Source organism: Nymphalis io, chromosome 25, assembly GCF_905147045.1.
Source record: "Nymphalis io chromosome 25, ilAglIoxx1.1, whole genome shotgun sequence".
Lineage (NCBI taxonomy): Eukaryota > Metazoa > Arthropoda > Insecta > Lepidoptera > Nymphalidae > Nymphalis > Nymphalis io.
Window position 1 is genome coordinate 7451990 of NC_065912.1, and position 144179 is coordinate 7596168.

The 144179-nt window shown below is 33.8% G+C and overlaps 6 protein-coding genes across 9 annotated transcripts; 2 read left to right on the forward strand and 4 right to left on the reverse strand.

The window, feature by feature from the left end:
* Window positions 1–17479: 17479 nt before the first annotated feature.
* LOC126778229 (casein kinase I) lies at window positions 17480–40616 on the reverse strand. 4 transcript variants are annotated; one of them, XM_050501710.1, is made up of 9 exons: window positions 40171–40616; window positions 30573–30679; window positions 28747–28868; window positions 25680–25874; window positions 24221–24320; window positions 23874–23976; window positions 23469–23555; window positions 22692–22871; window positions 17480–18959 (listed from the first exon to the last, which is right to left on the reverse strand). In XM_050501710.1, exons 1-9 carry the CDS (start codon window positions 40300–40302, stop codon window positions 18957–18959), a joined length of 1029 nt encoding a protein of 342 aa, XP_050357667.1. In that variant the 5' UTR covers window positions 40303–40616; the 3' UTR covers window positions 17480–18956. The 4 variants fall into 4 exon arrangements, with proteins under 4 accessions (XP_050357667.1, XP_050357669.1, XP_050357668.1 ...); XM_050501712.1 differs by lacking the exon at window positions 40171–40616 and adding an exon at window positions 34445–34686; XM_050501711.1 differs by lacking the exon at window positions 40171–40616 and adding an exon at window positions 31880–32209.
* On the reverse strand, window positions 18986–22220 carry LOC126778260 (uncharacterized). The gene is made up of 2 exons (XM_050501749.1): window positions 21734–22220; window positions 18986–20717 (listed from the first exon to the last, which is right to left on the reverse strand). The coding sequence occupies exons 1-2, from the start codon at window positions 21897–21899 to the stop codon at window positions 20059–20061; spliced, it is 825 nt and encodes a 274-aa protein (XP_050357706.1). The 5' UTR covers window positions 21900–22220; the 3' UTR covers window positions 18986–20058.
* A 391-nt stretch (window positions 40617–41007) lies between the features above and the next one.
* LOC126778185 (4-hydroxybutyrate coenzyme A transferase) lies at window positions 41008–65736 on the reverse strand. The gene is made up of 10 exons (XM_050501639.1): window positions 65327–65736; window positions 52444–52606; window positions 48063–48201; window positions 47817–47907; window positions 47034–47222; window positions 44809–44935; window positions 44128–44216; window positions 42902–43021; window positions 42060–42206; window positions 41008–41586 (listed from the first exon to the last, which is right to left on the reverse strand). Exons 1-10 carry the CDS (start codon window positions 65511–65513, stop codon window positions 41402–41404), a joined length of 1437 nt encoding a protein of 478 aa, XP_050357596.1. The 5' UTR covers window positions 65514–65736; the 3' UTR covers window positions 41008–41401.
* A 2553-nt stretch (window positions 65737–68289) lies between these two features.
* Window positions 68290–76920, forward strand: LOC126778167 (V-type proton ATPase subunit B). The gene is made up of 11 exons (XM_050501611.1): window positions 68290–68458; window positions 69488–69606; window positions 71185–71314; window positions 72246–72377; window positions 72620–72744; window positions 73125–73355; window positions 74032–74134; window positions 74436–74590; window positions 74774–74911; window positions 75386–75514; window positions 75801–76920. The coding sequence occupies exons 1-11, from the start codon at window positions 68374–68376 to the stop codon at window positions 75936–75938; spliced, it is 1485 nt and encodes a 494-aa protein (XP_050357568.1). The 5' UTR covers window positions 68290–68373; the 3' UTR covers window positions 75939–76920.
* Window positions 76921–78901: 1981 nt separating this feature from the next.
* LOC126778134 (serine/threonine-protein phosphatase PP2A 65 kDa regulatory subunit) lies at window positions 78902–92505 on the reverse strand. Its single transcript, XM_050501541.1, has 6 exons — window positions 92139–92505; window positions 89742–89976; window positions 81723–81909; window positions 81157–81311; window positions 80060–80177; window positions 78902–79936 (listed from the first exon to the last, which is right to left on the reverse strand). The coding sequence occupies exons 1-6, from the start codon at window positions 92362–92364 to the stop codon at window positions 79085–79087; spliced, it is 1773 nt and encodes a 590-aa protein (XP_050357498.1). The 5' UTR covers window positions 92365–92505; the 3' UTR covers window positions 78902–79084.
* Window positions 92506–92880: 375 nt separating this feature from the next.
* On the forward strand, window positions 92881–93739 carry LOC126778062 (uncharacterized). Its single transcript, XM_050501410.1, has 2 exons — window positions 92881–93105; window positions 93345–93739. The coding sequence occupies exons 1-2, from the start codon at window positions 92946–92948 to the stop codon at window positions 93737–93739; spliced, it is 555 nt and encodes a 184-aa protein (XP_050357367.1). The 5' UTR covers window positions 92881–92945.
* Window positions 93740–144179: the final 50440 nt, after the last annotated feature.

The window sequence follows — 144179 nt, forward strand, 5'->3', positions numbered from 1 at the left end:
GAACATGCAATGGAAGGCAGAATGATACATTTCATTTTACGTTTCTCCAGTCTCTACGAAACTTTAAAAATTTTTGATTTCGCTAATATAATTCTAATTTTTTCAGTTAGTGGTCTAATAAAAATGTATGTGTAGGTACTAAATGATTATATAAATACAATTGAACAATACGGTGCCTTTGTGCCGAAATTATAAAAAACCATCTTGACGCCAGAATAACCGGCCATTTAAATTTTTTTTTTTTTGTTTAATTATTTAGGTACCAAATAAACAAAGGTACTAAATAGTAATAAATAGGTAGTAAGTGCTGGTAGTATTTTAAAGCTGATCTGACACTCGTACAGTCATTCTGATGCGCGCTATGTAAAGCTCATTCGAGCTAGTGGAAAGTATGTGAGCATATTGTTAATTGCTGTAAGTTATATGACATGATGTTAAATAAAGTAAAAAAAAACATTACTGGTCTTATTTTGTCTTCTTTAATACCTTTGATGTAAACGTAAAGTAAAACAGCCTATTAAACACCCACGAAAGCAAAACATCTACTGTTGTGGAGACGGTTTGTCAGGCCAGTGGAGTTATTTATGTTGCTTTAATTCAACCCGTATTGTTTGGACACACATCTGTCAGAATTAAAACCGACATGCAGGTTTTCTTACGTCTTCCTTCAACAGCAAACACGCGATATTATTAAAACAAATTAGCACATGAAAACTTAGCGATGTTACACTGGGATTGAACCCGCAACCTTCAATTATCATTCACGTGTTTACGCCGTTGGCCCATCTCGGCTGATAATTAAAATTATTTCAATTTTGTTAACTTTCTAGCTAGTGGTCGTATATTTGATTTTTATATAGGTTAGTTTGGTTTCTATTCTTTTAACGTAAATACTTTTTACTTTTCTTCTATCTATCTTTAAAGAAGTTTACATCTTTTTATCACCCCGTAATTATCGGTTTTAGTTGTTAATTTTAAGCGTTTAGTGAGAAGTTGATAGTGTAAATAAGATAATAGGTATAATATATGACAGATTGTATGTGGGTAGAATCTAACCCTTGTAATGTTAACTAGCTAGCAAGCTGGTCTGGGTAGGTACCACCCACTCATCATATATTCTACCGCAAATTAGCAGTACTTGGTATTGTTGTGTTCCGAAGTTCCGAAGTGTTTTGAAGGGTGTGTGAGCCAGTGTAATTACAAGCACAAGGTACATAACATCTTAGTTCCCAAGGTTGTTGGCGCATGGACGATGTAATCGATGGTTAAAATTTCTTTTTTGTCTATGGACGTTGGCGACCAATTATCAAGATGGTGTGTAGTTGGTAAAAAATAGATCCCACAGCACACTCTTCTGACGTTTTGAAGTTATGTCCGTATTCATTAATTTTATTTTAATTACCTTTCGCTGACTAAAATGGCTGAAGGAAAACTTCATGAGGAAACCTGCATGTCTTAGAGTTCTCTTAGTAACGAATATTGACAATTTTTTAAAAAGCGATTTTTAACTTCAAAATTAGAGAACTCTCACCTAAACCTTCATCCCTTATTCTACCCTCAGGAGTAGAATTTAAAAAGAGTAAAGTAAAAATTTAAGATTGGGTGAATTAAAAAAAAATAAGAAATTAAGCTTAGCAACAAGTGTTACTAAGAATTTAAAAATAAATATAATAACTTTGATTATGTCTTAAGTAGGTACCAATTATTAGGTCCTTACATATGAAAATAGCGTTTTGTCGTACTGACCACTTTGATGTGAAATATCTCCTCTTTGGTTAAGAATTCCAATTTCAAATTTATAAATTCATTTCGCTGGTACATTTGAGTTTTGAAAACAGTCATTCATTTGTTTTTTCCTCATTATTTTTTTCTTTGGCGTCACTTATTACCGCACAATGGAAAACATGAAATATCGGTATATTTACGAGTACGAGTTCTACCGTGGCACCAGTGCTGCAGAAACAGCTCGAAGAATTAATGATGTGTACGGCGCTGGTGTCGCAAAAAAAGCACGGTACGTTTTTGGTTTCAACGTTTTCGTTCTGTAAATTTTTGACCTTCAGAACCAACCCCGTGGACGGCCGGAGACCAAAGTGGAAAATGAAGAATTAAAGACTATTGTGGAGCGGATCCATCACAAAGCACTTCAGAGATAGCTGCAGTCTTCGGGGTAAGTGATAAAACTGTATTAATCCACTTGAAGCAAATCAGGAAAGTAAAAAAAATTGAACATGAATTGAGTGAATCGAACTTGCAAACACGCGTTGACTGCTGTGTTACTTTGCTCAACCGACACAATAATAAAGGGATTTTAAATCGAATCATTACTTGTGATGAAAACTGGATACTGTACGATAATCGGAAGCGCTCGTCGTAATGGCTGAACCCTGGAGACCCAGCCAAATCCTGCCCTAAACTAAAATTGACTCAGAAAAAGTTACTTGTGAGTGTTTGGTGGACTAGCACCGGTGTCGTTCACTTTCTAAAATCTGGCCAAACGATTACGGCCGATATCTATTGTCAGCAACTGTAAACCATGAAGGAAGATCTAGCTACTAAACAACCGAGATTGGTCAATCGCTCTAGGCCACTGCTGTTTCACGACAACGCAAGACCACACACTGCACAACAAACAACCAATAAGTTAGATGAGCTACAATTGTAATGTCTGCGACATCCACCGTACTCCCCGGACCTTGCTCCAACAGATTACCATTTTTTCTGAATTTGGACTACTTCTTACAAGGAAAAAAATTCAACTCCGATGCGGCAGTCCAAACCGCCTTCAAAGAGTTTATTGATTCTTGCCCCCATGGTTTTTTTAGTAAAGAGATCAATGAAGTACCTATGAGATGGCAAAGGTGCATAGATAGCAACGGTGCATAAAGTATGATTAATTAAATATATTTTACAAAAAAAAAAATGACTTTATATTCCTCCCGTACAAACCACAGGTATGCGCTTTCACAGCGAAAAAGTCACCATTTTCCCCTCTTCCCTCCCTCTGTGGCACACCGCTAATGATATAAAGCAAAATCGCCATGCTGGGGATGGACGTTCGCTGCGACCTTAGTCCAAAGGATTACATCGAGGCTATTATAAAAACAGCCTCACGGAAACTCGGAGTTCTGAACAAGGTGCGGCGTTTTTTCACGCCACAACAACTGTGCCTGTTATACAAAACACAGGTACGGTCTTGCGTTGAATATTGCTCGCACCTTTGGGATGGCTTCGCTAAGTACCTATTGGAGACCTTGGACCGGTTGCAGCGACGTGCAGTACGTATTATTGGCGACGTAAAGGTCACAAACACCCTTGAACCTTTACAATTGCGTCGCGAGATAGCAGCACTGAGCGCTTTCTATCGACTATATCACGGCGAGTGCTCTGAGGAATTATTCTCTCTAATTGCTGCTTCCACCTTCCTTCTTAAGTCCACGCGAACTGGTTCTCGATGTCACCGCCTAACTGTGACATAAATTCCATCGCGCACAAAGAAATTTGGCAACTCCTTTCTTTGTCGCACTACCAAAAAATGGAATTCCTTACCAGCTCACGTGTTCCCCTCCTCTTACAACCCGGGTTCCTTCAAACGAGGCGTGAAGAGGCATCTTGCGGGCCGGCAAGGCGGGGACGGCTAGTACAGAACATTCTTCCCGACTGTACTGGCCGTCGTCGCGTTTGGACTCTACTACCACTTACCATCAGGTGGAGTAGAGTCATTTGACATCCCGGCGCATATAAAAAAAAAACGCCAATTTCATATGTAAGGACCTAACATTATTTTTCAAATGACATGAATATAATCAATATCAATTGAAATAATAAAATAAGACGTCAACGTTATCATTTCTTGGAAGTTGTATACAAAATTATTAAATACTCGTAAATACACTCTTTGACATCTACTTTTTTTATTATTAAGTAATGAGATTTACTTTTTTTTTACAATTAATAGGCCAGCGTTTGACCGTTGACTTGCCTCATGTTAAGCATCGACATGGTCTAAGATGTAGCACGCTTGCCTATAAGAAACCTGTTTACTCTGGATTTGAAGACACTAACATTGTACCTATCGGGAAATACGGACTCAGGCAAAGCATACCATAGTTTCGCAGTGCGAATGATGAATGTAGACTCAAAGCGCTTCGTACGTAGGCGGGGAATTTCCACTGTTTACCTATGGCGCTTTGGTCGCGTTTGTCTGGTCGTTCGATAGTAAAAAGGGGCTGGAGGAATCTGTTCGTGTAATTCCTGAGCACATTCTCCGAAATGAGATATACTTACATTATTATTACTATACTATTATTATCATACTTTGACTGCCTCGTTGGTCTAGTGGCTAGATGTAAGGCTGGAGGTCCTGGGTTCAATTCCCAGGTCGGACCAATAAAAAGTTATTGGGTTTTTCTGTCCCAAACGTTAAGGAGTGTTGCTTATATTAAAAACGTTGATGATAAAGTGGATGATGATATAAACTTTCGGGTGATACGGTAGGTGTTAAGGATTACGGCTTTTTGAAGTATGTGGAGGACATATGTTGGCATTTGTAAGGTGTTCAGACTTTGTGTCAAGGATTTTGGCACGATACCTGTGGATGATAGGACTATTGGGACTATGTATACTGTTTGTGCTTTCCATTGCGTTTTAATTTCTATGGCGAGATCTTGATATTTACTTAACTTTTCAGATATTGTGGTTTGTATGATATGTGAATTAGGAACGGCTATATCGATAAGATAAACGATTCTATTGATCATGAACGGTAATATCTGGTCTATTATAACAGATAGTTTTGTCAGTTATTATTGTTCTATCCCAGTAGATTTTGTGGTTTCTATTGTCTAATACACTTTCCGGTTTATATTTGTAATATGGATTCATTTCTGTTATAAGTATATATTTGTATGCTAAATGTCGGTGTATGATTGCAGCCACTTGATCATGTCGATCCTTATAATCGGTCTGTGCGAGAGATTTGCAAGCCCCCGTTATGTGTTGAATAGTTTCAGAGGCTGTGTTACAGTGTCTACATAAGTCAGTAGGTTGATTATGATCCTTCATTATTTACTTCCTATAGTTACGTATTGCTATTATTTGGTCTTGAATGGCGAGCATAAAACCTTCAGTCTCAGGGAACAGTTCACCTGGTTTGAGCCATTCGTTCGACTTCTCTTTGTCAACGTGGGGTTGGTTCAAATAGGCTCGGTTCCTCCCATGCAGTGGTTTTTCAGCCCATGCTAACATTTGTTGTTGTGTACTTATGATATGTTCGTTTACTTGAGTGTATTTGTCATATAGGTTTAATGGTGTAAGCTTTTTGTCTATTTCTGTTGCGTGTCTATGTAGAGGTGAGTGTTCGGATTTACCATGGAAGTGTGCTCTGAGTGAGAGTATCTGCTTATTGTGTATGTCTATTAATCCCCTTCCTCCTTCTTAGCGTGGTACTGTGAGCCTTTGAATACAAGATTTTGGATGATGTTTCATATATTTAGTAGTGAGTGTTTATAGTTCGCTGCAATTTTTTTATGTCACTGTTTGACCATTGTATTATTCCGAAAGAGTACGTAAGTAAGGGTATGGCAAATTGTGTTAATAGCTTTTATTGTGTTTTTAGAGTTAAGGTGTGTCTTTAATACGAGATTTCATCGGTGCGAGAATTTTGTAAGCAGTTCTTGTTTTGTCGTAGTTTGTAGTATTTGCCTAGATTGTTTAAAACCAAGGTATTTATATGTGCTTTGTGTCCTTTGGTTCAATTTGTTCACCAGTTTCGAGTGTATAGCTATTATTAAGGATTTTTCCTTTCGAGATTGACAGAATTTTGCACTTGTCGACTCTGAATTTCATATGAATATCTTTTGAGAACTGTTCCGTAATGCTTGCTAACTCAAGCAGCGTGTTTTTGTCAGTGGAGTAAAGTTTTATATCGTCCATGTACATGAGGTGTGATAAGTTATATTGAGTGTTATTACCGTAAAGTGTGAATCCTGTATTGGTTTTATTTAACAAGAGTGAAAGAGGATTTAAGGCCAAGCAAAACCAGAGGGGGCTCAGAGCGTCTCCTTTAAAAATTCCTCGTTGTATTCAACGAGGATTTTTTTTCGGATTGGTTCAGTAGTTAGAGATTTCATGGACGATTTTTTTATTTTTAATACAGTTTGCCAGTTTTGCATCGAATTTTGAAGAAATGATATGAAGGTTTATTTTATACAATTTAATTTTTTACAATTCAATTTAATTTAAGACATACAATAACCAGCTATGCGGGACTGAATCAAAGGCTTTTTGATAATCAATAAACATAGCATGAATATCTGTTTTTGATTTTACCGCACTACTTAAAATGATTGCATCAAAAGTAAGCTGCTCCTTACAACCTTGGCTATTTTTTCTACACCCCTTTTGCTGTTCGGCTAATATATTATGTTTAATTAAATGTTTGTATATTTCTTCACTTATGCAAGCTGATAAAATTTTATATATGGTTTGTAAGCAAGTTATTGGTCGGTATTAATCTGGATTTGTGTTATCATGTTTATCTTTAGGTACTAAGTATGTGATTCCGTGTGTTATATATTTCGGTTGGAAATGTGGTGATTGAATGAATGTATTTAAGTTCTTATGTATGTATGAGTGTATCTACTAAATTTCTTGTACCAATAGTTGTGAATATTGTCTGAGCCTGGGGATTTCCAATTGTGTATTCGTTTGATGACATCTATAAATGTTTCTATTGGCATGAATTTGAACTCCATCTCTGGAATATGTATAGTTGTTTCGTTAACCCGGTTTGCATGTTCATTATGTTCTATGGGGTTTTCCCATGTCTTAGCCCAGAATTGTCAAAATATTTCAGGAGGAGGTATTTCTAGATTTTGCTCATTATCTTTGCAATTAGATAATAAATTTCTATAGAAGATTTTTTTCATTCTTAGCAAATGTTTTGTTTTCTATTTTACGGGCAGTACACGTCAAATATCTCTTAAGTCTACTAGCTGCTGCATTGAGTTTCTGTTTTAAGGTATCTAAGCAGTGTTCTATATGCGTGTTTGTATTTTCATATTGTGCGTGTGATTGATATTGTGTCTTTATGAGTTCTACTGCAGCTACTACTTTTCGGTTTCTATTTCCTCGAATAAATTGTGTTAACCTGCCTATATTGACTCGCAATTTCCTTATTTTATTTTCTAATCTTCTTTGCCAGCTAGTTTTTCTGAATGATTTGTTTTGATGGTTGTTTTGTGTTGAGCCATTGACCATTACATTTAGCTGCTGTCCATGCGGCACAGTAAATTATTGTCTGTAGAGTGATAAAATCAGTATCAGTGTTTACAAATTTTGTCAGTATCATCGTATCTATGTATTTCATTATTAATGAAAGCTTTTTAGATGTCCTTTGTTTAGGAATATATGGTCTGCTAGTAGGTTCAGTATCACGAAAATGTTCTAGAGCATGTACGAATGTATTCTCTATTTCGGTGTTTACTTCTAGGGTAGTATTCCATCCATATCATGATCGTGGGTGATACTTTCTATGTTTTGTTTATCGATAGGGGTTGATGTAACGGAATCAGTGCATGTAACTGCAGTGTTTTGCATTTTCCTAGCTTGTGAGTTTCTTTCTGAATTAGATTTCAATGCATCGTAGTGTGTAATATTACTTTGTTCTGTGGTTTGTAAATGTTCATTATCTGTGTCTTCCGTTAGTGTGTGTATAATGTAATTCATCTGCTACTTGTTGTTTAATCAGTGTTAATCTATCTTGTTTAATATATTTATTATATACATATATTATTGCCCTTCGTTGATCCGCCAATCTTTGCTCTGTAATGTGTGTAAACTCTGGGTATAAGTTTATAAACTCTTCATACAAACGTTTTCTATAAGCGGTCTTATTAGTCTCTAATTGTGTTATTTTGAAATAAATCCTAATATTTGCTTCATTGCATTCATTTGTCCACTTCATACGTTTTCCTGTTAGTGTGTTAAGGGGTGTTTTAAGATTTGTAGCGTTTTGTTATATCTGAGTTTGGATTACTTGCAATTCTGATCTAACTTCATCATAAATCTGATCAATGGTTTCTTGTGATAATAATTTCTTTTGTATAATAGCTCTACGTTGGTCACCAATTCTCTGTCTGCTTACTTCCATATGTGGATATTTATCTATAAATTTTATATGTAATGAAGAAAGATATGAATTTGTGTCTGATTGTAAATTTGTAAGATATAGGTAGGTACGTAGGATGAACTTATTTCCCCAGGTGGTCCCTTGGCCAGCTGGATCGTGAGCTGGTCAGGGAAGCTGCTATCGTGCAGCGGTGGGGTTCCGCGGGAAAGAGGGAGGGTGCCAGTGTCGAGCTGGCGGACCGCATGCGCAGCGCTCTAAAGGAGGTGTGCGATGCGGCCATGCCGAGGACCCGGCGCATTGTACCGTGCTGCCAGGCATACTGGTGGTCGCCCGAAATAGCGGAGCTTCGGGCGACATGTAACCGGGCGCGGAGGACATACGTCCGCTGTCGCAGGCACAACGGCCTCGACGCGGACTTGGAAGGACGGCTGCGGGCCACTTATCGCCAGCTGAAAAAGGAGCAGCAGCAGGTGATAAGTCAAGCTAAAGAAAGGGCAAGGGAGGAGCTTCTGGTGGGCCTGAACAGGGACCCGTGGGGACGCCCGTACCGTGGTGTGCGAGGAAAGTTCCGCACACACGGCGCCCCTGCGACGGTAACGTTGCCGCCGGATCTCCTCCTGCGACTGGTTGGTGTATTATCCTTCCCGGGATGAGGGTGTTGTGCTACGCGGATGACACCCTCACCACGGCGACGGGGCGTACCTTTCAGGATGCCTGCAATGCCTGAAAGGCTGCCTGCCTGGCCGAGGTCGGAGTGTCGCTCACAATGGACCGGATTGGGATGCTGGGCTTAAGGGTCTCTGTCACAAAAACAGGCCACGGCCCACGTCGGGGTCCTCCTCGAGGAGCGTCTATCACCGTCCAAGGGACGGTGATTAAGGTGCAAGCCCAGATGATGATGTATCTGGGCCTGATCCTGGACGGAAGATGGAGCTTCAGGCAGCATTTTATCCAACTCGGCCCGAAGCTTATAAGCGCTGCTGCCGCCCTGGGCCTACCCAATTTAGGAGGACCGGAAACACCATGTCGGTGTTTATAAGCTGGCGTGGTACGCTCCATGGCGTTGTACAGTGCACCCATTTAAATGGATGCTCTCACCGCTCGTAACAGAGCTTTTCTGCGGAGGCCGCAAAGAGTCATAGCGGTGAGAGCGATACATGTGTACCGTACGGTGTCATGGAAGGCAGCGACACTTCTCGCGAGCGATCCGCCCTGGTGCTTGCGGAAGTGCACCGGTTCCGAGTGGAAACGAGTTCAAACGGCGTCCGTCCAGGGTCGGCGGAGGTTGAGCGAGTCAAGGCCCTAGCCCAGCGAGCATTGATTCGCAGATGGGAGGAGGACCTGAGGTCCCCCTCGGCAGGCCTAGTAACAGTGGAGGCGATCCGCCCCCACTTGAGTCGCTGGGTGGAACGGAGTCACGGCACACTCACATTCAGGCTGACGCAGGTACTTACCGGACACGGTTATTTCGGTAAATACCTGCACCGAATAGCAAGGCGGGAGGTGACACCCTCCTGCCATGAGTGTGGTGCGCCTTCGGACACAGCGTGCCACACTCTGATGGAGTGTGCCGCTTGGGGACCTCAGCGCCTGTCCCTGGCGGCCTTAGTCGGTGAAGACCTCTCGCTGCCGATTGTGATAAATGCCATGCTTGGTAGCGTGAGGTGCTGGTTAGAGACGGTCTCCTTCGGCGAAAATGTCATGTCGCAGAAGGAGGCAGCGGAGCGGGAGCGTGAGGAGAGGGCCTCCGCTGACTAGCTTCGCCGAATAAGACCGGAGAGAAGGCGTCGGCGCTATACGCATCTTCTCCTCCTGCCGTAAGTGTTGCCGGGGTTAGGGGGTCTTTGTACCCTGAGAACGTCATAGGATTTGAAGGCCTGCAGAGGCGGGCCAACCGTCGGGGCGTCACGGTAGTATGCGCAAGCGATCCTGTGACGCCCCGAGAAAAGGCGGTGTGGGTACCGCTGGTTTTTTAGTGGGTATTCCAGCGCATGCACGGCGCCGGCGAGTCCCACATACCCCCCCACTTTAAGTGGGGGAAACACGTAAACGCGTTATTTTTTTCCAGCGGAAAAAAGGATGAACTTATTCATTTCCATAATCTATTTTTTACGTTTTTTTACGCCACTGGTGGTGGGTACAGGTTCACTGACAAAATTTGTCTCCTGTGCAACATCCGCCAGTTGAGCGGTTGATGATGAATTTGGTGAAGATGCATACAAAATTGGTGATGAAGAGGGTATTGTGTAGTGTAGTATATAAGCAGCTGACACATGGTATTGAGGAGCAGTAATAAATTTATCTTCAAACCTTAAACATCTACTTTATTTACCTAGTCCCGTCCTTACATGGCGACCCTGCCATTTAAGGTTCGGTTTCGGGTTCTAACGAAGTGCAGTATAACAATATAATGTCGCTCTGTGTAATATTGGACATTCGTGTATTTAATTGTTCGAACGTTAGTAGCGTCATAATACAAAATGGGCAAAGAACAAAGTAAAGAACAAATTGTGGTTGCACAAAATGCCGCAGGAGGCGTGAATTCGGCCGACGTGGAACTAATACACCAAAATCAGAAAGTGACAAATATAATTTTGGGTATTTTTCTTTTACTTTTAATTTTGGGGGCAAAGTTTGCCATATATAAATTATATAAACGCTGCCACATAAACTGGATGCGTCAGGAGATGGCCAGGAGCGCTTTCAGACGTTCGAGAAATAAATCAGGAACGTGTCGTTTAGCCTGGAGACGCATCAATGGATGCTTATAAAAAAAAATAGGAGTGTAAAAGTGTGAAAAATATATAAAAGGAGAAGTGAAATAGTGTCATCAGCAAAGGTGTTATGGTATTATAGACAATAGATATATTCATATTTTATCATTATTTTTAAGTGTATATTTTTAAGCCGTTTCTTAAGATTTAAATGGATCATATATTAGATATAAAACATCAAATTGAAAATATAAAAATAAATTTAATTAAACTAAGTAAAGGGAAAAGAACTAAAAAGTTGTTAGAACAGAAATATTTAGAGGCAAAAAGTTTATATGACGAATATATAAAATATCGTGACGAGTTAAACTTTAATGCATCTAAAGGTTATATAAAAAAGGAAGAGATAAATTACTTATTAGTTGCTTGCGAAGAAATTGAATCGTTTTATCAAAAAATTCAAACAACTTGTTTAGTTAGTGACCAAGATTTTAGCACCATGACTGACTTTGACATGAAAACTGCTACTTCTCTTCTACCTATTATGACAGGAGATGAAGAAGTTACTAAAAAATTAATAGATTGTATCGAATTCTATAGCCAAACCATTAGGAAAGAACATGAACAGTTACTTATTTCTTTTGTCCTTAAAACTCGTTTAACTAAAAATGCCAAATTACGTTTGTTATCTAACTATGAATCTTCCACAGAACTTATTGCCGACATGAAAAATAATCTGTTGACTAAGCAGTCAGCCACGGCACTACAAATAGAAATGTTAAAATCTAGACAAGGTTCGCAGAGTATTGAGGAATTTGGTAAGAAACTTGAGGATTTATTTGTTGAATTGACTATTTCCCAAGCTAACGGTGACGATAACGCGTTTAAAATATTGAGACCCGTAAACGAAAAATTAGCAATACAGCGATTCACCGAAGGTTTGAGGAACAGTCGATTAAGCACTATTTTAGCGGCCCGCAACTACTCAGAGCTGAAAGATGTTATAAGAGCAGCCAAAGACGAGGAACTGTCGCGTCAAGGCTCTTTTACATCAGCTGGAACGATTTTCACGACTCAACATCGAGGTAAGTACCAACCATCTTATAGGGGGCATAGTAGAGGTCGAGTATTAAACAACGCACGCCAACATTACACGCTAAATAGTTCATTTAGGCCGATGCCGAATCAAACATCTAGTTTATACCACCGAGGAAACAATAGAGGATCCACAAGTAATTCTCGAGGACGCGGACATAATTTTGAACGTGCAGTATCGCGAGGTAGAAATAATAACGGTAGAAAACAGCATGGGTATCTTATGAATCAATCCCAAAACGATATACAGGTTACTACTTCGGAAAATAACCAAAACTTAGAGTTTTTTCGATCCTAACTTTATTCTAGCATGCAATACATATAATAATTTCGTAGAGTTTACAATATTAGGTACCAAATATAGAATGCTAATTGACACGGGCGCCTCGATGTCAGTGATTAAATACGATGTAATAAGAGATAGGAATATTCCAATACATCCAAAACGCGTAGCCGTAAATGGTATTGGTGGCACCTCGTACACCGAGGGCTATGTTTACATACCGTTTACCTTATGTGGAATAGAATTCAAACATAAGTTTTATGTCTTAAAGAATTTGCCTTGTATTCAAGATGGTTTAATCGGACAAGAATTTTTAACTAATTATAATTGTGTATTAAATTACGAAAATAATACATTTACTTTAAATAGCTTCGACAAACCAATTACGCTCTCCTTAGGTTTAGGAAAATTAGGTAAAAATACATTTATAAAGGTACCTCCGAGGTGTGAAAAGTTTTTTCAAGTTGATTCTTATTTGAATGAATCGTGTGTTATATTTCCCAGAGAATTGTGTGAAGGTGTATTTATCGCTGGAAGTATCTGTCAACCGAAAGAGGGAAAAATATTTATTCAAATTTTAAATACTCGCGAAACAGAAATTAATCTTAGTTATTTTAGGCCTGAAATTGATTTATTATCGAATTATAATATTTGTTCGTTTAACAAAGAAAATTTGGACGGAAAAAGAGTTCGGAAATTATTATCATTAATTAACTTGAATCATTTGAACAAAGAAGAAAGCATTAGTATACAAAGTATTTGTGCGAAATATGCTGACGTATTTTTCTTGCCAGGAGACAAGTTAGGTACGTGTAATCTTTACGAACAAAATATACAACTAAAAGCTAATACGAATCCGGTCTATACTAAACAATATAGATTACCGTTTTCTCAACGTGATGAAATAGAAAAACAAGTTCAAAAAATGTTGGCCAATGATATTATCGAACCCGCTAACAGCGAATGGTCTAGCCCAGTACTATTAGTACCTAAAAAATCAGAAGATAATAATAAAAGCTGGCGTTTAGTGATAGATTTTCGGAAATTAAATGATTGTATAATGCATGACAAATTTCCCCTTCCGAATATAAGTGATATATTAGACTCACTTTCAGGAGCTATTTATTTTTCTCAATTAGATTTAACACAAGCTTATTATCAAACGAAGCTAAATGCTGACAGTAGGAAATATACCGCATTCACAACACCGTCTGGCCAGTATCAAATGACCCGTATGCCTATAGGTTTGAAAACCAGTCCTGGTTCATTTTCACGCTTAATGACAGTAGCAATGTCGGGACTTAATTACGATAAATGTTTTGTATATTTGGATAATTTAATTTGTTTCGGAAGAAATTTAGATAGTCATAATAAAAATTTGTTAGATATTTTAACAAGGCTTAGAAAAGTTAATTTAAAATTAAATCCTGATAAGTGCGATTTTCTTCGAAAAGAAATTTTATACCTCGGACACGTGGTATCAGCGGACGGCATTAAACCAGATCCAGAAAAAATTAAGGCGTTAATTAATTATCCGGTTCCTAAAAACGTAGACGAGCTCAAACGATTTGTAGCCTTTGCGAACTATTATCGAAAGTTTATTCCGAATTTCGCCCAAATCTGTATTCCATTAAATGATTTATGTCGTAAAAATGTAATATTTAATTGGAATAAAAACTGTCAAAAATCATTTAGTACTTTAAAAGAAATGTTAATGAGCCCTCCAATATTACAATATCCTATTTTCGATTATAATAACACATTTATACTACAGACAGACGCCTCAGGGTATGCAATAGGTTCGATTTTATGTAATGCTGATCGTAGACCAATAGCTTACGCCAGTCGTAGTTTAAATAAAGCTGAACGTAGGTATCCAACGATTGAGAAAGAGCTTTTAGCGATTGTTTGGTCTGTTAAATATTTTAGACCGTATCTCTATGCACGAAAGTTCATTATAGAAACGGATCATAGACCCTTAATATTTTTATACAATATGACAGATCCTTCCAGTAGATTGTTAAAATTTCGGCTAATACTTGAAGAGTATGATTTTAAGGTTACTTATGTGAAAGGGTGTGATAATGTAGCTGCAGATGCATTGTCACGCATAGAAATTAGTAGTGAAGAATTAAAGGCGATGAATGATCATATTTTGTCAGTACTTACAAGGGCACAAAAGAAGAAGCTTGATGAAAAACCTTGTAATTCTACTTCGGTTTCTAATATTTCTTCTGACGATTGGACTGATCACCCAAGAGTTGTAGAGATGTTAAAACTACCGAAGTATTACACGGAGTTGGTATTTGTGAATGAAGAAGAATGGAGAAAGTTTAAAAAATGCGTATCATTAGAGCGTGGTGATTATGCATACTCGTCGTCAAATCGTACAATTTTTGTGAAACTGTTTACCCAATCCCAGTGTACACGAGCTGTCTCTGTGAGGGAAATGGAATCATTTTGTATCGATTTAAAAATAAATACGTTATATGTAATAAAAGATGAGAATAATTTTCAAATAATTAAAGAGCTAGCTCAGGTTATTAATAAAATGCGTAAGTGGTCCGGACCCCGTTTATGCGTAATTAAAGGAGTTACAAAAATTATAGACGACGATACGAAAAGAGTTATATTAAACGATTATCATATCCTGCCCACTAGCGGACACGCAGGAATAAGACGTATGTTAAATAACATTCGTAAAAAATATTTTTGGCCAGGATTAGAGCATGATGTTAAGCTTTTTGTAAAAAAATGTAGTAAATGTCAACGTTATAAATATTTAAATACCATAAAAGAACCTATGACCATAACGGACTGTGGAAATTCAGCTTTTGATAAGATTTATTTAGATTTGGTAGGTCCATTGACAAGAGATAATAATTATAATTACATTTTAACGCTCCAATGCGACCTCACCAAATATGTCGAGGCATATCCGATAGCAGGTAAGGATGCGCGCACAGTAGCTACAACTCTAGTAAATAATTTTATACTTAGATATGGCATCCCTCGGCAGATCGTGACCGATAGAGGAACTGAATTTATAAATTCTACAATGGAAGAGGTTTGTAAAATTTTAAATATAAGTCAATTACAGTCTACAGCCTTCCACCATCAGACCTTAGGATCACTTGAAAATAGTCATAAACATTTAACATTTTATTTAAGAATGCAAGTTAACAGTCATAGTCAGGAATGGAGTTCATGGATTCCTTACTGGTGTTTTTCGTATAACACTTCTGTACACTCGAGTACAAAATTTACTCCATACGAATTAGTGTTTGGCAAACAATGTAACTTACCAAGTAATCTTAGGTCGACAATAGATCCAATTTACAATTTTGATGATTATGCAATAGAACTAAAATACCGGTTACAAAAGTCACAAAATGATGCTAAAACAAACCTCATAAATTGTAAAACTTTAAGAAAAATAAAATATGATAGAAGTATAAACCCAGTGGAGTATAAACAAGGAGACTTAGTATTGGTTAAAAATGAAAATATTAGCAAACTTGATCCATTATATTTAGGTCCATATACAGTTGTTAAAGATTTATCACCGAATGTTGTAATTTTAGTCAATGGTAAAGAAAAAACTGTTCATAAAAATAGGACAAGACTTTATGTTGAATGATCATTAAACATATTGTTTATTAAGACTTGTGATTATGACTGTACCTATTATGATATTTGATATTAAATTTCAGCACTGCATTATTATACCTTTGTTTACATATTTGTTTTATTTTGTTTAATTATTATTATATTCAATTTTCATATTGTATTTTGATTAAAAAAAATGTTAATGTATCCAACATTTTTTTTTCGTTTGGTAGGGCATGTAGTGTAGTATATAAGCAGCTGACACATGGTATTGAGGAGCAGTAATAAATTTATCTTCAAACCTTAAACATCTACTTTATTTACCTAGTCCCGTCCTTACAATTGATTGGAATAAAGATTTGGAGGATGAATTAGAAGTCTGCGTGGACTCTTCTTCGAACGATGGCACATTCGCCTGTATATATTTTTTGGTTTTAGACCTAGTTATTATATTATTCCCACGAGTAGCTAGGGAGATAGAACTCAATCACAGCAGAGCCCTGCATTCACTGTGATAAGAGTAAATTAAATTAGAGTTGTCTCTAAAGTTCGCATACTAACGACTAAGCACCCCCTTAGTCATGGAGCCCTCGTCGCTGTTCCACCTTGGCTTGGGTTGTATCTCTCTTGGTCTGTCTTCTCATCTTAGGTCAATCCAGCATGAGTAGCTCTATTGGCCTAGCCCTAAGAATCATTGAAGCTCACAAGCCCCACCACGTCGGCAACGTAAAGATACGTCGGTGGGGTATTATTATCATTATTATACTATATTCAGAAATGTCTTGCACCAGTCATAGCATTTATTACCCCTTATTACCCCTATTAAAAATAATCTTTAACTACTTTGCATTGAGGTCCTTTTGTCTTTGATCCAGATTTAATTTCTTAACAATAGCATTTCTTAGAATTTCCTACCTGGTCTCTTTGTTATCTAATTTTCTCCTGAGTTTATGATTGTTACTGTACTTTTTATGTACCGATGGATAGCTAAGGAAACGCAGATGTTTTTAAAATGATCCGCACGATAAGAGCCATAGTGATTTTTACAAAAAAATTGCGAGTAACTTAAAGAATCAAAATTAAAAATCGAAAAGTTGTACAGTTTTGGATCTGTAATTTAAAAATGCTTGAAGATTGTTTTTGTTTTATAACTGGTTATTATTAACTAAGATGTACCCTAGCAAGAAATACAAAAAAAAAATAGGGAAAATACGTTGATTTTTTTTTTATTGAATTTTAGAATCTTAAACATCCTTTAAATAAAAAAAATATTAAAAAATTAATAACTCGAAAACGATACACTTTTGCATAAGCATTTTGGGGGTCATTTGATAGCTATTGTCCTGAACTATAACCCTTTAAAAGGATCGTGACATATTACCCTGTAACCCTGTATAATTAACACTTTTTTTGGAATATTATTGATCCCTTTAGATGTTTCTATGCTTGGTAATTATCATGTGCTTTTACTCCAACACGATAAGTGCAGTTAAGAATTCAGAAAAATATTTTAATAAAATTTCTAGACTATATGTTAGCCAAATATAAATATAAAAAAACTAAACCGTTTCAATGCAATACATACAATCTTCCGTTTTAACGTATTTTTTCGTGGCAATACTGAGGATAAAAATAAAACTCACTAAGCACGTTTATTATTATTTATTAGAGTTAAGTGCAATAATGAACATATTAAAATGGAGACGAAATAACCATCGTCAAGTTAATGTACCGAATAACGTATCCTTTGACCGCAGATTTAAAGAGGAATATTGAGATCCACGTTATCACCAGTTAAAAAATTTGATCATATATATTCCAGTCATTTTACGGATGTAAATGGTCGTTTTTGTCCCCAAGTTACAAATGCTCGCATTATAATATCGATCATGCACACTTTCATATAATAATTTTTAAGTGTCTTCTATAACGGGGAACTAATTATATGGGAGCATCTTGATATTTAATTTATATAAAAATATCACCTGACGGTCGAAAGGAGCGGTTGTGTTTTGTGACGTCACGGGTCGACACAACCACGACAAATCCAAGTTTTCTCAAAAAAAAAATAACAGTTAAAATGAACATGTTTCGTATTTACATTTTTCTTCTGTAGTACTTAAAATATACGATACATATGTATGTACCTAGTTCTTATAGAACGCTTCACACACACACACACACACACACATCTATCTATGTACAATTTCACGAGTATGATTTGACAAATGACAAAATAAAATTTATAAACAATGGAACTTACATCTATGAACATGGGATGTGTGTGAAGCATTCCATAAGATTGGATTCACTTTCATTAAACCTATTTTTATTTTTTTTTTTACATTTTTTAATTTCAATAAAGAGACCTATTTATTATAAACCGGTAATCAGTGTTTTAAAAGTTTTTAGCCAATTTTCGCATGAAGTAATATTATAATTGTATATATCTGTTATACCGTCTAAAAAAATATGCGTCTTCACAAATATATTAAAAAAAATGTACACACACATTTTGGAGTTTTCTCAAGCGACTGTGCACACAAACTATTTTAGACATATAACTAATTATACCGATTAACTCTAGCTAATTAGGAAGAACTAACATCGATGAACTTAATAAATATTGAGACAAAATAAGACCTAAATTTTAAATTATTAATCAAAATGTCACAGTATTTCAAACATTACAATGAATTTTTATTTTCTCAATATAAAAAAATGCAAATCAACGATCCCGAGATCCTAACACGTGCTACTCGATAGGTGAGGACATTACCAAAAATATAATACAATCCCATATGAAAAAAATAGGTATATTATTCAATATCTGCATTCACAGAAAAAGTTAGTCACCGAAGTTTTTATACACTTTCGTTAAACAAAAGGACACTATACACTACGCCGACGTTAACTTAAAAGGCCTCTGTAATAAAATAGAAAGTCTGTCTCGGCCTCGTCGCGTGACGTCACCGACGAGCCGAGGTCGGCAGCGCTGTCAGCCTCGCAACCCGCGCACATACGCGCACACCCACTCGCACACAACCACACCGTCACACACACTATGTTATCGCGCTCGCTTTTTCGCGGGACCGCCCGCGGCTGCCGAACGTCGTAATCTCTTTCACTGAAATAAAGGAAACGTTCGATTAGTTACAAGTAAATACTTACAATTATTAATGAAATTAACATAGCTCTACTGTCATCTATATTTTCTGCATGATGATTGACTGTTCATATCATTATAAACACTATAATTAAATGGAGTCTATCGGTAAATTTAAGCTAACGATGTACAGAGCAATCGAATGTAATACAGAGCAAGGTAGTGATGATGATACTCTAGCTAAGTTAAAAATATGTTAAATTACCGTTTCTTTACAGCCTCTTTTGTATTTAAAAATATTAATCATTTCCAAGTATTTATTCAATATACACAAAATTCACAATAAAAGGGCAAAAATAACTCAATAGATTTTTAAATTAAGCTGACCACAGACATTTTAATAATTTAATAAAACCATATGTAAACGAAACAAACCTATTTTTAATTATTTTCTTTTCCATCTTATTAACAATTTTTACACAAGTTTACACACATCGTTCAAACAATTGTTCCTAAAATATACATACTGTAAATGCGTTTTTATTAAAAAAAAAAACATTTAACCAATTTAAAAAATAAATTAAGCTCAAAATTCTGTCGATATTAGGGTATGTACGCACTATGCGGATAGCCGGAATGCGGTCAACCGTCCGGTTAGCCGCAGGACGCGGTTGCAACTGCGGTTAACCGGGCGGCGGCTAGCCGTAACCGCAACCGGTAAGTGCGGATAGGATAACGTTGCGGTTTCATCGAACCATTTCGAAGATGGACGCTGAAGAAGTCGCAGCTTTGCGCTATATAAAGAAAAAGAAACAAAGAAAAAGGTACTGGGTTCATCCTTATTTGCAAACTCGAGATGAGACTAAACATTTTGAAATATTTTTCGGAGAGCTCAAAAAGTATGAAGACAAGTTTTTTCAATACACTAGAATGAGTCTAAAATCATTTGAAGAACTTTTAAGCATTCTGAGAACCTGTATAACAAAGCAAGATACACAGTTTCGGAATAGCATTAAGCCGGAATTAAAGTTAACGATAGTGCTAAGGTAAGTGAAATAAAATAATTTATATTTAATTTGTTATTTATTTATTCATCAAAAGAAAGGCTATTGTCAAACATTTAAATCATCCTCAGTATCATTAATAGAATTAAAAAGTTCAATATAAGACGAGTGTTCACTGTTCTGAGACTGGTGACTGTGAGTTGATAATGGCGATTGTACCTCAAAATTTTGAGAAGGTGGTCGTCCAACGTCCAATGATTGCATAAGATCAGTGTGAGGATTATTTCTTGAATAATCCATGACGCGTTTGAATAATCACAGAACTGCTGTGCATCCTTTATTACTTTTAAAATATCTAACTTTGTCTGCATTTGCATGTGCTCAGGTATTTTCTTAAATTCCTTTACCAATGACAAGAAAAAAAGGCGATCGTCGTCATCATCCATATTCTTTCTTTCTAAATTTTTACTCAACACTCCAACTAACTGTGCACCGACTTCATTATCATCGTTGTTTTTCTTACGTCTTTTTGGCGGCAATGAAGACATTGACGGAACATTGACTTCTGTCTGTATACTCGTGTTTTCATCGTCATTTCCTGTAGCATTACCATCTGTGCGGTTAACCGTTACTGTATCTTTTATAAATAAAAGATTATCATAGAATACATATGGGACCTTCTTTTTTGCTGCAGACCCACTCTTGCTTTCTTTTGCTTTATGGGCCTTTACAAAAGCGTCGCGAATGTTTCTCCACCTTTTTTGAAGATCCAGACCTGTAATAAAACTTTTTTTTTTCAGATATTTGGCAACAGGATGCTCATTCGCCGAATTGCATTATGTATTTAGAGTTGGAGTGAGCACTGTCGCCGAAATAGTTCGAGAAGTATGTGCCGCTATATGGATTTGTTTGAAAGAGATGTGCCTACCAGAACCGACAAAAGAAAAGTGGCTTCAAATTGAAAATGGTTTTTCGAAGAGAGCTTATTTTCCCCACTGTATCGGTGCTTGCGATGGTAAACATATTAGAGTTGTAGCACCTAACAATAGTGGATCAATGTGTTTCAACTACAAGGGCTTTTTTTCCCTAGTTTTAATGGCAATTTGTGACAGCAGCTTCAAGTTCGTATTGATTGACGTTGGAGCCTACGGTAGATTCGGTGACTCGGCAGTATTTCAAAATTCTAACTTTTATAAAAAGATACAACAGAATCGCATGAACATTCCTGAACCAGCGCCAATTTCAGAATCCAACAGCACTGCTTTTACCTATGTCTTTGTAGGAGATGAAGCTTTTGCCTTAAGTGCAACTATGATGCGCCCATATCCAAGACGTGATTTAAATGTGACCAGAAGAACGTTTAACTATAGACTTTGTGTGGACTAGACGTTACATTGAATGTACTTTTGGGATACTTGCGAATAAGTATCCCAAAAGTATCGCATTTTCCATAGACCCATTAATGTTAACATCGAATTAATTAAAGATATTATTAAGTCGGCGTGCATTTTACACAACTTCGTTAGAGATAGAGATGGGTATTCTTTTGAAGACTCGCTAAATAATCCACTGACTGAAACAATTGCACGAGATAGTGTACACAGAAACAATACAACTGCAATGAGATATCGAGAATTATTTGCTGATTATTTCATGAAGGAAGGGAGGGTAAGCTGGCAGGATAATTACATTTAAACAAGCTCATATGCTTAAAACATGAACATGAAACATCATTGTTAATATAACATATGTTTAAATAAATAAATAAATAAATAAGTGGTAGGTACATACCGAGTTGTTTTTTTTTATCCTGTGGTAAATCAGTTCCATAGATTTGCACCAATTCTTCCCAAGCTTTTTGCCGTAAGTTTCTCTCAGAGTATTCCGTAGATTTTGTATTCCATATTGCCGGCCTATTCTGTATTTCAATTATAAACTTTTCTGTATCGAAATTCATTGCGTCCGTTTTTAGCGCGTCAGTAGGTAGGTACACACGTGCGTCGTCAGTGGCGGGCGGTCGACCGCAAACTACAAACCGCGTAGTGGGTATAGCAACCGTCCGGATGACCGTCAGTCGGGCCGCAGTGCTGCGAGCGACCGCAACGGTTGAGCGGCAGCCGCATGACAGTCCGTATAAATACTAATTTTTCATACATTTTTTTGATTGCGGTTAACCGGACGGTTAACCGCACTCCGGCTATCCGCATAGTGCGTACATACCCTTAGTGATATTAATTGTATAGAGACAATGTTTTAAGAAAATTACTACAAATTTTATTAATATTATACCAAACTTAATAAAATTTTGCATGTTTTCATATCATAACCTAAAACATATTCACATAAAGAACACATTTAAGAGGGGATATTTTATAACAAGTATATGTTATCACGTAACTCTAATCGATCTACTCGATCATGCAGATCCCACGAATGAAACCAATAATTTTTAGTTTGCAGATTCAAATCTTATAGGAGCATATTAAAATATTCTACTAAATAACTTCAAAAGACGACAATTTATATTAAAGCTACGGTGCATTCCTCGCCATCGACTCGTCAAGGTTTCGTCGGCGATATAGGAATGGATTTCTTCTTCAACTGACCGACCGACTGGTGAGGTTTGACCGCTTGTTTACTCGAATTCTGAACTGCGTGGATAGACTTCACCTGGGATAGGATAGGATGCGATAACGGATGGCAAGGTAATTTACCGAGGACATAGCAAGCGGAACTGCGAGCGCGTTACCTCTGTCTTGGGCGGCGGCTGCGCGGGCTGCTGCTGCGCGCGGCGCTGCGCGGCGGGCGAGCGCCGGTCGGCCAGCGCGGCGGTGGCCTCGCTGCTCTGCTGCTTGCGCTGCCGCAGGATCGTCCAGTCGAACGTGTAGTCGTACTGGTAGTTCATCGTGCGGAACAGGATCCGGAACAACTGCGAGCACGGTACAAGTTCGTAACAGCCTGTGAATGGCCCACTTGCTGAGCGAAGGCCTCCTCTCCCTTTTTTTAAGGAGAAGGTTTGGAGCTTATTCCACCACGCTGCTCCAGTGCGGGTTGGTGGAAAACACATGTGGCAGAATTTCAGTGAAATTAGACACATGTAGGTTTCCTCACGATGTTTTCCTTCACCGTAAAGCACGAGATGAATTATAACTACAAATTAAGCACATGAAAATTCAGTGGTGCTTGCCCGGGTTTGAACCCACGATCATCGGTTAAGATTCACGCGTTCGTACCACGGTACAAGTTACGACACACTTTCGATAATTGTATAAAATATCTAAGGAGATGTAACGCTTAATGTATAATTGAATGGCTAATATGCAAGTGTTACCTTCTTTAAACATATTTTGTTCACGTTCCTATTGTAAGTATAATTTAAAAAACTTGACTTCTGTATAAAGTTAAATGTTTTTATTACAAACAAATGAATGAATTTATAATTCAAGTAGCACGATCGCAGCACTTCGGTGCCAACGTCAGGGCAATCATCAGAATATGTAAAAAAAATCTATTAAATTTAACTCACCTGTCTTAGATACATGTAATCGGGAGCTTCTTCGAAACAAAGACCACGGCAGTAATTTAAATACATTGAAAATTCCGCTGGGAATCCCTGTAAGAGTTGAAATAAAGTTACTAAACCGAAACAAATAAAAATAAGCAGTTAAAACAAATATAAAAAACGCTTCGGGAACATCAAAGTATAAAATTATATTACAGTAACAGCCTGTTAATGTCCCACTGCTGGACTAAGGCTTCCTCTCCCTTTTTGAGGAGAAGGTTTGGAGCGTATTCCACCACGCTGCTCCAATGCGGGTTGGTGGCAAAAATTATATTACGGAACACAATATATTTCACAAAGAAGACAAAAACATTAATCTTTAATAAATAAAACTTATTTATCGTTAAAAACTCCAATAAAAATACTTACCTTGCACAAAACTTCAACAGGGGTCGACATTTTTTTCTCGCTAATGCGTTCATATTTTTGCTTCTTTGTGATTGCTTTCAAACCTTGCCACGGCAGAGAACCTCTGCAACATAATGAATTGATAATTAATTGATGAAAAAATATCTAATTTTTAATTATTTTATTTATACATACAATATTGAACAGATATGAATTTCAAGCAAAACTTCTTAGTGTGCAATGTTTCTATGTTCACACGTGTTTTAAGTTGCATGTTTTATAATATAGTTTCTCGAACAGTTTTATGTCATCAAGGCATTGCTTACAGCATATACATATATATATATAAAATAAAAAGACAAACTCACCTATTGAAATACATAAGTACGTAGCCCAAAGATTCCATGTCATCTCGCCGCGACTGCTCGATGCCAAGATGAGCGTTGATTGAAGCATAGCGAGCCGTGCCTAAAAGTAGAGATTAATAGTTATGAACTTAGAATTTAAGTATGGAATTCATTTGTTTATAAGCCTACTGGTTTATTTTTATTTTTAACCAAAAAATGTATATATATAATAAATATTCGTTTAACAGTTTTACTGTTATTTAAATTAAATAATTAACTTTTGACAGCAAAACTATTACTCATAGAGAATTATTTAATTAATATATTTGTGACATTTTATTTGAATTACGTCACCTAGTGGTCGGCGGTATAAGAAACCAACCAACACGTGTTTGATAAAAATCTGAGTATCCAGCAACTCACATCGAAGCAGAATCTCGGGATAGACTGCAAACCTTCTCTTCAAAAGGATAAATGTATGTAGAAAAAACTGGGAGAAATGCAACAGATGTAATACTACATATATTCCAATGGATTCCAAAGATTCCAAGAGGAGATAAACAAATCTTAGATATTCCATGCGATTTGCTACTAGTTCTGCTCTATTAAACACTATAAAAAGTCCCTGATGTATATATAATAAATTTATAGTACATCACTATTTCGCTTAATTACTTATACACATTACATACAAAGTTCCGACAATTGCACCGATGTTCAAAACGTATTTTTTCACGAATCCATAATTTATATAATAGATTACTTGGAACCTAATCGAATAACATCGTTTCAATTCAAGTTCAAAAATGTTTATTTATTTTTATTCCTGCTTTTAAAACGGCTGTTTATAGGCTTATTATAATATATTTGCGTTTCTTTCTATTGTTCTATATTGATTTTATTTAATTTCAATTAACAAATTTTATATTTATAACAGCATTAATCCTGATCAATATCAGCAAGAGATTTTAATGAATGTAATGGAATAAGCAATTTTTTGATTCCTATTTTTGTCAATTACATAAAAAAACATCATGAATTAAATTTTACTACTAAATGAACAATAGCAGTCCATAATATAATAATTATTACCTACTCCGATTTCACTTATGTTAATTAATATTATTTAAGTTTTAATTGACATAGATAACACTGACCCATCCTGTTAACAATTATTATGTAACCTACTTTATAGTTTGTAAGAAAATCCTAAAAAAAAAAACATTTTAAGTTTAGAAAGTATTTTATAGTCACTATAAGACGCATAACGTGCCACCTGCTATGGGATATGAGATGTTATGTCTCTTGTGCCTGTAATAACTTTCCAAATTACAATAGAAACCAACAGGAATACAAACTAATGCTTGGCAGTAGAGAAACTGGCGAGAGGTTGGGCGAGCACACGCAAGCTTCAACACTATATTTTAGAAAAATGACTGGTTGCGTCTTTGTTATGCAAGGTACGTGAAGGTTTCCTAACCAGTTAAGTTTTTGTCCTCGCGGTAAGCGATGTGAACGCGAGTACGGATGTCTCTGAATTTTTTGGCGAGGCCGAAGTCGATCATGTAGAGCTTGTTGCAGTGTCGCCCGATGCCCATCAGGAAGTTGTCTGGCTTTATATCGCGGTGGATGAAACACTTGCAGTGGATGAACTCCACGCGTCCGAGCATTTGATCTGTGTCATAAAAAAAGTAGTGTTATTAAATATATATTTTTATATGAATAAAAAGAACAATAATTTCTTATAAAATAAACAGTGTTAAAACCGTAACTAATTAAAATTGTACAATTTATTTCAAAAATATTTATATTATTATTTAGTACTACGAAATATAATTAAAAGAATAGAAAATAATCTCTCTGTGGCGTGGGTATTGTACTCTGAATTAAAAAGAATACCATTGATAGCTTTATAAATACAAATTAATCGGTACATATACATTTTTTTTTTTTATAGAATAGGAAGGTGGACGAGCATATGGGCCACCTGATGGTAAGTGGTCACCAAACGCCCTTAGACATTGGCATTGTAAGAAATGTCAACCATCGCTTATAGCCAATGCGCCACCAACCTTGGGAACTAAGATTTTATGTCCCTTGTGCCTGTAATTACACTGGCTCACTCACCCTTCAAACCGGAACACAACAATATCAAGTATTGCTGTTGGGTTTAGGAAGGTAGTAAGTACATAACAATATATATGTTATGTACTTACTACCTTCTTTTACTTTATATATATATATTATTTATAATATTATGGTTTATTTATTTATCATTGATGATAAATAGGTTTGTTTATAAACAAGATACCAATACGTCATTTGTTTTTTAATACACTTGTGTATAAAAAAAATCTTCTCGTGAGTAACCATAACTAAGGTTCAACTGATGTATTTCATGAATACGATTTTAATATAAAATATTTTGACCCTACTAGGACCAAATATATCAAAGTGTAAAATTTCCCTCCAAATTTTATAGCTCTAACTTTTAGGTGTCACTGATAGTGTAATACAAAATGGCGACCACATTTCGTAGATACGGTAGTCGCCATTTTGATTTTAAAGGGAATTTAATATAATATTGTTACTTTAACCTTTCCAAATAAATGGTAACGACTTAAAGATGTTATTATTAAATTTTTACAACTCGGATCTTCCGACTTTTACAGTGATATTGTTCGATACTTTTAAAATCATACACATCAAGTGGTACAGTTCAAATATTCAAACATTACGTTTATTTTGGAAAAAAGATTATTTTTTTTTTACTCACATTCAAATCGTATTTTAAGTAAAGGTCGCGTAATAATATTTAACATAAAACTCTTAGCACACAAAAGTGCGAGGCATTTTTTAAATATAACTATTAGTAACGTATAGTACGTGGAAACAAGAGCGTTGCTAATATTTCAATCGAAATAAACTATGACAGGTTAATAAATGTATAAACTTAAGTAAATCAAGGAGTTTAATTAATTATTGTTAATTTTAAACCAATTTTTATTTTATATACCTGTCATTTTATACATATACTTATATAATTAATTTTAATGTACAATTGGTTTGATCTGTATTTAATATCAATTACTTATTAAGAAATATATTTGCGTACCTATCGCGGACGAAATGTATTAGAGACTTATAAAGAAATCATAACATCTGTAAAACTATGTTTTATGCAAATAAATTATTATTATTATTTTTAATAAAATTCTCAAATAATTTAAATAATGAAAGAGATAAACTACATACTTTCTTGCAAGTTATAAATGTGGTGATAAACATAATGCCTATGGATAATTAACTTGGAAGCCATTTTTTTTTCTTTTTTTTTTTACAGAATAGGAAGGCGGACGAGCATATGGGCCACCTGATGGTAAGTGGTCACCAACGCCCATAGACATTGGCATTGTAAGAAATGTCAACCTTGGGAACTAAGATGTTATGTCCCCTTGTGCCTGTAATTACACCGGCCCACTTACCCTTCAAACCGGAACACAACAATAGCAAGAACTGCTATTTTGCGTCCTACCACCAGTAAAAAAATTCTTTTCATTTCAAGAAGTATACTCGATCCAGTTAAGAGCCAGGCCCACGTTAAATGTTCTCATGTTTCTTGTTTTTGCAATGGTAAGCATTTCGTAGTGAAGTAAATAACGTCATATCATTAGTAGAAATCGACTGTATGGCTAAATAGATGTGAACAAAAAGAAGAGAAGGGAGATTTGTTCAAATACTGGATGCTTTAAGCTGTCGCGTACGACCACAAGTTCCGGTTTAGGAGCTCTCCCTCACATTTCATGGCAGTAAATCAAATGTTGCGCAATCAACTCGCTTGCCAGATACAGTCATGCCAGTTAACACATTAACCTAACTGGCATGTAACTATGCATGCTTTAGGCATCTATATTTCCGTCTTTTCAATTGCAGGAGTAAATAAAAAACAACTTTGTCCTTCTATTTACTTGACATTGTTTAAAAAGTGAGTGTAAAAGTTCTGATTGTTTATAAATAAATGATCCATTAACGGAATGATCATAATAATAATATCCTGGGACATTTTTCACACACGGCCATCTTATCCCAAATTAAGCTTGTACAGAATTTGTGCTATGGAAACCAGACAACTGATATACTACACATACTACTTTTCTTTTGTAAATACATACTTATATAGATAATTACACCCAGACTCAGGACAAACAGATATGTTCATGCACACAAATGTCTGTCCTGGGTGGGAATCGAACCCACAACCTTCGGCGTGAAAGGCAAGTAGCTATCAACCACGATACATGAATGATACATTTCGTGAACATGAACAAACGTAAAAGAAAATTCAACATAACAGCAATATGATACGAAAATCTCCATATCTTCTAAACTTTACCAAACAGAAAATAAAATAGGGTTTATACTTATTATTGAAAATATAACTGGATTAAACTAGAAATGTAATAGTATACCCGAGAAAAAAAAAGTTGATGAAAAATAGACGCAGCCCATAGTAATTGTTTTTTTTTTTTTATTTTTAAGATCCTCACCTGCAAGCATAAGAACCGTCTTGATTGTGAATTGGCGCGAACAAAAGTTGAACAAGTCCTCCAGAGATGGACCAAGAAGGTCCATCACGAGGATGTTGTGGTCTTTTTCGTAGCCATACCATCTGAAACAAATAACTTAATCTTATGACTCATATTAATGAAATACTAATTCAAAAGCAACACAATAGCTAAAATAGTTTTAACTGTTTATGTATTAAGTTTCATTAAATAGACATACATTGTATTTCTACATCAAAAGAGCTATGTGAATTGCTGGTGATGCATATAATTTCTTAGAAAATTGGAGATCATTATAAAATGTAGAAGGGAACAGTTTCCGAAATATGCTAAGGAACATATAACAGTAACAACCTGTTAATGTCCCACTGCTGGGCTAAAGCCTCCTCTCCCTTTTAAGAAGTTTTGGAGCTTATTCAAATAATATATACAAGGTTAAGATTTAGAACGCGTGAATCTTAACATTCTAAGGAACATATATTGCACTTTTATAAATCTAATCAAATTCAATTTATGGTGACAATCAACACATAACCATTCAACCTACACTAATAAATACTTTAGCTCGAGTGAGTTACTAAGTCAATTATTAAATTTCAGTGTTTATGTAAAACTCGATTTACATTACTCGATTACAAGTAAGCAAACCTGTTTTTATATTACAAATCAATATGTATTATTATATAACATAATTAATTGATATATTTTCAAACTTATAACAAGCAACAAAATTTGAGAAGGCCTTGTAATAGTTGCTAAAACTGTAATGAGGTCGACTGACAATTTACATAATATGGTTGTGAAAATCTCTTCAATCCAAGGATTTTATGAGCTTTGTTATTAATTTAAAATAACTTAGTGATACATGATTTATTTTGATTTCACAATTTTTTATAAATAATGTATCCTGGTAACATATAAATATTTCAATGACTCACAAAACATATTGTAATGTCAGCAAGTTTATGTGTTTTATCATTTTTAATTAAACCTTTTACAAATATGTATATATCAAATGGCATAATTTTTGTGGATTTAAGATGGAGTATTAAAAATTTTAAAAGAAATATATATATCTTATAACTTAAAAGCTGAGATGGCCTAGTGGTAATTATGCATGAATGTTAACCGAATTGTGGGTTCAAAGCAAGCACCACTTAATTTTCATGTTAAGCACATTTGTGATTATAATTCATCTCATGCTATACTGTGAAAGAAAACATCATGACGAAACCTGCATGTATCTAATTTCACTGAAATTCTTTCACATGTGTATTCCACCAACCCACATGAGAGCATTGTGGTGGAATAAGCTCCATATCTTCTCCTCAAAAAAGGGAAAGGGGCATTAGCCCAGCAGTGTATTCACAGGCTGTTACAGTTCTTTTAAACACTTTTTTTGTGTTTTCTTTTTTTGCTGTTTATAAATAGATAATTTAAAATAAGATATTTATTGGTCAAATATAATTATTTTAACTTTGAGATTAATATATCTTTGAAATAGCCGAACTGAAAGCATTGCAATAAGTTCTTTATAAAACGTAACTGTTAAAAACAAAACACTTTAGCAGAAGACAGGCATGCAGATGAGGCATTGTCTATGTCTATAGACATTTAGTACCTTTACACTGACTTATTATTTGCCCATGAAAATTGCCGCAATACAACAGTTGTCTGATGGTAGAATGACTAACGAGTGGGTGGTACATATGATAAACTAGAAAGTCGTACTATCAGTTAAAACGAAAAGATAATATATAAAAAGTACAATTTAACTATTCAATTTAAAAATATATATTCAATATTACCTTATATGTGGTATGCCAATGCCCCCCTGGAGCATTTTATATACTCGGCTTTCATAGAGAAGCTGTGGATGCCGCGCCTTTATTGATTCTATCTTAACAGCGACCTCCTGTGACAATTATATATATATTGTTAAGAGATCATAAAATTGAAGTAGTTCTTATTGTACTCAAATAAGTTTATAAGAAAGAGGAAAATTTCTTTCAATTCCTTCAAGTTGTTATATAGCAAGCATTAGTCTTAGAATTATTGTTAAATAATTCTAACATTACTGTATTTTTAATTAAGATTATCGAGTACTGTAAAGTTTTATATTAAGACAAAACACCAAATCAAATCTTAACACTACATAGTTGTTAGTGTGTGTATTAATGTGTCTTAGGGTAACTATTTTTTAAATGCCAAAATTGCTTATACATTTAATTACATATATATATATATATATATATATATATATATATATAAAACTATTGAAATACATTATAGGATATAACAAAAGAAAAAAAATGTTAATATATAATACTTAAAACATTTTTGAGATTATTAAAATAAACATTTTGAAATCATCTATATTAAAGCTTGTGGTAGAAATAAGAACATGATAACACTTTTTGTAATATACTTACAACTTTCACCTTTAAACTATTAAAGAAAATTATATTCATTGCATATTAAAAGTAATATGCAATGAATTTGATATTTTCTACTAAGACAATAATGTAATGATTTAAATAAGTTATACTACAATATATGAAGTATACTTCATATTGGTTCACTGGATATAATCTTAAAGAAACATTACAATGTATAAATTGATTGAGGTGTCAGATAAATTTGTGGAACAAAAATACTCACTAATAACGAGATATTAAGATATTATATACATAATGTACACAAAGAATATTTTAGGAAATTGTGATGGATTAAATAATCAGTGTTTTTAATCGACTATTTTTATATATCATACTATGAAAATTATACAAGTCGTATGGATTATTTATTACAAAAAACGACATTAATTAATTATGTAATATTAAAACAAAGTCATTCGTAGTGTTAAAACCAGCAATTGTGGTAAATCTAAGTCTAATGGATTTACGAAAACATCCAGTCTGTTGAAACGTTATAGAATGGCTAATTACATTAAAAATATAATAAAACATACACTTTAGTTATTGCAACAGAAACATGTGAAATATAATACGAAATTGATTTGTAGAAGATTTTTAAGTAAATTCGTGAATCGAACGGGCCGTTTATGAGAATCTTACATTGTTGAGTCATAATTTTAGTTACAAGTCTTATTTACCTCTGTGTCTGTTTTAGCAAAAAATATGTCTCCAAAACTTCCACTGCCGATTTTGCGGATGACTTCATATTTATCATTTATTAATAATTTCGACTTGCTATATAAAATGCGTTCGAAGGTAGCCATTTTCTTTTGCCTTCATCACTCGCTGTCACTAAACTATATAAACTCCTATTTTAGGACACTAATTTACCATTTTAGTTTTAGTATTTATACTTATTTAAAAATCACTAATTGTATATGAACGCTATGAAAAACTACGTAAATTAAACATTTTAGTACAAAGTGGGCATCGTCAGCTTGTACCTCGTGACGTCACAATAGCTGTGATACCAGACTTAAAACATAGAAATATTACCATTCTCAACAAAACTACCATCATGGTCAGTGTTGCTAGTACAATTACTAGTGTGTAATTTCACTAATATTTCAGGTTTCTGTAAACGGCCCTATTATTATTATTTATATTTTTTATGTATATTTTTTTTAATTTATTATTTTTATTACCGTATTTAGACCACGTAAAATATTATTTCTTAAAAAAGTAAAACCATAGACTACAATCTTAACACTTGATGAAATCGATAATTAAGATAACGCATGCGCTGTTAATTACAATATGAATCCACCCAAATAAAATAAATATTGAGAAATAATTTATTTTAAATTATTCTTAAAAACATTTATTTCTCAATATTACTTATTTCTATACTAGCTACCCGCCCCAGCTTCACACTAGCAAAATAAGGGTCTACATAAAACGTATCGTACGTTTTATCGTAATATATAACTATTTGTTTAAAAGTAGCGCAACACGCCAGTTAAGATCCCACATAGAATGTTTTTTCCGACATCATATACAGTCATATTTTTGCCAATTTACACGAACGTAATGAAATATACAACTAAACATTCCTCAGCATAACTCCATCCATAGGTGGAATTAGTATTTGTTCGATCGTTTTTCAGTTTATCGTTTTCAAATAGATAAATTAGATTGGACGACGAGGCTTTGTTTTATAACATGTGAACTATTATTGTTATTAAGCGCAAAAAACTCTATACACTTCAATAAGTTTAACTTAAGTGATAATGAGATTTTGAATTTTAATGTCTTTATGATCAAAGACATGCATTTTTAAGTTCATTATAGACAATTAATATATTCTTGTAAATATATTTATTAATTATAGTAATTTATTAATTATAGTAATTTATTAATTATAGTAATTTACTAATTATAATAGTTATTTAATTTTAACAAATAGCATCCCATATACCTTGTAATTAGATTAATGAATCAATTCATGTTGTTATATTGAATTGGTAATTAGATTCTAAAATTAAAATTGCTTTGAAAACTCTTAATAGCTGTAGATTGTAATAGTCGGTTAATTTGTTATGGAAAGACAAAAATGTGGACAAACAAAAAGGCACCCAGACCTGACTTTTAGTTCTTTTTTAAAACTATCAATAATTTTTTAATATAAAATTGCTAGGTGGATGGGCAAATGGGCGACCTGATCGTACGTGGTCCCCACCACCCATAGACATAGGTACTGTAAGAAATATTAATTTAACAATTCCTTACATATCCAATGCCTTACCAATCGTGGGAACTAAGTTGTTATACCCAGTACCCGTAATTACATGTCATCCGTTTTGAGCAGTGAGTGAGCAGCTCACTCACTGCTCAACTTTTTGTACACTCACTATTTTGTAAAATTTGGTCCTATATTTAAGTATTTATGACATTAGTTTAATATTTGTATTACAATATTAATGCAAGTTGTAATCATTTACATTCTAAGCAATTATAGACTATTGCAATGATAGAAGTAGAGGTAAAGAATGAGATTCCATATGATTTGGCAATAGCTCTGCTATATTATACACTACAAACAGATCTTGGTGATATACCTTTAATTATAATGCAACACAAGTACACTTAAATTACTTATATCTACTTTTTTTTATTACCAAAGTTTTGATGACTTCTGCGACATATAAAACACAATTTATTCAACTCAACTATAATGAATATTGGTATCATCCTCCTTTTTGGATGCCCGTTTTTGTTAAACTGGTTTAATTTAAGAAATAATTTAGATGAAACTTATTCTAAGTTTATCTCAAATGGAATGATTCAAACTATACCCTCAATTATTCAAAATCTTAACCAATAATGTAATTTGTTTATTTAGGTACTCCTCCAATTCGAATAGGCTATAGATTGTTAAAAAATGATCAATTTGCAAAAACATAATACTATACATAAGTTGCAGTTAGTTTTTTTAGGAAAGGATTTCAGTTTAAGTTCTCATAATAACCATAGCTGTCGTATATTTGCCACATTTATCAGTTTACAATGCAGGCTAAGTGGGTAGTTTGTAAATAAATCCACGTTTAAAAATGATTATAAAATGCTACAGAAAATATTGCATGCAAACATTCTTTTTTTTAAGTATTTAGTCTTCAAATTCGGTAATGATTCTATTGATACTTGTTGATGATAGAATAAATAGTTAAAAATGCTTTTGAATAGGACACGGAAATGCATATTACCTCTCCAGTATGCCTGTGGATCGCCAGATATATTTCACCAAATGAACCTTCTCCTAATTTTGCCACTATTTTATATTTATCAGCAATAAATATTTGTCTTAGTAGGCTAGACATCTTGTAGTCCGTAATGTCAAACTATTTACCGATAAATACTATCACGCGCGGGTAACTTAAACTAATTTCATGAAAACACATAATAATATACTTAATAACAAATTGACTTATATGAAATCTCGATCACATTTTAATCAACAAATATGTTACCACAGATAAATGTCAAGTTCAAAAACCGTAAAGTTGACTTGAACTCTCTAGTTCAGTTACCTCTATGGTATAAGTCTTGACCGAAGTCTCAACATTTAAGGCCAATTATACACTATTAGGAGGAAACATATTTTGTAACAAATCTTTTTGCGTATTTAATATTGTTTAGTATTCTTATTACAATGTTAAAAACTAATAAAAATAAAGCCATCACGTAATTATACCTTTTAATAAAACTTTTTGTTCTACAATACAAAATCAATATATGCTCTATTCGAAGTCTTCCGAAGACCTCAAATTAAAAATACTTATTTAAAAAAGAAATGGACTGTCCAAGTTTTTTAAATTTACTTCATAATAATTATGGGTTTTCTAATACATACTTTAGGAAGAGGACACGGATATAGTTACGAAAACATTATAGAACACCGCTATTGTTCAAAATTATATTGTTAACTATATTACGAGATTATATTAAATAGATAGTGATGCCACATTTAATTTAGAAACAAGTGTAAATAATCGGCACCAACATTTAAAATTGTTTTATTTTAGTTTTCTGTAAGTTAGACATAATATATCAGTCATTATGGTGTTTAAAGATTCCCTAAAATCGAATGCAAATGATTATATCTTTTGCATTCGGTTTTAGGGATATTATCTGTTTCTCTTGTCTTGCTTATTATTTACAAAAATATTTACATCTGCCCACACAACTTAGTTGCACGGCTCGGATCTTATGATTTAAATAAGAGATCGAGATTAACAATTAACCCTTACAAAAATACTTTTTTGCCATTGCGAAATATTATCAATTACTAGGAAAAACACATCATAGCGTTTCGCGCGTATTTCGGCCGTATGTCGCCAGTGACATTTGAAACACAAATTTACCTAGCTTATTTATTTGATAGTTTCACTGTTACATTTATTGATTGATGAATTTAATATTATATTCACAAAAATCTAAACAAAAGTGTCGCTCTCCGTGGATGCAGTAGTGGACATTTTGTAAATCAACGAAGGCTGTTTCTCGACCCCATTGCGAGAATTTTATTTACAAGTCCACTGCCGAAATGATTTCGTCACGCACAATGATCTATTGTTGAAAATTGAGCCATTTTGAAAATTTTCCTGGTTGTGGACAATATCGGCTGGTAGACATGTCGGATCTTCAGCTACACTGTTACATGACCATTCAATATTTTTCTCTGAACGACTTCTGACACGATGACGAACTACTTTATTTTTTTACAATGTTCCCAAGAAAGTAGGCTGGTTTAAGAAGCAGGTATGTTTAAACATGTTCCTTAAGCAAAAACAGTCAATAATTAATTCTCCGTGTTCAAAATTAATAATTCTTACCGACTGTCCGATTTACCTCCCAAAAAAAACTTACACCTTTAATTCAGCCACCCTTATTATCTGCTTATAGTTTGTTATGTACAAAGTGATAAAAAAAAGCGATGATTATTGGATACTAGAGAAATGTACTGATTATAATTTAAACCGATATTGGGTGCAATTTAACTACAAATTCTAAATTTTATCGACGCAAAAAATTAAAATCTTATTAAACAACTGAAGGAAAGTTTCGAAAAAAGTTATGTTCTGCTTCATATTTGCTTGATAGAAAAATATAATAAATTATTTTTAGTTTTCGTCCAATTACGTCTAGTTATGGTTCGATTCGGCGTAAAATAGAGAAAAACTTCTCAAATGTGTAACAATAATCCAAACACATTTAGCTACTTACATTTGAAGTTAATTTGTATTTGGAAATCAAGGCTGTTTTATATGTAGAGTCTGCTAACCACTTACCAAGTGATTTTTATTTTTGTTTAACTATAACTTTTATTTTAACAAAAAAAAAAGATAAATAAATAGACTAAGCAGATGATCAGTATCTTAGCCTGCGCCTAATTCAATGGGCTAACTAGTGGCCAACACCACCCAGCAAATAGAAAAGATTTGAAAAGTATATTGGTGATGACAGAAGTCAGCATTTGCTAACCCAGACAATTTTATATGATATTCACAATTGTCAGTCTCAAGTTGATTTTCTGATCTGAGTCCTGTAATTCTGGGCTGCAACAGTGAACCTTCATAAATTCTGATACTAGAGTTAGCATTTACTGCAACAGAAGGTCTTATAATATAACTCATATATAACTGGTGGTAGAGCTGTGTGCAAGCTCGTCTGGGTAGGTACCACCCACTCATCAGATATTCTACCGCAAAACAGCAGTACTTGGTATTGTTGTGTTCCGGTTTGAAGGGTGAGTGAGCCAGTGTAATTACAGGCACAAGGAACATAACATCTTAGTTCCCAAGGTTGGTGGCGCATTGGTGATGTAAGCGATGGTTAACATTTCTTACAATGCCAATGTCTAAGGGCGTTTGGTGACCACTTACCATCAGGTGGCCCATATGCTCGTCCGCCTTCCTATTCTATTATACTTTTACGAAAGAAGATTTCTGTTATTGTTAAGATTTTAATGGTCTATTTAAAGAAATGGACAACCTAGGTAATGTGAGTGTTGAGCACAGTGATTTTATCAAGATTTAACAAAATTATGAGGTTTTTGGAGAAATATGTGATAGGACACTATTGTTGGTCTGTGGTTAGAGATACAGATAAGCCTTCAATTTATATATTAATGCCATTTTTTTGCACAAAAAAAATAGTTCTTGATTATGTATCTTTATTTAAAATAAAGCAGTATTCCATTTCATAAAAAAGACTGATGATAAATATATATTAATCCTATTCCAGGTATTCTAATTATACCAGGTATAATTTGACACATTTATATTTTTCTCATTTTGTATCAAGCATATAATATTAATAAGACTTATTTCATAGACAACAGCCTTGCAAAGTAGTTTATTTTTTCTACTAATATATGTGTTTTGGTCATTAAACTTCTCATACTCATACAATCTGTTATTTAACTTTAATAAAAAATATATCTACTATTTTTTTTTTATTTTTTTTAAATATAGAATAGGAAGGCGGACTAGCATATGGACCACCTGAAGGTCACCAACGCCCATAGACATTGGCATTGTAAGAAATGTTAACCATCGCTTACATCACCAATGCACCACCACCCTTGGGAACTAAGATGTTATGTCCCTTGTGCCTGTAAATACACTGGCTCACTCACCCTTCAAACCAGAACACAACAATACCAAGTACTGCTGTTAGCGGTAGAATATCTGATGAGTGGGTGGTACCTACCCAGACGAGCTTGCACAAAGCTTTACCACCAGTAAAAGTACTATGGACTCGGATACTCTTTATAAAAATATAATTCTTCATATTTTCAATGTCACTGAACTCCTCTTAAAGAATGAGGAATGACACGAATGTTGGACAGGTACCTAACCCTTTTCTTAAAATTAATTAGATTTTATTTTAGTATAGGTACACCTACATCTTCTATTTACTGTTATAAATGTGCAATTTACTATTATATACATATATGAGCCTAAAATTATTTTAGCTTTCTAATTTTACTGTAATTGTGACTTGTAAGTGTGACTACTCAACTTTAAAATGCAATTTATTTTTTTCTGCATACTGTTCTTCTACTATATATGACTTTCTATTATATAAAAACTTACAACAATAGGAGTAAAGTAAAATAAACAATGTTGATGTTAAGTAGATGCAATATAATTAGTTTACATTTCGAATAAACTATGGTATCCATAAAGAATTTGCAAAAAAATGTGCTTTTGTATGTTAGGGAATTTGTTATTCAGACACAATGGAAGTAAAATTAAAAAAGATATAAGTTGTTAAGTGGAACAGTGTTGTATTATAAAAAACGGCATGAACAAGAAATTTGTGTTTGTCAAATTAATAGTCAAAATTTAAATAGGTTGAAACAATAAAGCACAGCTACACATATAATAATTCTATATATTATGAAACAAGCAACATCTTCTGGTATACCTTTTATCTATATTGGTTTAGTAGTTTTTTCATTTTAAACAGGTTATCAAGAACTGGAGTCAATAATATAGTAGAACCTCTAACAAGTCACATGGAATTTTTAAATCTACGATTTTATATTACGTAGTTTATGTCTATTGTATCTTTGTACGCAATAGACTATACAATATCTTTTGTTCAAAGAAATAATATAATTTAATTGACATTAGAAATACCATCTATATGAGTTTGAATATGTAACACACATAACATCGAAGTTTCATCTGCATTATTTTATATTAAATGTTGAAGTTTAGAATTTTTGATTTCTATTATAAATTAAAGTAGAATGCTAAAAACTCACATATGGACTCATATATAGGACTAGTATTTGATATGTATAAAATTTATATCTTTGGTTTAATTGCAATAAAACTTTAAAATGGATCAAACAGCTTGTAAAATGTTTATTTTACTGTTTTTTACAAGTTTATGTCAATATACAAAATTGCAGCCAGTTACTGAAACTTAACATAAAGATCATAAAATTAAATTTATATTATATACATATTACTTAAAAATCAAGTCTAATTCAAGTCAAGCTTTATATTTAATAACTGTTTTATTGATACCAACACTTTCATCTCATTGTATTTTGCTCTATAAGAGAAAAACACTGACTTGTGACAAAAGTCAATATAAAAAAAAACATTTTTAAGCTATCTACAAAATGTAAATTAGTTATGAATTACTCATAGTTTATATTTGTATAATTGTTTTCCTGGAATTTATCTTGAGCATGATAAGGATCCACCTTAGATAAGTCAATAATTTGGTATAAAAATATTTCTAAAAAGTATGATTGAATATAATATTCAGGAATTGACTTATAAGGAACCTTAATGTAAATAATCCTTCTGTATGGTACAAGTTCGAAATACAACTGAGTAAACCCATATTATCTATGAATTATGTTAAAAGAATATTTTTATTACATTCAAGTATAAATTAAAATTTACGGCCTAAATTTATTTTATTACATTATATGAAATAATAGTGACAGAACTTCAGTTGTTTCATAACCTGTATGTAATTTTGCTAACCCATAATTTTAATTTTAACATTCGCATTTTTGAAACCCACACTTATTACTTAAAAATGTATTTTATAGCATGTTATCTTACTTAAAGGTCATTTGTTAGCTCATTCACTTCCTAATCAAAACTTGAATTAATAAATATTGACATGTGATGAAATAGTTCTCAAATAACATAGCATATTATAACAATTGTTAAAAAATAATAATATTGAATAGATGTCTTTCGTGTATTAAACTGAATTACGTGCTTTATCTAAATTAGTTAGTTTAACTAGGTAAGATTGAAAATTAAATTGAAAACTTTTTTTTACTGTTTCAAGAATATTGATGTAAATTCACAATAAAACATATTGTACTTATAATATTTGTTATATTATTTACTGTCGTATTTCTTAATTCTAGGAAATGATTAGGACTTACCTCGCCATTGGCAACGTTTATCCCCAAAAAAATTTCACCAAATGAGCCACCTCCAATTCTTCGAATGATTCTATATTTATTTATAATTAGAAGTTCTCGTCGAAAAGCGACGAGATGGTTAAACGAAGACATGTTTACGTCTTGTATACAATTATAATATTTCAATAATAGTTCGAATAAACACTTAAACGGAGTCAAGGATCATTATTCGCTTAGTAAGATATCGAAGATTCGTCAGTTGGCAAATAAAAGTACTTCACAGATGTTTTTAGTTTATTTTTTATAGAGCAATCAAAATACTAAACACTGCAATGACACGTTTTGATACGCTAACACTTTTATTTAAATCTAGATTTATATAAATTTTATTAGATTTGTTGAACGGAAAGAAACAAAAATATGTGGCTTGTAATAATGGAAATGGCCTCCGCCCTTACGGTGCGTTCCAAATTTCCAATTTACACGATGTCACAGACTATACATGTATAAAGTTGATAAGATTTGTTTACTATATTACTAATATACCAACCACTTCATTAAATAGATGTTAAATAGTTAGATATTTACAATTTATTTTAAGATAAATAATAATAGATATAAGAATAAATCATTACATCCCATACTTTTAGTTTCAGCAATTTATGCTTTTTTTATTATGGTTTTTCCGTCATAAAATCTCTCTGTGTAACAAATATTTCATTAATTAAAATAATAAATGTATACAAAAAAATAAGCTGTAACTATTTGGATATAGGAAAACTCTCTTGAACTTGCACATTTAGTTAGGTTACATTATTTTTCAGATAAAGGTCAATGCAATTAAAATAAAAACATCGGTTACAGTTGAAACGTTTATTTTACATTTTTTAAACAGTAACATAAACATTCACATAAAAATATATGAAATTATACACTGTGGTTTTAACAATAAAATACAAGAGGTTGCAAAAAATATTCTTAAGTCTACTTATTCGTGTAATACAAAATTTTTAAATATAATTCATGTGCTTAGTCGATGCTACGTAAACTATCTCAATAATGATTAGGCCAAAACTAACGGTCTATTAACGTGTCAAATGCATTTTTAAATTCGAAATTTAATATTTTCGTATCAAACAAGATAAGTTTTTATCATTGTTACTTCTACAAGTAACAAATGAAAACTACCATATTGAATTGTATTTTTTACACTCGCAACATTTTAGTCTATGGATTGTAAATGATCCATAATTTAGGGTGCAGGCATACATTTGAGACGTTCGAAAGCAGCTTTCTCAAGTTCTTCACGATGATCTGGGTGAGCTATCTTGATAAGTTCGTAGGCGCGTTGTCTCAGCGTCTTACCGAATAGATACGCAATTCCTTGTTCGGTGACAACGTAGTGGACGTGAGCACGACTAGTTACAACCCCAGCGCCTGTTCAAGATGTTTCATTATATAATATTGTTATAAATATAAATGTATATATTTTAATATAATATTTGTTTGTGTGTTGCTAAATAAAGCGAAATAGATTCCGATATGTTTTTGGTTCCGTTCAATATCGAGTAATAAACTTGAAGTTTATGAAGTAGTGTAGAGTATGAAGCTTTGTGCGAGCCCGATATTCATCCCGATACGCATCAGATATTCTACCGTCAAACAGCAATATTCAGTATTGTTGTGTTCCGGTTTGAAGGGCGAGTAAGCCAGTGTAACTACAGGCACAAGACATAAAATCTTAGTTCCCAAGGATGGTGGCGCTTAGGCGATGTAAGGGATGGTCGATATTTCTTACATCGCCAATGTCTACGGGTGGTGGTGACCACTTACCATCGGGTGGCTCATGTGCCACTCCGCCTATCTATTTTATAAAGAAAAGAAGGAAGGCGGATGCGGTGTGAACTGACCGATCTTGAGCGTGGGCACGATCTTGGACTCGTTGCGCTTGGTGGTGGACACGAGCGCGATGATGGGCTTCCCGCGCCCGTCCACCGCCTCCGCCGCGCCGCGGATGAAGTCCACTTGCCCGCCGAAGCCGGAAAACATGCGGGTGCCTGCAGACCGGGACACTTTACAACAGCTGCCTCCCAAGTATTGGAGTTCACGAAAAAAAAAACTTATAAAATAGGATAGGAAGAAATTACTTTATCACAATTTTTTGATCTAACTAATTTGAGTTAACTTTATCCACAATATATGCTATTTTTATTATTTTAATATACTTCAAAAATAATATTTCAATATTATATTCATTTCCAATTATAATTTTATATTTTGAGTGTAAGAACAATTGTATTCAGCTATTTTAAATCAATTTGAAAATAGTCTGCTTAGAAAATTTATAAATACAAATAATCTCCTATAGTAACAGCCTGTGAATGTCCCAAGTGCTGGGTTAAAGCCTCCTCCCCCCTTTTTTTTGAGGAGAAGTTTTGGAGCTTATTCCACCACACTGCTGCTGGCAGAATTTCAATGAAATTTGACACATGCAGGTTTCCTAACGATGTGTTCCTTCACCGTCAAGGACGAGATGACTTATAAACACAAATTAAGCAAATAAAATTCAGTGATGCTTTCCCGGGTTATAACCCACGATCATCGGTTTAGATTCACGCGTCCTAACCACTGAGCCATCTCGACTTAATAAACTCCTATGAATATTAATCTGTGGCTTTGAAGCCTAACATTCATAATCTCAAGACAGCGCTTATTGAGCCACAGTTTAGCCAGTAACTTAACTTGTACTTACCAATAGAGTCAGCACATACTTGTCCAGTGAGGTCAACTTCTATACACGAGTTAATTGCAGTCATAGTGGGCTGCAGGGACACGATGTGCGTGTTGTTCACGTAGTCAATCTCCAACATTTCTGTAAAGATAATTCAGTACAGTCTTGCTAATCTGGACCATGTCCATCCGGTTATAAAAATTAACTGAAACAAAAAAAAAAGAATGTTTTATTATGCTGACCCTATCCATGTTTTTAGGACGAAACCTTTAAACAACGTTAGATATATTATGTATTTTTAAGAAAATAAATTCAATTATGACACAAATCAGTTGCATTTAACTACACATATCCTATTTATTTCACTTCTATTATTTCGATAACAACCACATTGATATAGAAAACGTAACTTTTTCACGAATTCATAATGAATACCATAGATAATATTAGTACCATAGATTATTTAGTTGTCATGTCAATTCTAGTCAAATTTGTTTATTTATCTTACTTGCATTGGAAACATCTATAATTTACATTGGCGTTAGTAAAAAAAATTGCAGCTGAGTGAAACTGTTTCCACCAGAATTATTTACTTTAATTTGATCTTTATGAAAACCTACATCAGTTTAACTACAAAATAATTTAAAGGTAACCTTTTCACAAAACGTTTGTTTAAACTTCTCGACAACACTTTTATTAACTTCTGCAAATAAAAAAATAAAAAAACATTAAAATATGCTAGACAAAACTATCAATTATAAGAAAACTATTATTGGTTTATATTATATATATTTTTACATAATATTACATATAGTTCTAATATGAGGTATATATCTTGATTCTAATTAAATTTTACTAATTTAGATAGTGGGTTATGGCTAGTTAATTAAGACGATATTTGACTTACTAATAAATATGAAGTCGTTTAGGTAGGTTTTACTGGTGGTACAACTTTGTGCATTGCTCGTCTGGGTAGGTACCACCCACTTATCAGATATTCTACCGCAAAACAGCAGTACTTGGTATTGTTGTGTTCCGGTTTGAAGGTTGAGTGAGTGTAATTACACACATTTACATTCTTAGTTCCCAAGGTCGGTGGCGATTGGTGATGTAAGCGATGGTTAACATTTCTTACAATGCCAATGTCTATGGGCGTTGATGACCACTTACCATCATGTGGCCCATATGCTCGTCCGCCTTCCTATTCTATAAAAAAAAAAGATAAATATGAGATATAATTTACTTACCAATGAAAGGATTATTGTCTACAAAGTCATATAATTCCTTATTGCCGACGAGGAAACTACCCACAATGCGTCCTTTGTGATTCTTTTTTCTGAAATATAAATTGTTTTATAATCTGTATACTACATACTTTAACTCATTTAGCAAATAAGGTTAAATAAATTAATATCCATTATTTTACTAATAATGTTTATAATAACTTGTGTTTATTGATCTCATGCTTGGCGGTGAAGGGAAACATCGCGAGGTAACCTGCATGTTCTTGATGAAATCCTGTCATAATTGTACATATTGGTAGTTACCATTCGATATTCTACCGCTAAACAGTAATACATAGTATTGTTACGTTCCGTTTCCGGTTTGAAGGGTGAATGAGATAGTGTAACTACAGGCACAAGGGACATACGTAGCATCTTCGTTCCCAAGTTTGGTGGCATATTGGCGATGTAAGCAATGGCTAATATTTTTTACATCGCCAATGTCTGTGGGGCAGTGGTGACCACTTAACATCGGGTAGCCCATTTCTCTAAACATAATAAAAAAACCACCAATCCGCGCTAGAGCACCAAACGGATACGAGACCTTAGCCCAGCAGTGGGACATTCACAGGCTGTAACTTTACTTTACTCTTTACTTTTACACTTTAGTTTAACGAAATGTTATTATACATTCAAGCAACGCACTTGTTGTTGGTGACGCAGCCCCGCTTCACGAGGTCGATGACGCCGACGCTGAACATCTCCGAGTGTATTCCGAGGTCCTTGTGGCCCTTCAGCGCCGACAGCACCGCGTCAGGGATGCTGCCGATACCTGCAAAATGAAACAATTACTTTCTTATAAAACGTCACGAAATAAGTCGTATGAACGCGCCCTAATTGGGTGATGTAATGTGTTAACAAGTACCACATAGGCGCCCAGCTGTTGTGGCATATAATAACTACCCCCAATGATATTTATCTCTGTGATTTATTTACTTATACCTTATTATGTCTATAATTCATTATTAATAATTTCGTTAATCATCATATTATTAAATTACGTTGTAAACCATAATTTATTAGTTCATAAACTGACTTCCGATTATTTCTGTATAAAGTGGGTAGGTCGGCACATTCGTGTTAAGAATATCTGGCACCACGTTACGCTGTCTATTATAAATTATGTGTAATAATTGGACTGTTTGTCATTTCATAAAGCCCACAAATGTTTGTTAAAGACAAAATTTATTAATTATTCAAAAAAGTTACTAAAAAATAAACATTTCACTTTTTTTTTTTAAACGCAACACCGATGACGCGATAAATGCGGTTTATGCGTTAGTGTCATGACGATTAAGCATCTGTTCGACAAGAAAAAAAAACACCTTTTGGTTACAACAATATCGTCTTCTATCGTTCAATACTTCACCTGTTAATAGACAATATTTATTTGAAAAAAAAAAAACTTAACAGTAACAGCATAGACAGCACTAAATTAAACAAAAAAAATATTGTCTAAGACAGATCGCGTTCGCATATTTAGGATTATATCGCCTGCAGTACTGTAAACTCTTATTTAGTATTTATTTATTTATTTGGATCTCCAACATAACACACATTCAAATAACTTTTTACATTAACTTAAAACTAACTATGCACAACCGATTACAGGAGAACACACCATTCCCAACACAAAATATACAAATCAAAAATAGAATAAAAATATTTAAATAAAGAACAGAAAACAAAAACAGAAACAAAAGGTAGTAAATAATTAAATTTTTAAACAAATTAACAGTTTATACTAAAAGAATTGTAAGTTGCGGTTACAATAGCGTACAGTACTGCGATCCGGCGCAGATGCGGCCACAGCCAAGTCTAACATTTTTATATCCTATTCCAATCGCAAAAAGAGTAAATAAGAGATAAATAAACCTTAGATTTACATATTCAATGCGATTCACTAATAGTTTAGCTATTTTCTTTTTTTTTTATAGAATAGGAAGGTGGACGAGTATATGGGCCACCTGATGGTAAGTGGTCACCAAACGCCCTTAGACATTGGCATTGTAAGAAATGTCAACCATCGCTTATACAGCCAATGCGCCACCAACCTTGGGAACTAAGATTTTATGTCCCTTGTGCCTGTAATTACACTGGCTCACTCACCCTTCAAACCGGAACACAACAATATCAAGTATTGCTGTTTTGCGGTAGAATATCTGATGAGTGGGTGGTACCTACCCAGACGAGCTTGCACAAAGCTCTACCACCAGTGTATTACGCATAAAAAAAAGTTTTTAATTAATTGACCTTTACTTATAAAAACTATACTTATATTATATACTTATTACCAATTTAATTTTACTTCTAAAGTTCCGATTACAACACTCAAAACGCCATTTTTTCACAAAACTTTTGTGAATATTATAGTTGTATCATAATTAATAGACAAAGTTGTTTATTTATCTTTACTCCTCTTGTTGTTGGAATAATTTACACACATTCATAAACAAGCATTGTTCTGTATTTTTTTATAACTAATTATTAAAATGGTAATTAACAATTATGCGTTGATTTTATTACAATTAATTAAACAATTTTAAAATAATATAATAACAAAAGAGATCATTATTTTGTATAAAGATTAGGCAGCGGGTTGGTCACGTATGTCGAATGGCTATTAGAGCAAGCGAGTCCTAAAAGTCGAGACCGCGAATCAGCAAACGCAGCGTAGGGTGCACTGCAGGTGGACCAACGACCTGGGACTTTGGCTCATTTAGTAAGAGACCTATTATATCCAGCAGTGGATTGCGAATGTCTTAATTTATTTATCTTTCTTGAGTGTGCTGTTCAAGGTATCTTTTGGGGGTAATATTTTTTTCTGTATCGTGTAATAAAGTGTATATATATTCCGCTGCAGCGCTCACCCATCTGCAGCGTGGCGCCGTCCTCCACGAGGTGCTCCCCGATGAGGCGGCCGATCTCCGTCTCCTCGCTGCTGCCGCCCTTCCCGCCGTGCTCGGGCAGCGGCGTGTTGTCCTCCACGGCGAAGTCCACGTGCGACACGTGGATGATCGCGTCGCCGAACGTGCGCGGCATGTTCACGTTGATCTGGGCTGAGGACGAGGTTCATATATTATTTGAAATAGGAACACCCCATACGCCCAAAAACGCCTATTCTACCATTTTTTTTTATATTCGCCGGGAGGGCAAATGACTCTACTCCACCTGATGGTAAGTGGTAGTAGAGTCCAAACGCGACGACGGCCAGTACAGACGGGAAAAACGTTCTGCACTAGCCGCCTTCGCCTTACTTGAAAGTACCAATATGTACTTTCAAATATTAAACATTCCTTATATTGTTTTTGTGTCTATATTTATTCTGGCTCACTCTAACCTCACTACTATATTATAGAAATATAAAAAGAAATAACAACAACATATAACGATATTTTGTTCAACAATGTCGGTAAAGATTTCCTAGAACAGCGATTCCGTTATAAAGCTTCGATTGCCAACTGAAATGTTGTCAGTTAAGCAGTGTTTTTAAATAACGCAATGTGGTACCGCTATCCTAGAAAACCAAAAATCAAAGTGGCAGAATTATCTTTTTGGAGTTTAATGAGGATCGAGAGAAATCAAATTTAAGTCTGATCTAAAGCTTTATATGAATTTTTAATTATTATTTTAAGGATTAAGTAAAGTATTACCAATGATAATCTTGGAATTGACTAGAGCAGATCTCACGCAGTCCACCGAAGTCCCCAAACTGCAGTATCCATGCTGGTCTGGGGGCGAAACCTAAAAAGTACCGACAAAATACATTAAAAAATCACCATTTACCCATTTTGTTCCATTCATACGAAATTTTGTAACCTTATTCAATTAATTAGTCATGGTGTTTCTTCGTAATCAGATTACAAACATATAAATATAATTTAAAACTGTTGACTAACCTGAATGATAGCGATGTCAGGTCGAATGATCTTCCTATGGAACAGCTTGGGGATGTCTTGGAGAAAGATTGGTATCGCGTCCGAACGTCCTTCGGCTACTGACTGACGGACGTTGGCTGCCATAAACAACGAGACGGACCTAGAAAAGCATACACATTGGCTTAAAATCAAATGTTTTTCACCTACACTCTACGAGCACTTTGGAATCGCTATTTTACAGAATTATATTAAATATAAAACTACTTCCGGTTCGGAATGTAGATTCTACCGAGAAGAACCGGCAGTAAGCAGAGTTACATTTTTTCTCCTATTATAAAAAAATGTTATGCTAATTAAATATAATTAAATTGGTACGCATATAATCTACCTCGTTGGTCTAGTGGCTTGATGTAAGGCCGCAGACCCTGAGGTCCTGGGTTCAATTCTCATGTCGGGCCAATAAACCGTTATTGGGTTTTTCTGTCAGAAAATTCTCAGTAGCAGCCCGGAGTCTGGAATTGTGTGCCTCAGAAAGCACGTAATCTCTCTTGAGATTGGCCGCCGTGGCCGAAATCTCTTTGGAGGACATTATATAATCTACCTGTAAATCTTCATTTTTATCATCAATCATCTTGTGTTGAGTTATATAGCCTTATATATTAATGCCTTTTTAATGGTGAAGTAAAGAAAGCAATAGCAAACAATACCACGCCTGGTCTAAAGCTTCCTCTCCTCTTGAGAAGAAGTTTTGGTGTTTAAGGTAAAATATGATAAGTATGGAGAAGCCGACTTATAGTTCTATGATAACAGTGAAGAGAACACTTCAAAGGAATCCGTTTTAGATGATATTTTACTGGTGGTAGAGCTTTGTGCAAGCTCGTCTGGGTAGGTACCACCCACTCATCAGATATTCAACCGCAAAACAGCAGTACTTGGTATTGTTGTGTTCCGGTTTGAAGGGTGAGTGAGCCAGTGTAATTACAGACACAAGGGACATAACATCTTAGTTCCCAAGGGTGGTGGCGCATTGGTGATGTAAGCGATGGTCAACATTTCTTACAATGCCAAAGTTTATGGTGCGTTGGTGACCACTTGCCATTAGGTGGCCCATATGCTCGTCCGCCTTCCTATTCTATAAAAATATATTTATTTAATATTCAGAGGTTAATTACGTAAAACTTTAAGGAAAACCTTGAATTTTTTGTTTTAACGGCTGTACGTATAAACGTACTTAATCTTATGCATAATGTTTTTTTTTTATTATCATTAATGAAATAATATTATATAATATTATTCTATGAAATTCAATAAGAAACTGTATTTGAATGTAAATTTGATCCTTGAATATAATATAATAAAATCGTTTATTTAAAAATAGAAACAAGCCTTATTATAATGTATTATAAAATGAAAGAGCTTAGAGCTAGCATTCGTCAATGTTCATACACGATCAGCCCTCAATTTATACTTAGGCTTATAAGGCACCGGCCTAGGGGCCACACCCAGCCAAAAATAATATAATTTTACTCTAACGGCCTAGGGAGCCTTAAACGTCAGCGCCTAGGGACCTTGGATTTCAGCCCTGTCTATAATCGTATATGTTTATTACATGTATATAATTTTAATTGTCGCAAGCTGTTTCGACTATGACCCGACTATAATAATTATAATATCCTGGGACATTATACACACACGGCCATCTGATCCCAAACTAAGCAGAGCTTGTACTATGGAAACCAGACAACTGATATACTGCATATACTACTTTTCTTTTGTAAATACATACTTATATAGAATTACCCAAAGACTCAGGACAAACAGATATGTTCATGCACACAAATGTCTGTCCTGGGTGGGAATCGAATCCACAACCTTCGGCTTGAAAGGCAAGTGTCTAGCAACCACGTCAACCGGCCCGACAAATGTATAATGTATAAAATGGATATAATCTCAATTTTTATATGATACTTTAATCTTTCGTTGTACATACCATACACAATGTCATAGCTTAATATGGAGTCGAATCATTGTGCAAGCCCGTCTGGATAGATACCACTTACTCATCAGATATTCTGCCGCTAAACAGCAATACTTACTATTGTTGCGTTTCGGTTTGAAGGGTGAGTGAGCTGATACTAACTACAGGCACAAGGGACAGTACATCTTGCTTCCCACGGTTGTGGCGATGTGAGGAATGGGTAATATATCTTATATCGCCATTGTTTATGAGCGATGACCATTTAACATCAGGTAGCCCATTTGTCCGACCGTCTGCCAAACATAAACCATGCCTTTTTGATACTTGGACTAAACAAATTCCGTCGATAAATTCAACGATATCAGATTATTCGAATATTCGTTATCGCGACGTATTTACACTTATTTAGATAATGGTATTTACGATAAACACTTATGACAGCTTATATAATACGCTTTTACAACGAACTAATATGTATTATTACCATATCGAGATACTATAAACGAGACAAGATATCTAGTGGCTTAAATTGAATCTTTGTTTTACATACATCAATATGAGCAATATGCAAATAAATATATGTAATAATAAAAATATAATAAGGATATTTATAATAGAGTCAATTTCACTATCGTTTTGATCAGGATTTATATTTTATTCGATATTTGGACATATTATTAGTCACTTAACTGCTCGTCTCATTCCTTTATGTTTAGATGTATTCACATTGTGAATTCCAATTGATTCATGAATAACGTTATCAATTTGTAATTGTAAAATGAATAGTAATCATATATAATCGTTATCTGATCTACCTTTATATTATTTATTTATTTAGTGGAGATGGCCCAGTGGTAAGAACGCGTGAATCTTAACCGATGAACGTGGGTTCAAACCCGGGCGAGCACCTCTGAATTTACATGTGCTTAATTTCTGTTTATAATTCATCTCGTGCTTTTCGGTGAAGGAAAACATCGTGAGGAAACCTGCATGTGTCTAATTTCATCGAAATTCTGCCACATGTGTATTCTACCAACCCGCACTGGAGCAGCGTGGTGGAATAAGCTCCAAACCTTCTCCTCAAAAAAGGGAGAGGAGGCCTTAGCCCAGCAGTGGGACATTTACAGGCTGTTACTGTGTACTGTATTTAATAGGAACACTAACAATATACATATTAAATGGTGGCATACATAACATCCAAAGAGAAAAAAACAACTTCTGATATGTATATCGATTACAAGTGTACACAACATTAACAAAGTATCGCGTCGACATAAAATAAAGTAAAAAATAATTATTATTGACCTATGCTTTCTTCATTAACACAAATACAACAAAAAAATTCAAAATACATAAAAAAAAAAAAAAACTAACAACAGGATCAAAAGGCACGTGATCAAAATAGTGCGTTGAGCTGACAAAAAGTAATCCATGAGCTTTTTTTTTAAAAGTAATGAAGCTGTCATGAAAGATGACAATGCCATGTATAACTTTTGTCAAATCATTATGTCGAGCACATATGCGCACTATCGGAGCCAGATTTCCAAGACGAGTTTTCGTGATATGGAATATTTTAGTTATGAAGCTTCGGGGATGTTTGCGAGGAACAGTAAAGGATATTCGATGAAGTTGGTCGCTGCACTTAACCTTATTGTGAATAATTTTGTGCAAAAAATATTAAACTGGTATTCGCCCGCGTATTATGGGGAGAGTTGAAACTTGCTTCATACAAAATTTTATTAAAATCGGTTCAGTGGTTTACTCTTGAAAGCGTAACAAACAGGCAGAGTTACTTTCGCATTTATAATAATAGTATAGGTTCGATTTCATGTCGGCAATAATTGTTCTTAGGATATATAAAAAACCATCAAAAATACAAGTTTACCCTCCCATCGGATTGAGAGTTAGGGTAGGTGCACTCTGCACCTTTGTTTGCGCACACACTTGTGCACTATAATATCTCCTGCGCAGTTGGCTAATCTCTCTTGAGATTGGCCGCCGTGGCCGAAATCGGTCTGGAGGACTACTATTATTATATTAATAGTTCAGTTCGTAACGTTTTATTTCTCGTACAGAAACGGCCTAAAGCGTAATTTTACAAGTAAAACCTTTCCTTCATTTGATTGTACCGAAAAATATTTTCTTATTTTGGAATATATGAAACTAAATTTCCACATACCATTGGAAAGGATCTCTGCAAAATTCGAACACCGTAGGGCATCGTCTAATTCAAACAACAACAATAACAATTTGAAAGTAAGTAAGACTGTGTAAATTGAATGTTATTATTAACTATACTTGAATGATATATTAGTTTAAACGACTTTGAAGTATATACGTAAACCAAATTATGTATCAAAGTTTTAAATCTAAACACAAAGAAATAAACAAAATTGAATGTGTATAACATGTATTATGTTTTACCTGAATATGTCCTTGCATTCCGGGGCAACGTACGCGGCTTCTTTTTCGGTGTGCATATGAACGACCTTAATATCCTTAAGGGAGCCTGCTTTGCCGACCTCCGTCATAGCATTGAGTAGAGGCACTGGTGTGGCCGCAGCACCCTGGGCGAAGACTGTTTGCCCTGAAATAATACGTAACTGTTTTTAATCATTTTGATATTGATAATGATGTACTCTTGATTTGATCCGGTTACGGCGGCCATTTTAACGAAGAATAGCCAAATGGACATTTTATATGTATATGTATGTATTTTATACGCATTGTATATAGTACTTAAGTGTGTGCTCCAACACAGTTGCACTCTTATAAAATCCGATGGGACGGCATTCCGACACGACCGCACGAAGAGTTCAGGCGCACGACTTACGGCTTTACATGCTTTCCAAAATGTGTTAAAATCACCAATTTCTAATCTTCTGGACGCTACACTACAACTGAAATTTCTTACAGAAAACCCCAGTAACATTTTATTGGTACTACCCGGGTTTTGAATCTAGGAGTTCGTTATCTGTAACCATACAAACTATCTACTAGTTCAATGAGGCAGACCGACTTCATATCTGTTGGCGTGCCCCCAGCGCCCGGCACAGTGAATCGAAACGCACAATACAATTTTCTAAAAATAATGTTAGTAATTCTTCTAACCTTGGATATTATTTTTAAGACTTTTAATTAACAGGCTAAAGTGTATTAATTAAACTGTAAACGATTACTTAGTTAACTATTTACCTAATGTAAACATATTTTTGATAGAATACAGCGTAATTAAATAAAAAAGCTGACAAAACGATCAGTGTTATTTTGGTCGTAAATATACGACTCAGGCGAAATGGGCCCGAAAATATTTGTCGGATTAATTCGACCTAGGCGGTTAAAGGGTTAATAGTGGGATAGCAATCGGTCTAATAGACCTCTTGATAGAAGACGGTCACTTTATTCCTTTAACATCCAAAAATATTTTATCTCTTAATCCCAATGCATTATGCAATGTTAGTTTCGACCAATTTAAGTAGGCCTTTATCTGGGTAACATTGGATTACCTTCATACCGGAAATCATCAATACACAACACTGTTGATTGTCGGCAATATAAGTGGATGATGGGCTCGCCTTGATAATATTTATACTATAAGCAAATGAGATTTGAATTTTCTATTACTAAAAATGGCGTCAAAGTTGCTATCGGAAATTTGCAAGTAAAATAATTGAAAGTATATAATTGAAATACTGTTCTATTAAATAAAGATATATTAATCAAGAACTCTTTGCAGTGCAATTTGCATAATATAGAAAAGTTATTTGCAAATCGCAAGGTATTTGTTAATCCAAGGTTTGTTTATCTTTACTCCTTCTACTTTAAATGCCTTACTTTAAATGTTTATATATATTTATTTATTTGGGAAACATACAGCATAATATAAAACATAAACATTTGGTAACAAAATAAGTCTCACATAAGCCAACAAAGTTTCCACTTATACACTGGAGTGAATCTAACAATAACAAGTTATTTAACAATTAATTAAAATATATGGAAAGTATTTAAAATGTAATTTAAAAAGCAGAACAAATAAAAATATAGGAATATTAATCACAAATACAGTTTTTTAAGGCTTCTAAGAACTTAAATAAATTTTCCTTAAAGATATCTATATTACAGTAGCGTTTATTATAATTGTCACATGCTCTTACCAAAAAGCGATTTTTAGCATAGTTCGTTCTACACATTGGGACATAAAAGGTATGTTTTGAACGAGCAATGGAATGTGAACACTTGAAATAAACATTGTTGACTAGGTACATTGAATCGACAAAATTATTTACAATTTTATAAAGAAAAATCTGATCTTTGCATTCCCTGCGTTTCTCAAGCGACAAAATATTAAGCTTATTAATAGAATTGGACCCAATTTTACGCGTTAATCTTCTAATAAATTTATCCTGGACATTTTCGATAGCCATAATATACTTAGAGTATTGTGGATTCCAAACCGTTGAAGCGAATTCCAAATTAGATCTTACACACGAATTATCATCATCATCACCAGCCGAAAGACGTCCACTGCTGGACAAAGGCCTCCCCCAAGGATTTCTCACGAATTATACAGCACATTAAATGTATTGATATTTTTAAAGTCTCTTCCCTGGCGAAATATGAAACCCAACATACTGTAAGCTTTTGCGCTAATTTTATTCACATGTCTGTCAAATAATAAATTTAAATCTAGAAGCACTCCTAGGTCCCTAACCTCGGTTACGCTCTTAACTAAATGGTTGGAAATTGTGTAATCGAATAAAATTGGATTTTTTTTTTCTAGAAAATGTTATTATATAACACTTATCAAAATTAAGATGTAGGCCGTTAGATGAACAATATTGCACTAAAATATCTAAATAATATTGCAAATTTGAGCAGTCATCACTATTTTTTATGATTTTAAATAGTTTTGTATCATCGGCATATAGAAGTATGTTAGGATTTTGAAAATTTTTCAGTACATCATTAATAAAAATGTTAAACAATAGGGGACCGAGGTGAGAGCCCTGAGGAACCCCAGATGTTATGGGGACAAAACTAGAGATATGTCCTTTAACAGCAACTGCTTGAGTTCTGTCACGGAGATATGATGTTATCCATCTTAGCAAATCACCGTGTATAACAATATATTCAAGTTTTTTAATTAATAACAAATGTGGAATTTTATCAAATGCTTTTGAGTAATCAGTATACAAAGCGTCAACCTGATGTCCTCTCTCCATAGCTAAAAGAACAACATCGAGAAACTCAACAAGATTAGACTCAACTGATCTTTTATTCACGAATCCATGTTGTTGGGTAATGCAGAGGTTTTATTAAAGGAAACAAAGTATCGTAAATAATCTTCTCAAATAATTTAGGTATGATTGACAACATTTATATATATATATATATATTATGTCACATTGAGATTAATATATATACAAGATTTATAAACGCGTACGATAATACAAAAGCGGTTTGTTGAATAAAATGCAATGGGCAGAGGAACAACAGTCAACAGTTTATCAATTACAATTCGATGTTGAAGCTCACCTTAACCTAGTTGCATTATATTTGCTCGATAGTTTATAGCATGTGATTGTGTTTACAATACAAATAATAATAATATACTTCTAACTGGCTTTGATCTGAGTGAAAAAATGAGAATCATTTACGGTGGTCATACGAGTGAGTGAGAGAAAACACACATTTACTTATTCACTAGTCAAATAATAAGATCGGATTGTCGTCCCATCGGAAAGGACCGCAGAGTTTAGGCATGACCAAACTATTGCGGTCTCGCTACTGAGAATTTCTTGATAGACAACCTTATTGGCCCTACTCGGGGTTTGAGTGGCCCTGTGGTAAAAACGCGTAAAAAAAAAAAGCCGAGATGGCCCTGTGGTAAGAACGCGTGAATCTTAACTGATGATCGTGGGTTCAAACCCGGGCAAGCACCACTGAAGTTTCATGTGCTTAATTTGTGATTATAATTCATCTCGTGCTTTACGGTGAAGGAAAACATCGTGAGGAAACCTGCATGTGTCTAATTTCACTGAAGTTCTGCCACATGTGAATTCTACCAACCCTCATTGGAGCAGCGTGGTGGAATAAGCTCCAAACCTTCTCCTCAAAAAGAGGAAAGGAGGCCTTTAGCCCAGCAGTGGGACATTCACAGGCTGTTACGGTTACGGGGTTTGAGTCCACGTCAAGTGCAGTCTTGTTAAGTTAACCAACACATATAATAACCCTTTTACATATATGTGTGTATAATCATGTAAATATATATAAATATGTGTTTATTAGTTTCATATTTATTTTCGTTTATCATAATATTATGCCACACCTATCTTTATGACATCATAAAAGGCGGTTAAAGAAATAATAAAAAAAAACAGCAATCGGTGTCAATTATGTCATGTCGTTAACCTCACTCGAGAGTGAGAGATGTCACAGCATACAATATAGATAATAATATTATCTGTTTATGTAATAACATATTACGTAGTTAATTGAGAGCAAAAATATAAACAATCTTAATTGATTCATTATAAAACGTACATCCATTACGTTTTGTGTACAAGAAATAAATTAGGAGGAAAACTCATCACTTTTGTAATGCCTAAGTGATAAAATTATACTAAGAAATACACATAAAACTTGTACTAGAAGATGCGACGCGTTTCGGAGAAAGTAGTTACCCTTCGCACTTTCATGGATCACGTTCTTGTACAATAATAAAAGAAACATACGTCGAAAATATAAACTATTTTAAAGTCGAACAAACAGACGGCCATGTTGTTGCCGTTAAAAATTTAAAACAAAAATTGTTTTTCTGATAAAACTGAGCAAGAATACGATAAGGAAAATAATTATAAATTTAAACGGGACACACGATCGCGTTTGTAACACACTCACACTCGGTGTTTTCTTAATATATAAATAACTTTAAATTACTTGTTATTTACGTCTCGTGACTCTTTCTTATATAAACGTAATTTGTACTGTAATTCAGATATCTATGGGAGTCCCGTTGAGTTTAGCTGGTTTTGAGATTTTGATATTTGTTAACGACCAAAGTAAGGAGGCAAATAATGAATATTATGACGATTGCTGCATCAAACCCGGGCGAGCTCAACTGCGTTTTCATATATTTCAATTATGTTTCTAATTCACGTATCGTGTTCCGCTGCGAAGGATAACATCGTGAGGACCTACGTGGCCCATGGTATTTCGCCACAAGTTTATCCATCAACCCAATGTGTTCCTACTTTGTTACAATCATAACAAGGTAGTGTTTAGGTCGGTACCTACAAAAGTTAAATATACCTACATGGTAATCCCTTGTGCAACATTCTTTATATAAATTTCTTCTCTCTGGCATTCAACGTCCAGTAAACATGATTATTTTTTTCTGACATCAATTTAGTTTCAATTTTTTAAATATTAAATTGAATTTATTGTAAGAAATAAATAAATAAAAAAATAATTATTCGATTTTATATTATTAATATGTTCTATTACATTAATTAATTTATCATAATTATTATCGAAATTTAAAACCGATCGATCTCATTTATGCGTGACATTGGCAGAATATGTTGAGCTCAAATAACGTAGATGCACGCCTAAGGAATAAGAAAAAAAAAAAAGAAAATTTTTGACCGAGTTCAAACATTATTGTTAATGTATCTCGAGTACTATCGAGCTATGTTATTTATATAAATAGGATCGTCATGAGAATTACAGAACCTACATTATAGACTAAACAGTCAACGGATACAGTTACGCAACAGTTATTTATAGATTATAATTAGGAAGATGTCCGTAACAGCCTGTGAATGTCCCACTGCTGGGCTAAAGGCCTCCTCTCCTCTTTTTGAGGAGAAGGTTTGGAGCTTATTCCACCACGCTGCTCCAATGCGGGTTGGTAGAATTCAAATGTGGCGCAGAATTTCAGTGAAATTCGACACATGCAGGTTTCCTCACGATGTTTTCCTTCACCGTAAAGCACGAGATGAATTATAATCACAAATTAAGCACATGAAAATTCAGTGGTGCTTGCCCGGGTTTGAACCCACGATCATCGGTTAAGATTCACGCGTTCTTACCACAGGGCCATCTGGGCTTACGAGTCGTATATACGTGTCAAAACGTAAATACGACATGAGATGATTTCACTTTGACCAAGTTAGGAAGATGTAAATCTAAAAAAATGTTAGTTTTTTTTTGTACTAAAATAATCTTTAAATGATTATAATAACATGTGTGAAAAAATTATAATTATATCATGTAAACTTTTTTTTTATAAGCAAATCAATTTGAGCGCCCTCGTATAATTCTTGCTCCGTCCGAGTTTTGACTGTGACGTCACATCGCCGATTCGTTATTGCGGGCGACTCTTTTGCGATACGCGCGTTGATAATTTCGTATTTATTTTATCCCTCTTTGTGATTTGACGCCCCAAATACGTTCTGTCACTTGTAATAATATTAGAACGATTATTAATATATTATTTTATGCTAAAATGAGAGCAGTATTTTCACGTAGACTAACAAGTAATCTACCGAAATTCGATCTTATGATTGCGGATTCTTTCACAAATTATGCGAAATATATTAGTGAGCTTATTATTATTGTTTAATCTTTTGTTAATGCAGATTGATCATAACTGTGATCGGCAATAAGTCCGTACGTACTCTTCTTGTAGAGATACTAGTGCTGTCCGCTTTCGATAGAAGATAATATCGATATAGAATATGATATACGTTTCCTATATTTAAATTTTACGTACACAATTCGGGGTGCGATAGTTACGATACACAGCCACGGCATATTATCGTAAATTTGCTTGTGATGAAACTGCAAATGAAATTAACAATCTCGAATGTGAAGGATGGAAACATACTATGGTATTGGTCACATAGCGATGTGAGGAGCCTACTTGTAATAAAATAAACTGTTACTGGAAGAAACATTTTTTATGTAAAAGGGGGGCAAACAAGCAGGAGGAGACTCACCTGATGGAAAGTGATTACCACTGTCCAAGGACACCTGTAACACCGAAGTACTTGCAGGTGCGTGCGTGCTTTTAAGGAATGAGTAGGCTCATTTCTTGAATATTTATATTTCATAACGGTTCGAAAAAGTCGCCGGGAAATATGGTTCCGCAGAGTAACTGTGCGAGGCAGGAAATGCTTTAAAAATAGCGTTATCGTAATGGATTTCCAGACATCGAAATGGTATGGATAGAATTTAGACGCGATGTCCGGTGGTGAAATTCAGCGCCTGGGATTAATCTTAACAGTTCCTCAGAGCATAAAAGATGCGATAGAAGATGCTAAGTGCCATCTCTCCCGCCCAGAAATGAGAGCAGTACTCCATGTGGGGCTGAATTTTCGGCTGAATTTTAGGCGAGGAGCTGACGTGAAGTACTGTTTTACCTTGTTGAGCAAAAAAGCTTCTAGAGGCTAATTTGGCTTCACCTTCCAATAGACCGCGGAACCTAACGTCCCGATATTGGATTTGACAGCGAGGTAGTATTCTCAAAATGAGGGGATATGACAAAAGGTGACATTTTAGAAGTCATAGCTCAAACTTGTATCGTAATGGGGTTGAGTTTTACCAAATTTGGTTGGCCCAAATCTCAGACTTCGGTTAATAAGCACTTGTGATTTCAGACACAAGTTTATATACATCGACGTGTTCCCGACAAATATTAGCGCGGCCGTCCCTAAAATATAAATTAGATCGTAAGGCTTCTACAATGCTGTCGTCTGCCAACATTGAATATTGCTAATTTGTACATGTCATTAATATGCAGGGAAGCTGAGTAGATGATAACACAAAGCCTTGCGGAACACCAGAATTGACAAATTTTAAGTAACGGCATGCACCGTTGACAATGACATTGATGGTCCAATCTGGCAAAATTGGTGATCCAAGCATTATTTCCGGGGAAGCCCAAAGGCTTTTTCTATGTCCAGACTAACTGTTTATTTTGTTGCTTCAGCTCATCGGTAGAAGATCACCGGTGGTAGCTTTACTTTATTTAATTCAATACTGTAACATGGTAATTCAAAAGTGCCCTTATAAGACTATTTGAATAAAGAATCATCTAAATTTAATTTGTAGCATACGTACTATATTAGACTACATATCTGACTTTCAACGAAACATAATTTGGTAAAAATCAATTTCAATGGGTCACACGGCGTTGTTCACAAATAATCTTCAAGATTAACAATAAACTTAGGATTAACGTTGATATGCATTTTCCATCGATACAAACTTATGACAACACTGTCGGTATTCAACGTATCGAGGCCGTTATTACGAACATTCGGAAATTCTGAATTATGTTTACATTAAACGAACACCTATACGTAGCCTGTAAAAAATAATTATTTGATCCTCAAACTAAAAACTTATAAATACGAAAAATTTTACTACTAAGGTACTTACATTAAAATGCTCACCACGAAAATATCTACTTGTTCTTGTTGATAATATATATATATATATGGAAATATATTTTCCGAGTTCTATTTGTTGAATTAGTATGCTATGTTTTAAACTCAACGCTAGGATCAACGCGTATATAACTTAGAATAACCTAATATTTATTTAAGTTGATTATAAATTTTGTTTCAATGTTATTTAATTTCGTGATGTTATTTTTTTACAACTTTTTTACAACCAACATTAAAAATGATTAGACTTTGGTATAAATAGCGATGTATTTACAATGAACGATTATAATTATTGTTGCACTTGAGCAGGGCGGTTACTCTGCCTGTTTAATAAATATTGTTTATAACCACAAAACACTTCTTTCGCAATCCTGGCCCACCTTCTGTTTCATATGGTAATATATAATAAAATTATGAAAGTTTTTTTTTATACAAACCGAAATATAAATAAAATCAAGAATAACGCGAAAATACAGACGAAATTGTATGGGCGAGTGAGCGACGTTGGGCGATGTGACGTCACGCGTCGATCGGTCGCTCCAGAAAAGAATTTAAGAACTCGTATCTTTAAAAAATTGTAAAAATTCATTCGGCAGTATTTTTTATATTTTAAATATGATTTTTTGAGATGATAAAAAAAATAAGCTCATCTTCCTAATTATATCTATCCATATCCAGTTTTTCGAACGAAATCAATGATTGTTTTTTTATTTATTTATACTAGCAACGATTTACAATTTAGATAAAAAATTAAAAGATATAAACATACAAACACTTCTTAATTCAAGTACAGAACAAATAAATAAGAGTTAACTTATTTATAATGAAACTATCGCTTTAACCGCGGCTAGTGAAGCCGCGAATGTGAAGTGAAGAAAGAGCTATATAAGTGAGTGCACTTGTATAGCTCTTTCTTCAAAAATTAATGGTTTTCATACTAACTTTATTCCCTTTACCATTTTTTTTAACGCTGGAAAAACGCATTACACGTTTCCCTACGGGTTCAGTGGGGCTCGCCAGTGTCTAAGGCGCCAAGTGCGCCCCGAACATCGGAATACCTACTAAAAAACCAGCGGTACCATTTCCGTCTAAACGAGGAGCGCCACGGGATCGCTTGCGCAAGTTACCGTAACGCTCTGACGAAAAAATTATAAAAAAAATATCCCCTTTACCACTGTTTTAAGGGTTAAATTTTTAAAAATCTTTTCTAGGTGCTTACTTACGCTGTAAAAGGATCCCATATGTAAATCATGGTACGTGATTAGTTAAACAATGCTGTGTCTTCTTTCGAATGTCAAATCTATAATGACAGAAAGGGAGAAATCAGGGTTTCACTAAATAGTTGCTAAGCAATGTTTATAGTAACGACATCTATGTTGTGCGCAGTTTACCAAAAAACTCGGTTAAGATAACCGCATTCGTTTCATAGCGAATAAATTTAATTTTAAAATACGTCATTTTATCAGTTGTTTACGGTACCGTCGGGACGGCACGGTAGTATCGGTCCCATGACGTCCCCCGACAAGTCGAAGTGGGTATTTTTAATGGTAGACGAACCGCTTATTTTTAGTGGGTATACCGGCGCCTTCAGCGCCGGCGAGTCCCACATACCCCCCACCTCAGTTGGGGGAAACACGTAAATGTGTTATTCCGCGAGAAAAAAAAAAAAAAAGAAAAAAGTTGTTTACGGTATCTATTTAAATATCCTTTTAATTCAAATAAATACCTATCTTTAAGCGACTTCTGACTCTACTTTGCGATATCCAAACCAAAAAACTGTCGCAATTCTTAATAGTTCTTTTTTTTTAACTTCAAACAATAGATTCATAAAAATTATATTAATTTGGTATTTTATGTTTATCATGCAATAAAAACCGGCAACCTACACGGAGATTATAGCCATGAACAGAGAGGCACTGAGCACTTCTAACTGATTAATGGTACTTAATGTTTTATCTAAGTCAGGGGTTCTCGATACTGCATTATATTCGAATGACAGGAGAATCGACAAACTAACTTCAGATTTACATATTATACGATTTGCTAACAGCTCTGCTATAGTATGCACTACAAATAGTTGATGATTAATGGATAATAATAATAATAGTTATTCTACTTCCAATCTATTTTTACTTCTAAATTTGTGATACCGACTTAATATATATTCAAAAAATTCCAATTTTTCAAAAATTTGCCACTAATACCATAGATTATGTATGTTATTTCAATGATTTTATGGTCAATTCAAGGTCAGAGTTGTTTATTTATCTTTACTCTGGCCTCCTTTGTTATCAGCTATACTTGTGCTGCGGACTAATAAAATGTTAACCAGAAAAAAAATCTGCCAAATCCGGTAACCAATAGTCTTATTAATACTTTGCTTAGTTAAACAATCATTTCTCTCTTTCTGACACCATTTGGCAGTAATAAGAGGGATACAAAGTATTGTTTAACGAATCACCCATTATAATACATTTAAAAAATAGTTTATGCGTGAAACAAACGAAACTTACCTCAATACTATAAATATGAAGTATGATTAGGTCAGGTAAGAATTTTTTTTTAATAAAGAATTTGATATGACTATTTACGAACTCATATATTTTAAAAATGGTCTGAATATTATAAGCACTTTTCCAATTAACTGTGCTCCAGATTCTCTGAACTCAAAGTTTAAAAAAAGTCTATTTAAAAGTACAAAGCAACAATACCAAGTGACATATTATACAAAAAAACAATACTTGTTTATATGCTATAAGCTATTCTGGGCAATTTTAATTTAATATTGTTATTCTATATTTTTCGAAAATGTATTTTATTATTCCCTATAAAAGTATATTTTTGAACAACACAATTATTTTTATTTAGTATTTGGAATAGGCTATTTACCTTAATAGTTATTAATATTGAACTGTTTTTATGAATATATTAATAACTAGCTGACCCGTGCCTGTTTTATTGGGCAGTAAACATTTTTACTTGAAATGAAATAATGATTGTGGTTCAGTTAGCACTGAGTGCTATGATTAACTACTGCCAAAAGTCACGTTGCCCACAACATCCGACTACCACGAAAAAGTATTTTCATTTTTCGGGTTAATATACAGCCTATGACACTCACAAATGTAGCTTTCTATTGGTAAAAGAATTTTCAAAATCGCCGTACATCCAGAGATTACCCCCTACAACCTCACAAACTTTACCTCTTCATAATATTAATATAGATAATTTACTTAATATATTTTTTATTTCAATATGTGTGTTTTTATCCTGTGTTAATATTTTTAATATTCATGTTTTTTGAAACAAAATGATTCAAAGGTCAGTGAGAATACCATGATATAATTTAAAAAAAAAAACATTTCTTCATATAAATATTAATTAGAACATTTAAATAACATTTTTTTTTTAATAAGAAATAAAGCACAGATTAATAAATACTATTAAAACTAGAATGTACATTATACTGTGTGATATTAACTTATCACAAAATGGGTATAATAAAGATTATTTATGTGGTTTATGATCTGCTTTTACATTAGTGACACAAAAATTTGCAAAATTACAACATACATAAAAAAAAATTATAATCATAAAAAAGGTAGATTAAACAAAAAAAAAACATACATAAAGTGCATAGTTATATATATTTATTTATTTGTTTATATATTTATAATCTTTCCTTTTTTATTTAAATTTGGAATCTTTGTTGGTTGCATTATATGGGTTTTGATTTGGATAATAATATTTTTTTATTGGTCTCAATTCATGTTAATTTGCTTATCTCCCATTCTCATAATTTAAATTATTTATTTATTTATTTAAGGAAAACAACAGCATATAATACAAAATACAAGCATTAAAAATAAAAAAATACAAAAAATAGAGCCAATTACTGTTTTCCATTGAGTTATGCAAACTTAATATCAGTAAACAGAAGTAGCAACACACAGTTTTGGTAAAAAAAATGTAAGTAACAAAATATCTATAAAAAAAATACAAAATAAATAAAATAAAAAAAAAGAATGAATATAAATTAGGCGACACAGACTATGTTGTGGATGGGTGTCGTAGTGCTAACTGCACTGTTGTTTTGTGTGTGTATAAGTAGGTAGGTAGGTAGTAGGGAAGGTTGTATTTATGTGTTTAAGTGTTTGTATGTATGTGTTTAGGTGTATGTAAATTTTGTATGAGTTTGAATGGTTAAGTAGAATTTTGAGCCATGAGAATGTCTTTTTTAAATGATTTAATCGACCGATGAAAGATGTCGATGTGCGAGTATTTTTTATTATATAGTGTGAAAATGTTATGTTAATGTTAATTATTTATGGTATATTTATTTACAAGGTGGTTTAAAAGTAATGTAAAATAAAACGAAATAAGTCTCAGGTTTATATTCTACATACAAAGTTAAAATTTGTATGGAATCAGAACCATGATTATTATTGTTCATCTATAACAGTGGAGTTCAGAGTACAAGGTTCAATTGTTTGACTCTGTGCCTCTGGATAATATTGTCCTATTAGATTAATGATTGTCATTTAACTGCTATGTGTCTATAAGCATGTAGGTTTAAATAGATAAATCTATCTAACTCTTTGTTTTATGTTATCTGTATTTTGCTTTTTTATTGAATGTTATTTACTTTGTTTAAATGACGAAAGTTTACCTCATGTACCGAATTAAAATAACATGAAATCATTGAACTAAAATTATCATTCTATTTTGATTCGAAGTATTGAATACTACATAATATTATAAAAAACGAAACTTATCAAAACAGTATTAGTATTTTTTCAGACTTAAGACTAAGTTAACATATTTAAACCTAAAAAGATAATAAACTTTACCTGATTTTAAACATTTTTCGAACGCTTGTTTAGCTGTTACAAACTCAGGTTTTCGGTCCAAAGGCTGCGATAACTCTTGCGTATACGTAAAAAAATTCCTATTCGATTTCACACTTTGTAACGCGGCGCTTATTTTAGAGAAATTCCAAGCCGATACATTAGGCACAATTTTACCTATCGCCGACATTATATTATGGTATTTTGAATAAAATATATAACGAATTAACTATTAATTTGTCTATAATTTATAAAATAATACTAATGTATAAGAATCGACACAGTTAAATAATAAGAGGGGCGACCCTCCTTGTACGATAAGTCGAGCTGCGAGAAAACTATATCTAAATCTAATGTATTCTGTATATGCAGCAAAAGCGAGCGCCAAACAGCCCGTCTGACTTGTGAATTGTGTACCCCGCGCACTTCACTCAAGAATTTTGACATATTTTTTATTACCTACAATTTACGAATAAGCCACAGATAAGTAAGATATGAAATTGCATTTTTTTTATAGTTACGCTCGGACAAACTACGTAACTTTTATAAAATATTTAACAAGATTTTAAGCTAAATTTTTGTTAATGACTAAGATGACTATAATATGATCGGTGAAATAACATCCACCGTTGTAAAATACCTTCTGCTTAACAAAAATAGGAAGTATAGAAGCAGGAATTTTATGAGCTATTACTTTTTACCGTAATAAAATATAATAATTATTTTATTCTAGTTTGTAGTATTCCTTTTTACAGTTTTTTTTGTACTTTCTATTAGTCCTTTTTTTACAACGTATATACAATATTTCATAATGCTGTGTTGCGTTTAAATTGAAATATACGTGAAATCTAAAAAAACAAAAAATAATAATAAATAAAATATGATGTTAGAAAAGTACGCCTTTATATTTTTTGTATTTATTTTACTTTATTGCGTTTTTTTATGCATACAATAAATTAAATTTAAGTTGTTTGTGTTACATAGCGTTTCTTTATCAATTATTATTATTCATGCACCTATGCTATTGCTGATAGTTTTACATTTAATTCAATGCAGTAACATGACGATTAAAACGTAATTTTGTGAACCTACTCAATGAATTTTTAACATATTACACTAACTTCAAAATGTCTTTTTAACACAAAAAATCGACAATCTAAAAATCCAATTTTTGTCATACTTTTCAACTAATATTACGATTTTTAACAAATTCATAACATTGTGACTTAATCTTCTAGTAAACATTTACGTACACTCTATTTAAAATCCATTGAAACATTTTTTGAGAAGTAGTTATATCGTACTTTTTATAAAAGGAATGAAAATATCCAACTCTTATAGAATTATTGAATTTGCATCACCACATACATCGAACATAATTAAAAATACTAAATACAATACAAAATAACTACATCATTAACAAGTAACATATTATTCATTTGAAAATATTGTCAATTATCTGTTTAGACCAGTGATATTAAATTTTTTATTTTTAGGGGCCACAAACACGTGTTAGTCATGGTGTCGCGGGCCACAAATAAAAAATATTTAGGCAATGATTTGAGGGTTCGCTACAAATTAAATTAAATAACTATGAACGGATTTATCGCGTATATTTTAACATTTTGTTTATCGTTTCATGACGTTTCAAACACTTTTCAGTGTTCGTGGCCACAAGCAGTTGTTTAATTCAAATTATAGGTATTAATAAAAACCTCTGAAATTTAAAATAGTTGAAAATAAAGTAACATCAAGTGGGCCAACCACAAAAGCCCGGCAGGCCATAGGTTGAGTACCACTGGTTTAGATGGTCAAGTTATTTTTAAATTTACGCGGTATAATGTAATTTTGCAGTTCCAACAGATTAAAAAATCTATACCATTAATAAAAATTTTTACGTGATCATCTGCATTTGTCCCAATTATTGCCATTACAGCTTCTTTTCCAAGAAAGTAAGTTAAAAATGACTTATTTTATGTCTTTGAGAATTATTTTTAAAACATGCCGTTTAAGTGTTTGTTAACTAAACCTTTTTAAGGCTTAATTATTTATGGCTTACATAAGCAAGACAAAAAACAAAAAAATATGACAAATATTATTCAATTCAATATTTCTTTTTTTCTTATTTTATTTTTGTTCTATGAAAATAAGGAAAAAATAATAAAAGGCACCAAAAAAAAGTTAGAATTGAGAGATATAACTATAACATACTTAAGACATTTTTACTAATTCTAATTGTTTTCTCAATAGTCTACAAGCAAAGTTTTATATTTGTTTTGAAGTTAAAACAAATATATTATTTTTAAATTGTTTATCTTTAATTAAAATTACAAACGAATTACTTTTCATGATAATTTATAAATCATTAAGTTTGCCCAATTTTGTATTTGGTAATAAACTCATTATAATAACCATTAAAATAAATAGATAAACCATTTAAATTATTTCCTTTTAAAGAAGCTGTTTATTATAGTTTAAATTAGGCAACCTTCTCAAAAAATAAATGTTTAAAAACTTCGGATTTTAAATCTTACCTGCAATAAATTTAAAGTTTAAATATCAATAATATTATGTAAATGGTAAATACGAATGTAAAATCTGATGGTTTTTTTTTCATTTAGTTTGTTTAACTGATATGCTCTGTCTTTGAAACTGAAATATAACTTAACTAACTAAGTTATAAAATGAGTTGATTGATAAATACAAATATACAAACTTACATTATCATTATATATTATGTTTTGTAGTTGAATATAAGAAAATGCATGTTTTAAAGTAATGATAATAATTATTATTTGCGTAATAATTCACCGATTATTATTTTTACGTTTTATTTTATGACATCATAGTCGAAGTGGAAATTATAATATTCATATTTATGCTTACAATGAATGGGAAGGTATCCAATATTATGGCAACTCTTACCTTGTGATAGGTCACGTGACAGCACGTGAAGTGGCATAGACAAAACATCTATTCGTCAGTTTTCGGGCGAGGAGGCAGCGCAGTTTGGTGTTTTATTGAGCGGCCTGCCAAAAGAAAACTGAAACATGGCTAAAAGTCTTTCAGCTACTCAGGCAAATAAGGAACATGCCCTGGTGGTATCCCGTGACTTCATATCCCAGCCCCGTCTGAGTAAGTGTTATAATAATTTAACGCGATATTATACGTATATAGCCCTTATTACTTGGCAAGTCAGCGATGTCAAATTATCGATTTTGCCATTAAGTTCTTCTGTAATGTTTTGTTTTTGTCTTTTTAGCACCAAAAAAAATTACATCCGTCTATAAATTTCGTAGATATTAGCTAATTATAATCAATTTTGATGAAATATCCCTACTAGAAGCTATCATGAATCGTATTTGAAATCTTTACCGATACTATTCGAATGAAGATAATTGGTTTAAATTGGGACTTTTGATCTGAATTAAAGTCATCCTGATCATTTTCACAGTATACTTTTCATTTAATTTTGAAACATAATATTGCGACAAACGCCCTAGATGTTAGATTACGGCCTTGAGAATTATCTAAAAATCAACGTAAATCTTACGTACTTCAAAAGTAGGGATTTAAAATCAACTTAAGAATGTTATGTAAAAATGTGTGTATATATATATTATTTATTCTATGTGTAAAATTTATTATATTGATTTAAATGTCTTATAAGAATCACATGACTTTGGTTAGTTGTTAAATGGAAACTTAACTAAATTATTTTCTGAGTTTAAATTTTTTTGAATTAAAATATATATAAGCACTGCTGGTTGTAAAAAATATATGGAATTAGTTTTTTAAAGATTGCTGTCTTAAAGTATATATTTAAGCACATATTAGTTAAAGTAGGCTTAAATGGGTTATAATGAGACTGCATAGGTAAACAGCTTATTTATATAAGAATAAAATACGTAAATAGCTTTATCAGTTAAATTTTAATTAATTTTTTGTTAATATTATTTGTTTCACTCACTTTTTTATAAAACCTAGTCAGTAACCTTCTCAGTTGCTACAAAAAAAATCTTGTCTATTTAGATACCGTCTATCCTAATCTAAATTCATACAAAAGGATGTTATAAGATCACTTACAATTAGTTATTCAAAAAGGTCTATGATGAATATATAATATGAAATGATACAATACATTCATTATATGTTTTTGTACAGCTTACAAGACGGTGTCTGGTGTGAACGGACCTCTGGTCATCTTAGATGAAGTGAAATTCCCTAAATTCTCTGAGATTGTACAGCTCAGACTTGCTGATGGAACCCTACGGTCTGGTCAGGTAATTATTATTATTTATCTATTTTATATTAATTTGTGTAATTTAATTTATAATAACTATACTTACTTATTTTGTACTGGTTATATTTGATGGAATCTACCTATTAAATAAGTATTTCTTAATTAATAAAATAAAGAGCCAATGTATATAGGAACTTTTTTGTTTTAAATTTATCAAACGTCAAAACTTTTTAGTGTAAAAAAAAAACATTAAAAGACAAAGAAGGTACAATATAAATTCTTCTACTGACACATGATGTGATAAAAATATTTTTGATAAAAAAATATCTTTGATGTATCACATGTCACTGTGGAAAAAATATGTTAAACTTTTTGATTCAATTAGTTATTAAAACACATTGAAAGTTTTATTCCAAATTCACATGATATTATGGTTTCATTTTAGTCTATTGGTTGTATGGCTCAATGTACAGGCATATGGGATGTGATATTAAAGACAGACAAAATAAAAATTGTTACCATCTATTACTATTAACAATTAAATTATTAGTTTATATGAATAATTTACATAATTTGACTTTATTCTATCACATTTATATATAATAATTGTTGAACTAAAAACCAGTATTTTTTTATATTAGGATATATTGACTTTTTTCTCTAATTACAATAAACCTTATACTAAAATTTGGCAAGTTTTTTCTTCGTAACTACTCTCTTCATACCATTTCACTAACTCTGTCTGAATGTTCCAATAAAATTAGGAATCCTAATTTTAGGATCATGAATAAAAATATATTAAATCTCAATACTTATTTCAATGTACCCTTTATCTATGCTCGCTTATCTTAAATTTACACAGCTTTAATCTTAACATTTTTTGATTAAACTATAGAATTAGCAAGTTACAGCTTCACTTTTCTTATAAATTTATTTATGGCATAAATATTAAATTTTAAAAATGGAATTGTAAGCCACAATCAACTTATTATTTTTTAAAGTTTGCAATGTACTCACTTTTATAGTCCAATGAAACTTTAATACCGAGGTTTGGTGTTACCAAAAGAAGATAAAGTACTTAGACATTTTAAAAAGTGTATGATTTTGAACATGTGGAGTGTTTGGAGAAGTTGCTCTCGTACATCTTACTTTATAAATGTCTGGTTTTATGTCACTTCATTATGATTAAACCTTAGTACTTGGATATTTAATAAAGTTCAGAAAAAATAAAAAAATAAACTTTACTTGTGGTAGGGCTTTGTGCAAGCTCGTCTGGGTAGGTACCACCCACTCATCAGATATTCTACCGCAAAACAGCAATACTTGATATTGTTGTGTTCCGGTTTGAAGGGTGAGTGAGCCAGTGTAATTACAGGCACAAGGGACATAAAATCTTAGTTCCCAAGGTTGGTGGCGCATTGGCTATAAGCGATGGTTGACATTTCTTACAATGCCAATGTCTAAGGGCGTTTGGTGACCACTTACCATCAGGTGGCCCATATGCTCGTCCATCTTCCTATTCTGTAAAAAAAAAAAAAAACTCGACGCGTATAGATTCACGGCGAAACAGCTAGTAGAGAATGTTATGGAATAGTGCTTAACAATATGTAACGCATAGGTACTGGAAGTCAGCGGCACCAAGGCCGTTGTCCAAGTATTCGAAGGTACATCGGGTATCGACGCCAAGAACACGCTCTGCGAGTTCACGGGAGACATCTTGCGTACACCCGTCTCTGAAGATATGTTGGGTAAGTCCCATTGAAAACTGTTTCTTACATGAAAGTACTATCGAAATTGGTTTAATAATTTCGACATTATTAGTTAAATTAAAAGATTTTTTGAATTTTAAGATCCGGTTCATCAATCTATGCTATTTTGTTTAAGAGCTTTGTGTTAGTAGGGTTACCTTTAAGAGAGTAAGTTTTCGTCTTAGGGGATGACGTGAGATTGATAGTCGCCATCTTGGAAAACTCGTATTTGCAAATATCTCAATGGTTGGGCGTACGATAAAAATAAAAAACTCATTTGTTGTAATTTAAATTTTCTATTTTATTTGGAACTTTTTTTTGCTATAGTAATGTTTATAGTTATTGAATTAGATTTTTTGAGACTACTTATATTTGGTCTGAAAACCCTTAATTTTTGTACAGTCAATGGTACAATATTGAAAAATCGCTCATAAGTGTATTTACGCAATATTTTATTTTTCATAATTTTGAAACTCTATCGTCGAATTTATTATCAATATAATAGGTAATAACTAAAATTTGTAATGAAGTCTAGTTTAATACAAAATATTATTTGTATAATTATAAATTTAATGAAATAATCAAAAGATGGATTGGAGAATTGAGAGTTTTGTACTAATCCGGTGATAAGGCTAGTAATAAACCTATATAATATACCTTTAATGTATCGTTAGTCCTTTGACCATCTTTTATTGTGTTTCGGTTTGAAGACAGGTTTGTAATAAAGACTATATACAAGAGACATAATATCTTGGATCATTTTCGATAGCGGATTTGACATTCTAAGAAATTAAGGACTTGTTTAGGTCTTGCAATTTCTGTGTCAAGAGGTCCTAGGCCCCTAGAATGAAGGTCGGTGTCTTGCAGGCCTAAACAAAAATACTACCCGACAGAACTATCCACTAATTTAACTTGTAATAAAATCAATTAGGTCGTGTGTTCAACGGTTCCGGAAAACCAATCGACAAAGGACCCCCAATCCTCGCTGAGGACTTCCTGGACATTCAGGGTCAGCCCATCAACCCGTGGTCGCGTATCTACCCCGAGGAAATGATTCAGACTGGTAAGTGACTAGACTTATGTATCTATAGAAAACTGATTTTTTTAATTAATACAAGTATTTTTATAAAGAATATTAATATATATATATTTTAATTTAAAAATATATATATTTTTTTAATATCTCAAAATAATAATTGTTTGTTTAATGGTTATTCTTTAAACCTTCTTTGAGTTAGATATTTTTTTTATATGTTTAAATAAAATTAGCATTTAAAAAAATTCATAACCGTGATCCGATTGCAGGTATCTCCGCTATCGACGTGATGAACTCCATCGCTCGTGGTCAGAAGATCCCCATTTTCTCTGCGGCCGGTTTGCCTCACAACGAAATCGCCGCCCAGATCTGTAGACAGGCCGGTCTTGTCAAGGTTCGTAAGATAATTATATATATTGACTGTTACAAAATTTTTATTACAATAATTTTAATTTTATTATATATAGAATAAAGTTTCAAGGGTAGCCAAGGAGTTGACTGAATTGAAGAGATTCACTTGAGTTATTTCGAATTTACTCAAAAGCAATAATAAATAATTGATAGTGTGACAATATGGCGGCTAATAGCCGCCATATTGATGACGTCATAAAGTATAACATTCAGGATATTTTGTCAATATAGATTACATTCTTTTTTATTACATAATTTATTACATTCCTATTTCTCGTAATTGGATAACGACAGGCATAATTTATTATTTATATGGTAGAAATGTATCCTCCTAATTTCAATATCTTGATGATTCCTTGATAGGTCCCCGGTAAATCAGTTTTGGATGACCACGAAGACAACTTCGCCATCGTTTTCGCTGCTATGGGTGTCAACATGGAGACAGCCAGATTCTTCAAGCAGGACTTCGAAGAGAACGGTTCCATGGAGAACGTGTGCCTGTTCTTGAACTTGGCCAACGACCCTACCATTGAAAGAATCATCACACCACGTCTAGCTCTGACGGCCGCTGAGTTCTTGGCTTACCAGTGTGAGGTGAGATGAATATATTTCAATTCAAATATTTCATGGAAAATTTTATATGTTGTAAGTGGATGAATTGTTAAGGAAACTATATAATGTTTTTAATATGGTGATTATGACCACGATAGTAAGTAAAACATTCAACATGACCTATAAATGTCCCACTGTTGGAGTAAGATCTTTACATTATACTTTACAAGTATGCTTAAGTAACAATCATATTGGGTAAAATTTATAAAAATATTATATTTACCATTAATATATAACGCCAATGTCCATAGGCAGACATTACCTCTTACTAAACAGATGACCTATTTGCCTATGTGCTTTTCTGTTATTAATGAAAAAAATGTTTTACCTTTAAGTCAATTCTAACAAATACATATGTTTTTAATTTGATATAAAGCTGGTTTACATATATTTGGAAACAGAAAACGGAACAGTTTTATCGCTGGCCGTCTGTCCGACGACGAACCGACGATTAAATCTTTTCGGAACGTCCCATAAATTTATGGGATTCAATGTGAATAGTGTAAGGAAAGTGCTCCATGTAATCGATTTAACAAGCGATCAACAATTGACGTCAATTGTTCAATTAAATAATTTAGACTTGATCTTTGTCTACACTCCCGTACTAAGTCTTAGTAACTTAGGCCTTAGCTTCGCTAAACCTAATGTTCTTCCACAGAAACACGTGCTGGTAATCTTGACCGACATGTCTTCGTACGCGGAGGCTCTGCGTGAGGTGTCGGCTGCTCGTGAGGAGGTACCCGGACGTAGAGGTTTCCCAGGTATGATTCTTCGCATTATACGTAGTCCACTAGCTGACCGTTTGGTATAAATTTTCGTCCGATTTTAAAAAACGTCTCATTGCAGTGAATCCCATATTATAAATTGTCGGTTCCATAAAAAAAAATCTATTGAATTTTCGACCTTTATGGTCACAGGTAGGACACATTAAGTGTCACAAGGTACAAATTAAAAGAATATAGATTGTGATTTAATTTAAATATATAAAACGAAAGAATTTAATTATAATTTAATTAATTTTAAAATAGCGTAAATAATATTTTAGAAATATGTATCACTCAGGTTACATGTACACGGATTTGGCCACCATTTACGAGCGCGCCGGACGTGTCGAGGGCCGTAACGGATCCATCACACAGATCCCTATCCTCACTATGCCTAACGATGACATCACCCATCCAATTCCTGACTTGACAGGTTATATTACTGAGGGACAGGTGAGAACTCTATAGATTTATTTTATAAAGAAAAAGTATGATAAAAAAGTTTTAAGCAATTAAAAAATGATCTAGTAATTTATTTTAAAATTCTAAAACACAATGTGTATATAATTTTATATAAAAAAATAACGTTTTTAATCGTCTTTGTGGCATGATGTGTTATTCAATTTATTCCTACAGATCTATGTAGACCGTCAGCTCCACAACAGACAAATCTACCCACCAGTGAATGTGCTGCCCTCTCTGTCACGTCTGATGAAGTCTGCCATCGGCGAGGGCATGACCCGCAAGGATCACTCTGACGTGTCCAACCAGCTGGTGAGCAATACATAAATGAAATAATAAATATTAGTGTTGGTCTTTGAGATCGACTTTAGCTACAATTGTTATTAATTGTTAATAATCTTCCTGTTACTACAGGCGAAGTTTTTAATGTGGTATTTCAGGACAGTCAACCACACTTGATATTAATATAATAATAAGTTATTATAAATCGACTTCTTTTTGTTATATGAAAGTTTTTCTTAATACATGACTGATCTGACTTAAATAATATCCAGGCATTTTTTTGCAATTCTACAATCTGTATGGGTTTTTATAATTTGTAAACAATATTCCTTAATTTTTGAGAAAAGGTGATAATAGTTTTGTCTAAAGTATTTATTGTCATCTGAATTATATAATTTTATAGGAAATAAAAATTGAAAATTAAAGTAATACAAATGGAACTTGAAAATGATGTGGTTGAAATATTATTTGACAATGTTTAAATTTAAACTCGTTGCCCCGCAGTACGCGTGCTATGCCATCGGTAAGGACGTGCAAGCCATGAAGGCCGTGGTGGGTGAAGAGGCTCTAACACCTGACGACTTACTCTACCTCGAGTTCCTCACCAAGTTCGAAAAGAACTTCATCACCCAGGTAACTTATATGACTGAAAACATTATTTCAATTATCTAATAGTTTGTTTAATAATTATTATTAATGTATCTTATTAATATTATAAGCCATATATTGTTTTTATCTAATATAATTTAACATAGAAATCGATATTTTTTGAGGGTACAGAATATATTTTGATTTATTTAAGAAAATTCAGGCAATGGCGGTAGTAATTATTTTAAAATTCGTTTTAATTAAAATAACATTTCCCCTAGAATATATATTACACAACATATTATATTTAAAAAAAATATTGTTTCACCAGAGCAACTACGAGAACCGTACAGTCTTCGAGTCCCTGGACATTGGCTGGCAGCTTCTCCGTATCTTCCCCAAGGAGATGCTCAAACGTATCCCGGCTTCCATCCTCGCAGAGTTCTACCCCAGAGACTCGCGCCACTAAACTCGCTCCACGGATACGCGCGGCCCGACAAGCTAGCCAGAATCTTTCATCTTTTAATATTGAGTATTGTCATACTATATTGACGAATATACGCCTTGAAAAAAGTAGGGGATATTAAGCTCATATTTATGTACCATTAATTCCTTATATAAAATGATATTTTTTTTAATAAACATTCTACATTTTATTATTTTGCGAATATAAATAATAAAGTATGACAACACTAATGTTATTCGATTCTAATTTTACCATTTTTGTCATCAATAGAGTTGGTTTTATGAAAGAAAATTATAAGTTAATTAAACTGTACAACGATTTCAATTATAGCGGAGATTATTTATATATTTTTTTTATTTATTACCTCTTCGCTTGGCTGGGATGTCGGTCCGCGGTAAATTGTAAGATATTATACTGTTTACTAGTAAGTTGTTAATAGTTTAAATAATAATGTGTATTACATGTATTACAATCAAGTTACTAAATTATAACAATCGTGTTGCTTTATAATAATTAGAAAAAAAAATAAAAGTTTATTATACAGCCATATAACGGTGTTGCTACGTTAAAGGAAATGTTGCCGTCTCGTGTATATATTTTCTTCTAAAGTAGTAATTTTCGCTGGATGAATTGAATAATAAAGGTATTTTGTTATAATGCTGGTGCTTCTCTGACACATGATATTTATCTGTTGTTTGTGCACAAATTGTTGAAAGTGTGTTCAATGGAAATGTATTTAATCTATAAAATTATATTGTAACAACATCATTACGTAATACACGTCCATGTGTGATATTTCTGAATTCGTAACAGTTTGTGACAGAATGTTATTTATGTAAATAGCAATAATAAATTCATATAGCCCCGTAACAACATGTTACATTCCATGCCGAGTTCGCCTCGTTCACTCTTTAAATTCTATATTCAATGAACAAGTGAATTAGGACATTGTTGTTTTATGGAAATAAAAAGTATAGAAGTTTAACCATTCGTTTATTTTTATCTCCCCTAAATCCGGGGATCCCCTAAGGGTCCGTTCACACAGACCGGCTCGGAGAGGAGAGCAGATTTTTATCACGTTGGAAACAGTGTTTTGAGTGATTGTAGTAAAGTTTATTTTTGCATTTGCACCTTTTTTGTCATTAAAAATGCCTGAACGCGCTTCGTGTGAAGTAATAAAAGGAGCCGACCGGCTCCGCTTGCGTGCTCTTTCTCGCTCGCGCAGCCGATCCAATCGTATACGACCAATCAATATCGGCCAATTCCAAGCGTATACGACCCGGTCTGTGTGAAAAGAAAAAAGCAGGCCGATGCTCTCCGAGCCGGTCTGTGTGAACGGACCCTAATCCCTCTATATATGCGACAAGAACGAGTTAATAGGTTTGGTAAACTAACTATACCATATTCCAATCGGAGTAGGAGTAAAGGGAAACGAACCGTAGATTCACAAATTGTATGCGATTTTCTAATTCGTCTGTTTTACGCACTATAAACAGTTCGTGATTAATTTACCTTTATTTATAATACAACACTAATCCACTAACTAGTTTATAACCACATTAATTTAACTTTCGAAGCTCTCATTACAACTTAGTGGACATTGAAAACGCCATTTTTTTCGCGAATTCATTATATATATAATAGATCATTCAAGATCCCGACCAATGATATTGCGTCAATTGTTATCGGTGTCAAAGTTTTTTATTTGGTTGGAATGAGCTATATAAATGGAATATATTTTATTTATTTCGTTCATTAAACTAGACACAATTATATGGTGGCACATACACGAACACAATAAATAAGAATAAAATAATGAATTGTGTCGTCATACTCGAAGCAAATATAGCATGTAAAAATGTCATTCAACCGTATGTTTGCGCTGTCTGATGTCTCGTTGGACATCTCAATTATATAAAGGATGCGTATTTGGTTTTTTATTTAAAAAATAAGTATAGTTTTTTACGAGTTTAATTGAAAAAACCTAACATTACATATTAATCTTTGTATCCAGCATTGCGAATTAAACAGTTAAACAATGGAAAAAGTAGTTACTATTTTATAAGTAATCAAATTCTAGTAATTTTGACAGCCTCGCTGGTGCGCGAACCCGATTTCGGAATTAGTGGCATCGAGTGACGGTGTTACACTATCATCGCGTCGAAGGATTCGAAATATCGGCATAAAGCTTAGTTTTAGTGATTAAAACGTTAAGTCCCCATATAAGCGTTCCGAAACAAGCTACATGTCAAAGTGTGATTATATATTTTTTCGGACTGCTAAGTTTTGCAGTGAAATTGGGAGAATAGTGTTGTATTAAAAATAGAGGAAAAATTCTGATTTGTCTGGCACCTCAAATTGACCACTGCATTATGGATAATTGCCGAAATAAATACGAAAAACAAGAATAACTGTTTTTGTTTTGACCTTTGGTTTTGCAGTTCGGACCTTTTTACACACAACGTTATTTTTAATTTGACATTATTTGTTTAGTGTGTAATATTTCGCACATGAAAGGGATAAAAAATGACGATTTTTAACTATAGTAAGTCAAATATATACAATAATTTGAACAGGCAGAAATTCGCATTTATTTTAGACAAACGGGCGTTGTCACACAGCGTGCTTCGTCTTCAATTTTAATTTTAACGCAGGTCTTAAACTTACTCTCACACCACAAATAAAAAAAAAATCTATGATGCAACTCGAAACTTGTAAATGTTGATTCTCTATTTCATTTCACATCATTGATTTAGCATTCGAAAGCAGAGAGGATTATCTAATCACTTAAGCAACTTTTATGGGTAAAGCCGTTATTATATAGTAATGATTTAATCCATAGCATAGGTATCTTTTGTTATAACTATAAATAAGTAAAATAAAACAAAACCAACTATAACAGATGAGAAGGGAACTCTCATTATGTTGAAAAAGTTTAGATTATTATTATATTAATAAAACAAGAATGGTTTTTATTATCTATATTAAATTTGTTTACATTTTCAAAGTGTGCAAATTAAATGCCGCTTGAAGTGTTCTCTATTGATTTTTAACACTGGAATGAAAACTTTACAAGTTGGTATAGGGCTTCGTATATCAATCGTTTTGGAATAAATACAAAATAGAAAAGTTGCAATGATTAATAAAAATTAACCGGCGATCCCAGCGATTGCTTCCGAAGCGAAATATTTAACATCAACATCAGGGTCCACGTTCAACTTCTCCAAAACTGGTTTGACTTGTGGCTGAATTACGGCGGGGTCTAAGTATGGCGCCATTTTTTGGAGAGTCTTGGCAACATTGAACCGAACGTTGGCAACGTTATCATCAGCCATAGACAAGACAGTCGGCAGAAGTACTCGTGTCGTTATATCTTTTCCACACACCTCTGAGAGGACATTGATGCAGAATAGGTAGGTCATTCTGTGTAAATAGTTTTGTTCACGCGACATAGCCAGCACTTTTGGTATAACATTTGTTTCAGCCCACGCTGCTCCGTACTGTTCGACTAATTTCTTTAAGTTTAATGTAGCAGCTTCACGTATAGCATAGACATGATCAATCAGCCAGGACATGCAAAGGCCGGTCAGCTTTTCATCGAAAAATTCTTGGCCAAGTTGTCCAGCCAACAGTGGCATATGTTCAATGATGGCAAGACGGACGCGCCATTTTGTGTCCTCGGCGAGCTCAACGATTGCTGGTAGAAGTGATTGTACTAACTGTTGAATGCCAATGACTTCATTTACACATTCAAGGTTTGATATGATGTTAAGCCTGACTTCTGGACATTCATCTTTCAATTGTGTCAGGAATAACGGTAAAAGGTGCTCAATAGTGTTTTGCCTGCCGACGATGGGACTAAGACCCATAATGATAGATGCGAGAGCGGATTTAACGTGCTGGTTGAGATCACAGACTAAATCTTTAATCTGTGGCAGTATCATAGTCATAATAATTTGCTCTTGGTGTGCCTTGTCTAGATTCATACAGAAGTCCTTGACCTGAAAAATAAAGCATTATATATATATATTATTTAAATAATTTGATACTACATCTCATACATTTAAAAACCCGTGTAATACAATTTTGCATTGCAATGCTTATATAAGCATACTATAACTTACTTTCTCCGCAGCCGCGGCTCGTACTTCAGCTTCGGTGTCCTTGAGAAGTGCTTGGAATATCTGTGCGAGGTCGGTGCGAGCCAATTCCGGTCCTACAGCTTGCTGGAGCTCAACAAATCTGTCAAAATAAGTAATACATTAATTTATGATAGCAACCTGGATGTATCAGATAAAATTCTGCAACATGTATATGAAAAAAAAAGTATACAAATAAAACAGCTATAGGAGCAGCATGGTGGTATAGCCAAAACTTTCTGCATGACAGGCCTTTCCCCAGCAGTGGCAATATTTCACTATATAAAGGTTTAAGAAGTTTATTTCTCATCAAGAACAAAAGTACACCAGAAACTAATTACATAATTTATATATATATATTATAATAATTATAATGTCTTTATACAAAGCAATAGGCAATATAATAAATAATATATTGTCAACGAAAGCCTTGACAGTGTTTCTTTTTCTTCTTGTCTTCAATTATATAAAAAAAAAATCTATAATTAGTTCTTTGGATAAACTATTGTAAAGTAGTGCCCCATTAAACAATATGGTTCTTGATCCATAACTTTTTGTTCTGGCTTTAGGTAATTGTAATTTATATTTGTTTCATATCTAGTATTTATGCGATCTTGCTTTAAAAGTTCAAGTAAATGTTTGTACTGAATTCGTAAGCATTTTCCTAATTAGTATACATGTTATTTATTTATGTAATTGATTTATAGATAGTGTGTTCGTTTTCTTATATAAGTTTTTTGTGGGGAAGTAGTAGTGTAGTTGAAATAGTGCTTTTAGTAATTTGTTTTGGGATATTTTAAGATCTTTTAAATTACTTTTAGTTGCACCTATTATATATATAATAATGTATGGAATAAGCTCCAAACCTTCTCCTCAAAAGGGAGAGGAGGCCTTAGCCCAGCAGTGGGACATTAAGAGGCTGTTACTGTACTGCACCTATTTATTAGGTATTCTAAAAGAGGCTTTATTTGCGAGTTACATATAATAATTCAAACTCTATTTGGTATACAATTTGCCGACCTGCGCAAATATACATTACATTTTATATATATATTACATTATAGGTATATTAGACAGCTTACTTCTCAGCAACCATGTAGCGCACCCTCCAGGAGGCGTCCTCGGCTCGCTGGCGCACGGTGGGCATCACGAGCTGCTCCATGTCCTCGGGTGGTAGTAGCGCGGCCACGGCGGCGCATGCTTCCGCCGCCAGCAGCCGCACAGAGTCTTGCTCATCCTAGAATACCCATCAAACAATTCATATACATAAGAAATTAGCTTAGCCTGTAAATAAATTATATGTTAAGATAAAAAAAAAAATTATAATTTATTATTTGTAAATGTACAGTCATTTATAAAATATATAAAATAATATATATATATATATATACACATTACAAATTTATAGCAAAAACACGCTACAGGACAATCTAAAAGATTGTCCTGTGGCATTGTACCCAAGACACTGGCACTATTGCCTCTCTGCACCGCTTTGACAGCCTAAATAAATAAACGCCAGCTCTTGGGTTACCAGAAGTGTGGACCAGTTTAAAAAAATACTTTTTTACTGATGATGAGTTACAATAAATTGCCAGCGTCCAGATAATGTTATAATAATTGTTTGCTCGAGAAAAAGAAGAAATCTTACCTGTGCCAAGGTAGCGAACATCGGTATGAGATCACTCTTTACATATTCAACTTCAACAACTCTCGCGAATTCGCCCAGTTTGTAGGCCGCTGCGCGACGCACCATTGGCGTATCATCTTGACACAGCGAGCGGAAGTTCCCACGAAGTTCTTCTTTGACAGGAGCCGATACGCGCGGGTAGCATACGCTAAAAAGTTACAAAATATTATTAGTTACAATGTGTAATATAATTTTTTTTTATATGGGTGCAGGGTTTTAAAATTTTTAACTTTTTAATTTAAAATTCTAAAGAGGCAAACAAAACTAAAAATCCATCTCTATGGCAAAATAGAAATTAAACAAACCTCTAAAGAATAGTGCTCCGGAAGTCAGAATAAGTACCCATATTATTACAATATCGATTTACCAAATGGATAGTGAATCTATTTTCTAAATTATTAATTCCAGGATGATTATATCCGTTTAAAGTTAATATAATTACGTTACATCTAATAACTTCCTTTTTTTTTTAAATTCTTAACAAGTGCCAAAGTAAAATTTTACAAAATAAGTTTAACAAAACTATAAGTTGTTATTTAAATGAATGCAAAATTAATGTTATAAATATAAATAACATCAATGTATAATTTTGCAAACTAAATACAAAGTTACAATATGTAAATATTTTTTTTTTTGAATCCTTTGAATGCCAACTTTTTTTTTAAATAAAATATTAAATTACAGTTTTTATAAATCACACAAATCATATGTAGAAATTACATACCATAGTCCAGTTCTTTAAGTTACTTAATTAAAGTTTAAAACTCCTTGAAGTCTCTCCAAAGAATATCATGAAGACATCTTGAAATAAATCTTTCAAGGGTAGGTTTCTTAAGAATCCAATTCGAATTTTATTTCCACGAGGTTTACCAGGATAATATCAAATCCACGATTATTTAAACAATCCAATTTGGATAATAATTAATTTAACCAAAATGTGGAATATTGTTCATGAAAACAGTACTTTTAAACAATATTATGTGTTTACAAAAAATAAAAGTTACAAAAACTGCAAAAAACTAATTTAGGTCACCATTACGACCCAATGACCGGAAGGAAAGTGAAGTCTTAGACAAATGTCAAAGAGCATCTCAAAGATAATAAATTAAAATTAGTTCGAAAATGCAGAATGCATAAAAATTTGCATTATGACGAGACGTCAAATTTAGCGATATTTTTCGAATATGGTATAAACATAATTATAGTGGCACCTGTCAAAGTCAATTGACACATGACAACTAATGTTTTTTTTAGGTTATAATTTTAATAAATTTGTCGTATTTATTTTAAAGCAAAGCAACCACGTAACGTACGCCAAAACTACGTTACATTACCAACCAAAAAATAAAAGTGGAGCTCGCTCTGAGAGACTTTTCTATCGGACTCTACAATAACAGTAGAGATCGACTCTATTAAACAAAACATTTAAATGACATAAGCAATTAGAAAGTCTACAAAAGAAGATTGACAAATTTAAACTAACTTAGCTACAAAACTATTACAAATGTTATTTCTAAGAAAAAGTAAATATAAAATAAATATATATATGCTATACCAACATTCTATATATATATTTTTCGAGCACAGAACAAAATAACAAAACAAAATGTTTCAAAAAAGATCAATAATCCAATTCTAAGGATTATTTCTACGAAACTTTAACTAACTTATTACTAATATATGTAATAATGTTCAACAAAACTACAAAAATGTTATTTACAATAACACAAACAATATGTTTACAAAAGTATAAACACACACAAAAATATATTGTAAAAACAATATCACAAATATAACAAACAAAATATATAAGATCTTTTGAGTCAAAGAAATAAATGGAATCATTTTATTTTGAAAACAAAAATGTCCTAAGCTGAACTTTAGATAAATATATTTGTAGAAAGATATTCAAATTGGAATCCTATCACTCAATCAACTCACAAGTTTATGGCGAACTTTCTATCATACCTCTCGCTCATTCTTCTCTAACAAAGCCATATTTATTCCAAACCTAAATATAACTGCAAAATATTTTAGTTATACCAAAATTATATTTTAATATCTTTAACATGATAACGATCAATAGTACCTTTTTCGAAATCTTTCAAAATATAAACATTATTAGAAATCTTCTCTATTATTTGAGATTTAATAAACTTAGGAGCAAGATTTGCCGTAAAATATTGTGAAGCATTAGACAAGACAAAATTTCTTCTCCAAACAAACAACCACCTGATCCATTACCTAGAAGATCACTGTCTAATTAATGATCGTCAGTACGGGTTTCGACCAAAACGGTCCACAGGTGATCTTCTAGCGTACGTAACGCACCTCTGGGGTGAAGCTATCGACAAGCATGGAGAATCGTTGGCTGTCAGCCTCGATATCTCCAAGGCTTTCGACAGGGTCTGGCACAGAAGTCTTCTCTCCAAGCTACCGGCATATGGTCTGCCTGCTCAGCTATGCACCTGGATTGCCAGCTTCCTACACAAGCGTAGCCTTCGTGTTTTAGTAGATGGTTGCGCTTCACAATTCTATGTAGTGAATGCTGGGGTCCCCCAGGGATCTGTGCTATCTCCCACACTCTTTCTTTTGCATATCAATGATATGCTCTCCCTTGGGAACATACATTGCTATGCAGATGATAGTACAGTGCATGGTGGATACCACGGACGCGCAGTGGCTGGGCGGGCGGAAACTGAGGAGAGGCGGGAGAATCTTGTCATTGAACTCGATAGGACGTTAGAGCTCATCGCCAAATGGGGCTCTGATAATCTTGTTGAGTTTAATGCCAAGAAAACACAGGTATGCGCTCTCACGGCGAAAAAGTCAACATTTTCTCCTCTTCCCTCCCTCTGTGGTACTCCGCTGGTGATGCAAAGCAAAATCACCATGCTGGGGATTGACGTTCGCTGCGACCTTAGTCCAAGGGATTACATCGAGGCTGTTATAAAAACAGCTTCACGGAAACTCGGAGTTCTGAACAAGGTGCGGCGCTTTTTCACGCCACAACAACTGTGCCTGCTGTACAAAACACAGGTACGGTCTTGCGTGGAATATTGCTCGCACCTTTGGGATGGCTCCGCTAAGTACCTACTTGAGGCCTTGGACCGGTTGCAGCGACGTGCCGTACGCATTATTGGCGACGTAAAGGTCACAAACACCCTTGAACCTTTACAATTGCGTCGTGAGATAGCAGCACTGAGCGCTTTCTATCGACTGTATCACGGCGAGTGCTCTGAGGAATTATTCTCTCTAATTCCTGCTTCCCCCTTCCTTCTTAAGTCCACGCGTGCTGGTTCTCGATGTCACCGCCTAACTGTGACATCAATTCCATCGCGAACAAAGAAATTTGGCAACTCCTTTCTTTGTCGCACTTCCAAAAAATGGAATTCCTTACCAGCTCACGTATTCCCCTCCTCTTACAACCCGGGTTCCTTCAAACGAGGCGTGAAGAGGCATCTTGCGGGCCGGCAAGGCGAAGGCGGCTAGTGCAGAACGTTTTTCCCGTCTGTACTGGCCGTCGTCGCGTTTGGACTCTACTACCACTTACCATCAGGTGGAGTAGAGTCATTTGCCCTCCCGGCGATATAAAAAAAAAAAAAAAACTATATCACCTGACCCATAAGAAATGACTCCCTTCCTTTATTATATAAGAAAGCATTCTTTTTATAAGCTTTAAATAAAGATTTGGTTACTAAATCAAAAATTGAATTTAGGGAATCCAAAGTTACTGCAAAAGTATGTTGGTTACCAACTTCAAGCTCATTCAAATCTGTGATTGAATTACTGAAACGATGTAATGAATCATCAATTACAACTTCACGACCAAACATTAGAAAATTAGGAGTAAATTCAGTAACTAAATTTATACTACTATTCAAAGCTAATTGAACGAGATTTAAATATTTTGACCAAGTTCTATGATCATCATGAACAAAACAAGCTATGCAAGTTTCTAGAGTTTTATGATAACGTTCCACAGGATTATTTTGAGGCGTATACAAAGTGTTTTAAAATATTATGGTTATATTAAAACCTTTTAAAAATTCTACAAAATGTTTTGATGTGAATTGAGTTCCATTATCACAAATTATAATTTTTGGACAACCAAATTTAAGAAAGATATCTTTTTCTAAGAATTTACATATGGATTTAGTTGTAGCATTACATAATGGATTTAACCAACAATATTTAGTAAATACATCCAATACCGTACAAATGTATCGTTGACCAGAATAAGTTTTAGGCAATGGACCAACTATATAAAAAGATAGCATAAGCATAGGCTGAGAAACAATATTTGGATTAGTCATTATACCAAAAGGTGGAGCACTAGAGTGCTTATAAGCTTTACAAGTTTCACAATTTGAAATATATTCTTTTACATCGTGAAACATATTAGGCCAATAGTAGTGAAGTTTTAACTTATTTAAAGTTTTATGAATACCTAAATGACTTGAATCTAAGGAATCATGATTATCATGAACAGTTTCAATAACATTTTCTTTTGGAATAACTATTTTCCAAGCTAAATCATTATGTAATTGAAATTTAGGCTTACAAAATCTATAAAGAACATTGTTTTCAACTCTATAATTTTTATATCTTAAAGGAAATTTTTGACAACCAACAAATATTTTATGATACCAAGGATCATCAATTTCTTCATCGGGATAAGTTATTTCCAATGGAATATTGATAGCATTAATTTGAATACGAGAAAATGTATCAGGCATAACATGTAAGCTACCTTTTTTATAATTATATATATATATATATATATATATATATATATATATAACTAAATTGAGATATATGAGCAGCCCAACGCGCTAAGCGTCTGCTTGTATTATATAAATTTAGTAACCACTTTAAACTACCATGATCTGTAATCACAGTAAATTCCATACCTTCAATATAGGGTCTAAAATGTTCGATTGAATCTAATATAGCAAGAATTCTTTTTTCAGTAGTACTGTAATTAATTTCACATTTATTAAATGTTCTAGAATAAAATGCTACCGGATGTTGGTTATCATTATCATCTTTTTGACACAATACACTACCAATACATAAGAGCTAGCATCACAATGCAGAAAAAATTGTTTATTAAAATCTGGACAAGTTAATACAGGAGCAGTTAATAAAACTTGTTTAAGTTTTATAAAAAAGTTTTCACAATCTGAATTCCATTCAACGGCACGTTTACTATTTCTACTACCACGAGTAAGATTAGTTAAAGGATTAGCAATATCAGCAAATTTTTCTATGAATCTACGATAATATGAACACATACCAAGAAAACTACATACTTGTTTTACAGTTGTAGGACGAGGAAAAATTTCTATTACAGTCAACTTAGAAGGATCTGATCTGTAAACCAATACTATCAACAACATAGCCTAAGTAACGTAAACGTTCTTTACAAAATTCACATTTTTTCAAATTAATAGTTAAACCAGATTTATGATAAATTTTACATAAAAGAGTTAAATAAATAAGTTTGAAAATCACTAGAAATTGCTATTAAATCATCTAAATACACAAATACATTAGAAACGAATTCTACACCAAAAAGTTTATCTACCAATCTTTGTAGTTCTGCAGGAGCATTAGTTAAACCGAAGGGCATACGAAAAAATTCGAACAATCCCTTTCCAGGAATTACGAAGGCAGTGTTCTCTCTGGAAGTTTCTTCTAAAGGAATTTGAAGAAAAGCTTTAGACAAATCTATTGCTGTGATAACTTACACCACGCAAATTATCAAAAATTCGCGATGTGTACGGTAAAGGACATGAATCTTTAATAGTAACAGAATTTAATTTTCTTGAATCTAAACAGTCTTATACCACCATCTTTTTAATGACAGCTAAAACTGGAGAAGACCAAGGAGATTTAGAAGATTGAATAATACCATCTCTAAGCAAAACTTGAACATCATCATAAAGTTCTTCTTGATTAGCAGGACTAATAGGCCAATAATGTTGTTTAATAGGATCACCAACAGTTATAATTTTATGTTTAGTTAAATGTGTTAAACCTAGACCTTTACATAAGAAATTTCTTTAAAAAGTTTTATAATATTATTTAATTGTTCTTTCTCAGAAGAAGAAAGTTGAACAGCAGAAGTTACAGAATTTATATTATAATAGAATTATTGTTTTTAATTTTACTTTCAAAAGTTATATTTTTAAATAATTCATGAGCTAAATTAAATGAAAGCCAAAATTCAAATTCTAGAATAATATCTGGATTTAGTGAAGGAACCACCATGAATTCTACAATGCGAGTTACATTGTCACAAGTAATCGGAATATCTATAGTATCTAAAACATCTTGTAAACCATCAGCAGTACAAGCTTTATGACAACTAGTCTTAAGTTTGAGTCCTAAATTGAGAAATAGCAAATGACTTTTAGAACCTGGTGCGCTCTTATTAGTACCACTATCTAATAAACCAGTAAATGATTTATCATAAACTTGAAATTTTAAAAATGGACGTGTGTCGCTATTTTTTGTAAATAAAATTGGAGCAAATTTATTCATTGAAAGAAATAGTTTTAAGTAATTACACCAATTAGAAAAATCTTTACGAACTTCAGAAGCAGTAGGTTTAGAAAATTTAATTTTTGTCAGATCAACTGATTCTTTATTAAGAACTTGTGTCTGACAAAACTTTACTCGTTTTTTGAAAGATTACAATTGTTACAAGATTTAGTGATAACGTTTAATTTACCACATTTAAAACACATACTACTTGGTATCTTTTTACAGTTTTTATAAGTATGACCAACTTCTTTACATTTTAAACATGTAAATGTTTGAACTGAATTAATATGTTAATACTTTAAAATCTGAATTTTTATTGTTTATTATTATTAGAAAATTCATCAATCTGCTTTGAAATTTTAACTAAACTATTGATAGAATCCAATGAACGACCTACCAAATGAATTGAGTAGTTAGGCAACATATTATGTTTCAAAATCTCTAAAATAGTATTTTCAGATAAAAGATAAGTTAATCTATTTGACATATCAACTATTTTAATAATGAAATCTGATAAGGTTTCGTTTTGCTTTTGTTTTCTAATTCTTAAATTATATTCCAATTGGTAATCAAAATCCGATTTATAAAAACAATTCAACAATTCTAATTTAAGATGTTTCCAAGAATTAAGTGAACTACGAATAGATCTAAACCACTTAAGTGCAATGTCAGTAAGAACTTCAGTAAATGATGGCAATATTTGATCATCATAATTGATCATCATAAATATCTCGACCCCAACAGTATTCTTTAGATGATAACAAAAATTCACGTATACACGTTTTACCGTTAAACTTATGTTTAAACTTAGACAAATCTGGTCTCTTATAATATTGAGGTTGTTTATAATTGCTCATAGATAAAGTGTTGTTAAAGAATTGTGGCAAGTCTGTCGACAAGTCTACTAAGACAGTAGAAGGCTTAGCCTGAGAAGTATTTGTTTCTAAGGTCTGAGAATGGGCAACGTCCATTATGATAGGGGAATTCTTATCACAAGTATCAGAAGTAGAAGGTTTTAAAGTTATGTTATCGTCTCCATCCGCCATGGTTATGTCCCAATTATTAATTATTTGTGATAATACAATTAAGACTTCAAATCAAAACTTTACAAAGTTATAAACTTGGCATTTAAATTACATAAATACTTAACATTAGTATTTAGTACAAAAGTATTATATCAAAACAAATTATACATATGCAAATACATTGTACAATATCAAAATCCAGGGCAAGTAATGTTTCAAGTCCCTGCGGAGAGGCAACAAATTGTAATATTAAATTTTTTTTTTATGGGTGTAGGTATAATATTACATTTTTTTCTTATGGGTGTAAAATAAAGATATAATATCCATCAATCAAGAACTGTCTGCAGTGTATATAGCTACAAGTAAAGCGCATATGGAAATCTAACATAATATAAAAAAATACCTGAAAAGTCCACATGCTGATGCCCTTGATGTAAACCAGTCACCACCCGCTAAACGTTGAACTAATGGCACAAAGTACTGTTCCAGGGCTTGAGGTGAGTGGTGTGCGGACACTGCTCTTAGTGATGCTACAGCCTTGTCACGCACGACTGTCTCTTCAACTGTAGCGAGAGCCTCCAGTGGTGGCAGTAAGCAGTGAGCATATTCGCAACCTCCGACCAAGTTGATGAAGTTTCCTTAGGGTTAAAACAGATATTTATTTGGTTGGTTTAAAAATGCACTTGAGTTTAAGGTTGATTTTGATTAAAGCATGTAGATTTATGTAGATTGCAAGATTAAATCTGGATAAGAACAGATATTGATCTTGTGGTCAGTGTTTAATGAAAACTTTGTGAAACAACCTGCATAAATAGGAAAAACAGATATATACATTTATTTAATGATAGGGCTTAGTCCAAGCCTGTCTGATTGGGCAGGTGGTCTTATCACATATTCTATTGCCAAACTGCACCACTTAATATTGTTGTTTCGATTTGAAGGGTATGTGAGCCAGTGTAACTATAGGCACATGAGATCTTAGTTCCCTAATTTGGTGGCACATAGGCGTTGCTAGGAATTAATATTTCTTAAGGTGCCAATTAGTATAGGCGGTGTTAACCATTTACCATTAGGTTGCTCATTTGACAATCCACTAACCTATTTTATAAAATCATGTATATAAAACTTGACTGCAGTGAATTAACCTTCAACCCATCACCTAAACATGTGACCTTTGCGTATCTGTAATACATGTGCTATTTATTTAATCATTACTTTTATAATTTGCTCAATTATTGAACTAAAATTAACTTAAATATACCTTTAAATAAATTTTATAATTTATTTATACATACAAGTGTTTGTCCAGTGATCAATATTTGTCCATGATCATTATTGAAAATTTGTGAAAAATATATGATTTGATTTAATTACGTGAAATACCCTAATTTATGAAATTATTATAAAGAACTGTATTTAGTGCACATTATATCAACTAAATTTCTAAAATCATATTCCTATACATTTGGATTCAAATTAGTACTTTTTCACACATTTTTAGTCCCTCCTCACATCATGCAAATGCCCTATTTTAACATATGATTGAATGAACTTCGCAGAACATTATAGTGCATAAGTGTATGTGCAAACACAGGTGCACTTTCTATTTCCTTATACTCATAATCTAATTAAAATAGCAAATTAGACAAGACTAGAAGTAGATTTCAAGCGCAGGAACAATGGCTTTTCGTGCTTTCCGATTCTCAAGAGTATATACACTTCCAACATGACATGAGGTTAGAACTCAGGGCCTCTAGATCTGCGAATATAGCTAGCCACTAGAGACATTTGTCTAGGCAGTAAAATTTTGAATATTACTACTTTAACTAGCTGTAATGAGCACTATCTCATAAAACATCAACTCTCTAGTATTTGTCAATAATAATGTATGATTAACTATAAGTGACTGATATTGATAGCTTAATGTGAAAGATTATAAAATAGGATAATGACATTACGGTTAAATGAATAAAATGACTGAATAACTTAATGTTAGCAATGTGTAAATATAACAAATTTCACTACCGACCAAAACCAGTCAGTTAATGTTTTATTTACAATTTGATAGACATTCAATTAAATTGTATTTGATTTAAGTAGTTCATATTTATTTTTAAAGACAGAAAATGTATTAAAAAAATCCAATTTCAAGGACATTGAACGAAATAAAAGGTCTTGTTAAAGATAAACAAATAAAAATGTTTTGTTTTCATTTGAAATGTACATTATTGGTAAGGTAGTATTAATATATATAATATTATAAAACTATTTCACTAATTTTATCATTAATCACTAGGAAGTTTATGTATCATTGAGAAAAAAATAACATAAGACAATTCTAATTCTGTATATTTCTTTGGAAATACGATGATTCACCAAATAATCATTTTTAGTACGATAAATATAAAAAATTGAAATTAGAATGATTTAGTATAGTAAAAAGTAATCTTTACCCTTAATTGTAATAAAATTTATAAATAACAATAAATTGATCAATATACCATTAGTTTTAACAATTAAATATTTTTACAAAAAACTACTGTTTTTTAAATGAATGGTAATAGGTACCCTTAAGAATAGTTTGTTATTTCAAGTTTAATAAAATAATTTTAACATAACCTTTTTCTGATTTAATAAATTCGTAGATTCTCTAAATATACAAACCCAAATAATTTCGATATATCGTATTTTTCGAAGCTAAGATCATAGCATTAACATCATAGCATTAACATACCATAACAAGCTCTAGTAAATTAATAAAGATAAACAGTAATACGCTGAAATTTAAGATAAAGCTTACCCAGTTGTTCAGCGAGAGCAAGAAGTACTTCATCTTCATCGTAAATGGTCTCCGTCAAGAACGGGATAAGTTCAGATCTAGTCCGCTCCACGCCCAAAGCAAGTGCTATTGTCGACAGCTTTTTAATAGAATTCAATCTTAGTTGAACATCTTCATTTTTTAACTCGTCAATAAGTACTGCAATAGGATAAAGTGAGTCATCCGTCCCGGAATCGCTGGCCGCCATTCTCAACTGTTATTCACTGCGTTTTTAAGAATTTACTTTATATTCACGTTTGTACACACCAGTTTGCGACGTTAATTTTTTGGAAATTCTTACGCATTTAGCAGCAAAATGGAAGCCTTTGGTTTAGAATTGGCTTTGTCTATGCTTTAATCTAGATTATAGTGTTGCCTGCTAAAAAGTACACTCATCACTCGTTGGACTGCTGTAATATGTAATATCGATTCTTAAGTAAAAAAAAAGTAATTTAAATATAATCGTTCAGCTTAACATGTAATATGTTTATTTGTAATATTTTACATATTACAATAGAATAAAGAGAATTTTATGTAACCATGGAATGTATATATTTTAGTAGCAAAAAAATATGTACTATATATAAAAATCATTTAATTTACAATACAATAATTCAAGTAATCACTTATAAACAGTACAAGGAACTTTTTACATTGCATGTAAAAAAATGGCCAGTGTTTTTAAATGATCAAGCATTTTGTCATTTTCGTTTATACCGTTTGATATAAAGTCGGTTTCATTTTTTTTTAGATAAGTATTTATATATATTTTTAAATGAAATTCATATTATGGGAGAAGAAGATGATCTTAATACTTCTATTGCACACATTGTGTTATGCTGTGTAGCTGGACAAAATCTAGGGCGTGTGCATGCCAAAAGTTATTCACATCCGGGGATGCATGTTAATTTTTTCGTTCATGGAATATTAGGATTTTTACACTACCAGAGTAAGGCTTTTTATCAACCTATTGGAAATCATAACTGACGAGAAATATATAGATAACGTAATGTTATATTCTAATTATTTTCCTATAAGCAATATTGAGTATCTCTATTGTAAAATATTAATGTGATAAAAAATTTATTCTGCTTCCCTTCATAGCTGATAATCACATTTTTGGTTTATAGTAAACAATGATAGTCACGTTTGTGTAATAAAGATAACAAATTTCTTATTTTATTTCAGGCGGAAGATTTAATAACGATTTCAGAACACCCTATTTCATCAGTTACAGCGCTAGTCGATATTTAGCGCTGCCTTGTCTAATGGCAGATTTATACCGTGGCGACCAAAGCTTAAGTACAATCCATCTTGTCTCTGGTTTAATTCCATTCGTGATGGCCTTGGCAGGAAACGACAATCCACATTTAGGAAATTTGATGATCGCATGCAATATTGTATCATTGTGCGTTTATTCTCAACAGAATGATAGGATTTGGGGATGGTATACGGCTGGGGCGGGAGTTATTGCATATTTTTGTACTCCACAAATTGGTAAAAAAGTCGCGTACCCTTTGTTTCTTGCACTAATGGAATATTGTGCCTATAAAATCTTCCGTATTCATTTCCCCTCGCCGTAAATAAAATAATCTATGAAATTATTGAGTTTTATTCTTGTACAATGTGTATTTTATTAATAACTCCTTTTTTATTCGAAAATGTTGTTTGCGTCTAATTATATAAATGAATTAATAACAACTTATGTATATGATAATAATTTATTCATTATTTTAGTAGCAGCTTTATTAGTGTCTTTGTTTTTGCACAAACAAGTCTGCATTACGTTCAGATGTATTTTTCGATTACCGGATTAAGTTCGGTCACAGCGAACAATTTAAGAATTGAGATTTCATTCTCGAGTGGCGTAAAATCTCGGTATTGCTTCGTCAGCTGCATTTTATATTCAATTTGGTTGCACCGAGCGACATTTCCTGGATGAAATGTTTTCAGAATCGTCAAGAGCTTAATACTGGGTTAAAGTACAAGGAGAAATGTAACTATATTTTGTCACGGATTGTTTATCGTAACTTTCATTAAGATTTGGTGGACTTTCATACGACACATTTAGTTTGTTCACGATGTACCTTCACCACCAGGCATGTGATGAATTCAGCATAAATTAAGCAAGTAAATATCAACGGTACCACGTATTACGCAAAATCACTAATGAAACGAATGCCATAATAATTTTAACTTTTGTATTTTTTATGGTCTAAAAATATCCATCCAAATATGGTTAATATAATTAAGGAAACAAAGAAATCAAGTTATGTTTTATACATTTAAATTATATTCAAAATAAAACAAACATCATAATTTAATTTTATACTTACTTCTTATCTTTGTAGGCTCTATATTTATAAGAGCACAATTAAGTGGGATTTTCTTATATCCCCCTCGAAATAATATTTGGCTTTTCATTTTAGACCTTTGACCTTTTTATAAGAAGACAACAATAAAGGTAAAATTGTACGTGATACTTTTAGTGTTCCGTAGTCCGTAGCAAAATGATAATTAATAATTTCACTAATAAATGTAGGGATGCGAACAATGAAGGATGTTTTGATATTTACTGTTAAATTTATTTGCATATAGATCCAACATTTAATATGTACATTCATACATAACATAAAACGAAGTACTCACCTATTGTCGTGTTAACAATAATTAATTATTTTTCGTAACATAATAAATTACAATATGTCAATTCACTTATGTGTACACGTATTTAATAAGTTATCGTCGAAACACGTCTAAAATGCTAATGTTAAAACTTTTACTGGGCGACCATTTTGAACAAATTACAAATTTTAGTATACTTACCTACTAGATTATATTGTCACCAGTACAAACAGTGTTGGAAAATTTCAACAAAATCGGTTGCATAGGAACTCGAAGTAGTAATATCCTTAATAATATCCTGGGACATTTTTCACACACGGCCATCTGATCCCAAATTAAGCTTATACAAAGCTTGTGCTATGGAAACCAGACAACTGATATACTACATATACTAATTTTCTTTTGTAAATACATACTTATATAGATAATTACACCCAGACTCAGGACAAACAGACATGTTCATGCTCACAAATGTCTGTCCTGGGTGGGAATCGAACCCACAACCTTCGGCGTGAAAGGCAAGTATCTACCAACTAGGCCAACCAGGTCGTCGTAGTACATATACGCTGTAAGATATGACAGCATCTTAACAGCGAATTAATGCAAGCTCTACATTTAATGTGATAAGTATGGTAGCTACGTAATATAGATATATTTTCGAATTAACGCTTAGGGTTTCGCCATATTTATAGGAATCGGTTTAAGCAGAGTGCGTGTCACCATAGTACTCGTATTCAGTCAAACTGTTGTCACAGACGTCTTAAAATGGTTTAATGGAACGACTAATATATACATATGTTCTTGACATCTTCAACATTTTTTTTATATATTTTTCCAATATGGAATAAGGTTGTATAACCTACTGTTGTAGATATATTGTCTGCCTCGTTGGCCTAGTTAGGCTAGATATAAGGCCGCAGATTCCGAGGTCCTCGGTTCAAATTCTAAGTCAGGCCAATAAAAAGTTATTGAGTTTTTCTTTCAAAGATTCTCATTAGCAGCTCGAAGTCTGGAAGTTGGAAGTGTGTTCAATCCTGTTTTTTCCCATCAGATTATGATAATCAGCGAATAGGGAGTACCTACACCTATTTGCACACACATTTGTGCACTGTAATTTGTCCAGCACAGTTGGTTAATCTCCTAACCATCATAATGGTGGTAGGGCTTTGTGCAAGCTCGTCTGGGTAGGTACCATCCACTCATCAGATATTCTACGGCAAAACTGTAGTACTTGGTATTGTTGTGTTCCGGTTTGAAGGGTGAGTGAGCCAGTGTAATTACAGGCACAAGGGACATAAAATCTTAGTTTCCAAGGTTGGTGGCGCATTGGCTATGTAAGCGATGGTTGACATTTCTTGCAATGCCAGTGTGTAAGGGCGTTTGGTGACCACTTACTATCAGGTGGCCCATTTGCTCGTCCGCCTTCCTATTCAATTAAAAAAAAAATAATCAAATCTAAATACTAACGGTATTAATGTTTAAGATATTTTGAGAACGCACCATAAATAATGTCAAAGTGTCTCAATTTGCAGAGACTTCTGTTAATGTTGAAATCTGATATTCAACTTGACCTAGATATCCTTCAAAAATGAGAAGAATAAAGATTTTACCTTTGTATAAAACTCTAAAATAGTAATAATGTAACTAACTTTTGATGATTTTTTTTTGTTTTATATAAAATGAGAGTTGAACTTAATTTTTAGTTTATTAAGCTTAATTATATTAAGCTAATTATCATAAATTGAATATTTCATAGTAACTATAGGTATTTAAAAAAAAAACATTTTCTATACTTATATATAAATATACTTATATATTTTTAAATAGTTATAAAAAATATTTATTTGATTCTAGATCCACAGAAGCGTTAGCGATCCTACTGAGGCGTAATTACATATTAATAAGAGAAATTGTTTTACAATTATGACACAGTAAGTGAATAAATAAATATAATTAAGTCTTGTACTTATAAGTTCATTTCGATCGTATCACGTTGCTATAACTGGCTTTTCTTGGTTGTGATTACACTGGCTCACTCACCGTTTAAACCCTACCACATTAATATAAAATATTTATGTTTTAAATAATTATGTTCATTGTTCCTATGGGTGGACAGAGCCAACCTAAGGCTCTGTGCAAAACTTTACTATCTAGAGTTTATGTTATTACCATATTATTTATATATTTTATATATATTTTTATGAGTAGATTCATACGACTTTATTCAATTCTTATTAAAGTATATTTATTAAGTCTCTTAATATTTTTGCTACTCACGCTTTACCCAAATTTATTTTCAACATAATATATGAACTTCTTGGAAGTGAACGACATCACGCGGCGCGGACCCCGTCGCGTACATTAGACTCGCAGAACACGGTTGGTTAGCCCTCAGTGCTTTTTATGTAATGAATTTCATTTGAGATGAGTATTATTTCCTTCGTCTCATTTACGAGATTATCTTTATCTTTATATGACGAACTATATGATCACATTTTGAAAAAAAAAATTCGTCGTCTATGGATTTTTTTGAATTAATAAAACAATTTATTTGAATTAATAGTATAATATAATTTAATAATTTTTTTGAATTAATAGAATAAATTTTTGTTTGTATTAAATTATTTTTGAACGCTTTTGTAATATGTATTTTAATAGATGTGACTGTACTTAATCTTTTATTTGGTGGTTGGGCTTTGTGTAAGTCAGTCTGAGTTGGTACTAACCACTCATTATATATTCTACCGGTAAAGAGCAATACCTACTTGGTAATTTTTGTTCCGGTTTGAAGGGTGATTTTGATAGTGTAACTACAGGCACATGAACCTTAGTTATGCAAAATAAATTACTAATATAAAAATGTATTATTTAATTATTAAGGAACGGAAGGAGTTTGAAGTTTTATATATTTGTAAATATTTATAATTTAATTTACTCTACAAAGTATATTTCATTGTTAAAAAGTTTTCTCGATAATATAGTAAAAAAAAACTTTATTATATTCTGTGAACAATAAGAGCGTGTCGGTTTTACCAGATGGCGTTACCCGTCGACCCATTAACGTAACCGATACTAACTTGTCGTCTGTATTTTTTGGAATCTTGTTCCGATATTGTTTTCTGCGGCTTTAGCACTTGCGTTATGAAAATAATCAATACAGTAAATATACTGTATTGATTATTTTCATTAATTTAGTATGCACCTTTAAAATATTTTGTATATAATTTTCCGTAATAATTTAATTCCATTGGTACCATAAAAATAAATTGTCAACAACTGTACGATACAATTTTGTTTATTTCACAAAATTATTTTTAGTTTTAAGCATAATATATCCTTATGCATATCCTTTTGTAGATGCGTGTTGAAAATTATAATATTTATTGTGAGAGAAGTAGGCGGACGGGTAAATGGAACATTTTATGGTGAGCTGTCACCACCGCCCATAGACATTGCCACCATAAGACATATGAATCATTACTTACATTGCCAATTCGCCACCATACTTGGGAATTAAGATGTTATGTACCTTGAGTCTGAAGTGTCACTGGCTGTCTCACTCTTCCAAGCGGAACATTAAAATATTGAGTATTGCTATATTGCGGTAGAATATTTTATGAGTGGGTGGTACCTACCCAGGCGGGCTTGCATAAAGCAATACCACGAAGAAGGTAAGTAGTTGTTATAATAATACAGTTTTTAATGAAATTATATGTAGTAGAGAAAATAAACAATTGAACGTTTAACTGGAGGTAAAATTATGTTAAAAAGGATAATCACATACCTATTTAATTATAGTCATTGTTTACAAGCCAAAGATTAATATTAAACAATCAGGGACAGAGTTATAATATATCTGGACTGAATTACGCGCCATTAGGCCCTTTGTCACACATAACGTACATCTAAAACCCATAATGCTGTCGTGCCGATTTGCAAACTTCTGTAAACAAAACTCTTAAATTCACGCCCCAAAATTAAGAAATCAAGGTTAATGCCTTAATGGTACATAAAACAAGTGTTTCATACATTCGGACACGTTACTCTCGTTATAGGCGGCTAGATAAGATAAAATAGTTTTCGTGGAAATTTACCGAAAAAGGTATCGTACTACGTCAAATATTGTTTAATGTATATGAGCAAGAGTTAAAACACACGCCCTAAAAAGATTATAATCACCCAAAGGCGATTTCTATAGTTTATTGGAACTGTGAAAGTATTTTATTAATAGTTTATTAAAAATGATACCATAATCACTCGAGAGTTCAACATTTTAACATTAGTTTTACTGGTGGTAGAGCTTTGTACAAGCTCGTTTGGGTAGCTACCACCCACTCATCAGATATTCTACCGCAAAACAGCAGTACTTGGTATTGTTGTGTTCCGGTTTGAAGGGTGAGTGAGCCAGTGAAATTACAGGCACAAGGGACATAACATCTTAGTTCCCAATGTTGGTGGCGCATTGGTGATGTAAGCGTTGGTGACCACTTACCATCAGGTGGTCCAAATGCTCGGCCGCCTTCCTATTCTAAAAAAAAAAGAGTGTAGCCGAAGATGAAATAGACAAGACAAATTTATTCAAACGTATGATGCTTTTGCAAAAATGAGCGGTTCTAATTTATTTTTAAATTAAAAAAAAAAGCGGCGGGTATAACTTTATTGTGTTCTGAATTTTTGGACCATGTTCGTGGGGTTCGCTTCTGCACGTGTTTTTAACGCTGCATTATAGTAGAAATAAATAAAACAAAATATATAACAGTCGATATCGAAAAGTCGTGCAGTCGATGTCATAGGAGGCGCGCAGCTTTCAGTCAGCTGTCATTAAGCTAAAAATTGAATAAAATTCCAGTCAGCTCGTAACCAAGACTGGTACTCTGACAAACCGTCGTCGGGCAAAAAGCAGAATAAAGGGATGAAAAATATAATATGATGTATGAAATGCTTACGTGATAGTTTTGTAGAATTCAAATTTTTATCTGTTTTAGTACATGAATTAAATGAGGACTTATTCTTTTTTTTTAAATTGTTTAATTTTATTATTTTAATAAACGTTTCACCACCAATCAACATTAATATCATAAGCAATTCTATTCACTCGAGCCGAAGAGGAGCCAATCATTAGATTAATTCCTGAACTGCTTTTGTAATTATTATTAATTACTTATGACCAAGTCATATAACATATTACATGTTATATGACTTGGTCAAAGTGAAATCATCTCATGTCGTATTTACGTTTTGACACGTATATACGACTTACCGAGGAGACCAGGACCCCCAAAAAAAAAGTCGAGATGGCCCAGTGGTAAGAACGCGTGAATCTTAACCGATGAACGTGGGTTCAAACCCCGGCAAGCACCTCTGAATTTACATGTGCTTAATTTCTGTTTATAATTCATCTCGTGCTTTTCGGTGAAGGAAAACATCGTGAGGAAACCTGCATGTGTCTAATTTCATCGAAATTCTGCCACATGTGTATTCCACCAACCCTCACTGGAGCAGCGTGGTGGAATAAGCTCCAAACCTTCTCCTCAAAAAGGGAGAGGAGGCCTTAGCCCAGCAGTGGGACATTTACAGGCTGTTAATAATAATAATAAAATATGTTATATTTAGATTGATTATATTAGACAAATCAAGGGTTGATTTTGAACTATTTACAAGAGCGCTTTTCATTCCCGCGGATACTGATTTTTAATACTACTACTATACTATACAACCGTTTGTTGCATTTAATTCGGCTTGATTGATTTTATTTACAATACTTTTAGTTTTAAAATACCATAGGCGGAGATTTTTTTATAGTCTATAGTGTTTAGATTTGTAAGCCACTATAAATGCACATTTTATTAAATTTGTTTAATCAATTGAAACGGATAGAATTGCAAAAACAGTTTCTTGTCAAATCTAATTATGATTGAAGCTTCGCTGAATAGTCTTGTTTTAATCAGACCTTTTAAAAGGCTAAGACAAATGTCGTATAGAATACTATGATTGAAAACTAATCTGTGCTAACGTGAATTGTGTCTAAGACTATTGAATTAAAGCTTCTTATTCCTTAGCACGGCTCGGAGCGTAAATCTAACTTCGATGTACTAATTGAGGCGCGAGTAACTTTACATTTAATAAAAAAGTTATTATGTCTGAACGGCTGTGTTATTTTTTCAAAGATAAAAAAATATTCTAGATAAATTATTATGTGCTGCTTAATCAACAAGATACTGGCAATTAAAAGATAAAAACAGAGCACAGAAATTAATGAACCTATTAGTTGTCTGGTGTATAGTAATGTGAATTGGTATTTCAATAATAGTAATTTCATAATGATTAAATAATTGTATTACATATTTTGGCCGACATTATGACATTCAAGCTTTTTTAATGTAATATTTAAAATTGATACGAACGAAGACGCGGGAACAACATGTTTGCAAATAATGCTCGTTTGAATTCTAGAATGTGGTCAGTCTGAAGATCAGAGCCAAGACATTCTTAAGTAAACGTAATCCCATGTTACATTACTTCGTCTTTCATTTTCATTTTATGTGTAATATAAAACAGTGGTATCTCGTAGTAATTAATTTGAAGACAATTACATGGCGCTAGTAAATGCAGGAATTTGTAATAATCTAATATGCATTATTTTGTTAATATATTAGGAATATGAAGGGAATTAAAATGTTTAAATTTATTGTATATTATATGGTTAGTCTTCCTTTTGGACTATATTTATTTCGCTGTGAATGCAACTTAATTTGAGTTTTAAAATTAATTTGTTAAATTTTAAATTTAAAAATTTAATTTCTTACGTTCAATAAGTGGCTACTTCTAAACTTGATCTCTCTTGAAAAAGAATTCTGTGTTTGCAAACTAACTTCTGCACTAAGAAAACTCGTGCGCATGATGTGCGATGGCTAGGCCTTGAGATGAGCTTCTTTCACAAAAATTTTGTCAGGAGGATATTTCATTAATCTTGCTTATCTTGCTATATACCTGCAGGTTATGTGGTATTTTAGCTCACTATTATTTCTCCCTTGTAATCGCTTGCGGTACACCATGTTCACTGAATGAAGTTTTGTCACCTCCCATTCTTCGTTAAGATATATAGCAGTGTGAGGGCATCACTGCTGCTGTCAAAACCGTCTGAAACAGGTAAATAATCATCAAAAGCACTTCTTTTCCTGGTCATTGATTTGTACTGTATTTTGTTATAACATTACATTTTCTGGCAATTTTTCTATTAAAGATTGTCTACCCTTTTTACTATGTGAAATTTGTTAAATTGCTCTTTAAGTGAAATGTATGTTCTTTGAGTAATAATAAAGATCTTTAAACTGAAAGTTAAAAAATATTAATAGGCTTGATTTACCAACACATACGTCATACAACAATGGTTCAGGTGTATATATTAAATCTATGAGTAAATGCACTCACGATATCCGAAACAGCCTGTGAATGTCCCACTGCTGGGCTAAAGGCCTCCTCTCCTCATTTTGAGGAGAAGGTTTGGAGCTTATTCCACGCTGCTATAATGCGGGTTGGTGGAATACACATGTGGCAGAATTTCAGTGAAATTAGACACATGCAGGTTTCCTCACGATGTTTTCCTTCACCGTTAAGCACGAGATGAATTATAATCACAAATTAAGCACATAAAAATTCAGTGGTGCTTGCCCGGGTTTGAACCCACGATCATCGGTTAAGATTCAGGCGTTCTTGCCACTGGGCCATCACGATATCATTAGAGCTAAATTATTCGCATCTTGGAAGATTTTTCATAATGTGTCTCATTATTAAGCCTAATGTGTCTAGTAGAAGAAATTATCTCTTCTTTATATCTTACTATCTTGCGTCCGTAACTTCACTGTCTGATACTCTTATTCTAGAACAGGGGAATGTAGAGCTATGCATAACCTAGGACATGACAGCTTGCAAAAAGAACTAACGGCAGAAGCAATACTCGCGACTAGTCATTATTTATTATATATATAAGTTTTAAAGTACACTTCTTTCACAAGATACTAATAACGATAAAATACTGATTTGAATAAACGTTTGTTAAATGTGTAATTGATTATATAACTGTAAAATTACTCTAGACGGGTATCGTTAATTATATAAGCGGTGAAGGCGGATGTCTTTGCACAGTGCTACCCTGATAGCATAATTTTATCACCGTATTGGAACGTGGAATATAATGTGAAAAATATGTCTTGCCTTTATGGGAATTTATGGTTCATTATTTACGAACATTAAAAGGGAAGTCGTGTTGTGATTTTTTTAAAAGCGGCTTAACAGGATTTTGGTCACGTTACCCGATCATTTGTTTATCTTGACAGCTTATTACATGCTTGATAGCAAATCATCCATTGGGAAAATTAGAATAAGCATTTTATTAAAGACAATGGAACATTAAGGGTGTTCTCAAGAGACATTTTAAGCGAATATGACCAAAATGTTGGTATGTTTGTAAGAAACGTCATGTTTCTAAGTCACATCATAAATATCAGCCTTAAAAAATTGGTACTGGTTAGTTAAAGCATTTTTATAAATCGGCTACCTACAGTACCTACTAAACTCAATGTAAAAAATTTCATATGAAAGCCTTGTGTTTTGGCTACACGAGATTGAGCGTTTAGCGTCTCTGTCGGCAATTAGGTCAGCAGTTCGTGCAAGCGATTAATTCCGTACGATTCACCATCGAGCCAGATACGTGTGTCAGATGTGGTTTTATATTATTTTGCTATTTTTGTAATCTTTTTATTTTTATTTTGAGTATATATTACTCGTTACAACTGGTTGACTTAAAAAGCCGGTGATAATTAATGTTTTTGCACATTATATTGTCAGTAAAACATTTAATTTGTTGTTGATTAGGGGAGAGTGTTAATAATTTGTTTATTAATTTATCATTTATATGTATGGCTACACTTGACCCTAAAGAGCTTTCATTGGAATGCTTCTACTATATAAACAACTGGAAAAATGATTCTCGATTTTAAGCAATTATTTTTTTATCCTTAAAACGGTAAAGGTTTCTTATTTTAAATAAAAATGAGTAAATAGTTGTTTTTAAATACGTCTAGGATATTGTGGTATGCGGTTGGCATCAAAACTTTGTTTGTTTAAACCTTTTTAATTTCTTTCAAAAATTATATCAATGATTTACGACTTATGAGTCTTAAGCTCAAATATATATGCAGACCAAATCGTTATTTTTAAAACAATAATTTTAAGTACCTAAAAATTTCATTTACTTGAGTTAGTTGACTTCCCGTTGGCATAGGCCCGTAGGCCTATATTCCACTTACATAACATGCTACATTTATTTCGAAATGCTGATAAAGTCATCCAGTATATTAAGCATAACGTTTAAAGACATTTTGATAATATATGGGATAATAATGGCAAATGAGTCATGATGGTTGGATGGTACTTCACCCAACTGGTTGATCAGTCCACCAGGATCCCAGATATTGATGGGCAAGCACCTTCTCTACTGGACCTTCTGCTGACTTCTCACCCGGTGGAATATCAGGTTGTGGTTCAGGCTCCTCTTGGCTCTTCGGATCACAGCCTTATATCTACCAGAGTGCTACAGGCCAAGCTGCCACCACTAGCGGTATGCAAACGTCGCGTTTGGCACTATAAGTCGGCAGATTGGGACGGTATGCGCGATTACTATGCGTCGGTCCCTTGGAAGGAACGTTGCTTCAGTGGGAATGACCCGACAGCTAGTGCCGCTGCTGTTGCTGACGAGATCATGTTGGGAATGGAATACTACATTCCTAGCTCACATCTCGTCAGTAGGGGTACGCGTAACCGTTAGTTCACTCGTGAATGTACCGATTTTGTATCATCTAAGCAGGCAGCATATCGCAAGTGGATCAATGGCTGCATTAGCGGGGCATCTAACATTGACTCACTGAAAGCAAACTACAATAAAATTCCAAGTCCTGTAGAAAGGCATACACGAGAGCGGATGCACAGCGCATTTTACAGATTGGTCATGACCTTGTTTCGCATCCTAGGGGCTGCCGTAGCTTCTGGCGTCTGACCAAGTCTGTGCAAAACAATTTCTGCCAACCTTCGCTGCCACCGCTCAGAAATCCGAACGGATCGCTAGCTCACAGTCCGCAAGAGCAAGCTGATCTCCTGGCTAAACTCTTTGCCGATAATTCCGTCATCGATGATTGTAGTGCGCTGCCACCTATAATACCTTCATGTGGCCATACGATGCCTGACATCAAAATCAGGCAACGTGATGTGCGTGCAGAGCTGCAATCACTTGATGTACGGAAAGCTAGCGGTCCCGATGGAATACCAGCCATTGTTCTGAAGAAGTGCGCAGCGGAGCTGTCTCCTGTGTTAACGCGCCTGTTCCAACTTTCTTTCTCTTCGGGATGTGTGCCGGAGGCTTGGAGAAGAGCTAATGTGCAAGCGGTTCCCAAAAAAGGGGATCGGTCTGACCCGGCAAATTATCGGCCAATAGCTATCACCTCAGTACTTTGTAAGGTGATGGAACGGATTTTAAACAACCAACTGATCCATTACCTAGAAGATCACTGTCTAATTAATGATCGTTAGTACGGGTTTCGACCAAAACGGTCCACAGGTGATCTTCTAGCGTACATAACACACCTCTGGGGTGAAGCTATCGACAAGCATGGAGAATCGTTGGCTGTCAGCCTCGATATCTCCAAGGCTTTCGACAGGGTCTGGCACAGAAGTCTTCTCTCCAAGCTGCCGGCATATGGTCTGCCTGCTCAGCTATACACCTGGATTGCCAGCTTCCTACACAAGCGTAGCCTTCGTGTTTTAGTTGATGGTTGCGCTTCACAATTCTATGTAGTGAATGCTGGGGTCCCCCAGGGATCTGTGCTATCTCCCACACTCTTTCTTTTGCATATCAATGATATTCTCTCTCTTGGGAACATACATTGCTATGCAGACAATAGTACAGTGCATGGTGGATACCACGGACGCGCAGTGGCTGGCCGAGCGGAAATTGAGGAGAGGCGGAAGGATCTTGTCATTGAACTCGATAGGACATTAGACCTCATCGCCAAATGGGGCTCTGATAATCTTGTTGAGTTTAATGCCAAGAAAACACAGGTATGCGCTCTCACAGCGAAAAAGTCAGCATTTTCCCCTCTTCCCTCCCTCTGTGGTACTCCACTGGTGATACAAAGCAAAATCGCCATGCTGGGGATTGACGTTCGCTGCGACCTTAGTCTAAGGGATTACATCGAGGCTGTTATCAAAACAGTTTCACGGAAACTCGGAGTTCTGAACAAGGTGCGGCGTTTTTTCACGCCACAACAACTGTGCCTGCTGTACAAAACACAGGTACGGTCTTGCGTGGAATATTGCTCGCACCTTTGGGATGGCTCCGCTAAGTACCTATTGGAGGCCTTGGACCGGTTGCAGCGACGTGCAGTGCGCATTATTTGCGACGTAAAGGTCACAAACACCTTTGAACCTTTACAATTGCGTCGTGAGATAGCAGCACTGAGTGCTTTCTATCGACTGTATCACGGCGAGTGCTATCAGGAATTATTCTCTCTAATTCCTGCTTCCCCCTTCCTTCTTAAGTCCACCCGAGCTGGTTCTCGATGTCACCGCCTAACTGTGACATCAATTCCATCGCGAACAAAGAAATTTGGCAACTCCTTTCTTTGTCGCACTACCAAAAAATGGAATTCCTTACCAGCTCACGTGTTCCCCTCCTCTTACAACCCGGGTTCCTTCAAACGAGGCGTGAAGAGGCATCTTGCGGGCCGGCAAGGCGAAGGCGGCTAGTGCAGAACGTTTTTCCCGTCTGTACCGGCCGTCGTCGCGTTTGGACTCTACTACCACTTACCATCAGGTGGAGTAGTCATTTGCCCTCCCGGCCAATATAAAAAAAAGTCCGTACTGCCCATAGATATTGGCGTTGTAAGAAATATTAACAACTCCTTATATCGCCAATGCGCCACCAACCTTGGGCTTACTCATCCATCAAACCGGAACACAGGAAATAATGTTTATTTCTGTTTGGCGGTAGAACATCTGATGAGAGGTGATACTTACCCAGACGAGCTTATAATGATGTCATTGAAGACCAAAATTCATTGGGATTTGTTGTAGATTTGATGTTTTATAATAAAGCACAATATTATGACTATAGTAAATAAACAAAAAAAAAAAATTACGTTACACTAATCATGAGAATATTATGAGCAGGAAAATTTTATTTGTTTGTTTTTTCCGGAGTCGTAAAAAACTGCTATTCTAGTCGGCATAGAGCTATTTCAAATTAGGATGGATTATCGTTTCAAGATGTTTTTTTTTATAATTATATCCCCACTGTTTTTTTCGTGCGCGCCATTTGTAGATCTTATTTCAGTAACAGCCTGTTAATGTCCCACTGCTGGGCTAAAGCCTCCTCTCCCTTTTTGGGGAGAAGGTTTGGAGCTTATTCCACCACGCTGCTCCAATGCGGGTAGGTAGAATACACATGTGGCAGAATTTCAATGAAATTAGACACATGCAGGTTTCCTCACGATGTTTTCGTTTACCGTCAAGCACAAGATGAATTATAAACACAAATTAAGCACATGAAAATTCAGTGGTGCTTGCCCGGGCTTGAACCCACAATCATCGGATAAGATTCACGCGTTCTAACCACTTGGCCATCTCGGCTCTTTCTTATTATTAGATATATAAGATCTTATTTGTTCGTGTAAATTTCGTTTCATTAATTGCGAATTAAATTCTGATACATTAAAATTGAACGAATGTACATTAAATACTATTATTACTTTCTTTGTCTAATTTAGTTTAAGTTTTAAAATGACAGTCGTAGATTCCACGCCGTCGAGATTAAATTAAATAACGTACATATGTATGTAGTCGGAAAATTTAGCGGTACTTGGTGATTAGGTTAGGTACGGTACTCGTCGTGTATTCCAGCGCCAAACAGCATTAGTATTGTTGTATACCGGTGTGACGGGTAAGTGAGCCATATAACTGCAGGCATAAGGCAGGCAGGCAAGGCAGTTGCCAAGGTTGTTGTCGCATTTACGATGTAAAGGATGGTTTCTTACATTGCCAATGACTATGAGCGACGGTGATCACTTACCATCAGGTGGCCCATTTGCTAGTTTGCCAACCGATTTTCAATAATAAATAAAAGTAATATTGGGATATCCAAATAAATAGAAATGTAATAAATTAAAATTGCGTCAGTTTGTCGTGGCCTTTGTTTCCAATTTAAATTATGCTTTTTGGATTGGTGGGAAACTGGGTACACATAATATACCAAAATTTTTTTTTTGATAGTATAGGAAGGCGGAAGAGCATATGGGCCACCCGATGGTAAGTGTTCACCAACGCCCATAGACATTGGCATTATAAGAAATGTTAACTATCGCTTACATCACCAATGCGCCACCAACCTTGGAAACTATTTACTTGATAGAACGGTATGAACCCGAACAAAGACCGAGTAAATCGGTAGTACGTTTCAAAATATAATATACTACTTGACTACATATCACTAATACATTCTCAGCTCACAAACATACATATATTAAAGTCCTCACAAATGCTATATTTCAGTCTGGTATTCCGAGCTGTGTCGTAAATGTTATTGTTATAATGGACGGGCGTCAATTCGTCCAAGATTGCGATTTTATGGTGACTCATAACTTAGGTTAGGCAGCTTAATAAGATAACGCCAGTCGCGAGTATTAGTACATAGGTTAGGCTGTAAAAAATTCGTTCCAATTTTAAATTGTCATAATTATTGTACGTCCAATAACATTTTTTTGCATTTTTAGGTGACATATCTATTGGCGCGCCTTCGGGGTATATCTTAAGCCGTAACGCTCCCTTTTCGCCGCTGCTCTCACGCCCTTGTCTGTGCGTGTTACGTTTAATAATAAGAATATAAAATTTATTTCAATGATTAAACTATATTTTTGTTTTTATTATTCCATATTTGTAAATTGGTTTTTTATAATATAAATTTATGGCAATAACCGTAAAGTTCGATGCCTGCTGATTTGATGTCCGAAACGTCCACTTTTTTAAATTAGGCTCCAAAAATAATTACCATAGTTTTTTTCTATATCTAGAATGCAAATAAATAAAATATTGATTCGTTACATCTTAGAAACAATTCAAGTAAATGACTGCCACGTGATATTAAAGTAGCAGGTTGGATCAAAAATAAACCAATGCGAATTAACAAATGCGATTAAGAGTTTTCTTATTTGCTTGTTACGATTTGATGTCTTAATTTCTCAATCGATCATTATGAAATTAGCAAACGTGTTGTCAGGGGCACAGAAAAGGACATAAAGTATATAAATCCTACGCCTCCTGGTGGGCGGAAGATATTAATAAAATAAAGCAACTCAATAGCAGCGCCTCTCGGTATTATTCCTTGTTCAATAATATTTTTGAAAGCTTTGTTCTTAAAACGCTTTCTCATAATTTTTATAATAAATCGTCATTGACAAATAGCTAATGATATTTCTAACATTTGAAACAGAAAGTCTGTTTCTTGTCAATCATTTTAATCTATTTTTCAAATTTCCGTAATGTGCCATGTAACAAGATTTTTTTAAATCAAATCGAACAAAATATAACACATCCAAATTGGAATTCTTGTTTTATTCAGTTAAACGTAGATTATAATGAGTAGGCGATATTTCGTCCTCAGTGGTTGATGTCTTGTGTCACGAAATGTCTTTCTGTTTGTGTACTATTGTAATTTTGATATTTGTTCTACGAACACTATGTAGTTAATTCAAAATTTTATTAAAATATCTGTTAAACTAACGCTTCTCTATTCGAAAATCAATTTTTTTTTAATCAATAGTTCAATAGATTAAGCGTACGCCTATCGATGTGAAAGTAGCTGGTTTAATTTTGATTATGGGTTATATTATCCATTTCTAGTCAGGTTTTACGCTTAATTGGAATGGAAAATATAAATAATAAATATCAGTAATTCCTACAAAGGAGTTTTAACTAATTTCTTCTAAAAGCAAAAATATAAATAATATTATTAATGAACATAACAAGACATATCTATTAAATAAGTATTATATTGGAAGAGAAAATGGTTTTGTTTTTTTTTTTTTTTTTTATAGAATAGGAAGGCGGACGAGCATATGGGCCACCTGATGGTAAGTGGTCACCAACGCTCTTAGACATTGGCATTGTAAGAAATGTCAACCATCGCTTACATATCCAATGCGCCACCAACCTTGGGAACTAAGATTTTATGTCCCTTGTGCCTGTAATTACACTGGCTCACTCACCCTTCAAACCGGAACACAACAATATCAAGTATTGCTGTTTTGCGGTAGAATATCTGATGAGTGGGTGGTACCTACCCAGACGAGCTTGCACAAAGCCCTACCACCAGTAAAATGTTAAATAACGGCGGCCAACTTCAAGAACAAAGTAACTGCGCAAGCGATACTGGCGACTAAATCTCTATTAGTAAAACCGCAGCTGCAGATATTAACATACGTATATATTATATATACTTTATTAGTAGTGTACATAATATGTTACCATTAAGTTCCTAACTCCGTGGTACAACTGAGAATATCAAGCACAAAAAAAATTGCAGCCTTATGAGGTAATCATTATAAAAACGACGTCATATACGACCCCACGGTTTCCTCTATGAAAATTCAATACAAACATTAGATAAATCGGATGTATTACGCTAACTTTATACAAGGAATTTAATAAGCTGGAATCGATGCTACATTAAGCGTAGGTATATATAGTAGGTATAATGTCCTCCAGACCGATTTCGGCCACGGCAGCCAATCTCAAGAGATATTAGACAACTACGCAGGATATATTATCGTGCACAAGTGTGTGTGCAAACACAGGTGCACTCTCTATTTCCGAACTCTCATAATCCGATGGGACGGCAATCCGACACGACCGGAAAGAGTTCAGGTGCAGGACCAATGGCTTTGCGTACTTTCCGAGGCATGGGAGTCACACGTCCGACTTCCAGACTCCGGGCTGCTACTGAGAATTTTCTGACAGAAAACCCCAATAACTTCTTATTGGCCGGATCTTGAACCCAGGACCTCCGGGTCTGCGTCACATCCTTACATCAAGCCACTAGACCAACGAGGCAGTCAGTAGTAGTTATAAATAGTAGATATATATAATAGAAATAGCTGCTACTTTATTAGACGGATAATGTGATTACAATTCATTTCGATGTTAATTTATTAAGGTACACGTGGTTTTTCTATTGGTAAGTTTCACACCTAATTTGTTAATGTGAGGTTTTCTTTTATCCACAATGAATCAAATTGGAAGGCTTTCGTTAGCCAAATCCTTGCCTGGAAATTACTTTTATTTGCATAAGAATAAAGGCTTAGTAAACAAAAATCTTATTTCGTGTTCTTTGATTGTTTATATAGGTTTATATAGGTGGTTTATATTGGTTACCTGTATGAAAACCTTAAATTTTTACAGGTAAACTAAGAATTTTATATGGTACAACACATATTTACATATAAGATACTCGTATTTATACATACATACCCTACTTAAACTCACACACTCATAACTAAACTCGTACAAATTATGTTTAACTATAGCGTTTGTAATTTAATAGTGCTGTGACTTGTAACTCGTATTTTAAAAACACATTTCTTTCCCAATTCAAAGGGATACGCCACTGTTGCTTTTTATTACAGGTTATTCTGTAGTCTATCTCAATAGACAGTACCTTAGTCAGTTAGTGTAGTGTATTAAGTGTTTAGTTTTACTATGATGAGATAATAGAATCGAGCCGAGATGGCCAAGTGGTAAGAACGAGTGAATTTTAACCGAAGATCGTGGGTTCAAGCCCGGGTAAGCACCACTGAATTTTTATGCGCTTAATTTGTGATTATAGTTCATCTCGTGCTTTACGGTGAAGGAAAACATCGTGAGAAACCTGCATGTGTCTAATTTAACTGAAATTCCTGCCACATGTGTATTCCACCAACCCGCATTGGAGCAGCGTGGTGAAACAAGCTCCAAACCTTCTCCTCAAAAAGAGGAGAAGAGGCCTTTAGCTCAGCAGTGGGACATTCACAGGCTGTTACGGTACGGAGATAATCGAATTGACAGGAGGGCTTTTTTACGCATAATTTACCTATTCTCCTTATGATCGTAATAAGTACTTTAACATTATCACGTCACAAACATTATATATGATATTTATAAAATTTTATCCATATAAATTGTGACTACTTAGTTTGTATTAAAAATATAATGACTTATCTTATTTTATTTATTATATATGTGGGGACAGGAGGTCCGGTTCATTTTTCACCCAGAGGATCGGAATTGCAATTCAAAGGGGAAATGCTGCTAGCTTGTTTGCTATCATTCCACACGGTCATGGATTCTACAGTAGCTATTTTTCATTTTTATTTGTATATATTTAAGGCTTTGATGTATTACATTATTATATTTATTTCATAATCTATCACGTCTGTATACACTCACCATCCGTATTGTATCAGTGAACTATCTTACCAATAAAAATATTTCAAGGAAGGGATGACGTAAGGTAAGCGTGGACCGTAGTAACCCAGTCAGCCACATAATTTCCATACAGCTTAAACACTGATAAAATTGATTCAAAGTATACACAACAGAAATACATACATAAAAAAACTCATAATTTTCTCTGAAAGAAGCAATCAATTTTCTTAAGCCTATAAGTTCTTGCAATGTTTTCCGCTGTCAACGGAATTCTGTTAATAAATACCAATGTACCTATTAACATAGATACGAGATAAACGATCGTAATGGCTTAAGAAAAATAAAGAAATAATCATATATTTGCTTCGTTTGGACGCTTGTGTCAGTTGTGTCGAATGGGCAAAGTATTACGTGACTATTATTAGTGGCCTTGGATCAATGACTTGTCATTGACTTTTTTTACATACTACGATCACAACAATTTGAATTTAAAAAAGAATGTATTTATATATAGCCTATATTCAAAGAACATTACGATATTTGTTATAAAACATAACAGAAACTATGATGAATAATAATATTAATTACTTTGATCTCATCAATCATAAAATTTATAAATTGAGGAAATGAATTAAAGAGATTTTTTTTAAAATTAAAAACAGGTAGGTATAAAATATAATATAAACATAGGTAGTAAGAACAGTTAGGCAGGTTAGCAAATGGGCTGTTAATGGTAAGTATTCAATACACAAAGATGTTGGTACCGTATAAAATATTTATCACTCTTTATATCGTCAATGTGCCATCAACCTTTTTTTTACACTGAAAAAACGCATTACGCGTTTCCAGGAACAATGGGGGGGGGGGATGTTGGGTTCTCCGGTGTCCGAGGCACTGAGTGCGCCCCGAACATCTGAATACCCATTAAAAACCAGCGTTACCCTTTCCGTCTTAACAAGGAGCGCCATGGGATCGCTTGCGCATGCTACCGCGACGCTCTGACGGGCGGCCTGCCTATGGAGGCGTCTATTCTCTAGGGGGATTACCAAGGTACTGAGAACCTCCCTAGTTCCGGCGACGCCTATTAGATAGATATAGATTTGGTAGGCGGACGAGCATAGACATCGGCATTGTAACCGTAACCGTAACAGCCTGTGAATGTCCCACTGCTGGGCTAAAGGCCTCCTCTCCTCTTTTTGAGGAGAAGGTTTGGAGCTTATTCCACCACGCTGCTCCAATGCGGGTTGGTAGAATTCACATGTGGCAGAATTTCAGTGAAATTAGACACATGCAGGTTTCCTCACGATGTTTTCCTTCACCGTAAAGCACGAGATGAATTATAATCACAAATTAAGCACATGAAAATTCAGTGGTGCTTGCCCGGGTTTGAACCCACGATCATCGGTTAAGATTCACGCGTTCTTACCACAGGGCCATCTCGGCTATTATTGAACAGCCGGCATTGTAAGAAATGTTAATTATTGCTTACATCGCCAATTCGCCACCAACCTTGGGAACTAAGAAGTTATGTCCCTTGTGACATATTCACAATTCAAACCGGAACACAACAACACTAAGTACTATTGTTTTGCGTTAGAATATATGACTAGAAGATGGTACCAACTTAGACGCGCTTGCTCATGCACTAAGACCTACGACCAAGTAAAAAATAAAGTGCTGTTGTCAAAAAGTTATTTGATGACAACCATAATATTGAATCACGTCAAGTACACACTACACAATATGTATATTATATATACCAAGTGTATATACACTTGGCATAGATTAATTCAATATCTTAAAAGGGAGCTCCCTAGCTGAATATTTTGTAACCTAGATTTAAAGTAAAGAAATAAACAATTTTTATTTTATTTATTTTAGATATTAAAAATATATACATTTCTAGATAGTGATGTCCGTCAAATAGGCACGGTTCTGCGCCGAATCTCTTGTGAATTGGTTAGTTTTTCTGTAAAAGATTCTCCGGAGCAGCCCGGAGTTTGAAAATTGGAAGTGAGTACGCTCCCGCGCCTCGGAAACCACGTAAAGCCATTGGTCTTGTACCTTAACTCTTTTCAGTCGTGTCGGATTGCCGTCCCATCGGATTATGAGAGTAAGGGAATAGAAATTGCACCTGTTATTGCGCACACACTTGTGCATTATAATATGTCCTGTGCAGATAGCTAATCTCGCTTATGGTTGGCTGCGGTGTCCGAAATCGGTCAGGTCGAGGTCGGCAGGATATCGTCGTATCGTAGAAGATTTTTTTTTTATATTATAGGTAGGAAGACGAGCATATGGGCCACCTGATGGTAAGTGGTCACCAACGCACATACAAATTGGCATTGTAAGAAATGTTAAATATCGCTTACATCGCCAATGTGCCACCAAACTTGGAAACTAAGATGTTATGTCCCTTGTATCTGTATTTACACTAACTCACTCACCCTTTAAACCAACACTACCAAGTACTGCCGTTTTGCGGTGGAATATCTGATGAGTGGGTGGTATTAGACGAGTTTGCATAAAGCCCTTCACCAGTAATAATCACTAAGCTCTCTAGTTCAACCTCAACAGTCAAGTCAGACTTAACTTCTTGTGTCTCCCGTGCTAGTTCTGACTCTACTTCAAGCTGTTATAAGACAATTTGTATCCATATCAAAAATTTCATTAATAATTTTACCAAAAACAAATCTGGTCCCAACACTCAGTGACCGTGACCGTAGTTCACAATCCACATCTAAAGCCCATTATATAAGTCACATATTGCAGTGGTTATAAATTATTAATGCTACATCCAAGCTAATAAAACAAACGGATAAGCTCGATCGAAAAGCTAAACAAACTAGTTCTTAACACTCAGTGACCGCTATCCACGCCAGACATTCGTCGTATCCCGCGTCGAGCGTTCACAATATACCCCCTATATTAGTTCTGACTTCACTAAACAAAGGATTCCTATAAAGCCTTTAATATAAAACCCAGACAATGCGAAATATTTGTAATAAATTTTCTCTTGCTTAGAATTTTTCTTCATAACTCTTTTGTTCCATTGGGTCGGTGATGTTTTTGATATTGCAGAGTAAAGATGCATTGTATTTATTAATATAAAGTTAAACGCATATTGGTATGGAGATAGGAAAAAAAAAACATTGCCTCTATTTTATTATCTAAAGAGAATGCTCTACACAAACTGTTTATAGTTTTGCTACATTTATTGGCTTTATATGTATTTTAAGACATTATTGTTATCTTGTTGTGCAACTCATATTATGTTGGTTATGTGACGATTTAGTGGCAGCTGAATTCAATGTTTAGTGATCATTACGATCTTTTTATTCAGTTTTGGTGTTTTTTTAGTAATAAGCTAAATTGTCGCAAATTATATAATAATTGTTTACATATTTATATTATGTGTCGTTGATATAGCCAATTTTCTTTTAATAGGTAAGTGTTAACCACCGCCTATAAACATTGGCACTAGGAAATATCAAAATCCCTCATAACGCTAATGTACCAACCTAAGTATTGATTGGCAGTAGAAAATATTATGAGTTGGCAGTACTTATCTAGACAGGCACAAAGCATTACCACCAAGTAAGGCTTTAAATGAAAAAAATGTGTTTGCCAACATTATAGATATCATTGAAAAAACCCTCGATAGCATGTGTGTTGGTAAAATTCTGCTACTATCCGAAGTACAGCAGCACGGTGGAACAAGTGTCAAATATTCTCATTTTAGGAGAACTTTGCTCAGCAGTGAGGAGTCTATAGGCTGGTACGTTTAGTAATGTAAGGAAATTCATTGGGCATAAATATTATCGAAGGAGCTTAATGAAGTTCGTTATGCTGGTAAATTAACTAGGGTAGTAGATTTGAGCGATGTCATAAACACTCTTCCAGAAGTAACATAAAGAAAGTAGTTAATAGGTATAATATAAAATGAAAAAAGTATTTTAATCAATTTAACAACTAATAGTCAAATTCTAACAACCAAATTTAATAAATGGTTTACCAATCTGCAAATTGAATCAAATGCTATTGGATTACAGACCCTTTCGGATCTAGTATTATGCTTGATTTCTTTTGAATAAACTTTGTTTATTAAACGACCTCCCGTTTATCCCTTGGGTTTGACTAAAGAACTAACTCAATAAGAGATTGAGCATATTTTACATAATTCTTAGACTAATTAGCTATTACTCGCTGTTTCGGCTGCAAAATGTTATGTTTGAATATAATTAATATTGGATATTAATATTTTGTTTCTCGAAAATTTCAATGATTTGGTTATAACAACCAAGATAAGACGTGGATACAAATCCGTTCGAACGGCGTTTTGTTTTTACGTGCTAAATTTTTCTCATGTTCGGCGATAAAGAAGTAAAATAATATATAACCGTAACCTGTTGTGGATATATGTACATGTGACATGGGTCGTATTTATGGGAGGGCATCCAGGGCTACAGAACCGAAGAGATGTAGATTTAGTAAAATTACAAGTATAATCATTATACTATATCCTCATAAAATATAAAGTATGTAAAAATACTTATATTTGTCTATAAATTATTATTGCAACACCCGAATGAAAGAAATTATTCAATTTATCTGGAAAATAATTAGGGATCTTCTTTTACTGCCCCAGGGTTTCCAGAATCCAAATAGTGCTCCATCTAGGAATCCGCAGCCTTCTAAGCTAGTTAAATACTAACTAGCAACTATATACGTGTAAGTATAAACACAAACGTGCTAGTTAGGACTTAACTATATATCTTATAACTATATAGCCCTACAATGTATGGGAGTTTACTATAACTAATCAACTATAAAAAATATATTGTTATTGTAATATAGCAAAGCGTACTAAATTTTAAAGACATTTGTTAAGTTTGAATAAATTCCTCAGCAGGATTATTTGGTTTTTATAATTTGCCTAAAACATACGTGACACTGGATTTAAGTATCTAATAAAGAACTATTAAAGGTCGTAAATGTCGAATGTTTATCTTGGGAACCTAGCAAGTAGGCGTGATCGTTTTATATAATAAGTAGATAACGTTAAACAGGGTTAGCATCACTGAATTTTCATGTGCTTAATTTGTGTTTATAATTCATCTCGTGCTTGACGGTGAAGGAAAACATCGTGAGAAAACCTGCGTGTGTCTAATTTCATTGAAATTCTGCCACATGTGTATTCTACCAACCCGCATTGGAGCAGCGTGGTGGAATAAGCTCCAAAACTTCTTCTCAAAAGGGAGAGGAGGCCTTAGCCCAACAGTGGGACATTAACAGGCTGTTACTGTTAACGTTAAATATATATACAAATGTTTCTATAAACTAACGACAAACAATCTGGCGCACACTATAATTTAATACGGATCGTATTTGCCCATTTATATCCCACTGAAGCAATGAAGATGTCCTTATGCTCTACCAGTATGACGTGGTTCTGCAACTGAGGACTCTCAAGCCTAATTATACCATTAAAATAAAATAAATATTATGCTAAATAATATGAATTACAAATTTATATGAAATACATATCATTTGTTTCAAGCAAAAATCAAATTTTTTTTTTATATATTTAGAATTTTGAGTTCAATTTTTGATTTGGTCGATGGATGTTGCAGAATTTGAATGGAAACAAAATCCAACAATTTTGTTTATAAATGCATTGTAATTTTATTGTAAAAGATCCCTCATTATAAGTTGATATAAAACTCGAAAGAAACTTTGCTGTCAAAGGTGCAAAATTTTCTTCTTGCGTCTCTCAGATATCAGAATATTGTGGAATTATAAAAATGTTTTCTACTTATAAAAAGTATGCATTACATAGAATCTAATATTACTCGCTTCCAGGTTTAATAATATTAATTTAAAATAAATTGATAAATATTTTATGTAAGGTTTATTCGAAAATTAATAAAAATATGTAGTATATGAAATTCGTCTGCAATTCATCTGTATTCGTGTTATTTTTACAAAATATTCCTACCAATGTTTTCTTCCACCACCGAGCGAGACAAATTAAGATAAAATAACTGTGGCGCTTGACCGGGTTTGACGCAACAATGTTCATTTAAAATTCATGTCGATTCAGTTCGAGTCACTGGGCTATTTTGGCTAATATAATAAAGTTATTAATAATAACTAACGGCCTTACTTATAAACGTTGCTTAGCGGCTGTTTAGTAAAACACTGATTTCTCTATTTCTGTCATTTTTATTTGACATTCGAAAGAAGAAGACAGAATAGTTTAACTAATAAGGCTGCATATGTGTAAGCAGATTAAAACAGTGAGAATGCTATTCAAAATGCTAATGCCTTAAGGTGGCTTTTTATTCTATCTTTCTACTCTCTATAGTTTAAGTAGACAGCTTAAAAGAAGCTAAAATTGCTGTAACAAAGTTGTGTCCCGATGAATCATTCAAGCAATGTGCTAAATTACATTCGTATTTCGTAACAGTGACAGCATTTTAACTCAATACTTTTACAACCATTAACCATTAAGAAACGTTGAAATAAAAACTTTTAAATGGACGTTAAAATGGCGTCTACTTAAGACGATTAATGAATGCTTTTTAATGCACTATTACGACGATTAACATTTTAGCGAAAAGTTTGAAACAGGAATTGTCCAAAAATGTATTCTTTTTATAAAATTTGATACAAAAAGAGGGATGTTATAAATTTAATGTATATATCTGTGGGTGTATCTTCTGGCATTGTGGCCCCTATATGGCTGAATCGATTTCGGTTGAGTTTTTTTTGTGTTCAAGATGACTAAATCGAAATGTTCTTAGCTATGATTAAAAAAAACTGTTCAGATGTTTGAAGATCTTCACCTCTTTTCTAGGCTTATTAGAAATAAAAGTGACTTACATCCCTATGTAAGCCACTTTTATTGGGTCTGCTTTAAAAATTTAGACTTCTGTGATTTCAATGAAATTACAAAAAATTGTTACCCTGATCTGATGCTGCAATATCGTCTGGAACCAGTAGGATACTGAACTCCTCACCAATTTACAGCAGAGGTATCGAGTTTGACCTCATTGAAATGGTCGCAATGAATGCGCTATTGACATATTTATTTTTATAGATGTTTTGTTAAGTAGGGATTTTTTTAAATTTGCAGAACATCCAACTCATGTATGTGTCTTTACGAGGTTTCCTTAGGAGGTGACACTTGAAATTGATGGTGTGCACTGTGGTAGAACACGTGGACGGGATCCATAACCTATGTTTATACCCGCAACAAACCCCTGCGGTGGCCGACACGGTGCGGTTTTATGGATGGCTGCACAAACGCAAGATCTATCCACTTTTTATTTGGTTCCCTTGAGGGTGTCTGGGTTATATAAGATTCTTACTTACTAAAACCACTGCGATGGCCGTCCTCGGCATGAGAGGCTGTGAGATCGTGTTGATATAACCGTTATATAATAACGCATCTGCAGCCCCTCCCGTGCTGTGCTCCGTTCGTGGCTCGGCGGAGTTCTCCTCAGGGAGCGAAAGTAATCTCGTGCCCCCGCACTCCTTGCTAGTGGGTATGGCAGCGCGATACACTAGACCATCATGTCATTTAGTGCACCATCAAATAAAATAACTCACAACGAATCTCCAAAACTTATAGATTTAATAACGATTTTGATGAATGATGTCGACTTTATTATTAATGTTTGATTAATGCATCTCTATTACGCATTAAAAATATAGTTTACTGTTGTATTTTATGACATTCGAGGTAGTAAATGTTTAAATTTAACAAAACGGGTTAAGTGTTCCCATAGTTTATCGCTCGTAAAACTGTTGATAACAATTAACAACTGCGTTGCAGTAACTGTCTCTTTGAGAAGAGATGTGTGGGTTTAGAATGGCTGTTCGTTTTCCTTAGCGAATAAAACGAAGCATTTGTTAGTTTTGGTAAAATTCTATGTTTTGTGTTCAGCTACTTTTTTTTTTAATTAACATTTCTGCTCTCTTTGCTTTTTGGGTTATATATTTTTCCTCAAATCAATAAACCCGGGCAAGCACCACTGAATTTTCAAGTGCTTAATTTGTGATTATAATTCATCTCGTGCTTTACGGTGAAGGAAAACATCGCGAGAAAACATGCATGTGCTTAATTTCAATGAAATTCTGCCACATGTGTATTCCACCAAACCGCATTGGATAAGCATAGTGAAATAAGCTCTAAACCTTCTCCTCAAAAAGGGAGAGAAGGCCTTAGCCCAGCCGTGGGACATTCAGAGGCTGTTACGAATACGAATTATAAATGTTAATCAATTATCAAACGATCTAAAAGTATAATTCATTTTAACGTCTATGGCACAACCACAATAGTAATTTACATTGTATTCAATTGTTATAGTTATATTGCACGGAATATGGTTTTTAATATTACAATTTGAGTTTGATTTTAAACACAGTAACGTAACCTAAAAGATGATTAATTATCGAAAATGTATACGTTTTATTAATAGTTTTTTTTCACAGTTTTTCAATTCTTTACAATGCTAGATTTGTTATTAAGCTGGCTTGCAGTTATCCGGTATCATCGACACAAAAAAGTAGGTTTCCTAAGCGCTGATCTGTGGCAGAATATTCCATTTATTTATTATAATGAGTTGTGTCTATAATTAGCGGCGTGGGTGTTATTTTTTAACTCGAGATTGTTCATTGAACTTTGAGCTATTTTTATCGTGATGTTATTTTGAGTAACGATTATAAATATTCCTTTACAAACCTGTCTCGGTTTTGTTTGCGGTTTCAGAGATTATTATATAAGATGATGGTTCAGGTGAGTAAATGGATCACTTTACTTTTGGTCTATTTGCTCGATAGTACGACTGAATTGTCAAGCGTTTAATTTACATTTATATATTTAGAAATATCGTGAGGAAACTTGAAACCTGTATCATATGATAATAATCTGCTACACGTGACAATCTGCGTTAGGATACTTTATATCGTGTATTCTATTATCGTTTTAAAATCGTTTACTAACATCGGCAAATAATGAATAATTCATTCGCAGCTTGGCGCACGCAAATATCTGCATTAATAACGATCATTGTTCGGTTAAGATTATGTCTGGTTAGAGAGGCTGCTATGTATCTGTATCTTTTGTTTTTATCGGAAGAGGAATTCCTTAACCTATGTTCTGTTTAGATTGTCTTTGGACATTTTACTGGAGCGTAAACGATAACGTGAAAGTTAGCGTTTGTTTCATGATGCTGATAGGGAAAGTTTAGTTTGTTTAGGATCAGATTAACGTGTGCTATTTACATAGGCTAACGTGTAGCATGTTCCGTTAAACAAAAATATTAGGTATTAAAAAAATATCAAGTATATCTCATAGAAATGCCTACGCATAAAGCCTCCAGTTTGGTGATGACCCAAGATGCGTCAGGCCCCTTTAAATGTTATTAAATTATTAATTTATATATCTACTTTGATAAAATTTTATTAAAAGTAAATTGAATTATCTCGAAAATGAAAAGTGAAGTGAATAAACGCATACATTTTGATTAAAACTCTGATAACGTGACACGAAGTTATCGTAACTCGAGACGATTACAATTCTTACGAATTTTCTTTTTAATATATTTTTAGGAATCATTTGCAAAATATGTTATGATAGATTAAATTTAATGTATATTACATTAATATTTATTTATTTGGATTTTCACCTCATGTCAACTCGTAGATTTCAATGTATATGTATATAAATTATATAAATACAAAAAGATATAAAGTACCTAAGCCACTTAAACCTGTCTACAAGTATGAATTTAGTGCTTAGATTTGTTAAATGTCTAATTAAGGGAAATGAAAAGCATATTTATATTTTTATAGTATGGTAGGTGGACGAACATATGGGTTACCTGATGGTAAGTAGTCATCAATACCCATAGACATTGACATTGTAGAAATGAAGAAGAAGATAAATATACACATATATACATATACATTGAAGAAATGTTAACCATCGCTTATATCGCGAACGTGCAACTTTGGGAACTAAAATGTGTATATGTCCCTTGTGCCTGTAATTACACTGGCTTACTCACCCTTAAAACCGGAACACAACAATACCAAGCACTGCTGTTTTGCGGTAGAATATCTGATGAGTGGATGTTACCTACCCAGACAAGCTTGTTTAGTAACATGTATGATGTTAACAATTATTTTTAAAAAAACTATACAATTCTAAATAAAAAGACAAATCGAAATTATTAACTTCAACTCGAAAAATGGCATGTGGGAGAATCTTAAAAGTTTTTTAAACAACAATAAATAATTCAGGCCTCTTGCTGAGCTTTAAATTTTAAAATGATTACTATAAATTTAATTGAATAAACAAATTTATATTTAACACATTAAATAAAACTTCAATGAAAGACTAGATTATCAACTACACCAAAATAATAATAATTTTCGTTACTTGAAATAAAAAGTAATATACGTATATAAATAGCCGAGATGGCCCAGTGCTTAGAACGCGTGAATCTTATCCGATGATCGTGGGTTCAAACCCGGGCAAGCACCATTGTATTTTCATGTGCTTAATTTGTGATTATAATTCATCTCGTGCTTAACGGTGAAGGAAAACATCGTGAGGAAACCTGCATGTGTCTAATTTCATTGAAATTCTGCCACATGTGTATTCTACCAACCCGCATTGGAGCAGCGTGGTGGAATAAGCTCCACAATCTTCTCCTCAAAAGGGAGAGGAGGCCTTAGCCCAGCAGTGGGACATTAACAGGCTGTTACTGTACTGTACTGTATACGTATATAGTATATGATCTACTTTGGTTCGAACAAAATACCTGCAAAAATTAAATATTTATTTTACCTGTACGGAACCCGGGACCATAAAACGATCTCGAACATGGTGTTTTTTTAGAAACCTAGGTAATATGTTACAGAGGTTATCTTTTATGACATGTTTATGAGTGCTGTGTGAGCTCTCTACAAATTACTATGTATGAACTTGCAAGGAAGGGTTTGGTGTTTCTAGAACTGAGTTTATTGAAAACATTGTGCTCCGTAGCTAGTGTATTTTTCTTTCTTTAATTATTTTTTTATAACAAATGTAAAAATTCGGGCCCATAAATAGTTATTGGGTGTCGAAGATTCTCAGTGGCAGCTCGGAGTCTGGAAGTTGAAAGTTCCCCCGTACCTCGGAAAGCACGTAAAGCCGATGTTTCTGCGCCTAAACTCTGACTGATCGTTTTGAATTTGCAGTCCCATAGGATTATGTACACTTGTGTAGGCAGTTGGCTAGTCTACCTTGAGATTGGTTGTAGTCGAAAAAGGACAGGAGGACCAATGTATGACCAATGTATGACTAATACAAACATTTGCCATGTTTAACGATCGTTATCGCAATGACGCCGAAACGAGTTGCAGTGATTTATGTCAATCAGTCATAATAAATATATATTTAATACGCTAATAAACGTTAATTATATAAGGTTCGAACATATTTTTAAATTCTTCTTCGAATCTTCGAATTAATTTGACATATTTTTACATAATCGCTAATTATGAAATGTTGATTTCACACGAATAATTTTTATGAGCACTTTATTTTATTTATGCTCAACGTTTGTGAGTTTATTTATTTCATATTTAACATGCAGTTTTCTTTATAAGTTAAAAACATTGATCATTTTAATTTGTAAATTAAATGATTGCATAATATGAAAAGAACAGAGTGATCTCTCATTAGTCGACCTTACAAGTTTGATAAAGGACACGTTTCTTACACCAACAGCTACTTGGTAGTCAATTTATCGATCTATCTAAAATGGTGGTAGGGCTTTGTGCAAGCTCGTCTGGGTAGGTACCACCCTACGTAACCACCCTAGGTAACATCGAACTACGAGTACCTACTAAAACATTTATTATTGTTGTGTAAACAAACATCTCAGCATGGTAAGGAATGAGACTTCGTCAAACGAGTAAGTGAAATTTCGAGTGTCAGATGACGTCACGTAAGATTGAGCGCCATATGACGTCAGCGAAAGATTTGTTATGTACACATCAATTCTTGTGAGTAAATATTTTTTATACAATCGCTACTTTTATTCTATACGATACAGGGAAATATTTAAGAAAATCGTCGAAACTCATTATCAAAATCCCATTAATAAAATCTAAAGAAAAAATTTAAAAGGGTCACCGTAAGTTACCAATCTCGTTTATATAAGATTTATTCTCAGGGAAATTAACTTGACATCGTTAAAAATAGAAAAAAAATATTATAGTAATAGGTCGTAAGTCGCGTCTATCAATCGTAAGGGCTGGCATCCATGAATTTTAATATGAAGCTATAGCTGACACAGACCTGGTTTGACCGCGTGAATTTTAGCCGATGATCTCGGGTTCAAATCCAGGCAAACACCATTGAATTTTCATGTGCTTAATTTATTTTTATAATTCATCTCGTGCTCGGAGGTGAATGAAAACATTATGTAGAAACCTGCATGTGTCTAATTTTAGTGAAAACAAGCCACATTCCACCAACCCGCATTGGAGCAGCGTTTTGGAATAACTTCAAACCTTCAAGGGACAACCTCAAAGGGACAGGAGGCCTTAGCCCGATTTTACTCTCTCTCAATATAATAAACACGATATAAAACTGCAAAAATTTAGACTTTTATTTATTAGGTTTTCGTTCTTTATTCAGTGATGGGAATATTTAAAAGGTTTCCTTAGATATTCTTTGCGCATGTAGCTACACTGGCTCACTCAAACCGAAATGTAATAATAATAAGTATTGCTGCTTAGCAGCTGAAGTGTATCTGATGAGTGCGTGGCACTTACTTAGACGGGCTTGCACAATGCCCTACAACCAAGTATTTATAAAGGAAACCGCATCAAAATATCGTGTCACCGTAATTCGGTTTTCAACATTTCACGAGTGAGATCTTACAGAATAGCACTTAATTAATAAAATATATTAAGATTAATTGATTAACTTTCAATATAAATACAGAAGTATATTAAAAGCAGAAAAAAAGTAAATAATCGTTCGATTTGTTCAGCCATACGTCGAATTATATTTGTCAATCTCATTACGTTTGAGGCGGGCTCAAACATAATAAATACTATAATTCTGTAAGTGATATTTGTCTACTTCTTTCTATTTATCTTGAACTGAAATGTCTCCGGGCGTGTCGAATTTACTATCTCATTGGATTATGAGAGTTACGACTAGAGAGTGCACCTGTGTTTGCGCACACACTTGTGCACTATAACATCTCCTGCGTTGGTTATAATTGTTAAACACCAATTCCCCTAGCTCTATATATAGCTCTAAATATTATGTAAGTAATTGACGAATACAGGGTAGACTACTTGAATAGAAATAAATAAAAAAGGGCAGTGATATGGACTGCCGATAGAAGTGAAAACTTGTAACTGGTAAATATATTTGTCCAATTTCCACATCTATTCGTAATCCAATTACTAATTCCATCCCTTTTTATTATATAGCTTTTTATTCATCAAAATACAAGCTTCAAATACAGCTTTATACAAATAAGTAATAATTAAAATACGAATTATATTATTTGTAAATACTGTTAGTATTTGAATAAATTTCAATAATTATTATCCTCATTAATTTCTACAATACTTGAACTATTTATACTTTCAACGACTTAATTATATGAACATTAGCATTGCGGTGACGCGAAACCTCACTTTCCTATCCCTTACGATAAACCATTTTTTTTTCGCTGGAAAACACTGAACACAATTACGTGTTTCCCCCACATGAGGTGGGGGGTATATGGGACTCGCTGGCGCTGAAGATGCCGGAATACCCACTAAAAATAAGCGGTACCCACTCCGATTTGTCGGGGGACGTCATGGAATTGCTTGCGCATACTACCGTGCGTAGGGCGCTACGTAAACCAGCGCAACGCGCCTTAAAAAGTTTTCACTTCAAAAATTACCTATATCGACCTATTCGTTTATATAATTGACTCGCGGAATCCACAACTGTCACACAATGATGTATTGAATTATAAGAATAATAATTTTAATATAGTATATTGGATGTAATTATAAATATATGTAGTTAAATATCTTAGATGTCTTAGTGAGTTAAGCACGTGAATCTTAACCTAAGGTAGTGGGTTCAAAACTGGACAAGCATCACTGAATGTCATTTGCTTAAGTTTTTTATTCATCTCGCGCTCGGCGGTGGTGGAAAGAGCTCGAAAATCTCTTCGAAAAAAGCCAGCAGTGATAGGGAGGCTTAGCCCAACAGTGAGACATTAACAGGCTTACTTTTTTATTATACTTTATAAATATAGTTGCAGATTTTTATAATAAATAATAATTTAAACTCCGAGTTAATGGAGCGAAACAAATCAAAACATGATAAAAAAGGGTTTACTATAAACAGCACCGCGTCTTCTAATGGACGATGGTCCTAAGAGTTCAAGGTCCTTTAAGATCAGATGTCATCCATCATCCAGACAGATGGCTAAAAGGTTCATATCAAAGGAAACCGATACTGACGAACGTTTTTCTCACATAACCGTCTGAAATAACTCTTTAAGAATTTTTAATGATTCGTGATATAAAAGGCCCTTTTTGCGGAAGTTTATGAATGACGTTTGTACATCAAGAAGACACACATGTTTTTGATAAGGGACACGTTGTGGTGGTGATTGATCTATTTCTATCTATCTTGTTGGTGAGAGATCCTATTGAAGTATTTTATACGAGTATAATGTATTATTTTTATGTCTTGTACATGTCGGGATAAACACAGTTTGTTCTATAGAATTGTACATATATGTAATTAATAGATTTATTTATATTGAATGATTGATCTCTTTTCGAGTCGCGATGGCTTAGAGAGTATTGCTGTGTTAAGCTTAAACGAAGATCGCGGTTTCAAATTATGGAAAGCATCGCTGATTTATTATTATGAACTGTTTGATAATTATTTCATATTCGACTGTGTGTACACTATCGAGATATACTGTCAAATATTTCTCGAGAGTGTTCTTATTTTAAAAGTGCACCCGTAAGAGTGTAATACGTAGACGTGTTACTTTTACACACATTTGCTCACGATGTTTTCCTTCACCGCCAAGTGCGATATAAATTATAATCATACATTAAGTACATGATAATTGTGGCGGATGTCCGGTTTAAAATAATTTTGATTAAGACTTACTAATGTTCTAAACACTGGGCGATCTCTATAGAAGGGGATATCAATTGCCATCGGTGAGTTTCAACCCTCCACCCTCCAACCCTCGTCTCACACCATAATAATTGTATAATGGAACGTAGTTGTACTTTTATCGTGCAAATATTTATATTTTTCTAAATCCTGTGAAGGACCGTTGAGAAATTTTTTTACGACTAAATATTTCTGAAATTAAAAACAAGATTTACAACACGAGAGCTTATGTCGATATGTTTACATAACTGGCGCTCTTTCCCGTAAGCTTGTATTTGTTTATTTACATTACGAGTTAAGATTTTGTATGTATATTCATTGTTTACTCGCTATAAATAAACTTTCATTGAATATTGTCAGAGTATTTTTAAAACTTTAATTGTTCTTAAATAATATTAAACAGAGATCCCAATTTTATTAGTGCTCATTGCAATAGCATTGAGTTCTTTCTTATTCATTATGTAGCATATTTAAATGAACGTAGTTGTGGGTGAAATATTGGGTATGAATTTTTCAAATAATTGTTTTAATTTCCTCGCATTAAAAAGTTAAGTAAGACTCGACCGAATTGAATGCAATTTATTAGCAACGATTCATTATTTATCATTAAGACATGAAAACGTAACAAACAAACAAGCTCACTTTCGCATTTATAATGTTAGTAAGGATAATTTCAACATTTTCATTAAGTCATGTATTCATAATTATTAAGAATACTCAAAATGCATTTTCATGAAATAAATAAAAGTATTGATTGATGTTTAATTGAATTTAATATCATTTAAAATAATTCTTTTACTTGATTCTGATTTTGTTTGTTTCTAAAGTTTTTCTTGAATATTATATAATCGTAAATAGAAATAGATAAATTTTAATCAATAACACAAATTAAACAAATGAATCACACGTGTTTCTTCACCCGTGCTTTTAATCTTACGGTAGGAGAGTTCTAAATCATATATGTTAAGCGTCTAATAAATTATGTTTTATGACCAATAACTCATTATGTATCTGTAGCTTTAATAACAGATACATTTATTTTAGGATAAGCTGTGGTCGAATTTACGATTGTCGATAGGTAGAAAAAATTAAAATGTTTTCGCCGACCAATTACTCTAATATATAAATAAATATTCAATCACTTATCAATCTCTTTCGGGTATTTTTATCGTAAATGAAAATGGCAGAATATTTTGAGCCTATGTCATTTAATTAAAAAATAAGCTAAGAATTCAAAATACTCTTCTATACAATTATGTCGATTGTTTTAAGTCATTATTTAATACATTTATATATTCATTTAAATGAATTTGTAAATCGGATAATTTAATACAATATTTTCTGATAAGGAATTGCTATTACCTAAATATAACATGTTATCTTTTGTGATTTGTAATTATTGTTTAGTTTTATTTTCAAATAAAGTTGTAATTCGAAGTTTTTTCGCCGGTAGACGTGATGAATTATCGCGCACAGCATCAAGACTATTATTACATTATTGCTGGTAGGTATAGTTGACAGACTGGCAAATCGGCCACATGTTGGTAAGTGATCACCACCGCCTATAGACATTGGCGCTGTAGAAAATATTAATCACCATATACAACGCCATGTGCCACCAACCTTGGTTACTAAAATATTTTGTCCCTTGCGACCTTTCAAACCGGAACAAAATAATACTAATTTTGTGCTGTTTGGAGGTAGAATATAATTATAATCGTAGATAACCACCGAGACGCAAGGCTCTACTACTAATAACAGGTAGTTGCCATGAATATTTTCTTCAGAGAATATTTCGCAAGTTAAATTAATGGCATCTGTATCCAGATTAACGTTTTGAAATATATATTCTTATATATCTTTAATTAACTACTGTATCATCTGTGACCTATAATAAAATCCTAAACATTAATAGCATCCATATCTCAACTCTTTACGTAACTGTCTATTTGCTAGACAGTTAGGCAATATTGATTCACTTCCTTTAGTCTCAGACGTTTTTCAACTTCAAACACAATCGAACACGGCGTTATTATTTGATAGAGATTAATATGGACGGTGAGCACAGTGTCTGTTTGTGTTGAAAATGAAGTGGCCATTACAGAGTTTTGTAAATACGAGGCAGGCGTATTAAATATGGGTTGCCGATATTTGTATAGTATCATATGTCCCTTTGATATAAGATGGTCTGTTTGGGTTAGGCAATATCTTATGTTGTCAAGTTGTAATTTTTTTTTTTTGATCTTCGCGTTCACGTTTGTTGTTTATTTAGTCTGTTGCAATTGTTTGGAATAATATAAATTATTTTTTTGTTTATGGCAACAACAAACTTTTGTAGTTTTTTATTTATAGTTTGAATGATAACATTCTTAAGAAATATCGTCTTTAATTACATTCATCAATTGTTAGCGAGTGTTTAGTATAATGCGGGTGCTTAGAATTTCTCTTTCTCTCATCATTGATTCAACATTCGAAAGAAGATACAGCGTTGCTTATTAACCTATCCTTATATAACAATTATAGCCGTTAAATGCTTAGATATTTTTTTGTGTCACAAGTTCTAATGTTATATAGGTAACCGTTTTTTTTCAGTTATTTTAATCACATAATTCATACTTGATAAATTGATTGAGGTGGGTAAGGTTGATGGGAGGAAACCCCCCGACTACCTAATTTTTAGTGTCCCAAAGAAACTGCTAACACTAATATATTTTAACAATCATAGGAACAAAACCTGACAAAATAAATGCAAATCACTACATATTTTAACACAGACTCCCTTCGCCGCGTCTGGCTGTCCGAACGCGATGAACTCAAAAACTACCGAAACAATTCATAAGGTTTTCATCAAAAGACGGAGTAGTTCATAAGGAAGGTGTATAATTAATTAACAGTACAGTAACAGCCTGTTAATGTCCCACTGCTGGGCTAAGGCCTCCTCTCCCTTTTGAGGAGAAGGTTTGGAGCTTATTCCACCACGTTGCTCCAATGCGAGTTGGTAGAATACACATCTGGCAGAATTTCAATGAAATTAGACACATGCAGGTTTCCTCACGATGTTTTCCTTCACCGTCAAGCACGAGATGAATTAGTGGTTAGAATGCGTGAATCTTAACCGATGATCGTGGGTTCAAACCCGGGCAAGCACCACTGAATTTTCATGTGCTTAATTCGTGTTTATAATTCATAATTAGTTAATGTATTGTGTAAATTGGCTGAAATACGACGACGATTGCGAAAGAATTTGGAAAAACTCCTGCCGACGAGAACTTCACCGATGTGCGCCCCGTACCAATGTATAACGATATAAACCTTATTCAACCTGTGCGAAGCTCGATAGCTAGTTAGTGATAAAGACAAAACGTAAATAACACCTTAAGCAATTAACTATAGAAAAATAAAACAAAATATCTACATCCGTACCGTAACAGCCTGTGAATGTCCCACTGCTGGGCTAAAGGCCTCCTCTCCTCTTTTTGAGGAGAAGGTTTGGAGCTTATTCCACCACTCTGCTCCAATGCGGGTTGGTGGAATACACATGTGGCAGAATTTCAGTGAAATTAGACACATGCAGGTTTCCTCACGATGTTTTCCTTCACCGTAAAGCACGAGATGAATTATAATCACAAATTAAGCACATGAAAATTCAGTGGTGCTTGCCCGGGTTTGAACCCACGATCATCGGTTAAGATTCACGCGTTCTTACCACTGGGCCATCTCGGCTACACAAAAATACATACATAAAAACTATAAATGAATAAAATGTAAATTGTCTATACACAAAATTATAACAAGCGTGTTCAGAGTATTATTCCCGTGACATCTTCACCCGTACCTCGCGAAACTAGCTTATTGTCGAGTTCAACAAGGAATTCCTTTATAAATTCCATTCACGTACTCGGGTAAGTTGTGTTATTTGTCATTTCATAAAAAGTAACTTACGTTTAAAGGGCACGTTGACTTTTATTGTACAAATCGCATCTTAAATAAGCTCACAAAATTGTGATATATTTTTTTCTTCTTTCCGCATAACATTTTTTTTTAATGTAATTTGTGTGATATTGTAATTTGTGTCTTTTTTTATCAAACCGATCAACAACAAACAGATCAGTGTAATGGAATTACTTCTAAGCCTTCTCGTGATGAGATGGCCCAGCAGTGGGTATGCTGTTACTTTTTTATTATATAAAATGTGTTGAAAACATTTACATTACTAATTCTACTGTTGAGTTTTTGTCTGTATTTTGAATTGCATAAATATACAAAAACTTTTTATGCATTCTAAAGTTTTAACGATGAATGAGTTTTTACGAAACTATTAATTCCACTGCAGTAAAGTCTGTTTACATCAAACTAAAACTTTCATTAAGTATTCTAGTAAAGTAAATTAGTTTTGAAGTGAATTTATATTCATATAATTTTTATATTCGACTTCGCGTAACTGAAATGAGAATAAAATTCACATTGCAATGTAACTTGTGACTCGATAATTTTATTGTTAATTATTTTGTGTTATCTGTTTATTTAATCATTTCGATTGACGGCATATTGGCGATTATTATTGGCTTTTAATAAAATTGATGTTTAGCTGCATTTAGTTAAACATTTCTTCTTTTCTTTCACCATTGGTCCAGTGGTTAGAACGCGTGAATCTTAACCGATGATCACAAGTTCGACCCCAGATAAGAACTAAATTTTCATGTGCTTAATTTATACCTGCGTGTGTCTAATGTAACTTAAATTCTTCTACATGTGTACCAACCCATATTGGAGCAGCATAGTAGATAAGCTCCAAACCGTCTCTTCAAAGGGCTGTATAGACTCTTTATAGGCCTATTAGTGGGTCAATCACAGGTTGTTGCTTTTATTATATAAATTGTAACAATATTGTAGCTTATTTTAAGTTGGTTTTATAAATCGAAATAGTATTTTGGTAACAGGAACGGTCCTTATAAGCGTTTTGCTGACGGATAATCGAATTGTCGATTTTACAATAGTATTTTTTTATTGAAAACGTCAGTAATAGCCTGTTAATGTTCCACTGCTGGTCTAAGGCCTCCTTTCCTTTTTGAGGAGAAGGTTTGGAGCTTATTCCAATGTATTATAGAAAAGTCGTCGACGCGTCAAAATCAATTTCCAGGTACATAAGCGTTGTTTGACTTTTATACCACATGTTATTATTATTTATTTCACTGAAATGTAATGTATGCAAAGTGTAAGTGTCGACCAAAGGGCGCTGAAAGATAATCTCGCTCTACCTTGATCAAAGGCCAGGGCCGATGATAGTCTCTATATTGTTTATGGTTCATTAACTTTTCAAAATATGTCAATTATTAAAAAAAAAATTGTTTACAATTTGATAAAATGTGTTGAGATAAGTACACAGCGAAATAAACGAGTCAATATATTAAATCTTCCCCCATTCGTTACGACAGATGTGGACCTGTAACATTTCATACGACAACTCCACAAAATTACAAAGAAAGATTGTCTAAATTATTTCAATGTACAACAACCATTGACGGTTTCATAGCCATTGGAAATAAGCTTGCTATATAAAAACAGCAATGGATGTATAATATCGGTTTTTCAAGGACATATTCTGATGTCAGGTTGAGCGAAATATACATAAAATGTATGACGAACGATGTATTGTCAGCAGAGTTGTCGCTCGGTTTGAGTTTACGGTTTCTGTACTCATTTGTTTTTGGTAAATAAAATATATTCGTTTTTTTGAGATTTCGGGGAGTCATTTGAAGGTATATTTTACGATTTTGTTAGATAACAACATTTCGAATTGAGCATATTTACTCTCTCAAGTAGCATGTGTACGTTTAAGATTATTTTGTTATTTATTTAAAATAGATAAACAAATAGGTATTACCGATCACTCGTACATGTTTTCCATACTAGCTGCCCGTCCCGATTTCATATGGATAAAGTACGGATTCTATCCCGAGATATTTTTCTGTTTCTTTTTTTATTTTAGACTTATTATTTTGATAATAATAAGTAAATAAGTCTTTTAAGATTTTTTCACTTTTCCTATTAATAAATTTAAATCTCATGCCAAAAAACTTTAATAAATAAGGCATATTATCAATAAAAGATTATAGGTATGAATAATAAAGCGTATAATTGTTAATTTCCATGCAAGATGTGCATAAATTTAATTGTATTTGATTGACTCTGTAGTGAAAAGTAAGTATGTGCAAAAGAGTAATTAGTGAGCTTCTTGCCAGTTCTTTTCAGTAGAATTTACATTCCGGTACATTAAATTCAATTCAATACTTTAACATGAAGATTTAAAAGTGCTCTTAGAGCAGCCTACTTCAATAAATAAGTATATGATTTTATTTGCTTAATGTACAGACAGCATGTTAAGTAGTCTTTCGTATTTTTAAATATACACATATATTATTCCATTTTTAAAATAAATTATACATATTTACATTTATTAAAAATTTATTAAAAAAAATCTTTTTCGAATTAAATTCTTTCCAATTTATATAATTGATAAATAAAATCTTCTGTCATATGTAATTGAATACAACACATAATCTGTTTCATATTATTTTACATAATGTACCCAAATATTCACAAAATTCGACAGCTTGCGAGTGAAATAGTAATACAAGTTCCATAGTGTATGTAAATCTAATCAACCTAGTCACTGATGGGATGTGGTGAAGCTTTGATTCGGGATCACCTCGTCTTATATTGTTACTATTTGTTACATGTATTTTGTTATTGTCTGGTTGGTTTAGTGGTTAGCTTGAATGACTGCAGAATATGGGGTCCCAAATTCTAATCGAGCAAATAGGACAACTGATTGTAAGCCTCTACCCATAGACATGGGCAATGTGAGAAATAATAACCATTCCTTACATCGCCAATACGCCACCGACCTGAGGAGTTAAGATATTTTGTCCCTTGTGCCTGTAGTAACACTGGCTGACTCACACTTCAAACCGAAACACAACGATACTAAGTATTGCTGCTTAGCGGCAGAATGTATGATGAGTGGGTGGTATCCACCCAGGCCTGCACAAAGCCTTACCACCAAATAAAACGTCGTCGAAAGCAGTTCGGAGTTAAGAAATTTGCAGCATTTTCTCATGCCTCAGAAAGCCCTTAAGGACCAAGGTAATACGCAGTAGGTGAATCCACTTACAAACAATAGTCCAAGTGGTCAAAACCAAACCTGGTACTTAAACGTTATTGCGTAAACCGTTGCTCTGTTGAGGAAAAGATAAAATAAATTTGTGTATAAAAACTATAATTAAGTGAGCTTCTAAGAACCTTATATGTAAATACATTATTTTGGAACGGGCCCGTATTAAAGTAAATCGTGCGTAATTCTTCCTGAAATATGTCGAGCATGTCTCGATAAATAAAACTAAACAAAACAAGATACTTTTTGCTTAACGAGATTGTTCATATTTCATACCATAGTAGACTTATAACTCGAGTCGAAAGGACTCGCTCTCCGATGTTATATTTTTCATCATGAAATCCGAAATTAATAAGCGAAATTAAATATATTATAATATATGTATATATATTGTAGGCTGATATTTTTTTGTGTATGTTTAAGTGGGTTTAGATTGGAATCAGTAGGTTGCTATCGGGGATAGGACTTCCTTATTATATGAAAATAATATTGATTCTAAAAAGAGGTCCTGAATATTTTGTCTCTTAATTTTTGTATTGTGTTACCCTTGCGATTCCGGGTCAATAGTCTTAGTATAAAATATTTTTATGTATTAATGTTTTAAGCATTTTACAGTTCCGTAATGTAAAGTAAAATCAGCTATTGAATGTTCATTCCTGGGCAAATCTTCCTTCTCCCCCCTCTCTGCTTAAGAAGAACGTTTAGAGCGTATTCCATTACGCTTTTACAAACCCACCAGGGGTTTCCTTCATCGCCCAGTACGAAATGAATAAAAAACATGACAATTCAGTATATGACATTTGTTTTTTTATCCAATCTCTAATTCAAATTATTGCATCCTAGTCAGTATCCTATGAATTAACCTGTTATTAAACATCAACGGTAAGTATTTTGTAACACATTATTAATACACAAGTTACAAGTATATGAAACCATTTCTCAAGTAGAGAACATTAATCATTATTTCAGCACGCATCAAAGGGATCGTATTCCGCGAAGAACACGTGCAGTTCCGCCGCTAATAGACTGAATCTGGAGCTGCCATTTGTAAAATCAATCAAACTAGAACAAACTACTAAATCACTTTGGTATTTTACTCGATTGCAGCGCTTAGATTTTTTTTATGTTAGAGGGGAGCAAACATGTGTAAATTGACTATCACCCATGGACACCTGCAAGACCGGAGGGCTTACAGGTGCGTTGCAGGTAATATAGATATGAATACAGATGCGTAATGACTTTAATTGTTTTTTTAATCAAACTTTACGTATACTCCAAATATTTTAAGAAGGGAAACGAGTTGATCATTTGTCCTAGTGATCGATTTTCAGCCATTATCAATGGAGACTAGCAGACTGCGCAGGACATATTTTAGTGCACAAGTGTATTTGTGAAATAAAAGTCTATTCAGTCACTCTCAAATCCAATGGGGTAGAATATCGACGCATAGCTGACCACACATGCGCGTGCAGCCCTGTTAGGTAGCTACTAGATCAACGAGGTAAAGCACGGTCACTTCCGCCCATAGACACAACTATAAACGATACACCGTCAATGTGCAATCATATAACCACGGAACCTAAGATGTTATGTTCCTTGTATATTAAGAATGCGATTCACGAAATACTTGCACATAATAAGTGTCTAGGTCACTCAATATTCAAACCAGAGCACACTTCAATAACTTAACTACTAAATGGCCTGCTCAATACCTAGCCGTTAATGTGTATCTCATTTTAGAACGAAATTCGTTATGTTACTGTTGCACTCCAGGCACTTGAAGGAGAGCTGTTTCAAAATAAGTGACTGAATATTTGTAACAGTATGTGCCTTTGTGTGTTTACAAGCATGTTGTGTCAGGTATATTTTTTAAGTAATTAATTTATTTATCAAATAGAAAGCCAACGTTATATATTCAGGAAAAAAATTTGTTATTGCATTTATAAAAATATTTTAACAAAATATATATCAATTATAGGCTCTTAACAATAAAAAAAAATTCTAATTGACGACAAACAAAACAAAAACATCTTTTACTTAAATAAAAAAATAAAATAAATAACTAAATTTTGATATAAATATAAACTAGTGCATTATAAAAATAATTTGTATATTGTAAACGGAAAAGGTATATTTGAATCATAAAATTTAATATAATTTAAATAATAATAATTTAATATATTAATTATTATATTTATTTAATTTTATATTACTCCAGTATAGATATCCGCATCTGCAATTATTTGTTAATTTATTTAATCTAGTTAAATAAGCGAAATACCACTGACTGTCCGACTCGAAATTAAGCATACTTTCGCAATGTAGACTAAGAATGGATGAATGCTCACTAAGAATGGATTTGTCACAAATCTCATTCAAAAATAAAAAAAAATTATCTACAGTGTGAAGCCAGGATGGTTAGCTAGTATATAATATGTAGCGGATAAGGAACTTCTTTATAGCTGGTTGTCTCATGACATCCAATTTTTTATAATATATTTCTATATTTATTATACAATCTTGTTTTGAATATATTTGTTTATATTAAAATTTATTAATTGGCATAGTTATAATTAGTATAAAAACTATTTAAATTATATGTCAAATGTATTTATAAAGCATTGAACACACCTGCGTGACTAATCATAGTAAGGTACTGAAGTGGAATCATTTCTAAAGCAAAAGCTACACTTGTGCGACGAAGCGAGATAACTACTATAAAGAGATTCCGCATCCTTGGTCGCACACTTTTGGCCTGAGCTTTACAGATACTATTTTCACGACGCGGCTTAACTTCACTTGTATTTTATCTTTATGACTCTTGATTAATAAGAAAAGTATTTATAAGCCAATGGCAGATATTACTAAATAAAATTTTTAAAGATAGTTTTGGATAAATTATACTAAAAGAACGTAAGGTCTGTCTCGTATGCCGTGACAATAAACATGATGCTTTCTTATAGTATAGTATAGTAACAGCCTGTTAATGTCCCACTGCTGGGCTAAGGCCTCCTCTCCGTTTTGCGGAGAAGGTTTGGAGCTTATTCCACCACGCTGCTCCAATGCGGGTTGGTAGAATACACATGTGGCATAATTTTAATGAAATTAGACACATGCAGGTTTCCTCACGATGTTTTCCTTCGCCGTCAAGCACGAGATGAATTATAAACACAAATTAAGCACATGAAAATTCAGTGGTGCTTGCCCGGGTTTGAACCCACGATCATCGGTTAAGATGCACGCGTTCTAACCACTAGGCCATCTCGGCTTAAATAAAATTTTTAAAGATAGGTTTGGATAAATTATACTAAAAGAACGTAAGGTCTGTCTCGTATGCCGTGACAATTAACATGATGCTTTCTTATGCTGTTGGAATATATAGCTCTCTTTCTCTTTACGTCATATTTCTCTTCTCTTTTATGTATCGAAATATTCCTAAAAACAACGCATCCTTAAAATTTTACCGCCTACCGATTATCGAGTAAGAAGTTTCACTTCCAAAAGATCAGCAGTTTCTGCAGTTTGACGTCTTTTTCAATTACATTGATTCAGACAGGCTTGCGCGAAGCCCTACCACCAATTGTGATATTACTATTTGATTGCCAATCAACAAATCAGTAAATATGCCAATAGGTTCCGTTCGTCCATTTACATTTATATTTTTCATATATATATTTTTGAATTTTTTTTTTTTATATTCGCCGGGAGGGCAAATGACTCTACTCCACCTGATGGTAAGTGGTAGTAGAGTCCAAACGCGACGACGGCCAGTACAGACGGGAAAAACGTTCTGCATTAGCCGCCTTCGCCTTGCCGGCCCGCAAGATGCCTCTTCACGCCTCGTTTGAAGGAACCCGGAATAATTTCTTAGTGATAACTTACTTTGCAAAATGAAGCCGTTTGCAATTTTATATGGTCTAGCCCCATATAAAATTGCAAAGTAGAGTGGGATGTGTGTTGATAATAATAATCTTGTGATAGTACTCAATATTCACTTTTGAATGCTTCAAATACATTCGATTCTACTAAACACAAGAGGCGATGTACCGCTTAGCCTTAGAGATGATACATTAATAATACATGCAAGCTTGTATCATGTACAATAGACTAGGTTCCGTCTGTGCATATTACACAATACAATGTTACTTGGGTAACTTATTTCTTAATATGCACTTTGGACCGTACTATTGGTGGACTTAGTAATATAGGCTTCGGGTTTTATGTTTCCGCTTTGACTTTCATATTTCCACGTATCTATTTTTTATAATATAGATCGGACACACAATGGGAACTAAAATGATATGTCATAATAAACATAATTGGATGTGTACTGAAGTAAGTTTACCTTGTAAATGCCCGGAAAAACGGATGTCGGTAGTGAACTTGGCTGTGCGTTCGGTTCAAATCCTGAAAGTTTTCATCAAATGTAAATGATTTATCTTACAGTCTTGTACTCCAGTTTGTAGAATCGATTTGCTAATGAAGCTCTAGTGCCGTATTAGGGTCCGTTCACACAGACCGGCTCGGAGAGGAGAGCAGATTTTTATCACGTTGGAAACAGTGTTTTGAGTGATTGTAGTAAAGTTTATTTTTGCATTTGCACCTTTTTTGTCATTAAAAATGCCTGAACGCGCTTCGTGTGAAGTAATAAAAGGAGCCGACCGGCTCCGCTTGCGTGCTCTTTCTCGCTCGCACCCGCTTTCAGATCTCTTCCAGCCGGTCGATGTGAAATAGTTGGCGGCTCCGCTCCGGCCAATTCCAAGCGTATACGACCCGGTCTGTGTGAAAAGAAAAAAGCAGGCCGATGCTCTCCGAGCCGGTCTGTGTGAACGGACCCTTACAGCCTGTAGAATACAGACCAAGAGAGAGCTGTGTATTTATGTGCTAAGCCATCAATCAAATCAATCAAATCAACAGCCAATCGTTGTCCACTGCTGAACATAGGCCTCTCCCAAGGTGCGCCAAAGCTCCCTGTCCTCCGCCTTCCGCATCCAGTTGGTGCCCGCCACCTTCTTAAGGTCGTCGGTCCACCTGGCTGGAGGGTGCCCTACGCTGCGCTTGCCGATTCGCGGTCTCCACTCTAGGACTCGTCTGCTCCAACGGCCATCGGTCCTACGACATACGTGACCAGCCCACTGCCACTTCAGCCTGCTAATTTTGCAAGCTATGTCGGTGACTCCGGTTCTTTTCCGGATAATCTCATTTCTGATCTTATCCTTCAAAGATACTCCGAGCATAGCTCGCTCCATAGCACGCTGAGCGACTTTGAATTTGTGGACTAGTCCCGCAGTTAGTGTCCACGTTTCGGCACCGTATGTCATGGCAGGTAAGACGCATTGGTTGAAGACTTTCGTCTTCAAACATTGCGGTATAGACGACTTGAGGACTTGACGAAGGTTGCCAAATGCTGCCCATCCCAAGCGAATTCTTCGATCGGCTTCCTTCTCAAAGTTGTTCCTACCGACTTGTATTATCTGTCCTAGGTAGGTATATTCACTAACAACTTCGAGAGGTTTCCCCTCGACGTATATCGAGAAAGCCTTCGACTCCATCGAAACCTGGGCAGTGCTCGACTCATTGCAGAGATGTCATATCGATTGGAGATATATCGAGGTACTGAGATGTCTGTACAACGCCGCTACAATGACTGTCCACATCCAGGACTGTAAGACGAAGGCGATCCAACTGCGCAGAGGGGTGAGACAGGGGGATGTAATATCCCCGAAACTGTTCACCAACGCGTTGGAAGACGTTTTCAAAACGCTGGATTGGACTAGGTATGGAGTCAATGTAAACGGCGAGTACATCTCACACCTTCGATTTGCCGACGATATCGTCATCATAGCAGAGTCGCTGGAACAACTCACCGAAATGCTGCGTAGCCTAGGCGAGTCTTCCCGGCGTGTCGGTCTCGGTATGAACTTGGACAAGACCAAGGTCATGTTCAATAGGCATGTCGTGCCGGGACCGATAATATGTGCTAAGCCATGCTGATATACAATCAGGTGGCCTGTTGGTCATCTATGGCTGTTAATATTTTATTAAATATGAATAAATATCTGTACATTTTTACTTTCGTATCTAAAATGTAAGAGGTCATATGTAGGCAAGTCGTTAGGCGTTGGCATCGCTATTACAAAACGATTAACCTTTTACACTGAAGCACATTAGTTCGTTCAGCTAATGTGGTTCTCTTGTGTAATGTGTGGTTAACCAAAGTCTATCGGGAATAATGTATTACCTATTATAAATTCAAGTTATTGATAGTATGTCCCCCACTTTCAAGCTATTATACATTAATATTATCTTATTTAAATTATTCTTTTATTGCACAACACAAAATATACATTTTATAAAAGGCTTAATGCTAAAAGCAACGTTGTTCTTTTTTTTTTAAAGCTTTTTGTTGATGTTGGGTACCAGTCATCCGGGGCACAGTAGTGCCCCTTCCAAGACGAGACAGAGTAAGCGCAACGCACTACCTACCTTTTCTCGAAGCGTTTCGTCTTATCAATTATTCTACTGCCATATATCAATACTCTGACAATGAAGCCGAGATGGCCTAGTGGTAAGAACGCGTGAATCTTAACCGATGATCGTGGGTTCAAACCCGGGCAAGCACCACTGAATTTTCATGTGCTTAATTTGTGTTTATAATTCATCTCGTGCTTAACGGTGAAGGAAAACATCGTGAGGAAACCTGCATGTGTCAAATTTCATTGAAATTCTGCCACATGTGTATTCTACCAACCCGCATTGGAGCAGCATGGTGGAATAAGCTCCAAACCTTCTCCTCAAAAGGGAGAGGAGGCCTTAGCCCAGCAGTGGGATATTAACAGGCTGTTATTGTTTGTTGTATTGTTGTATCAATACTCTGTATTGATGTGTTATAGACAGAAGATATAAAACATCTTAGATCATATGGTTGTCCGCGCATTGGCGTAAGGAGTAATTTGTACTACTTTAGCTACCAGTGTAAATAAACAATTATACTTAACTGTTATTCTACCTAAAATTAAGAAAAAATATATGATATAACTAAAAACTGTAAACTATTATGATGCCTAAGTTGATAAAAACGTAATTCCGTGGTAATTTATGTATCAGCTACAGCAGTCATTCTCAAGGGAGTTTAGCCAGCAAGCGCAATTTCTACTTGTTCACCCTCATAATCCGATGGAACGGCAAATTCCACACAAGTGGAATAAGTTCAGGTGTGATACCAATTGGTGTACGCGCTATAGAATCTAAAAAGTAAGATGTTTTAGGATCCAGTACCTAAGGATATTTATATATAATTAATATAATGTCGTACATCGTTGTAGGGTCACAGCGATGCCGTCAGAACTTACACTGAGGTATTGGAGTGCAACGCGAGTTACAAGCGCGAACTGATCGAGTGAGCATTCAACCGTTCACATATGAAATGCACTGATTTTATATTAATGTAACAATAAAATGTGATTATTTTTCATATTAATGTAATAATAATAGTTTATTGTATGTTTTAGTGTGTTCTAAATCATTTGATCCTTGAAACCGAATTTGAACAAGCGACCTATGATAGTTCACCAAATGATCGAGCCCAGTCCTCGACAAGATAGTATTTTTTTCGAATCACGTATTTATTCAAAATTTCTCAATCAAGATTAACTAACTTACCTATAAGCTTCAACTTCAACTGTCACTAATAAATAAAATGTTTAATGTCTGTTTATATTTCTATAATAAACGACGCGACGAAGTTAATACAGGAACTAATCCTTCGATAAATTTTAAGAATAAACTTTAGGGTGTGACGTGACGTAAAATGGACGAGCGAAACATCACAAGAAACGCGATGGCTGCTGCATGCTTCTTCGTGTCTATCGATAATATAATTAGTGTACAGATGGAAAGCTAATTATATTGTCAAACATTATTCCTTTATATTTTACGTTCCGATTTAAACGATGTGTAATTATATCGGACGTTGGACGGATATTTTAGATTCCGCAGTTGGCTTACAAGTGGTTATAATTTCAGAGAAGGTGACTCACTGTCATCTCTATTTGCTATTCTACCTTCCGAAAATAAATTAAAAGTTATCAATCTATACTCAATATTCCAATTTTTTCGACTGTTATAACGTTAGAAGTTCTAACTTAAAACAGTAAAATCTGCTTTGATACGGTATAGCACTATTCAGTTCATACTTTACTATATTTTTTGAGTTACAGTAACAGTAACAGCCTGTAAATGTCCCACTGCTGGGCTAAGGCCTCCTCTCCCTTTTTTGAGGAGAAGGTTTGGAGTTTATTCCACCACGCTGCTCCAGTGTGGGTTGGTAGAATACACATGTGGCAGAATTTCGATGAAATTAGACACATGCAGGTTTCCTCACGATGTTTTCCTTCACCGAAAAGCACGAGATGAATTATAAACAGAAATTAAGCACATGTAAATTCAGAAGTGCTTGCCCGGGTTTGAACCCACGTTCATCGGTTAAGATTCACGCTTTCTTACCACTGGGCCATCTCGACTTTTTTTTTTTTTTTTTGAGTTATTCAACTTTAATATATGATGAAATATAGCAAAAATGTAAATGTACATGTGTTTTTACAGAGGTGTTTTACTGGTGGTAGGGCTTTGTGCAAGCTCGTCTGGGCGGTATTCTACCGCAAAACAAAAGTTCTTGATATTGTTGTGTTCCGGTTTGAAGGGTGAGTGAGCCAGTGTAATTACAAACACAAGGGACATAAAATCTTAGTTCCCAAGGTTGGTGGCGCATTGGCTATGTAAGCGATGGTTGACATTTCTTACAATGCCAATGTCTAAGGGCGTTGGTGACCATTTACCATCAGGTGGCCCATATGCTCGTCCGACTTCCTATTCTATATAAAAAAGTGTGAAAACATAGCTTTACATTTTACTAGTATGGCTTGTCCACGAGTTAGGGAGAGGAGCGGGTATTAGGTAAAAAAGTAGCCTATTTCCTTCTTTGGGGTTCAAGCATGCTTCATATTAAATTTTATCACAATTGGTTTAATGTTTTAGCCTTGAAATTGTAATAGACAGACGAGTTACTTTATAGGATAATATTAGGATAGATGTAATTTGTAAAAATAGATAAAAATGATATATAGAGCCTAATATTATACTTCATATTTCGACTCTCTGCCTCTCTATTTAGCTTTAAACGCTTTCACTTTCTATAAACAAATCGAATACAATTATTTGTGAGTAATTGCAAATCTTGTTAATATTTAAAAGGTTTAAATAAAATAACTATGAAATTATAAGAAATACGTAATTATGTAAGAAAAGTTAGGGCAGAACCTCACGTAAATATAATCGTCTTAAAAACTATCACAGACAGGAATAATGAAAACAAAATATTAACATGCAGACAGAACTTAATACGATATTATCATGTATATGAATGTTAATAGATGAACATGTCACTGATATATGAGAACAGGTGTGTTAATGTCAGGAGACAGCATCTTGTATTTAGATA

What these genes read in the sequence shown, in the direction of transcription:
- LOC126778260 (XM_050501749.1), bottom strand. Translation starts at nt 21,899, where the DNA reads ATGAATTTCGATACAGAAAAGTTTATAATTGAAATACAGAATAGGCCG. An exon ending in GGATAAAAAAAAACAACTCG is followed by an intron (nt 20,718 to 21,733) that starts GTATGTACCTAC and finishes GTTTTATTACAG; the next exon opens with GTCTGGATCTTCAAAAAAGG.
- LOC126778229 (XM_050501713.1), bottom strand. Translation starts at nt 40,302, where the DNA reads ATGTCTTCGTTTAACCATCTCGTCGCTTTTCGACGAGAACTTCTAATT. An exon ending in CGAGGACAAAAACTTAACTG is followed by an intron (nt 24,321 to 25,679) that starts GTTAGGAAACCT and finishes CTCTACTTTTAG; the next exon opens with GCACGGCTCGCTATGCTTCA. An exon ending in GTACTTATGTATTTCAATAG is followed by an intron (nt 23,977 to 24,220) that starts GTGAGTTTGTCT and finishes ATTATGTTGCAG; the next exon opens with AGGTTCTCTGCCGTGGCAAG.
- LOC126778185 (XM_050501639.1), bottom strand. Translation starts at nt 65,513, where the DNA reads ATGTCGGCGATAGGTAAAATTGTGCCTAATGTATCGGCTTGGAATTTC. An exon ending in CGAAAAATGTTTAAAATCAG is followed by an intron (nt 52,607 to 65,326) that starts GTAAAGTTTATT and finishes GTATTATTTCAG; the next exon opens with GGCAAACAGTCTTCGCCCAG. An exon ending in AGTATGTGCTGACTCTATTG is followed by an intron (nt 42,207 to 42,901) that starts GTAAGTACAAGT and finishes CCCGGTCTGCAG; the next exon opens with GCACCCGCATGTTTTCCGGC.
- LOC126778167 (XM_050501611.1), top strand. Translation starts at nt 68,374, where the DNA reads ATGGCTAAAAGTCTTTCAGCTACTCAGGCAAATAAGGAACATGCCCTG. An exon ending in CATATCCCAGCCCCGTCTGA is followed by an intron (nt 68,459 to 69,487) that starts GTAAGTGTTATA and finishes GTTTTTGTACAG; the next exon opens with CTTACAAGACGGTGTCTGGT. An exon ending in CTGACGTGTCCAACCAGCTG is followed by an intron (nt 74,912 to 75,385) that starts GTGAGCAATACA and finishes GTTGCCCCGCAG; the next exon opens with TACGCGTGCTATGCCATCGG.
- LOC126778134 (XM_050501541.1), bottom strand. Translation starts at nt 92,364, where the DNA reads ATGGCGGCCAGCGATTCCGGGACGGATGACTCACTTTATCCTATTGCA. An exon ending in TGTTCGCTACCTTGGCACAG is followed by an intron (nt 81,312 to 81,722) that starts GTAAGATTTCTT and finishes TGGGTATTCTAG; the next exon opens with GATGAGCAAGACTCTGTGCG. An exon ending in CGCTACATGGTTGCTGAGAA is followed by an intron (nt 80,178 to 81,156) that starts GTAAGCTGTCTA and finishes TTATTTTGACAG; the next exon opens with ATTTGTTGAGCTCCAGCAAG.
- LOC126778062 (XM_050501410.1), top strand. Translation starts at nt 92,946, where the DNA reads ATGGGAGAAGAAGATGATCTTAATACTTCTATTGCACACATTGTGTTA. An exon ending in AGGATTTTTACACTACCAGA is followed by an intron (nt 93,106 to 93,344) that starts GTAAGGCTTTTT and finishes ATTTTATTTCAG; the next exon opens with GCGGAAGATTTAATAACGAT.